Source organism: Lutjanus erythropterus, chromosome 17, assembly GCF_056507025.1.
Source record: "Lutjanus erythropterus isolate fLutEry1 chromosome 17, fLutEry1.hap2, whole genome shotgun sequence".
NCBI classification, from domain to species: domain Eukaryota; kingdom Metazoa; phylum Chordata; class Actinopteri; order Lutjaniformes; family Lutjanidae; genus Lutjanus; species Lutjanus erythropterus.
This window is the reverse complement of record NC_139333.1, coordinates 5,106,277-5,250,455: the sequence shown is the minus strand read 5'-3', so window position 1 is coordinate 5,250,455 and position 144,179 is coordinate 5,106,277. Positions and strand designations below refer to the sequence as shown.

The following is a 144,179-nucleotide window of genomic DNA, read 5'->3' as shown; positions in this document are numbered from 1 at the left end:
ATCCATCCAGTATCTTTGTGAGTCTTCCTCACATGAGGGCCCTGTGTTCTCTGCAAACTTTAATTTGAACACTAATTAATATGAAACGCCAACGAAAACACAAGTTATAGGCTGAATGGAAATTTCAAAGGAAGACACCAGGGCTGTAATCTCTGATGACATATCATTGTCATTTTATGATTTATTACAGTAAATAAGTGACGGATGACTCCTGTCAGTCATGTTGCTGTTCACTTTACTGAATGTTTCATTCAGTTGTTTTGTGGACCTTTTATTTTGAGGGTGGGTTGATTTTTACTTCTCAGTTATGTTGGAAAATATTTTGGCTAGTAAACCTTGTAACAGCCCAACTTCCCAGTGATAGTTTTTTTTTATTATTATTAAAAATTGAAGGACATTTCAGCTGACTAATCAAAATACACATTTTTAAACCATAATCTTATTTAGCTTTGATTCAGAAGGCGACAGAGTTGACATGTTATGGTTGAGACACATCTGATAACAATATTATCTAATGAATTTGTCAAAAAACAGAACATTTACAAGGGCTTGAGCAGTTTTGATGCCTTTGTTAAACCAGGAAGTGAGACAGGGGTCCTTAGGGTATAGCTAACCCTTTTCATGCCTGATTAAATCATGTTTTTTAAAATTTGAGTTGACTAAAATCTGGGACACAACTGTAAAGCAGCAACATTTTCATTAAGTATCTATTTTAAAACAAAGATGTTACAATAGCGCATTTTTTACACCCATGTTATCATTAAGGATTGTTAGTTTTGAAGGATTTTAACACATTTTTAAATTGTCTGAAGTTATAAATTCTTGTCTGGAACAAGGCTGTTTTCTGGCACAGAGAAAACAGTACATATGTTTCATATATACACATCTTTAAAGAACACGTTTTCACCATTAAATTGGAATTTGAGTGTTGATAATAATAATATTTAAAGTTTTTCTTTGGCAGGACATGATTTGTCCTAATTCTCAAGAATGGGTGATTTACATATAGGGAAAAATGCAAGTTGCTTCAGACAAAAGCATCTGTGCAATAAATACAATGACTTGTCCCAGCTTGTCATTAATGATGGCAGTCATGTTCTGACTTTTACAATCTATCTCACAGTACAGTAGGTGGCACTGCGGTCTTTGATATACCAAAGATAGACGTCATCACAGAGATTTCCAGAGCTTCTTGAAGTAAATAAGAGCAGCCCGGCTGACCTTTAACTGATGCCATGGGAGAGTCGATGTGAAGTCTTCACACTCACAGCTCCCTGTGAAGGTTTTGTTTGAATTCAGTGATTTTCCACTTGAGCAACAACGTGTGAAAAACAAGACCGTGGGGAACAAACAGTGAGACCTACCGCGCTGCTCTTAGCTAAATTGACACGGCGGTGATGCCGGCTGATGCAGTGCAGCACCAGCGGACTGTCTGGGAGGGTCGGACGCTGACATTTGACACTGTTACAGGTCTGCACATCGTCTGTGCGAACGTGTCTGTTGGCGTGGGATCTTATCTTCTTCTTTAGGAAGAAAAAACCCTGCCGTTATGTAATGGGAAAGGGCCCTTCACTGTTCTGTAATCCCTCTAGGAAACAGAAAGTGGAGTCAGCTGGAGCTCGGCCCCACCTTCCAGTCTAAATGGAGGGATTCCTGCGAGGAGACACGTCCTTAGTCATGTCTGTAGTCAGGGTCATGTTCTGGGACAATCTAAGGTTAGGAAGAGGGATGGCGAGAGAGAGGCTTCTTCCTGTTTCCAAATGGGAGACGCTTGTGGCCAAATCTGGGCAGGATGGGAGAAACGACACAAACAGAGCTCGACCACGGGGTTTGGACCTCCGCCGAACACGGAGACAAAATTGATAGTGTTTATGTTGGGGAATTCTGAAGAGATGCAGGATGTGTGTTGATCTGTATCAACATTTTTCCTGAAGCCATTTTTCTCAACCGGGTGTCGAATCCATCTCCAGTGACAGTGTTAGAGAGCTAATCAAAGAAGAAGAACATGTAAGGCTTAGAAATGTTTTGACACAGAGGCCAAAGGTTCATCACGATCGCATCTAAAGTTAGAGGATTTGGTCTTTTAGACTTCAGCGCTGTTACCGACAGATCGGTTCATCCAGAATTACAAAAAGCAGGTTTTCTCACTTGCCTGCAGTGGTATGGTGTCTATTAAAGCAGATAGTTTCAGTTTTACGTGCCAAGGTTTTGATCTCTGAGAAACAGTAACTTACCCTCCCGGAAAAATGTCCTTGCAGATGATCCACAGACCTCGCTGTTAAACATTGTTGAGTTTTACTTTCAGCAGAACTAACTGAATTCCAGTCACCTCAGTCATGTTGAGGTTCTGGCAGGGGTGGACACCTCAAAACTTTGCAACACAAAATCAAAACTATCTGCATGGCTAGACCACTTTTTTAGTAGGCATTCCAACTTAATATTTAGATATTATGTTAGAGTTACTAATCCCAGTAACAATCCATTACTTTTTGGGGGGTTGGCTTGTTTGCTATATTAGCCAGGGTTTGATGGAGGGTAATAGTTTGATTTCTCTGCCTTTAGCGGTCAAACTGGTCCAGGACGTGTTTAGCACAGTGCTGATACAGCGCAAAAGTGTATTTCTTTAATCACTGAAGCGATATTATATTGTGAATCAGTCTCATTCTGCTTTCTGTTTTAGTCAGTCCCTCCAGGAAGTTGCGATGTTTTGATCACAACAATTCACTCAACTTCAACCAATCCTGTGAATTCTGTGCAGCCTTACAATTTTGTTGAAACTCTACATCTTTTCCGCAACTTTGACATCATACATGCATGTCTCATTGAACCCAGTCAATGTTTTGTTTTATCATTCACAAGTTTTTTGGATTTATATTTTTTGATTTTGTCACAAGTACTTAAAACAACAGGTTTGTCATTGTTATTGACATTTATCAATGCTCTGTGCACTTCTTCATCTACAAATGAAGCAGATTTTTTAGTTGAGGTCACTTACAGCTTTGTTCTCCCTGGAACTAGCTGCCTTTGATTGTAATGAAAAACTTGTTCCCACAGTTTCATTGCAAAAAAGGGCTACAAAGATTGCAAACCTGATGTGGGCATTTTAGGTCACAACAATCCCAAAACAGCCTGTGAAATCCTTGAGGGATTGTTAAGTGACAGCAGTCTACTTTTGTGGATTATAACAACCTGAAATTAAACCCTGTGCCCATAACCTGCTATTCTTATTTTAGCAAAAGCGCATTAGTTAGGTTTCTCCCAGTATTGTATGTCTGACATCATGACAACCACGTCTTTTCCAGATTTTTCCCCATTTTCTCTGAAATAATATCTTAGATATATGATCCATCTGAATTGTTTTATTTTTAGTTTTCATAAACTCTTAGAACCAAACTAGGCTACATTTCGTCATACTCAAGTTAGCAATAACATTAATTATACTTAATAACACGGCAAAATTACTTTTGGGTGGTAAATCTTCAGTTAAGGATGGGACTTTTCTGGACTGCTGCATCCAGTCAGTCAATGCTAAGCTAACGTCACCTGTTGATGCTTAGTAAATCTGAAAATTGTTGAACCATCTTAAAAAATAAATACTTTGATTGGTAACACACAAAGGAATTACATTTTCTTTAGATCATTGGATCAAAAGCAATTGTTAACTTGAATTGAAAAACCTTTACTCACATGCGTGTTACCAGTCGACAGTTTCATGTTAACAATTCTCATGTGAATCATATGACAGAGGCCACTTGTAGAATTTTGATGAATCTGCAGCTCCATTCAGCTCATTGTTTTGTTATTACAAACCACAACTTTACTGTTTTGGTTGACTCTCACACACTCTCTTTAACTTTGCTTTAAAGCTCTGATAAAACACCTGTAAATTACCTGCCCAGCACCAAACACCACACTGATTTAGTCAGCAACCAGCTGGTAAACATACAGCAGTGGTTAAAGAGACAGATATTTCCCTCAGGAGATGTTGGAGACCAAAACAGAGCAAAGAGGAAAGTGAACATTGGTGCATTTGCCAGCTGGTACGACTCTAAATTAATGCTAATGTTGCTCTGTGCACCTTAAGAGGACGTAAACAGCAGTAAATTTTGCGACTGTAAAATAATTTAAGAATGAAATACCAAACTTTGTTATGTAGTACAATGGGCAAGCTCTCCATTCAGACAAGTTTGAATGTACAAACAATGTCTGAGACTCTTCAGCTCGATCAAACGCACCAGCCACTTGAGAGAGGACCATCAGTCTGCTGGTGTCCCAGAAAGTAATCACTGGGCATTGAAAACATACCAGAAGTTACTTTACACTGCCAATTTGGCGTTAGTGTAAGACATTACCTTGTGCAGATTTAATGTTTGTGCTTCTTTGAACTGCCAAGGCGATAAAATAAACCTCGGTAAACTTGTCAAACTGAAACACAGCCACCAGCTTGTGCTCACAATAGAATCCAAACGTTGGATGCTCCCCTGTTGCGGTTACTCGTCTCTGATCCCTGTGTCTAACAGAGCCTCTGGTCTCTCTCACTGTTACAAGAGACTCCGGGCGGACACTCCACCATCACTCTCTGCTCTAAATCCACCACGGTGGACACGGTCCCCAGTCTCCGGAGTTCATTGGCCGTGGAGATGGACGAGCCGGGAATGGTTTTAATCATTAGCATGGAGGCAGCTGGTGGGGCCCCGTATACATGCCACTGTGGGACTGCTACATGTGCAGGACAAGAACATTAGAATGATTATTTATGTTAGCAGAAAGGAACATTAACATTTATCTTTCGCAGACCACACCAACATGGTGTCCTCCATAGACCATGGACTAAATTTACAGCCAAGAACATACAGAAATATGCTTTGTTTGTTTTGTAACTTTGTGACTCTGCAGTTCACTGAGTTACAGTGTATTTACTGTTTTTGTGGCACATATATTCACATGTGTGAAGATGTGAATAGAAACAGTTCTGTAAGAAAGGCTGCATCCTCTAATAGAGCTCTATGGGTTGAACTTTGTAAAGCCTGACACATCAAAACACACACACCAGAAATTTCTCTTTTTTTAATATTTATTTTAAGCGTTTATTTGACCATGTGACAACATTTAAGCTAAACATTTGGCTAAGGAATTGTTTTAGTGGAAACAAATAAAAAATGCAATTATTAACAACTGCTTGTTTGCAACATCCAGGTGAGTTTAAGTTAAAGCAGGCTGCATTTGTGAATTTCACCTCTTTATTTATGTTAAGATGACATTTCAAGCTTTAATTTGTTTATTTAACACTGTATTTGTGATTGTGGCGGAATAATGCAGATTGCATCATGATATTCAACAGAATAATAAATGAGGGATTCACAGATAACTCATATTTGATACACACATTTATAACAAAATTTTATGATAAAATAAGACACAAAATGTTAAGCAATTATTGGTTGTATCAGTACAGTAAATATACATATTGAAATATTTGTAACAATATATCTATAATTCTTACTGTAACTTTTCAAAATAAGCTAAGACAAAAAAAGTGATGGCAGCCATGTTGGATTTTGTTCTCACAGGTCGGCTGCTGCCTGCAGCATCTTACACCAGATGTGAATGCAGGATGTTGCAGCTGCAGCAGCAAATACAGAATAAAGTTCTACATTTGCTGTGCGCTGCATGCTCGCTGCAGCACGCAAAATAGTATCAAACACACATATAAAATTGCTTATCTGATTTTTTTTTTTTTTAAATCACGTGTTTGCTGTGTTTTTCCTGACTGAAAATAAACATGAATATGTCTCTTTCCTGTCTTATTTTGTGGAGGTACTGCTTGAATTTGAAAATGATTAACTGTTGTACATTTGGGCGATTGAATGAGTGAAATCATTCAACTTTTTTCAGCCAACACTTTGAGATTCCCTCTTCAGGTTGTCCCCAGTTTGGCCATTTGGTGTGCTGTTGACATCGCTGCTGGAACGTTTGATAGGCCTATGTATTTCATTGAACATTTTCCAAACTAACATCCAGGGTTTCTTCTCCTTTACTTGTTGGGCACACAAAAAAATGGACTCAGTTCTGTGAGTTCTGAACCGAGTCGTGTAAAATGCAGTGCACATCTCAACAAAAATATAGATTAATGGTCTAGTCGGTTTTAATGTGGAAATGTTACGTATTATACCTTTAATACATGCACAGTGCAGAGACTTGGAGAAACTTGGTAATCAGTAAGAGCTCACAGCCTATTCTTAGCCCTGGTTAAACCAGCCCAGAAGAGATTTATACCCGCGTTCATAGAACTTGAAATATTAAGACGTAATTATTGTTATATCTCTCATTAGACCACAGTGACCTTGCACCGGCACAATCAGTTCTGATTTAATGTTTGTTTCCTCTGTGTCTCCTCCTGCATCCTCGTGCTCTCCTCTGACTGTTTTCATCTCTCGCCTAAAGAACAAACAAAACAGCGAAACTTTCTGTGATGAAACAGCGGCCAAAAAATGTCCAGCTCTGTAGAGTGTGTGTATACAGAGCTGCCACGAGGAGTAGATAAACGCTTGAAATATTAATTATTTGATCGTTATCTGCCCGCTAGAGCAAAACAATCTCGGGCTAAAAGTGCGAAAGAACGCCAACGGAGGGGGGGAAGAGACATAGTTTGAGGGAAACTGGAAACACGCAGAGCAACAGGACGTACAAGAAATTATAAATATGATTTTTAAAGAACATGCTTGATGATTTAATGATTCATCGACAGTATCAAAGTATGCTGAATATTTGAATGACCTCATGTCCTTTTTCTTATCCAAACTAACCTGCTTGAACATGTCCTAGTTATCTTTTGTCTACATAAACATGTCAGCAACATTTCATGACCCCCTCTCTCCTAAATATAAACTACCCAGATGAATAAACATGTTTGATTACAATCATTGCCAGTGCTAATAAATTATCATTAATGGTTTGTTCATCTCTGGATGCCTTTTTTCTTCATTTGCTCTTAAAAAAAAAGTTTATTCATAAGTTCAGTCACATGTGACAGCATGCTGATCAGAAGTTATAGTGGAAAAGTTCTATTGTGAATGTGACCATGTGAGGTTATTTAGGAGTCTTTGTCCTGTGTTTAGACTGAGCTGCTGAGTGTGTGTTTGGGAGAATGTAAATGGATGATAAATCTCTGGGGTGCTCGGCTGACAAATCCACCCCTCCCTTTTCTGTTTTCCTACACCAGAGCTAATCTCTCTCTTCATCTCCAGTTTGCCTCCTCAACAAAAAAAAAAGAAATATGCATGTGTGTTTATTGGATAGCTCAGATTATTTGATGTGTGGTTGTATGAGGTGTATTACCACCTACCTAGTTTAGAGAAGCACAGACAGGTAGCAGCATGGAAGCTGCAGGGTCAGCAACACTAGATATATATATGTTAGCCTCTTAAAAAAGGCCCACCTAAAAAAAATCTATATTATTTTAAGTTTGTGCTATATTTGGAATAATTTCACTGCTTTACTTTGCCATCAGACAGCCTTTTCTGACGGGAAACTGCCGTTATACAAGCAAAGTAGCTGTCACTTCACACCAACCAAACTCCATAGGCAAAATCAATAATTTTGCCGTCACAGGACATGGCAGTTGCAGGTCTGTCACTGCCCCGTTCTGTTAGTTTGTTTGTGCCATTGTGAGACTTCAGGGTTCTTAAAGCATAGCTGTGATTCACAAAAGTCACACAATAACATAGACAACCTAACTGATGAAGGCGGCAGTAGACAAGCAACTCCTACGTCCTGTGAGTTAAAATGACTGATTTCACCAATGGAATTTGGTTGGTTTTGAAAAGCAATTTTTATGCTTGTTTCCCATCGGAAATGGGCCAAAACAGATATTGATTTTTTTAGGTTTAACTGGCTTCTGTTGCTCTCTGCTTCTCCAAACTAGGGGCGTGCCGACCAGCATCTACTGCAGCTAATACACTTGCTATTGAGAAGTACCTCATTCAGCCCTACTTCGAATAAATCAGAACTATCCTTTTAATAGTATCACTCTGCATTACATATAATTGAAATATATTACAATGAAAATGAAAATAAGCTGAGAATCCACTTGAATGTCTGGCAGGGAAGGAGAGAGCAGAGGGGGGAAAGACGGATGATAAAGCATCTCTCATTTTGCTTCATCCATGCCTGAGGACATATAAAGCTGTTGAGAGGGAATTAGAGGGTTGAGTTCTGTGTCACAGGCCTGTTAACCTCCTCAATGACTGATCTTATGTCCCGCCGCAGGAGAACCGGCTGTTGAAAAGCGCCTTCAGCCAGTTGCTTTAGGAAAGGTGTCCATGAGTTAGAAAGATGGAAAAATGTTGCATTTCAAGCCATCATTACATTTTAACTACTGCCCTGTGACACTGAAATGTGACATCAGTGTAGGAAAAGTACCGACCAATCTGTGATGTATATTTAGATGGTCTTTGCTCCTCCCACAGCATTCTCAGCGTTCTTTTTATTTACTTATCCTGTGCTGCTGATGAGTCAGACCAGGAAACGTGGTGTCATGACTACTGAGGTCAATGATTTCTCTGTTTGCTTAGCCTTTCATCTCCATCAGCTCATTCCAATGAAACTCACAGGAAGTATCTGTGCACTGCATGTTTCTATATAAAGCCAAAAACACACGTAAGCACGTGAAGGCAAACGATGAGGCCAGTGCGAGCTCGTTCTTGTGGTGTTCCTGTTATGACTCACCTTGATACAGTGCTTGAAACTTGTAAAGAAAAAAAATTACATATTTTTCCCCTTACAAATAAAAAGCTGAATACAGTTTTGTTGTCACTTGCTTATGGTCACCAGAAGTCCCAGTCCAATAATTATTATAGTGTTATACTTGTATTCCACGCTTATGGTCATTTCCCATTCATTACCCAATATAAAAACAATGCACCAGTCCTTTAAATTGAACACTGATTTGTCTGTGTGTCAATCAATCAGTGAGTCTGTTCTTGTGAAGGCAGCTGTTATCCTACACTGTAAAAAAGACAAAAAAAACAGTTGAGTCGACTTAAAATTTCAAGATAACATTCTGCAACAGATCTTTTTAAAGTTTACTTCAAAACCAAAGAGTTTTGAAGTAAACTTTAAAAAGTTTGGTTGACCTATAATCTTTAGTTGAGTTACTTTTCTTCTGTGATTAAACTTGAATATTTGAACTTGAAACTAAAAAAAGAATCAAAAATTGTGTGAGCTATGAACCTCATTAGATTTTTTTCAGTGCCTTCAAAATGAAATAATTGAAAATATTCAAATTTTAACATTTACTTTCACTACAATGAATTTACTTAATATTTTTTTTTTCTAAAACTCAAAGACTAAAGTTTATCTAAAGAAGTAAAATAAATTATCTCAGTTGGGAATTTACCTCTGCCCTTACATGAATTTTTTATATTGTTTTATTGTTTTGCTTTAGGCTCAGGAATAATACATTATACACAAAAAGCCTCCATTTTAACCTGGAGCTTAGAAATTAGAAGACAGTGTTATTCACCCAGCAGGGGACTGCAGAAAACCTGATCGGTTGCATTATGGGAAATGGAGGAGCACTTTTGCTCCATACTAGAGATTAAAAGTCATGGATATCTTGACATCTGCAGCTTCAATCTTTACATCTCTCTTTTTTTTTATTCTCTCGCACATATTTGTCAAGTGCAATAATAATTCAGTGGACACTGTAAAAATATTCACACTATGATGAATAGCTTGTACAATTTCTGAACACTTATTTAAACAATGTACTTGAACTTTTTTGTACCAGTTCAGTTGATTAGGAGTAAATATCTGTGTGAAAACTTGTATTTGTTTAGTGATATTGAGGTCTTTCTCCTCCACGCTGCTGTTAGTTGGAATCAGAGAGAAAGCGATTTCCCTCTCACACAACCTTGGCCCTGGGGGCGTTCACCACTTTGACGGGGGTACTGATGCTGTTATTTGGCTACGGAGCGATGCTGTGCCTGGAGCTGTGTCTGCTGTTGACCCAGGCAGACCGGTGGACAGGATGTTCCTGAGCGTCCCTGGGCTCCGGGGCTCTCTCTGTGGCCCTCAGCCTGTTTGTTTTTCCGGCTGAGAGCTGCCATTCGCCCCCCTTTTCCCCTGCCATCACTCTGCCTCAGCAAGAATGTAAACACATGGAGGATACGTGCACATGTTCAGTATGTGCTGTATATGCATGTGTGTTCATGTACAAACACATGCACTGTACAGTTTGTGCAGCACATGTGTACAGATGTCAAAAAAGGAAATGTTTAATAAATGATTGTGAATTTCTTGGTATCCTGCTGCACCTGGACAATTTAGCCCCAAATATTTTTCCTCTTACCTGTAGTGCTATTTATCTATCTATCTCTATATCTTTTTGGTGAGAGTTGCAGAGTTTTGAAGATTTAATCCATCAATCCAATACTAGAAAGAAAGTAGTTTCTACATGAAACTGCTCACAACAAGGTCTGTGGATTATCTTGAGTGACCAGGTCATATTTTTGGAAAGAGAACACTGGATTTTTAATTTTTCAGATGTATTTTTTGGTGCTATGAGACCACAAGCCGAGTGCCATACAGTCCCATTATATTGGAGAGATGGCACATGTGGCTATTGGAAAAATATGCATTTTTGATTTTAGGCTTTAATCCAACAGTTTACTGACACTATTGCACAATAATGATGTAATTGCACTGTGAGAGAATCTGTGAATTCATTACTTAACAAGTCATGATCCAACCCTAGTTTAAACAGGCAACATGTAAAATATGGCAACCTATCAATAAAGGAGGCAGTAGCTAGGCTACTAGCTGCTGTTAGCTCAGTTGCTCATCCACGTAGCTAGAGGCTGAGGCCCTATTATGACTAAAGCTCAGAGTAGGATTTTGGCTGGACCAGCCCCAAACAGACTCTGAGACTGATGGAGTCCAGCTGACGACAGGGAATACTGTACCAAGGTGATTCACAGTGGTTCCGACCAGGACTCTGGTTCCGGGAGCAATGAGGGTGGCAGGCAGGGACAGGAGAGTAGAGGTGAGGGAAAAAAACTGACACACATACATGCACAGAAGTGATTACATGATCCCCTCCCACCTTACGCCAAGCGGGGATAAGATACTTATGGATCATTGCATTGCATCGTTGCTGTCTGAATCGAAATTGAACCAAATCGTGAGGTGCCAAGAGATTACCACCCCCACAGGAGAGCCTGGATGTGGAGAGAGGCTGGGCATCAGAAGCATGAAGCCAGAATATTTTCACATCTAACATTTGGATTAAAGTTGAAATTTACTCTCAACCAAACCATGACTCTTTTTGATGAGTTCTATTGTGAAAAGAAGCTGTTTGCAAACATCTCCCAGCTGAAACTACGGGGGAATCAGATTTTCACCTTGGGCACAAAGTGGTAGTACTAAACTTGAAGGGCTGGAGCTAGCTGGTTAGCATTCAGCAGATATTTCTGTAATACAATACTTTGACATGGCGTCATAACTGTCACTCCATCACATTGTGTTGATAATGTTGAACAGTTTAAGTTAAAATTGCAGCCATATCTTACAATTTGCACCGTTAACTGGCTTGCATTCACACACATTATCAGTGTTTTCCTGTCATTAGCCGGCTAATACCTTTACAGCATCTTCACACCCGGTTGCCTCTTTACCAGGAAATGTTTGTACTCTTCACCTGAAAAATTGCCAAAGCTCCAACTCCCAGGCCTGCAGGCATCAGAGACCCAAACAGTTTACTCACCGGCACCGCAACCTGTTTAACCTTCCACATAGCACCTGTCCTGTCCGCTAAACACTTTCTGAACCCATTAGCAGGAGATCGTAAACATCTGCAGCACTGTGTTTACCTAATATGTGTAAGAACACCACCCCCTACGTGAGGCGAGGACGGACCTGCACCGAGGCGGGGGGTTCAGAGAGGAGATACATACAGACATGTTAATGTGGCTGACCTCTTTCAACTTTCACTCGAAGTTCACTGGATTTATGGCTATTTGTGTGGGCTGAGGTGAACTTTATGTAACTTATTCATAACAGAAGGTCAGTTTGATTGGTGGGAAAACAGAAGACGTTACATAATGGTATTCCAACTTTATGAGCGATTTCACCTGCTATTTAAAGGTCAGTAAAACCTGACCTTTAAAGGTAAAATCCAAACAAAATTCTGTACCACCATTAAAAACTTATAGCAGTGTAACCTTTTTTGCACTGACAGACAAGACAGGTAGAAGATGCACTGATAGCAGTTTCTCCATCAGCAGTAACCTCGCTTTATTTATGAGCTCACATGTCCATCTATAATTAAAAACAGCACGTTTCGAACCCTCTTAAGGGATTTGTCAAAACACCTTCTTGGAAAGAGATGTTAATCAAGGTAGATGAGGTAACACTTCATCTGAGAGTGACCCCTGGAATGCAGTGAATAACATAAACCAATGATACATAACCAGGTGAAAGTGAGTCCATCATTCATTATATGGCATCTGTAGAGGGGGTTAATGCTGATATGTGACTTTTACAGTCTTCAACAAGCAGCAAGACTTAGAGCAAAAGAAATTCAAAGGTGCTCTGCTTAATTTTCTATATATTAACAATGGATCAAACAATGTGAATGGGGTTTAGTGTGTTTTACAGCCCTTAATTGTACTGATCTGGTTCACTCTCACTGCTCTTATAGACCTTATTTAAACTCACACAGGCAAAAAATCTATTGGTGCATCTGGCTTTTGAACACCAAAACAGAGCTCCAGATGTGTGTATTTTGGACGTACGTTAATCTGGTGGACCAAAACTCAACTTTAAATTAATACTAATGTTGCTCTTTTGTTTGCAAGCATGTTAGCCAGAACAACTTTATAATGTGATGATATGTCAGATGTGTTTTAGCTTGTTCAAAAAAAAAAAAATCAGCTTTAATTACTTATAAATGAATCAATCCATAATGTTATTATTATCTTTTTGGCCAATTAACTCTCTGTTAAAGGTGCTATATGTAAGAATTGGGCACCTGTTTTGGAATTCATCTTCCAAACAACTGCTACTAGCTAGTCAATTAGCCATGCAGCTAGCGGACTTGGAGCTCCAAGTACTTGGAGAGTGTCGTTGCCATAGATATATTATGAATGACGAGATAGTGAATGCAAAGATGGCGGCTATTCAGTCCAATGAGAGTTGCGTACCTTGCCCTCACCCATGAGTTCCCGCATGGCCCATTGACTTTACATTGTTATGACATCACAAATTCTTAAATAGCTTTTTTTCAGCTTGAGGAAAGTTTTACTAATATATAACCTCCATGGATCAAAAATTCCTAATAGAGCCATAACTGACCTTGTTTGCAGTTCAAGGTGTCCTGTTTACACACGTCTCTTTTATAATGGCGGCCTATTGATGAATCCAGCAACTGCTTTGTGTGTTCCGCCATCTTGCTGCGCCGCCATAGTTGTTGCAAATCTGCAACAACTATAAGGTGAAAATGTGTAATTTTGTCTGTTCTGTTGCCCTCAAGTGGCCAAAATCTATCGACACACCTTTAACAGCTCGCTAAAAAAAAAAAATGAAATAAATATGGTCAAAAAATAAAGTATGTTGACTTGTAATTTATTTATTTTATCTTTAGACTGGTTAGAACCAGAGGGCCTTCATATGCTTCTAGTTTTGTCCAAAATAAATCTAATGAGAACAAAGTTTTACACATTACACATTAGTCACCTCAACAAAAAATTAAACTGAACTGAGGGGGGAGTGTATTGATATTGATGGTTCTTAACGTATGATGTGACTCACCATAAATCTGAGGTACTTTATATGAAATTTCACTTCTCATATACCCTGAAACCAGTGAATTGTCTACTCCAAGAACGGAAGGAGTCCTTAACCCAAGTGAGGGAGTTCAAGTATCTCTTCTCTTGTTCTTGAGGGGGACAATGGAGCAGCGGGAGCAATATTGTGTTCGCTTTAGCGCACCGTTGTGACGAAAAGAGAGCTTAGCCAGAAGGCAAAGCTCTCGATCTACTGGTCAATCTTAGTTCCTGTTCTCATCTATGGTCACGAAGGGTGGCCAAAAGAATGAGATTGCAGATATAAGTGAAGCCAAAATGGGTTTGCGCAGGATGGTGGCTGGCATCTCCCTTAGGGGTAGGATGAGAAAGTCAGTCATCCATGAGGGACTCAGAGTAGAGCCGCTGCTCTTTTGCGTAGAAAGGAGCCAGTTCCAGGCACGTTCAGCTGGGAGGAGGCCATGGGGCAGACTGAGGACCAGGTAGAGGGATTATATCTTCACCCTGGCCTGGGAACGCCCCAGGATCCCCCAGTCAGAGCTGGATAATGTAGCCAATGGAGGTCTGGGTTCCACTGCTAGAACTGTTACTTACGCAACCCAATTTTGGATAAGCGGTTGAAGATGGATGGATGGATGGATGAATGGATGGATATACCCTGGGATGCAATAAAATGTGTGCATTTATTAAAGTTGTCTGTCTTTTACATCATATAAATTGGCAATCAATGAGAAGTATAATATCTTAATAGGAAACTAAAAACATCCCTGTTATGTTCCTCTCTCTACATGAAGGACAAAAAAGGAAAGTTGACTTTAGCCCTGAGCTTTCGTTTTGTTCCTTGTCTGCTTCATGTGTTTATCTCTTGTGACAATCATGTATATACATGCTAACCCAGATATCATGGCAAACATGGAGAATTAACTACTGTTTGGTGTGAAACTAATGAAGTGGGATTAGATTCCCTGCCAGTGTTTCTGGATGTAACACAGGTCGAGTGTGCAACTATGCACATTTATACCGTTCAATGTAAACCCAAACATCACTATCTGTGTGGATTTAAGTAGCAGAGATGTATGTTGGTGTTTAACCATCATGTAACTCAGATATATCCTCTGTCAGTATGTTTGGAATGTGACAGACAGAAGTTATTACAGCTCTAATAATACAGGCTCTTTCCACAGAGCGTGAGAGCTGCTGTGGTGACTTTTGTTGAAATCAACTCTGCAGCTGGTTAAAAACGACATCAGACAGTTATTACTCCTGCTCCTCATTCTTTTGCAATGACAAAACACTTTGTTCACGGCATTGTGCCAAAGCAGCAGGCCCTATTTTACTGCACTGTCACTGATTAGGTCTGCTTTTATGAGACCGTGGATCTGTTTTATTTATGGGTGCTGTAATGAGTAAAAAGAGCTGTGTCACTGGGGATCAGTGAGCCATAGTGGATCAGACACAGTTTGTCACTATACACTGTGTAGACAGGGTTGGAAGGGTTACTCTAACAATGTATTCTGATACTGATCACCTATTAAAAATGTTTGTATCACAATATTAATGTAACTTGATTACTTTCTCTTACTATGGTGACATTACTTGGCCTGAGTGTTGTTCAGGTTGCAACTAATGATTATTTTCATCATCAGTTAATCAGTTGATCGGTTTCGCAATTCATGGATTAGTTGTTTTGTCCTTGAAATGTCAGAAAATGGTGAAAAATGATCAAAGCTCAGTCCTCAAATGAAACTAGAAAATACTCACATTTAAGAAGCTGAAATCTGAGAATTTTGACTTTTTTAAAATTAAAAATAAGTCAAAACAAGTAATCCATTGATCAGTCCTGTCGGTCTTGAAAAATCGGTCCAAACGCACTTTTCAAGTCTTTCCTGTAACAATTATTTTTATTATCGATTAATCTGTCGACTATTTTTCGCCATTAATCGATTGGTTATTCATTCCATAAAATGTCAGAAAATGGTGAAAAATGTCCTGTTTTGTCCACAACTCAAAATAATTCAGTTTACTGAGAGAAGAGGAGTAAAGAAACCAGAAAATATTTACATTTAAGAAGCTGAAATCAGAGAATTTTGACTTTTTCTCTTAAAAAATGATTAAAATGATTCTCGATTATCAAAATAGATCCAGATTAATTTAATTATCGTATTTCATACGGTCTTCTCCTAAACCTTCTAAAGTAATTTTTGTGCCTAAACCTATCCGAACTACGAGTGTTTACCTTTAAAAGGTTTTCTGGCAAAATCTATTTTAGCCAATAAAGGGTACCTTGTGCTTCAGTATGAGACACCAAGGGGTGACAACAAATCAGTGTGTTATCTGCTGAAAACAACACACCTGCTGTGGCTGCAAACGTGATTAGTGAGAGCAGTGACACTGACGCAAAAAAGTTCCTAAAACGCATAAATAAAGCTGAGTGGGAATGAAGATTTGGGTGGTAAAATTTCTGCAGGTTGGTCACAAAAAACCCCATTCACATTACACAGTCATTTCTTAATATTAAAGTACTGATTAGTGCAGCTTGTGCTTTGTGCAAAGACTGAGCTGTAGGCCTCTGGGATTATATGTAATGAAGCTCGGATGAATATAACCTTTCCTAACAGGGCATAGACCTTGGAGAGGTTTCAGCCATCAAAACCATTATGTGGGTTTTAAACGGGGACACTTGAACTCTTACATTACCTCCTCAACAGCCTCCTCAGCCTCTTTCCTTCCTGCTCCGTCCAGGTTTAAATGAGAATCTCACCGTACCAGCACCCTGAGGCCATGTCTGCTTCAAACTGCTCTACCGCCATTTAAATCTTTTTAACCGGGAATCTTTTGATGTATGTATTTTCACTCTGCTCCAAACCTCATCTTTGCTGACTGTTAGTTAAGACACAGCGTGGACGCATGGCCCTGCCACAGCTGTATATTATCATGCTTACGGAGAAGGAAAAAAATTTAATTTCACCGGTTCTTTCGTACATCACCGTCACAAATAATGGCATGGCTGGTGGTGCAGTATGAGGCCCTGAAACACAATAATATTCTATATATTTTCTCTGCAATGGATTCTGTCACATCAACACCACAGGGACATTTGAAAGCCATATCACCATGTAATAAAAACACAATTACAATTCCACATGATGCATCACTGAGGTTTGCTCCTTCAGTTCAGAACAGTATGTCTGTTCATTTCACCCGCCTCTTCATATCGCAGGGTGCTTTTGTCTTCTAATTTTTACTTTTCCCTTATTTCACTGGCAATGAATGATCTGATGTGGAGCTCTAGGTATTTCATATAGTGGATATCATTTGATTTTCACTGATGGACCATAACTTTTTGAAAATGAGCTTTTCCCTATACAAAACGCCCCTGTGACTTAAAACTAGAGTTGTTCTGATACCATTTTTTTCCTTCCCGATTCCAAAAACTGGAAAATATATATCACTCATTCTTGAGAAATGGGACAAAACCGTATTTTGAGGGGGTTTAGAGTTTTATTCTTCCATTATGCTGGAAAATATATTTTTAAAAGACCGTTTTAAAAGACGTTTAAATGTGATTAGCATAGCCGATGAAGCCTTGAGCGATGGAACCAGTGATGTGATTGATCAGAGACTATTTAATGATCACCACACCCGCTGATCAATATTCACCTTCACTCAGCCCTTTTGCACGTTGCGTTGTTGCACGTACATGAACCAAAATAGAAGGTTCCCACAGAGATGTGATTTGATTGTTAAAAAGGGGGCGTGCCATAACCCAAGCTACCGTGTTGTAGCTAGTTAGCTAATGAATAAATCTTAGCTCGGTGCCAATAAAAGTTGTGGATTGATTGATGGATTTTTTTTGGCATACATTGTTAATAGGTGCACAAAATAATCAGGGATTTGTGCTTTTAATAACTAATAAAAGAAAACTACTAATAATGTTGTTACTTTCTTCATGACCCCAAAGTAAACTTTCTGACAATTTGCATTCATTTCTTTGGTTACAACAGCAACAAAAACACATTTTCCCACACGTCCATTCCTTGCTAACAAACTTTTAAGTGAAAGGTAATATGTAGTGAGCCAGGCGCTATGTAGGGCACGAGGCTTGCAGGCAGTTTTGGCTCCCGTCTCTCCCATTTGCTTGCCTGTGTTTGGTTTCAGTGCTGTTAGTTTACACTAGATCCCCATTAGTGTCAGAAATCCTGGGTGATGCCCAGTTACTGTGTGAGATAGCTAAACAGAAGGGATGGGTCAGTGCCTCCCGTCTTTGTCTGCAGTACAGGTGGGATTTACTGGTGTATGTATGCACGTATCATGATTTATAATTGTATTTTAGTGCGTTCATGTGGTCATCATGGCTGCTGCTACATTAGCCCGTGTCCCCATTTCTCCTGCGTGATCAGTTTTCCTGGACAACAAAGTTAGTCCAGTTATGTAGCCGGCTCTCCCCGGGCCTTATCTTGATTGGTTTAGGGGAGGACGGGGTGGGAGAGGCAATCTGTCGGTGAGGATCCACAGGCGCTCTCAGTTGCGCTGCGTCTATAGGGAGGACAAACAGATCCAACTCCTTCACAGTGGAACTGCTGCCAAGGACTTCTCCACCTAGGATAACCTTCTAGATTTAATCAGCAGGGAAAAGTCAAAGATCAGTTCAGTGAAAGAGCCATACAGCAGCCTGGATTCTTGGGATATTGTTGGAAAAGATCAAGAAGATTTTGAGGAAAATTAGGGGATAACAAGTACGGCGAACAGCATCCTCCAAATTCATCCGGCAAATCCTGAATAAACCTTTCTGGAGCTAACGAGGAACTTCAACTGCATCTGCGTGGACGTACAGTAAGGAGATAAAACGAGGATGAGTTACAGGCCTTTGCGAGCGTAAGGGTGAAGTATGAGGTGGAAAACCGACTGAGGAAACCAGAAACCAGCTGCTTTCAATGTAAACATACAGCAGCACCATGCCAACCCTGCTGCCAACCTGGCACAAGAGGAGCCAAACCACAGCAGGACACACACTCCTGCTCCTACTCTTCTTTGTTATCCTCACACACCAGGTAAATTATTACTTAATGTACACACTCATTAGGCCTTTCATTTACACTGTAAAAAATAAGGAATTTATTGTGATCAGTTGATCTTGTCTGATTAACTTAACGTAAATATAAAAGTTTTATTTATTCTAGTTTATTAAACTTAGTTTCTAGTACTTTTATATTACTTCCAGAATGCTTCAGAACTTATAAACATGAGTTCTGTTCACTTAAAGTATTTTGACTTGAAATGATGAGTTGAATGCATGTCCTGCACAGAGTTCAATCAACTTATTAAATTAAGTTTATAAAGAAACATGATCAGCAGACTTAAAACTAAGATAAATCATGGTTGCTTGTTTTCACAGTAATGACAAAATTGTATAAGCCCTGATGAAGGTTAGTATTAAATTCAGTCTCTATGTTCTTACACTTAAATTGAATACATTCACTGGGAGCAGTTTCACTTGTTGTCTTTGTGTCAATGCTGGAACAAAGTTCTTTGTGTGAAATGATGAACTGACTTTTTTAAACTGATTAAAACTGTTTAAAATTTGAATTAAATTTATGACAACACTAATGAAAAATATTGAGTTGGCTCACCAGTTTAAAAAGTATGCCATTTGAAATAGAATAGATTAAAAATGAACTCTTTTCATTAGTTTGTTTGTCTGCATGTTACCTTTAGGCAACACTGTACCACTGTGGAATGAATCTATAAAAGGAATACATTCATTCAGCCAATAAGAATGAATGTATTAAAGAGTGTCAGCGAATTTCAACAAACTTTGTATCAACAGTCTATTAAACCAAACCTTCACAACACTCATCAAAACAAGATAGTGGGTCACATTTTAGTGTTTGGTCATTTGTCTTATATTTAAATGCTTCTTTTCACTGTCCTGGTGTGTGTCTCTCCTGATGTTGCAACCACTTGCTGTGTTGCTGACATCTCTGACTCACTGCTTATGAGTTAAAATGTTAGGTGTGAATCAGTAATGGTATGGTCTTACTTCAACAGTTTTCCATTATTATTTCTCAGCTAAAATATGTTAAACAGATAAATAATTAAACTTTACTTGTCTTTTAATGTGAATCTAATTTTTGCATTAATTGTGAAATGACAGAAAAAGTTTTTTTTTTAAGACTGTTTTCATGGAGAGTGATGATGAGACAGAACCGTCTGAGGGAGGATCCAACATGACCCCCAGAGAGTCATGTGACAAATTAAAACACTGCTAATAGTTTTCTCAGGGTCCCAACTCTTGTTTTTTTTTAAGTATTGCACCATAATTTATAATGTCTCATGAGTGAGTGTGTTATCTAGACGCAACACCAAACCATAGAGGGTAAGTTACACTTAATAGTGTAACTTACATTCAAGATTTGGTCTTTACAGTGAGTCGCAGTCAAACCTGGTGCTGACAGACAGATGGACTGAGGTGGCAAAAGTACACACATTCTTTACTCCAGTAGAAGTACAGATACTTGTGTAAAAAAAGTAAAAGTAGAAGTATTGATTCAGCTTCTTTACTCAAGTAAAAGTGAAAAACTGCAGGCTCTGAAATGTATTCAGAGTATCAAAGTAAAAAGAAGGACATACCAGCTGTTTCTGTGCAAAGTTAACTGAACCTCACCTTTTCTCCGTGGCTGAATCTGCCTCTCTTGTCATTGTCTTCTTGTCACATCTTTTACGTTGTTTTATCGTTATGTTTTTTACACAATTTCATCTTAACTTATTTACATAGTTTTTGTCTTATTACATCTTTAATGTTGTTTTTGTCTTATTATGTATTTCACAGATTTGTTTTGTTACATTGTTGTTGATTAATGTCTTGTTACATTTTTTAAGGGTTTACATATGTTGTGTTTGTCTTGTTACGTTGTTTTTTTCATCTTGTTTCTTCTCGTTTTTGTCTTGTCATGTAGTCATCTTGTTAAAGGTTTTATGAAATATTCATCTTATTATGTATTTTACAGTTTTGTCTTGTTACAGTTTTTGTCTGATGTCTTGTTACATCTTTTACATTGATTTCGCTGTGTTATGTGGTTTTGTCTTGTTGCATCGTTTGCATCTCTTTCATCTTGTCACATCTTTTACGTCGTTTTCACTTTTACATCTTTCACATCATTTTTGTTTTGTTGTGTAGTTTTTTATCTTGTCATATCTGTTGTGTGTGATATGCGCTGATGGATACACCAAGGAATCTTCTTGATGTCTTGATGTTGGGGAGGCAACGTGAAATGATGCAAAAAAAAAAAAAAAAAAAAATCAATAATTCCCTCCAGATGCATTTGAAACTAAAGTAACAGGCTTATTTTGACATTTTAAGTAGAAAGTGCAGAAGCACAGTGCCTAGGGAATAACATTAAAAAGTACAGATGCCTGAAAACTACTTAAGTACAGCATACATACAGTATTTACTTCTGATTTCTGCTGCTGGACATATGGCACATGGTCAAAAGACCCTAAATCTTAAGCATTAAATTTCAATATAATATTTTCAAAAGAATTCTCCATCTGATTTACTGTATGAGGCAATTTATCACGCCAAATTTCTCATGAAACACAGCAAAGACCCAGCTGACAATCAACTGTGGGAAGAATAAGAAATACAGCATGTAGCTGATTGTTTTTGTCTTAATTAGTCTTTTTTCATATGGAGTTTGGGCTACAGGAGGTCCCACTGCTCATATGCATGTTCTGCAGTAAAATTAGGGCCTGGAAATCTCAGTTTAGTGACATGCTTGGAAAAACAACTTGGTATCTGTTTTGAAAATCAAATGAGAGGGATGTTTTTCTCGAGGGATGAGAGAAAAAAGCGGAGAAACACTTAAAATATAAGATAATAAGACAGAAAACATCACAGAGCACTTATGAGTTTTGTGCAAAATACGCTTTTATCTTCAGCATTCATTATACAGTGAAGGGAACCGAGTCTGGAACAGGTTGAGTCCCACGGGAGACGACAGAATAGATGGAGAGACGGCAGCTCTTGTCTCTCTTTCATTGGTGATAGCGATCTGGACAGGGTCCTGACAAGACGAGCCTCAGTGGACCGAAGCGTCCTCTGTCAGCCGGCTCACATGAGAAATCTCGGTGGCACAGGTGGCGGCGGATGAGCCACCGGGCGGCCAAACGGACACAGAGAGGTTGCAGAGTTCAGCTGCTTTTTCACTGGGGTGTGAAGATTGGGAGTGTTCGGCCGAGATAGGAGAGCCACTGTCCCCGTCCCTCGTCCCCGACACTGAATTATGAATGACAGAGACGGCAGCTGTGGTCTGCAGTTTGTTTCTTTAATAAAGTCTCACTAATAGATGACAGCAAATTAAGGAGAATCATAATTCCTGACTGAGCATTAATTAAAATGATAGCTGTCAAACATGCTAAATTTTACTCAGGGACACGCCCAGACTGCTCATATGATTGAAACATCAAGAATAAACAGAGAGGTGTGTTTGTTTTGCTGCAGGTGTGACACTAATGCAGAAGGCTGCGATGACAAATTGCCTCAATCAATTACAGATTACACACCGGTGAAAATGTCTCCTCTGTGAGTGAGGGCGGCGCTTATTAAATACTCCCACCAAGTGGGTAAATACAAATACTGCAACATCCACTGATCAGCTCATCCATACATATCTGCAGATACAGTGAGATGAGTTGGTGAGCAAATGCACCAAAAAAACTTCAAATTCTTTGAATTAAATCAAGACAGTGTTTATATTTTAATCAATTTTATATGAATAAGATGGTGACACTTTATTTAAAGGGGTGTTCATAAGACTGACACAGCACTATCATAAACATGACACCCGTAATGAACATGAAAGAGTCTTTATGAAGCTTTACGACTGTTGTCATTACATGTCATTCAGTTTACTTTACATTTAAAACGAAGAAGAAGAACTTGTGATTATAACTGACTGAATGACAACAGTCATAAACATTCATAAAGACTGTTCATGACACATGTCATGTCATGGCTATAATGGTGTCATGCCAGTATTATGCACACCCATTTAAAATAAAGTAACAGAGAAACACTATATTAAAGATTGTGTGTGTGTGTATAAGACTGACATGACAAAACCATAATCATAACCATGACATGAGTGTTAATGACTGGATTATGACTGTCATGTCATTTTTAATGTAAAGCTGACATTGTTTGGGAACCCTAACTTTGCATTAAAGACATAATTTACTAATGACAATAGTCATAAACATTCATAAAGACTCCTTCATGTTCATGACAGGTATCAAGTCATAGTTATGCATTTTTTAAAAACTGATTAAACATCATGTTACATCTTGATGTAATGGGGACCTTTCTCACTTTTTTGAAATCCATATGCAGGTAACCGGCTCAGTCCTTCAAAGTCTGATAGCAAAACGGACCGAATACTCTGATAACTGCAACAGAACTCTCAGCACTCTCCCAGAAACTGGTGAGCATCCTGTCAAGCATTGTAATATAAATTATGTTGATTGTTATTAGCTTTGTGAAATCCTGATGCTTCTTGTTTCACAGGAATCTACTGTAAAGGAACGTTTGACATGTTTGTGTGTTGGCCACATTCATCTCCTGGGAATGTGTCGGTGCCTTGTCCTTCTTACTTACCCTGGATCAGTGAAGGTGACGTCAAGTTTTACCTCTTCACTTCCAACAAATAATGTATGAGGACAAATTTAAAGTAAATGTAGCTTTGAGCATATTATACGGATGGTACTTGTACCCCTTGTAAGAGTCAGGCTTTCTTTGTCAGTTCATTCATTTCACGTGAACTGATAACTGAGTGAATCACAAGACTCATCACAGGATCAAGTGCAGTTAAATGTTTAAATATTTAATTATGGATTGCTGTGAAATTTGGCAGACATTCATTCAAATCACTTCATCCAAACAGAAAAGTGTCCATACCCATTTAGTTTGGTATTTAGCTGTATAATAATGAAACAAATACATAAACATTTCCAGTATAAATTAACATGATTAACTGTTGAGTCAGTCAGACTGTCAACAGAGAAAACCGTGCATATTGATGTGTGTGTCAATTATCTGCAGACGTCTCAAGGAGGGCACACCGAGAATGTTTATCAAATGGGAGATGGCGACTGAGGGAGAACTCCTCCGATCCTTGGAGGGACGACTCCGAATGTCAGGAGGACCATTACTGGGTAATTGAGGTGAGGAGGACAGTGTGAAATACATAGTTTCTGCTCCCTCTGAGTGCTGGAATTGCTGTGTATTTGGGGGTTTGTGGTTTCTCACGTTAGCCATTAGCCAGTCTGCTAAAAAAAAACAAAACCCACCAGGGCTTGTTTTGTTGACAACTGTCCTAAAACGTCTCTCCTTATTAGAAACATCTGAAGAGGTGTTGTGTTCTCTCCATCGATTTCCTTGTGTATGTGTGTGCATGTGTGTGTCCAGGAGGATGAAATGCATCGGCAGACAGCCCTCAGGCTCATCTCTGTCATTGGCTATTCCCTCTCCCTGTCTTCTCTCACGCTGGCCACCCTCCTGATGGGCATGTTGAGGTCAGTGGCTGACCGTCATGTAGACAAAAGTGTACTTTTTTTGTGAAGATACTGAAGACAAAGGACAATTCTGCTTTATTACAAGGTGGATTTATTTGTGTAGCTTCAGCCATCGTTTCTATCAGTGGTGACAGCCGTATATTCACCAAAGTAATTGCAGAGATCTGAGAAAGTGGTAACAAGAAAATCCAACAGGAAGACAAATACAGGTTGTAAACAGGCCAAGAGAGCCAACAGTCCCTGAGGTAAATGACTGGCTTTTCTGCACACTAACCTGAAGCAGATTATTACTTTAGATGTGAAGTTACGGATTATCTTTATCCTGCAATCATGTTTGAGTTGTTGGAACTGTTACCATCCAAACACACTGAGGCCCAATGCCAATGTCCTCACTCTCCACTCAAGGACTTTGAGGCGCCTTCTTTTTAAGTTTATGAGGGCTTAGGGCTGTCCCACAAATCAACAAGTCCATGAGTGCTCTCTCTGAAATATTTGGAGGCCTTTATGCATACTTTCCATCAGTGGCGTAACAAGACAGCACCGGGCCAGAATTCAAGATTACGAAACCGGGCCCCACCCATAACAATCAGACATGATATAACATGATGTCAGTGGTGAATGAAGGGAGTGAAAGCATGCAGCTTTGAAATGACCGACAACAGCAAAATGCACAACCGTGATATAGAGGAGTCATAATAGCAAGGACCGACCTGAAATGTGGTGTTGGAGCATCAGAACAGATTAAGACATGATGACTGTCAGTGCACCTTCTCACATATAAACTCTAACTGGTGACAGCGCACCTTTAGATGGATGCAAAATATACAAGTTAACAGGTGACAGTATACCTGCACACAGATGAAAATACAGTAAACTAACAGGTGATGGCGCGCATTAAAACAGATGAAAAGAGCTACTCCATGACGGCGCAACTTCACATTGATATCATTCTTCATGTCTACATATTGGCATGAGGAAATAAACAAGAAACATAAGTGTGCCGCCTGATTATTAATCAAACAAAATAATAAATAAGTTCTACTTATATCATAGGTGCACTCTCCTTAATACATCCGTGGGAACAACTTGTGCTGCTTGTCTTTCTGAAACTTTCTGACAGAAAACTATTTTTGTAAGCTGATTTTTCTTTCTCAGCTGCTTCTTTCGATTCTGGCCCGTGAAACTTACTTTTGTGTTTCTATGTTGCTTGTTTCTCACTTACTTGCTACCTGTCTTGAAATTTCACTTGCTAACTTTTCTGTCTATTTTCCCTCATGGTAGCAGTGCGCATGTCCATAACTGCAATAACCCAGAACTCCATGCAGGCACACTTTGTACATTTTTGAACATGAAATCACCCATTAATCCTGATTTAAACTTAATTTAGAAATGTAACATAGATGTATGAGCCAATAAACTATAAGCTAGTAATGTTTGTGTTATTGTAATGTAGTTTATTTGAATGACATCAAGTATGTGACACCATAAAATAAGGGTCTTGACTGAATAAGAACTATAGATTCAGAGCTCTTATCCGAGAACAAGTGATAGGAAGTGGCAGTGCCAGTGCAATGTTAAGGCCAACTACAGTCTTTACATAAAATGATGGAAAGTCTATTTCGTGGATGGAGTCTTGTGCGCACAGAATATAATCTTTCGTGGCACTACCTGCATATATGGTAGTTCTACTGCTGCTTTCCATAAATCTGCTACTTTGACTGAGGAAATTAAACACAGTTCAGTGATGTTAAAGACAGGGTTACCAGGGGAAGTTCAGAAGTGTTTAAGAAAACAAAAAAAAGAAAGGAGGGAGCAGCTGAAAAAATAAAAAAAGAAGTTGACATGTGTGATGTTGTTTTGACAAAAACGAGTGAATTGATTACTTGACAACTGACAAAGGGCCTAGAAGACATTCAAATCAGGCTGTCAGTCCCCTTTCACTGCCTCGGCCGTGAAGAAAGAAAATGCCGTCTAGAGGAAACAAAGTAATTCCCGTTGATTCTACTGCAGCAAGAGAGAAGTTTCTACATGAAACTGCTTACAACAAGGTCTGTGAATTATCTTGAAAGACCACGTCATTTTTGGGGTGAACTGTCCCTTTAAGTTTGCAATTATTGAAGCAGCAAAAGAAGTAAAGCCATGTCTTTTTTTTTATTATTTTAAGTAGATGTTTTAAAGCCGTTCAAATCATGTTCAAACTGGAGATTAGCAGTCTTCAGGCCACACTGAAGCAACAAATTCTGAGGTTATGATGATACTTAAACAGCTGCTTGTCCTTCATTTTGTCCTTCACTTGTCATGATGCAGCTTCCATTAGTCATTCTAATCTACAATCAATACAACATGGGACAGATTTACTACAACCACACTGATGATATGCATGGTGGCCCACCAGGAAGCGGATTAATAAACAGAGATTTACAGGACTGTGAGGATGATCAGTCATTACTAACAACATTACACTGTGAAACCCAGGAAGCATTTTTCCACATAGTTGCATGTACCTAGATGATTTTTCAGTCACTCTCATGTCATGACACATGCCCTCAGTAATGCTTTTACAGTTAATCAATGCCTTCCTCAAATTGCTCCTGTATCTTCTTACCAGGAAGCTCCACTGTACCAGGAACTACATCCACATGAATCTGTTTGTGTCGTTCATTCTGAGAGCCACGGCTGTCATTTCCAAGGAAATCATATTATACGTCAAGTACTCCAACCGGCCTAAAGACGACCCAGGATGGAACTCCTACTCAAGCCCTGCGGTATTAAAACCAATGATTTATTACTCAAATGTAACCAGATACTCCTAATAGTACTGGGACAAATACTAATTTTCACATCTGTCTCAACAGATAGTGCTGATGTGCAAATTCTCCAAAGTGTGCATGGAGTACTTTGTGGCCTGTAACTACTTCTGGCTGTTGGTGGAGGCCATCTTCCTCCACACGCTGCTCTTCACGGCTGTGCTGACCAAGAGACGTCTGCTGAAGAAATACATGCTGCTCGGATGGGGTAAAGCGTGAAGGAATTGTTAAATGGATGTGTGGGAGTAAGGTGGAGTTTTAAGGGACTCAGGCTTTCACAGTCTATTTCTGCAGTCATTAAAGTTGGTCATTGTAATCTTGAATATTGGTTTGGTGCTTAATGATGGGGCTTCATTACTGCATCCACGCACACACAGCTCAATGAAGTTTTTATGCAAGCAAAAAGTATTTAAGTCCAATTTTAAGGGATAAATGATCCAAATTTCTCTCCAGCAAAAAATCCCATGAAAAGATCCAACTGACATAGTTCAGACTCATATATTGTTTGTAGTGAAAAGGACTTAATAAAAGATATTAAAGGTTAAGTGTGTCACATTTAGGAGGATCTATTGACAGAAACATAATATTCATACATGTTTTCATTAGTGTGCATTGTATAATCAAAAACTGAACCTTTGACCTTTTAGGTATAAAATGTTATTTTTTCATCATTTTATTCTAATAGGTATTTGTGTGAAATTAGTATATGACCTTTTGACTTATGGCCAAAAACATGTTGTGTGAGGTCACAGTGATCTTTGACCATCAAGTCTAATCAGTTTTTCAAGTGGACGTTTGTACCAAATTGAAGAAATTCCTTTAAGGTGTTCCTGAGATTTTGTATTGACAACAACTGGGTGGACGAACCGACAATCTGAAAACATAATGCTTCCTGCCACAGCTGTTGCCAGCATGAAGGCATTAAAAACAGGCATATTTCTTTTTAAGGTGTTGGTGATTTTCGTATGTATTGGGAACAATGGGCTTGGGGCTAATGATTCGGCTGTGTCACCTTACAGCTGCGCCATATCAGCTGGAGCTGATGGCAGCCATTCTACACAATGCTTGTGATTCCACCAGCAGCACCTCGGTACGTCCCAGAAGCGGCGCTCCACTGCACTCCAGTTTATTTTCAAAATAAAAGACCCTGTGCGAGCTCGGTAGTAGTCCATGGTAGAAGCACAAAGAGCAAGGAAAGAGGACCTAATCAAGTAAATCTGAGCAAGTAAAATAATCAGGCGGGCAAAATGCGCCACTGCTGAAATGCTTCTGAAACACTGCTGGTGAGGTTTGCAGCTGTGTGGAGGACAGATCAGAACTGTGGTACAGACGTGTCGAGCTTGGTGGAATGAACTGGGAAGAGCCACAGACAGAGAAGAAAATCAGAGAGTATTGACAGATGGACAAACTCATTGTTGGATTCGGTCTTTTCATGGGAATAATTCAATAACCAGTGGACATGAATGAGAAAAAGAAATATATATTTTCAGCACACACACTGTTTTCTATGTGTTTACTTGTATGTATCTGGCAAATGAGGGTAAATGTATGAATTAAATGCATAGGAAAATTATGCAAGTTTCCAACTTTGGTGCCTCCTAGGGGCAGTATCAAAAAAGACAGTGTGGCAGACATTTTGATCCCTAAAAGCAACATACAGACGATGTGATGAATGATATGAATATAATGTATACATTTCCAAGTACAAATTAATTTATATGAATTTATAAGAATGATATGTTGATGGTATCATGTTGTTCCTCAGGAACGCCTGTCCTGTTTGTCACACCCTGGACAGTGGTCAAGATTTTATATGAAAACACAGGGTGAGTCTCATGATTTACTTACAATAAATAAACTGCATTAAATAAAATGTTCTTCACTGCTTGACTTTAACTTTCTTTATTCCTCAGATGCTGGACAATTATAGTGAACAGATGGTTCTGGTGGATAATAAAGGGCCCGATTACATTATCAGTGCTGGTACGTGATGTTTCTGAGCCAATCCTTAAAAAGCCTTTCCAAGATCCTCAGCACAGTCATTCAACCTGTTGATCACGTTAGTAACAGAAGCATCATGTTGCTCCTGTGAGGCTTGTTCCTCTGGTGCCAACCATCAAGTAGATTTCATACTGCGTTTAACGCCCACTGTCTTGTGAGGGCATGTGATATTGAAGCTGATGTATGGTGTAGTAGTCAGAGGCGTGACTGATTACTCATTTCTCGCTGACAGAAGCATTCTCACGCGCACGTTTTCCTGTAAATATCATCTTGTCAGCCACTGAGTCACCAGTTTTTTTGGATGCATTTCCTTTAAATCTGCTTTGTATGAAAACGTGTTTCTGCAAATGTGTGAAAAAATCTCTTGTAAGTGAGAAACTTTATCAAAATATGAAATCATTATTTTGAGATACTATATATTTTTTTAAATACTAACTCATTATTTTAGTCATTATTTTGAGATACTACTTTACTGTAAACAGCTACGCTGTGTAAACTGCTGTTTTGAATGGAACAAATTTCATTAATTCTGTCTGATTTAAGTTATAGTTGCTGTGCTACCTTGTGCATATATGCACACCCATTTCACTCACCTGCAATCATCAAACAGTCAGTTACTATCTCAATAATGGGTCCCTTAAAGCTACTAAAAGGAACTCACATATTGTGTTGATTTTGGAGGCTCCTGTGGACAAAAGCGGTAGTGTTTCCACAAAATATAACCTTAAAAAAATAAGAATAACTATACAGAAGCAGCTTCTTATGGATGGGCTCATTAACTTATGCAAGTCTTATGGAAGCATCAGTATTAAATTTAGTCTGTTTCACAACCTGTTAAAAGCTCTTTGTAGTAGCTTTAAGTAGCAGGGAAATACTCTGCCATTGACTTTGGATCAGGTGTGTTTTGGACAGTGGTGCAATCTCTCTCTGCTGTTTTAAGATAGCAATGCGCCTAACCAAACGTCATAGTAAGACCAATACACCCATGGGTGCACAGATGGACACAAGTACATTTTCTACCAACACAACGTGGGTGCTGGGCAAGAAAATGACAATTTTTGGGTCAGAAAATAGCAATGACAATTGCGCTGCACTGTGCACCATGTTGCACAGGGAGGAAGATAAGAGTCCTAAATCATTATTTTAAGATGCTGACTCACTGTTTGGAGATACTTCACTAATTATTTTAAGATGGTAACTCATTGGTTTGACATATTAACTCATTATTTTACATACTGAGTCATCATTTTGAGAAAGATTCTCATTATATAGAGAGACTAAGTCATTATTTTGACAAATGCTCACTCATTATTTCGAGAAAGTTTCTCATTGTAATGGCTTGCAGAATCTTTTTTTTGTCACCATAACTGGCAAGAATGGACTTCCTTAACTATGAATATGTGTTGCAGGTCATTTTCTGCATATTCATCAAGATTCTGATGCTACTGCTGTCCAAATTGAAAGCAGACCAGGTGAAATTTACCGACTACAGATACAGGTATTTACCCCCGCCTCGGCTAAATAATGTAACTGCTTCTGAATCCAAATGTCAGGAAACATGTTTGACCTTGGGAGCTGCTTCCTAAGCGGTGTCTTTAAACAGTACAGTAGATTCCTGGTTTAACATTTAAATGTTAATCACTCCCATGTTCAGCACAAATTCAAATGTCACCCCCATAAGCTCTGGCCTCTTTACCCTGCCATAAATGTCACCACTGGAGGAAAGCTCATGCATACATTTACAGAGCGTTCCTTTCTCCTCTATTCTGTCCTCTGCTCTTTGAATCATGTGAAAGCAGACTGTAATTATGCGCTGCTGTATTTTTTTTGGTTTGTGTCCTTCAGCTTGGCCAGAGCAACGTTGGTACTGATTCCTCTGCTGGGAATCCATGAAGTGGTCTTCACTGTTCTCGTAGATGAATGCATGGAGGGCAGCAGTCGCTACGCCAGGAACTTCATCAACCTCACCCTCAGCTCCTTTCAGGTAACACCTGTACAGTTAATTATGGTACATATCCAACAGGAGTCATTTTGTGTCAAATCCACATTAACCATGTTTTGTTATATGTAACCTTTCAGGGATTCTTGGTTGCTGTGCTGTACTGTTTTGCTAATGGAGAGGTAAGTTTCGTCTTTGTTGTTGTAGAAGCAGATTTGTTCATTCCAGGAATAGACCTTTCTCACAGCAGCCATATTGGTATGACAGCAGTGTGAACACAGGTGCTATCAGTGATACTAATTAAGGTCTTGTTCCATTTAGTGTAGCAGAGCCTTTCCAGTGACTCTGTTTGACCTGAATGATGTAGAACCTTAATTAGCATCATTGGTAACACCTGTGTTTAATCTAGTAATTCATATCTATATGGCTGCTGTCAAGAAGGTCCATTGGAAGCTTATGACCAAGGTCATTTCTTGGTTCTTGGTTTATTGTCACTTGTTGATTCAGTACTTTAAAAGGTCCAGTGTGTAAGATTTACTTGGATTTATTTGCAGAATAAGGCAGCCCTTACAGAAAAAATACATGAATTTCACATGTCATCAGCTATATACAATATACGTGTTTTTTACATGTAAAACCACATGTTTTTCCATGTGCAAAGAACATGTTTAACATATGAAAAACACATGTTCCACATACATTTTACATGTGACTTTGCACATGTGAAATTCATGTTTTTTCTGTATGGGAGAAATTGAATATAATAAGTATGTTCTCTTCAGTGTATAATACATATAATCATCTGAAAATAAGAAATCATGTTTTCATTACCTTAGAATGAGCCCTTTGAAATGGGTCAAACCAAACACTGGCTCTAGGTGGGGTCTTCAGCATTTTTCACAGGTTTTGCAGTCCCCCTGTGTGTTTGGAAGGGGAGGGTGGGGCGAGGTGCAATCTTCAGGCTCACTAAATCCTACACACTGGTCCTTTAAAACTGCACCACTAATATATTGTCTATATTTACAATGTTTCAAATGACTATGTGTAACGTGAAGCTGACAGTCATAGTGACAAATTCACAGAGAGCTCTACAGCTCCAGCTTTTTAGGCTCTTTTAAGCTCATTGTTTTGGCCCTTGACCACAAAATTCACTCTCATAAACCTAATTTCCAACAGGAGCAGGCAGTTATTTTTGGCAAATATGTTCATTTAAATCAAGTGTATACTAATGACCAGAGTTAGCAACTAGCTGGTGAACATTGTGGAGTACTTGGCAGCTAAAAAAGTAACTAATGCTAAACCAATACTGTAAAACACCAAAATCACACAATAACACAAAACGAACTAACCAAGCAACGTAGCGATGCAAAAAAAAAGAAAAGTGTAGTCAACTTTATTTAAAATATACATTTTTTCAATTACATAATTTATTTAGAAATAATTTATTTGAGGTGGACACCTTAATGTTTTTCAGAAGTTGGGGATCTTTATAAGGTGGTAATTATTATAAATTTGTGTTCAGGTCATACCGCTGGCACAAAACATATTAATGTTGCACTATCAATATATTTTAGATGAAAATTGATTGTTGATTTGGTTTTTCAACTCAAATGTACCTCTCATCTGTCAGGATGTTCATGTACAGCTCTGATAAGGCCACTGTACATTACAGGTCAAGCACCAAATGGCAAAGTTAGCAACTAGCTTGTGAACATGAATGAGCATTTAGCAGCTAAAGAGACAGATATTATTCTCAGGGGATGGTGAAGACCAAAAGCAGCCAGCAACTGTTTTCAGCAAAAACAGTTCTGATAAACCCAGGGAATTCTAGCTGCTGAGTACCAACGACAGACAGACGAAAGTAGTCTGTCTATTTTACAGCTAGCTATTGTAGCCAGGGTTTGGAGACGAAAAAAAATCTAATGATTTAACTGGTGACATTTTTCTTTATATTGAATTTTAGGTCCAAACTGAACTGAAAAAGCGCTGGCAGCTTTTCCTGTTCACCAACCACTTCCAGGTCAGGAGCTGTTTCCGGGGCGTGCCCCTCAAACACCTGTGGAAGTGCACTCGAGGGCGCCATCCGCAGGGTTCTCGGCAGAGTGACTCCTACGACGAGGGCGGCACCTCCACGACACACCCACACCTGCTCCAGGTGGCGGTACGTGGAGGAGGCGGGGGGCTCGGACTAGGAGAGATTAAAGGTCAGGGCTTGAAGGGCTGTGACACAACGGGGCTGGACTTTCTGACCAGGAAGAGCCTGTCCAGCAGTGACGGAGAGATAACGCTCGGGGAGACCATGGAGGAGATTCTGGAAGAGAGCGAGTTCTGATCCCCTTTTATCACCAAACATGGATGGGTGCATACTGACAAACACCAAGGGAAGACTAAAAGAGTAACCAAAAAGCTTCAAAAGCTGGATTACCAACTGGGTAACTGGAGCCAAGACCCCCAGGATTGTTAGGGAATGGAAAATAAAGTAAACCACTCAAGTGCAACATCAACTAAGTTGGGTCTTGTGGCCATGTCCTGTTGATAGGCCAAGTGTTAAAACGTAGACCTTCACTTCTGTTTACATTGTGCTCAAAGAGTGTGTATTCTTAAGTAACGCCGCTTAAAACTGGTTGACATACAAACAACCTAAAGGGCTGGTTACACAAGAAAGTTGTTGTAACATAGGTTATGATAAATTGGACATACATGGATGTCTGCACAGAACCTACAAATATGCTCTCTGATTACAAAATTTGCTAAATGCTAAATTTACATCACATGGACCCTTGCAAAGCCTTGTATACTTGCAGACGTGATATATTTCAGCTTTACTTCCCCTTGGAATCTTCCTGGAATTGTACAGCATTTCATACAAGAGCAATCTCCCTGCTTGCTAGTATGCTAACTGTCAGTTAGCACACTTGTTATCTTGGTTGCTTGTGGGTCGATGTCCTATTAGCAAAATAGTATTAATACAAGCAGTGTATTTGTACCAGTCCTGACTGAAAACTCCAAAAGAGGAAGGTGAGCTATGATGATAGCTTCCTCGGTTTCGGACTCTCCGACTCTAGGTTAGGTCAGCACTGTCAATGTGGTTTGCTAGTGGCCAAAAGTGCAACTGTCTATCTCAAAGTTCACAGAACTTGAATTTAACAAGAAAGATCAGATATTGTGAAGGGGGTCAACGGATCCTATTAATTTTCTATGGAGAACAGGAGATCTAGGCGTGTGGTACATGATGGAAACAGCATGGTGGGTTATCAGAGTACTTGCTGTTTCTGAATTTGCACAATCACGACTCAACCTCAATTTTGCAATATGAATCAAGATTCTGTTAATGCATTGGCTATTTCTCAAAAGTCTTCAGGAACATATTTTAGTGCACTGTTTAGCTGTAATATGAGAAGGTTTGCGACCCGGCCACAATGTTGAAAACAGATGAGCCAAAACTTGGAGTACATCACCCACCAACCACAGCTTGTAGTGGTTGTAGTGGATTCTGTGTGCCTGAACCACCACACACTAGCAAGCTGCTTACTCCCCCTCTATATCATTTTCATTCAAGAGCAATCTCTCAGTTTGCTAACTGTCAGTTAGCAAATGCGTTAGCTTGGTCACTATGGGGACAATGTCACATCAGTAATATTGTCTTTGCACAAAAAAAGTATTTGTACCATCAAATCTTAAATAAAAAGGGCCCCTCATTGCTGTGTCTCTTTCCCCGTCTCTTGATGCCATTTCCCATCAATCTAAAACTGTCCTATCAACAAAGCCTTAAAAAAACAAAAGAATAACATCAGATGTGGCTATACAGATCCCCATAACAACAAATGAAACCCTGAAGTTCAGCACCATCAGCACAGTTCACTTTTGGCCAATAGTGCAAGTTTCTGTATCACCAAAGTTGAATTTGATGTGAAAGATTAGCGTTCCTACGACAATGCAAGCAAATTCACTGATCACAGTGGATCAATCAGAAATAACTTATTTTGGAATTTATTTATTTTTGAATAATTTACCTTGGATCTTGGGACTTGCCAGCCAGATCATCTTGGCGCATGTCACATGGCTACATGGCCTTAGCAACTTTTCAATTCCAGCCAGCGACCTTTGTTGCATATCATACCCCTCTCTCTCTGCTTCGTTTCCTGTCTGCCTATGCAACAAAAAAAGGACAAGCAAAGGAAAGGAAACTCTGGATTGCTGAAAAAACCTGTGATTAATGGGACACTTTTTAGGCACAAACTCGCAGCATGGGTCACCACTGTAAATGCACTGTTTTCCAGGAAATAATATTATTCCAGGAAGCTCAAGTTCTTGTTTTAAAGTATCTTTAATGGGAACTTGGAGACAACAGGGTAGATATACACTGCACAGCAGATGAAAGGTTTGACGGTGTGGAAAGGGCATCAACGGGGGCCCCAGTGACAACTTTTTGCCCTGGGAACAGCCTAACAAGTAAATCCAGCAATGCATTTTTCCCACTGGTGATGGATGCAGTTTAGCATTAGGTGAACTCCAAAGAGGGAATGTTTGGAATTCAAGTACTTCCATGGGAATATAAGGAAGTTACAGACTTTAAAACTTTCTGTATATATGGACTACATTAGATCAGTTGTAATGGGAACAAGACTGTTTACTGGGACAAAGGAGAGAATAAAATGTGTACTGTAGATTTACCAAAGATTCAAAGGTTATGAAGAATTATGAGTACTCTACAGTTACAGCATAAACAATGAATTTCATACAATTGCAGGTATATAATGTTCACTTTGCGTATTTGTATGTGCAGTAAAGCTCACAGTTAATCTTTTACTATACAAATGCAACAACAGTGTTATGTATTTTCCACAGTTTTATTTACCATGTAAAATATAACGTCTTACTATGTCAGGCCAGTTATAAATATCCATTTGACATGATGTCTGGATTGAAATGTGCATATAAATACAATGTATTTGTTGTCTGAATGTGTCAACAGGCTTTTACTGTTTTCTATTCTTATGAAGCTTCAGATGTGTCAAAGGCGTTGTTGTACATGTAGCCTCCTAACAATATATGTGCACAAATTAAACTACAATTCAGTTGTTAGTATTGTGTTTGTATTGTCCTCCTACTTTGCATAAACCTGATAGACCAACAACAGCAGCATTTTCTATACAGGTTTACTATCACCCCTCATTAAAAAGTACTATTGACCATTATTATTATTATTATTATCATTATACAAACCTTATCGGTGTGGCCGTAGCTATGTGGTGAATTTTCTCAATTAAATTGAGAAGTCAAGCAGATAAGATTCAGCCAAGAAAACAAAGACAGCTAAAATTACAGTCAAGCCAACTGGGACAGCAATGAAACAGTAATTGTAAGTGGAAGCATTTTCCCTAAACTGCAATCAAATCTACCATGGTCAAGTGCATCACCAGCATCTTCCACAACAGATAATGACAAGTTCTCTCAATTTAATAAAAACTGATAAAATAAAGCCTGTGTAAGCTTATTCTTGATAAGAATAATTTGTATAGCATGATACTGAATAGGCAAATAGTAGTATTTGTGTAATTTTCAATAGTAATTCAAAAGGGTTTGTGTTCAAGGGGTTGTGTGATCAGTAGTGACACAACAGCACACAGACGTGATTCTGTAGGCATTGTGTAGTAATTTAATAATAAATGTGAAGAAATTAGTAGTTTTATGTATTCATTTCCCAGAAGATAATAGTGAGACTGAAGTAATTCTGTAATAATCATGCAGTGATTTGAATAGTAATTATGTAGTAATATCATCATAGGGCAAATGTCACAAAAACTCACTGCTACTGAAATTACTACACAAATCACTACTAGTTTCCTACACATCTCAACAGCAATCAAGCAGTGGAGTTTTGTGTAGATTTTGTTTAGAAGTGAGGAGTAGTGAGTCAGTAGTTTTTTTCAAGAGGGACATCAAATGGCTTTAAAACCGCAAACAAAAAACTTATTCCAGGTTGGGATCTCATGAGTCAAGCTGGATCTTGAGAAACAGGAATAGATCATTTCCATCCTCAGTAATTTTGCAAAATACAAAAACTGACACAAATAGCCTGAGAGTTCCTACCAGGGTGGAATCAAACTGGATTCTTGAGTCTGAGTTCCAATGATTTTTAAAAACCACCTTCTTCTTTCTAGATGCATTATGAAATGTTTAACTGAAGTATAACTTAAAGAGGCACTACACCCCCAAACCAAAAATACATATTCTTCCTTACTTATAGTGCCATTTATCCATCTAAATTTGTTTTGGTGTGAGTTGCTGAGTTTTGGAGATATGACAGTATGGCGTGTAAAGATTAATGTTGTCCTCCTCGGCTAAGCTGTAACCTCTCATCCATAAGTAGTGCATCCTGTGCAGTGATACAGTTGGCAGGTGTAGTTCGGCAGAAAGAAAGTAGTCCCTACTTGAAACTGTTAACAAGGTCTGTGGATTATCTTGAATAACCGGGTCATAATTTCTTTTACAAATTTCAAACAGCACAAACTGAGTGCAATTTTTTTTATATTCGAGAGAAGGCAGACATCTATGGCTGATGTTGGCAAAAACAAATTAGATGAATAAATAGCACTACAGGTAAGAGGGAAAATACGTATTTATGATTTTGGGGCGAACTGTTCCTTTGACATCATCAGCTGTTGTTACTATGTTAATATGGACAATAGAATTTGGTTAACTGACTAATTATTGTGAATTATGCATGAGGACCATGATGCAACAGGTGCAGCACTTCCTCACACATTTAGATTTACTAAATCATCAAATTATTCCTGAACTCTGTCCAACATGTCATTGAAATACAACTGGGAATAGTGTTTTAATGAATAATTCAAGATTTTAAACCTTAATTGGAAATAAAGGATGTTAATGAGGTCCCTCTGGTGACTGTAAAATTACTGAAAAGCTGCTACTATTAATATGAATTGAAATGATGATGATAATAAATACAAGTTAGGAAAACATCAGGATCTAACATCTGTACAGCTCCTCTGACAGTTGTCCCATTAGGACAAAATCATCCTGGGTAATTGAAGGTTTTGAAAAGGGCATTGGGGCAGACAGTCGTCCTCAGACGTCCCTCTTGCTCCCCCTGGTGCACACAACTGTCTGCACACGCAAACCTATAAAGGGGCATTACAGGAATTATTAGGCTGCATGTTTTATATTTGACAGTTTACAGATCTTAAACCACTGAGTGGAACAATTATGGAAAGACAGAAAAAGTCATATCTGCTCAATTTTTATTTGTACACTCTTAGAAATAATAGTAGGTGCTAACGTGGACCATTAAGGATCCACTCTTTTTGGTTCCTGTTAGAACCTTTTCACTTGGAACCCTTTAGAGAGTTCTACCTAGTACCCAACATAGGGTTATACATAGAACCATCTGTGAAAGGTTCCACCCAGATGCCCCTATGAGAGGTTCTACACACAACCCCTCTATGGCAAAATGGTTAAACCCAGAACCCTCTCTGGAAGTTCTATTGAGATCCTTTCCTCCTTCTAGCAGTGTCTTATGTAGAACACACTGAGAGGTTCAAAGAACCTTTTTATACCCCTAGTGTTTTATCTAGAACACACTTGGGGTTCTACAGAGAACCTTTTTATATTACAAGGGTTTTATCTAAAACCAATCAAGGGTTTATCAAGAACATTTTTATATTCCAAGGGTTTTATCTAGTACACATTGAGGGGCTTCTACAGAGAGTTATATTCCAATTGTTCTACAGAGAACCCTTTCATGTTATAGAACAAAAAACCCCTGACAAAAGAGTTCTGGGATTTCACTAATCCTTGAAGAACTCCTTCCTCTAAAAGGGTTCTTTGGATGAAAATGGTTTTTAATGGAACCCTTAGTCTTACAAAGAACCCTGGATGAACCATTTTTCAAAAAAGGGCTCATCAGATGTCAGTGGTTCTTGTTAGAACCTCAGCCCTTCAAGAACAACCCATATGTCTAAGAGTGTAGCTTTGTCCAGTGTAGTTTTATTGTGTTTCTCTCTTCCATCCTCTTTCTCTACCAGACCATTTTATTTACCTCTTTATTACAGACCTACACGTTTGGGCTCAATCACAGTAAAGAAGTTTATGCCTCTAGCCACCAGTAAATATTGTTCATATTCCTGTAAAGTCAAGATAATTGGTATTTCTTGAGGTAGATCCGGCTCTTAATTACATTGCTCTCAGCACAAATTCAATTTGTACCAAATTTCATACAGTGCTGCTCCAACAGTTAACCAGCAGTCGGCCCAGAACCCTCAGCATTAGCATCACTTCTCCGGTCCACATCACATTAACTCCAGATTGCCCCTTGCAGCTATATTTTCACAGTGTTTTATTTTATTTTTTTTACTGTGACGATTGATTGCACTCGATGACCACCGCTGACTAAAGTCTGAGTTTATCACACCATAAACAGGCAGCACAATTACATCTGGTAATGGCCTCCTGTTCATTCAAGCAGGCACGTACTGTGTGCGAGCGGAGGAAAACACAAACATCGGAGCAGAACCCGTTCCAACAAAGACATACAGGGGGTGCAGTACACGCCAACACCTCTGTAATTACAATAAATCACTAACAGACATTTGAAAAGAGACTCGCTTTATATATAATGAACATAAAAAAGAGAGAGAGGAAAAGGAGAATGCTCATTTAAAGGGCCAGTGTGTAGAATCTAGTGGCATCTAGTGGTGAGGCTGCAGACTGCAAACAGCTTGTTTCACTCTCCTCTTCCAGACATTTAGGAAGAGCTACAGCGACCATTGCCTCTCATTTTAAAATGTGTGGTGCACTATAAAGCACAAAATATGACAATGGAGACCCCAGACAGGTGAACACCTGAAGTGAAAGCTATCTAGATGGATAAATAACACTACAAGCCATTGGAAAAATAGGTATTTTGGATTGTGGGTTGAACTGTACCTGTAAGTACACATTGCACTATGTAATCTACTTAGTTACTCTTTTTGGAACAAGGTTAAGACTTGCCACTGGCAGAATTTAGATGAAAAGACGTAGGCTATGATGATAATTTAGTTGAAATTTAAAAAAAAAAAAAAATCCATTAATTTGCTGTAAAGACTACACACGTTTATAACAGGAGAATGCAAAAATCACTTAAGGCGTACAACAATATCAAGTGAACATAAAACTATTTTTAAAAAAAGAACTGTTATTCATGTATATTGAATTTTTTGTCAAAGGCCACATATGGCTCAGAGCAGCAGGTTGAAGACCCCTGAGCTACACCATTGAACCAGGGTGAATTAAGGCTAGCTGGGACATGAGGTCAAAAGGGACAGTAGAACTATACAGGCTTTATTTTCTCTCTTTTTTTTTTTTTTTTTTTTTTTTTTTGCTGAGCCCTCACTGCGAAACCACATCATCAAAATTGTATGCCCTTATTCATGTGACATCACATGGGTGGGCGGGTCAAACAGCAATATATTTGGATAATTGGGACAGGGCCTGAAGGCTGAAATAACTTTTTGCACTTAAAATTGCTAATAATTAATTAGGCCTTCACAATTAATTGCAAAATTTATTGAAATTGAAATATGGCCAAGTGCAAAATCCAAATCGCAGAACCAGAACTAAAATATTTTTTTGAAAAAGGAAAAATGTGTGTGAAAACAGCATTACAGTGAAGTACTGTAGTGCTGCAGTGATGCCCTGAGCTACAAACGTCGTCCTCCAGGTGAAAAAACACGTTTGTTTGATACAAACCCCAACAAATGTCACATCATCATAATTAATAGTTTTGTTTTCCCAGTAAATATAAAAATTTGAATAGCTAGAAAAATGATAATTCTTCACAAATTCAGCCAAAATAATCACAATATGATTTTTTTTCACTATATCATGCATTAATAAATAATTTGTAATAATTCATTCTAAAATAATGACCTCCCTGGCTTATACTTTACAATTTCTTTTAATTATTTGACAACCTTTCTCCTGTTGTAGAAAAATAAATTATAGTGTAGACCTACACAGAAAAGTAAGGCACTTTTTAATGCAGAATATATCAGCGCATGATGCTCTTCCTTGAACCCATTCAGCCTGAGGCGTTTGGGATACGCATCAATGTGGGACATTTGAGTTGTATTTACGCCCTGATCTGAGCCAATGGGCAGGCAGCGTGAGTCACGGGGGGGCTGGAGCTCGGAGTATTTCACGCTCCGGCCTCTCAGCACGTTATTCCTCGTCCTCTCTCATTCTCTCAGGTAGATTAGCGACCATGGCTGACGGCGGAGCGGAGCGGATCGGATACATCACCCGGATACAGAGCTTCAGCTCGTGTCACAGACTCCACAGGTAGTTCACATCCGCTTCCTTTTTTGCTAGGAGACATGACGTCTCTGTTCTCTACGTATGACTGTTTTACTGACGCTGGTTGATGCAGACAGCAGCTCAGAGCAGTGTTATAGGGTTTGTATACGATAATAAACTGTAACAGTTATCACGTGCGTTACAAAGACAGAAGATGAATACTCGATAAATCCTCTCCATGCTGAGCGACGACCGACGCTCCTCGGCTTTAAGAAGACCACGTATCCGACCTGAAGTGCACACAGAGCGGGGTAAATGTTACCGACAGCCGTCTGTGTTTAACTACTGTGCAGTTGAAATGACTAAACCCCGTGGCATTAGCGTCAGTCTCGTGGGATTTGTAGTTAACTTCATTCACAGATTTGATTCGTTGCACGAGCGCTGGTGCTGCCTTCAAGTGCTGTCGTAAAAAAAAGAGTGTGGTGGCCGGGAATGACCTGTAGGCTATAAATTAGGATTTTCTGTTTAACCGAACATACAGACTAGAGCTCGGGCGATGCAGGATTTTAGGGATAGATACCAAAAACAATGTCAGGGAATAAAAAAATTATATCTATCTACATGCACTGACATATCGATTGATATTTCAGTGGTTTCTCTTCTGCTGACAACAGAGCAGCAGCATTCTGGTTCTGATTGATTCAGTTGATTTACAGTATGCTGAAAAGTTTTAATGAGATTATTTCTCAGTGATACCAAAATAATGTTGTCTACTTTAGCTTTAATCCCACACCTGGGAAGTGCACGTTCAAATGTGGTTCAAGCATTTGTGATAAAGAAAGCAGGATATTTTGCAGTTGAAGAATAAACTTTATATCTAAAATATATAGCTGACATGGGCTAATATGCTGTGGTATATGTAAGAGAGAGATAGTGTGTGTGTAGAAAAGAAAATAAACCAATTATTAGGCTATGTGTGGCTATCAGGCTATTGCTAATTACAGATTTTCTTTATGATTCGTCTTCAGTACAAATTCACACCGCACTGTTTGCCCTTATTGTTCTGTTAATAAAGTTTTTAAAAAAATGCATTTTTTGCAAAAACCAAGTGTGGGCTGCAGAGGAAGTAAACATGACAAATGAAAGTGAAATATAAACCAATAATAGACATTTTTAACAGCAGCCACTTTGTGTTGTGTTATGAATGATACTAACTGCTATTGTGCATGTTGCCTCACTGAAAAGGCTCCGCTACACTAAATGGAACACAGCCTTAATTAGTATATTTGCTAACACCTGTGTTTATATCTAAATGGCTGCTGTGAAGGTCTGTTCAGTTATATTATAAGTCCTTACATGGTGTTCATTACATATGATATCTTATTGCAAATTGTCTTTTTATCATTCAAAGGGGTTAAAAAAAACAAACAAACAAACAAACAAAAAAAAAAAAACACGATGCTGCCTGATCTCTAAACTGGAGGATATTTTTCTATTCAATTTTGTTTGTATATACATGTTCCACAAATAAAGTTTTTCTTAAACAGCATTTTCTGGACTAATCGATCGAGGTAATAACGGCAGTGCAAATGAAACCCACATGTGACAAACTAACCAATAATTATGCTTATATGCTAAGATACTAATTATGTTAATTTCTGTATTTTGTTATTCTTCTGTTGCATCAAGTCAGTAAATGCTGCTTGATCTTGAAATGCATCAGTTATTAATAAACTATTTCATTATTGATTGATTGATTTTCCTTGTTTGACTTGTAAAATCATGGGAACATATTTAGAAAGGAAAAGATGATATTCTGTGCAGCAGGTTTTGATAAATGTTTAATCTTCTTTCTAGTATTCACCTGAGCGATGAGGAGAACAAACAAGTTTATGGAAAATGCAACAATCCCAACGGTCACGGACACAACTACAAAGGTTTGTCACTTTCTTTCATTCACCCATGTTATTATGTAACACATTAGACATAATTTGAAACAGCTGATATTTCAGTGTCTCTCATGTATTCACTGCTCTCATTTTTGTCCACAGTGGAGGTAACAGTGCGTGGAAAGGTGAGTCACAGTTTCCCTTCATTAAATCAGATTAAACCTGCTTGGATGGGTGGTGAAACATGGCCGGTCCAGTCCGCTTTGACTTAATTGTAGATAATTGTAATGTGAAGCGTGCAGGATGTCACATGATCACACACACTTGCATGTGTTTAACCTTCGTCCTGTGTACATCCACAGATTGATCGTCACACCGGGATGGTCATGAACCTGACAGACTTGAAGAGGTGCATTGAGGTGAGGTCATCTCCACAACGTCGTCTTCTCCTGCTTTGAGCACGAAAAAACACACCCATCCAAATGAAAAAAAAACTACTACCACTATTAATCAGTTTGAGTAATTCTTTTTAGGGAAAAAAGCAGAATTCTTTCATTTTAGCTTCTTAAATGTTAATTTTTTGGGATTCTTTCCTTCTCTCTGACAGTAAACTAACTTTGGATGTTGGACAAAACAAGACATTTTAGGACGTCGTCTTGAGTTTTCGGGAACAATGATCAACATTTTTCATCATTTTCATAACTAATTGAATAATTGACTGTGAAAATAATCGTTAGTTGCAGCCATAATATTTACTTTACTGGGAAAAACTGTACACGTGCAACACTTTTTTATTGACTTTATTAATTTCATTGACTAAATGATTGATTGATTGACTGATCACCTCCTGCAGGACGTCATCATGACTCCACTGGACCATAAAAACCTGGACAAAGACGTCCCGTACTTTGCCAATGTTGTCAGGTGAATATAAGTCAGCTGCTGTCACGCCACCTTCTACAGATCTTATGAACATTTATTGACACTGAGGACTGTTTTTTTTTCTGTCTGTCCATCAGCACGACAGAGAACGTGGCTGTGTATATCTGGGACAACATGGTGAAGGCGCTCCCACCCAACCTGCTCTACGAGATTAAGATTCACGAGACAGATAAAAATATTGTCGTGTATCGAGGAGAGTAGATGTCTGATATAATGTGAAGTTTGATGTGGTTGATCTGGACGTGTACAAGTGCCATTAATGCTGGTTATTTAACTTCACTGTTTGCCTGCTGAGGTCTGCAGATTCCTGTTACTTAGACTGACACAGGTTTATGAAGTCTGATAGATGATATTATGGGTTAAATATTGTTACATTTTCACTTTGTAGACCAAAGATTTTGTAGCAAGTCCAAATGTTCATTATTCTTATAGAATTTGTATTCTTGTAGCGATGGAAAACATTATTTTAGACCAGTGATTACCAACCTTTTTGGTGTATATGAAGAAATGTGTTTTTTTTTCTTCTTGTTTTCTTCTACTATATTTTCAAAGACCTGAAGAAAATCAAAGAGAAAAAAAAATATATAAAAATTAACTGTTTTTGGTAGCACAAATATGTTTTTTCTGCTTCATCTCATGACCCGTCAGATTAATCTAGTGACACCTTGTGGGTCCCAAACCTTATGTTAGGAAACCTTTATTTAGACCTTTTTTGTTTCGTAATCATATTCACAATTTACTGATTAGTTGTTTGGTCCATAAAATCTCAGAAAATGGTGAAAAATGTCTCATTGTCTCCTAAAGTCCAAGATGGTGTCCTCAAATGTCTTGTTTTGTCCAGAATCCAATGATATTTAGTTTACTGTCAGAGAGAAATAAAGAAATCAGAAAATATTCACATTGGAGAAGCTGAAATCACATTTCTGTCTTTTTTTTTTTTTTTTTTAATTGACGTGGATCCTGATGAGTCTGAAATAAAGTTAGAATTAAACTGAATTAATCGATTATCCAAATAGTTGGCAATTAATTTAATAGTTGATAGCTAATCAATTAATTGTTGCAGCTCTAATGAATGAGTTGGGGGTTGGGGGGGGTAGGGGTAAGAGAGGATGGGAAGAGGACGGAGTTAGGATGAAGCAGGGGGCGAGGGAGGAGGGGCGGAGGAGGCATCCGAGGAGAGGTGAGAAGAGAGACAAGTTGAAGGAGACAGAGTGGGGGTGGGGGAGTGTGAGGAAGGTGGACAGGTGAGGAGTGGAGGAGGAGGGAGCTGTAATTGGGCGTCAGATGAACAACCAGCAGAACTTCTCCTCCACGTTACTGTCGTCATCACACTTTTTGTCTTTTTTTCTGAACAACCGACTCAGAAAATTCCTCTTTTTCTTACGCTTCCCCACCTTCTGCTCCTGTTTTCTCGTTTTGATTTCTGTCTCATCTTTTTCACTAGTCTCCATCTGTGTTGGTTCCGCGTCCAGTGTTTCATATTTGGTCTGTTCCACCTGCTCCTCTCTAGACTCCTCTGGCATGTCTTTAGGCTCTGGATCCTGAGGTTTGTCTCCCTGTTGGTACACGGCTGGTCTGTGGTCTCTGTGAGCTTTTGAGAGGCTCTGTCCATTTTCTCCAATTTTTCAGTCAGTTCTTTGTTTTCTGCCTCCAGCTGGTTTACTTGTGTGTTCAAGCTCTGTTCTTTTTCAGCTAGCTGTTTATTTTCTTCCTCCAGCTGGTTTGTTCTTGTTTGCCAGCTCTGGTTTCTCTCCATAAGCTCCTCTTTGAATTTCTGCTCCAGAGCTTGACACCGCTCCTGACATTCTTGATTCTGCAAGACGAGGTTCAACACATGGTCTTGGGCCGCCTGTTCTTTTTCGGCCATCTCTTTGCCGAACTGCTCCTGTTGAGATTCGTACTTCTCTTCCCAGTCTTTGTTTTGTGAGGCCAGTTTTGTCAGGAGATCTTGGGTCACCTGTTCTTTTTCAGCCATCGCGTCATTAAATTTGTCCTCCAGGGTTTTGTATTTATTCTGCCAAACCTCCTTTTCTGCAAGTGCCTTCTCCAGACTGTTTTGGGACGCCTTCAGCCTCTGTTCCAGAGCCTTGATCTTCCTATTTAGCTGCTGGACATGATTGGCTCTCCTCCGTGACTGGTTGTTACCCCCCGGCTCCCTCTGCAGTTTGTAACGGTACTCTAGATCAGAGATTTGGTGATCAAGCAATCTCATCATGTTGTCTTTTGTTGCTATCTCAAGTTTAAACCTTTCCTCCAGAGCCTTATATTTATTTTCCCGATCTTCGTCATCCAAGACGACTCCTGCCTGATGGTTTTGGTCAGCCTGCTTAATCTTGTCTATCAACTGTCGAAGTCTCTCCTCCATTTCCATCCGATGACCTTCAGACAAGGTGAGTCTGCGTTTTAGATCATCGAATTCACCATATTTACTGTGTCTTCTGACCTGTGTTCCTGGTTACAAGTCACATAAACAGGGAATTTGACAAATTATTATCATTTCACCATTTCCCTGTTGATCTGCAACTTAAAACACACTTGATAGTGAAAATCTGAAGAGACATCATGCTATATTTCAAGTCAAAACAGCACATTTGATAACCCATTAGATACCATAGGTGATGTTTGCATTCAGCCACTTCCTAGCTAAAGAATTATGCACAAATAAGAATATTGTACACATTAAGACAAAAGATACAAATATGATAGGAATAGTATGGTACAGTACAAGTTAAGAATAAGTTAAAGAATTTATGTTAGTAAAAAAAATGATGCATGAATTAATAAAAAGTTATCAATGAAATACTCACTTTCTTCTATTATATTTATTTATTTATTCATATATGATGTCGACAGACAACTTGGTAAGTTGCAGCAAAATTTTGGCTGACTTTTCGGGTTGTTGTTCCATATTGACAGGGCGTTCACATGAATTTAGCCACTTTTCAGATATTCCAATTATACGACACCACATGAATGCAAGATGAGTAAGACAAAGCGCTAAGTTTAAAGCAGGACAGTTTATTTTCAGCAGATTTAGGCTGTAACTAGAGCTGTCATGCTACACAGACAAAATCAGTGCATTTAGACAGGTGATCAGAATAAAATCTCCTGCGTTCGTAGTTAAAAAACTAAAACCTGCAAACACACATACACTGTAAAAAAAAAAAAAAAAAAAGTTGAGAAAACTCAAAATTTCAGTGCAACGGACAGCGATAGATTTTTGAGTTTTAGGCCCAAGTCAAAGTCTTAAATTCTAAAATAAACTTTAAAAGGGTTTTCAGCCCTTTTATCACTGGTTGAGAAAATTTACTTTTTTTCTTCAGATAAAACGTGTTTTAGAAACGAAAAAAGAAAAAAGTTGAAAAGTTTGGTCACAGTGACCTGCGAACCTGAAAACCTCAAAACTCAAAAGTCTGTTGCAGCGTGTTGCCTTGAAATTCTTAATTTATTTTTCTACTTTGTAGTTTTGACAGTGTATGGCCTTTTCAAGTGCTTATGAAAACTTCAACTGCTGATTATGATCAAATGATACATTCAAAAGCTCCAGAACAGCTGCTAAATGTACCTTGAGGTGATATTATTTTTTTCAGAGGTATTGTGGGGGATTAGCCACTAGAGGGTGACATATCCTTTAATCTTTCATAAGCCTTTGGGATCCAGCAATCATTGACTAGAACTTGTATCTATAAATGACCTCAGATTTCCATGTTGGGTCGAGTTTCTCATGTAGCAACACTGACAGAACAGATAGTGTAACATTCTTTATCAACAGAAATGTGCTCCTCCAGAGATTTGTTTGTCATTTTCCATATTTCCCAGCTGTTCCCACACAGACATATCCCATTCTGCAGGAACAGATCCACATGATTTATGGACATAATTCTCACGGCTGTGTAAAGCTGTTGCAGAGCAGTCAGTAGCAGCAGGCAGGTACTCTGTCTTCCAGACATAGGATAACATATGCAATCTGATTCATTACCCAGGGTTCAGCACAGCAGACATGTACCGCCGTCTCTGTGGGGTTTGAAAAACTCCAGTGACAAATCACAATGTAAATACAACTTATCGTTGGGCGTGTGATGCATTGCAAGTTGTGTTATTGCTGAGACGCTGGCACAGGCCATTTCTCAGCCTTGCAATAATAAAAAACTCACTCAGGTCTTTCAGTTATGCATTTTGCAACATTACACTTTATCATGTCTCCATTTCAGTCCCAGAGATAATTCAACATTTGTGAAATGGGCTTAAATAAGGATAGAAAGCACTTTTATATCTATCCAATAAATATGAAGCTACAGCAAGCACTTGATTAGCTTAGCTTAGCATGAAGAGTGGAAACAGTGAGAATCAACTAGCCTGGATCTGTTTGAAATCTACAACCCCAACGCTCAATTAACACCTCAGATTTTTTTTGTTTAATCTATAAAAACCAGCGGAGACACATACAGGCGGTGGAAGTGCCATGGAGCGCCCCAAGGTGCTACCCGCTTCCATTTGGCACCCATGTTAATCAGTCGGGCTGGACACACAGAGCGCGGCGTGCCCCCGCGTTCATGTTCGAGCCTGCATAAGCGCTTATGCATGCACCATAGACATTTTCATCAGGATGGCAGAGAATTATTTTAGCGCTTAAGGCCTTCTGGACACAAGTGAATAACTGCTTAGTTTGTATTCAAAGTTTAAAGATATGCTTTTGCGGCATAGAGCAAATATTTAAAACCCTAAAAAGGTCACAACATTTCTTCTCTTTTAATCATGTATTTACATTTATTTATCTCAGATGCTGTCCTGGACAACCTCAGAAATTAATATGACTTAAAAAAAAATAATAATAATAATAAAGAGGTGCACTGAAACTGATTAATGTTTTCAAGTGATGCATTTCTTTATCTCTTTCTTTATTTGTAAGCTATAAATAATCACAGTGTATAAGACCATGATGCTTTGTAAAATATTACAACCTGTGGAAACTGAACTGTAGAACTGATGAAAATGCAATAACCCATTATTTTGCACAAACATGTCAGCACTAAAATGTGTTTAAGTGTGCTCTTGAGCGTTCACAGATTCCGTTTTTACCTAAGAACAACTGACAGATAAGAATACATTGGTGAATGGGTTTTAAAAATAAATTTCTTCTTAAGAATGGTTGGTGAATGAGGCCCAGTGTGATTTGAAATGTGCTTGCTGCTGGGGTCAACACAGTAAAAAGCTGTGGTGATATGGCACAACCCATGAGAAATAAGGAGTTTCAAAGTGCAGTGGTGCTGTTGTCGCATTGTGTATAAAAGCCACATTACCAAGTGCACTTTCAACACCATGGATACCATCAGAACAACATGTTCGTTGCCAGGTACTTTATGAGGGAGTAAACCTTCTCTACCTCTTATGTGAAGGCTGACTTTCTCTCCAGCTAACCATTAACTTACTGATAGAAAGTTCTGTCAGAAAGAACCACAAGCATCATCACCTATACACTCAGAAAATAATTATTAGCTTTGATAAACATGAAGCAATATTTTTAAGTAAAATGTGACTGAAATTCCAGGAGTGTTTTGTGACCTGGAGATCTTCATCAATCCTCACATCACCACAGGGGTGAGTAGATATTGAGTGAAATTTCATTTTTGGGTGAACTATCACTTTAAATTGACCAGTGCAATATCGATTCAACATATTGTATATGCAACAAATACATTCTGGTGATTTTGGTGCTGGTAAAACATTTGTTTCAACAATTGCAGCTTAACAACTCATCTGGATGACTTGGTGAGGCTGCTGCTTCTGCTGCCGAAATATACGTACAGCTTTTCGATGACGTCAGCTGCAAAAGAGTCTATAAGGAGGCTATGTGCGTCACACTCCAACACAGCTTGTGTGTAAGTTTGCATTCACTTAATCAAATCTGACTTAAGGTTTTTAATATATTCACACTGACTCAATATGATAGAAAAACATGTATTAAATGCAACTCTTTACATTAAACTCGTAATAAAATTAGTCTGAGGCTAGCAACAGCCTCAGCAGTGACACACTGATTGACAGACACACATAAAGACAGATCAGTGTTGAATTCAGACGTGGTGCATTGTTTCTATTTTCTATTGGATTGGCTAATAATGAACATTAACATGAAAACAAGTGTAGTATTATAATTATTTACTGTAGTGACATTTTACAGATATTTGTTGGTACTCTGGGACGCCCAGCTTGAATACACATAATGAAAATGCTAGTTTAGCATGGTAGCATGCTAACATTTGCTAATTAGCACTGAAAACAAAGTACATAGTCTGGTGCAAAGTGGTGGACCAACGTTGCCATGCACAGTTTTTAGCATGTTTAGCATGGCTAAAAACTACAAGTTGTGGCTTTGAAAGGGGGTGTGTGCCAGATTATTCCTTGGCCCGGAGCAGTACTTCCTGAAGTCTTCCACATCTTTTAATCTTCACACTTTGAAGCAGGTTGATGTTGTTTGATTCTGGACAGAGCCAGGATAGCTGTTTCCACTCTTCATGCCATTCTAAGGTGAACCACACCGTTAGAGACCTGCCTCCTCGCTGGATAGGATGTCTCGTGATCCCTGTAGTGCCCGTGTGAATTTAGACCACAACATGTGTGAAATGTCACTGGCTGATAACAAGCACCCCCCACACCTACTTTTTTGTGCCAAAGTTGTAATCTTTATGTCAAGATTCAGCTGCCAACTCAAACCTTTAATTAATCAAATTCCATAAACATGTGTCATGCACAGGCAGACAACCTGCCACGAACAAGCCGGAGCAAGACGGAGAGCGAGAGAGAAGCCCCCTCTTAACTCTGATCCCAGATCCAGATCAGCCTTACTCGTCTTCGTCTCTTCTTCTTACTGAGGCGAAGTTTAGCTGATCCCAGATCTGCACCCAAAGATAGCTATAGACAGTTGTTAGTGCAGTAGTGGGTAGCTGCACAACAAATCAAACTCTATAATTACACTCTGATAGAAGGCAGCTGGATTACTGGTATTAACAGGTAAAAGCTAGTGGTTATCCTGCTGTTTCATGGAAAAGTATTTTTCACTGTATGATCCTGAATTATTTGCTTTTATGTTCTGACAGGAGCAACCCTGTGCTTTAGTATTAAGTGTATTTAGCCCATAGCAAGGCAGATGGGTGAGATTAACTCCTCTAATTGTCTTGGCAAATGTAACCACTGATATAACTCTATCTCAAACACTACGAGTGAAGTCTTACTGCATGTTTTCCTCAAATAAGAGTCAGGGGTTTACAGTATTTTTTGGTTATGGTGGTGGTTTTGTCAGTGATCGTCTGTGGGGCGAGGCGACCACCCTCCCTACAACAGTAGGTGGCTTTCTCTCAGATGTGGCACCCAGCCAGAGTAAATCCCCACCAGAGATAAGCTCCACAAGAACGCTAAGGGTGCAGCACAGCAACTCCTCTTGAATCTGAAAAAGCTCTCTGAGGGACAAGTGCTCTGTGAAAAGGGCTTGGAAAGAATAGCTTGATTGATATTAGCTGTTTCGTTGAGTCATTAGTTTTTAGGCAGGGTGAAGAGTTGATTTGGAAAAGGCAGCATGGGAAACTGTCAGCACTTTTTCTATGTCGCTTTTTAAGTACACTTGTTTTTTTTTCAGTGCTGACAATCAAAATACAAGGTGGGAGTAGTTCAGTAGTCAGAGATGACAAACAGCTGTGTCTTTATACAATCAGCAGACATAAAATAAGATTAGTATTCAATTACAGCCAAGTTTCTTGTCACCATATCAAAGTAAGGGAAGCATAATATCCTCAGCGTCCCATTATCTCAGTGTCTTAAGTTCCCAAGGTCCTATGTTCACAGCATCCTATGTTTCCAGTGTCTTATGTCCCCGGTGTCCTATGTTTCCAGGACCCTGTGTTATTGGGGTCCCACATTCCCAGCTCCTATGTTTCCAGGGTCCTTTGTTTACAGGGTTCTATGTTGCCATGTCTTATATTCCCAAGGTCATATGTTCGCTATGTTCAATGTTTTCTGGGTCCTATGTTCACTGGGTGCTGTGTTCCCAGTGTTTTATGTTCCCACGGTCCTATGATGCCAGAGTCCTATGTTCCCAGTGTGCTATATTCCCAGGGTTCTATGTACATAGGGTCCTATGTTCACAGTGTTCTATGTTCCCGGGGCCCAGTGTTATTGGGGTCCTACATTCTCAGGATCCCATGTTCATCCAATGTTTCCAGGGACCTAAATTCCCAGGGTCCTATGTTCACAGCGTTGTATATTCTCAGTGTGCTATGTTCCCTGATTCCTATGTTCACAGGGTCCTATATTCATCTTATGTTCCTAGAACCCTTTGTGAACTTTTTTAAATGAAAATGCTGGTGGTAGAAGCAAACCAATCATGGCACTAAAACCTTCCATGTAGCTGAGGGGAACTGCAGAGTTGGGTGGTAATTGTTACTAACAGCTACCTTTTACTGGTATGATATAGTCATTTGATAAAATCTTTATTAACCTGCATTAATTGATTTTGTTCCACTTGGGGGCAGTGCAACAAGCTGATTTTCTTTCATTTTCACATAAGTGAGTTTTACAGTGAACATGCCAGCAAACAGACCAACACACACAGAGCAACATTAGCCTTCATTTTGAGGTGTACTTCTAGTCTGATATTCGCTCTCTTTGAAGCTCTGGTTTGGTCTCCACCAACTCCTGAGAAAAATATGTGTATTGAGTTTATCATTTTCACCAAAAACAGCTGCCTGATGCACTTTTTAGCCTGAGGTGAACTGCACTGCCTGGGTGGAAATTTTATGTGGATGTGTCACTGTGTGAACCCTTTTATATTGCAGCTAGTCATTTGATCTATTGCTCATATAAAAAAGTGATAGTGCAGCTTTAAATAGAAGATCAGAGCAGTACATTTTGAATATATATGAACTGAAGTGGTGCGCCGCTGTTTGGTGAGCCTACATACTGTATATACAGGTAAAGAATAAATTGACTTTGACATACAGTATGTTTTTTCATGAGCACAAGGTCAAATTCTTGAGCGCTGCACACATGCTGACATCCGCTCGACTTGGCGCTTTGCGAAACACAAGCCAGAAGCTGACTGTCATCTGATCCGCTGTCAGACAATAAGCCTGTAAAAATCCCAAGTTTCCACTGCCAGCCTGATTAAAAACTTAAATGAGCTGTTCCCTTCATGCCCCCGAGATGAAACGAGATAAATTAGCCTCTGCTGTCATTTTCCCTCTGTTGCAAGGTAAACATATCATTTTGTGCATGATTTCCTCCTGCCTGCAGCCGGTGGGTGCCGCTGATCTTTAGCGAGGAGATGACTGAGCAACTGACACATTGGCACATGCAAGCAGATGAGCGGGAAAATGAAAAGCGCAGAGGGAAGGGTTAAGATTTAAGAGCAGCTCATTATTAGATGAATCCTTTCTGAGAGCTGCTAATTCCACGTGAATGATTTCAGTTCACAGGCTTTAACAAAACACTGCCTCAGCACATTTTGTCTTTTTGTTCAGTCTGCCCCTTTGACTGTTACATGGTTTTTGTGATACTGTAGAGCTCTTTGACTTCTTAAGACCACCACAGTCACTGAAATGCACACAACCCATAGAACAAAATGTCTTCATGAAAAGAAATTGTATGGTATGTGCTTAGGAGCAATTTCAGGTGTTATGTGTCATGTCTTCTTCTCTTACATGTTTAATCTCCCACACAAAAAGCTGACAGCTGCTGCTTTATATATGTACTGAAGACTTTCCTTTGAAAGTTGAGGTTTGATCCACACTGTAGAAAAAATTAATATCTCCACTGAAGCCCTTTTTTCTTATTTTATTTTGCCACTAGAGAGATTATTTCAGTCTTTGTAAAATACAAAAAACTTGTTTGAGGAAGTGTCGTTTTTCTTAAAGGTCTAGTAGCATCTCGACCTGACACACAGACACACAACAAAAAAAAAACCAACCAAATTTTCACTGGCGCTTTTTTAATACACACACACACATATATGACAAAATGTTAAAGCTTTTTTAAAAATCTGATGAATCACTTTACACTGTAAAAATAAAAAGGTGAGATGACTCAAAATTTAAAGGCAACACACTGCAACAGATTTCTGTTTTTCTTCTGATTTCTGTGAGTTTTGACCTCAACTCAAACTCTTATGCTTTGAAATAAACTTTAAAAAGTTTTGCCCACCTATAATCTTTAGTTGAGATAATTTATGACAAATCAGGTTCACAGCTCACTGTGACCAAATTTAGAAATAAAATCTTTTTTGAGTTTCTAAAGCTCTAAGATTCAGGTTTATTTAAAGAAGAAAAGTAAATTATCTCAACTAAGGATCAGTAGTTGGTAAAACTTTTTCAAACCTCATGAGTTCGACTTGAGCTCAAAACTCAAACATCTACTGCAGTACGCTGCCTTGAAATGTTGAGCTGTCTCAACTTTTCATAGACTGACAACAATGATAAATGAAAATTAAAATGTTAAAAAATAACCGTTATTCATTTCCATATAATTTTTTTTTGTCACAGGGAGCCACTGGTGAAGGGTTTAAGAGCTCCTGAGCCACAGGTTGCAAACCTCTGCCCTGTGCTATAAGAGTTAAACATCGTCATTGTGTAGGCGCAGTGAAATAGCAGATAATACATATGTTCTTTTGTTTAATTAAAAATTTGAATGCAGGCTTTGACTTAAACTTGTAACTCTATTGTTATACTGTAAACACTACAGTCTGAGCTGGACAAGCATGAATTCTTCCTTATGTTTTCCCTGATGTAACATTTTGTATGTTTGAAAAAACAGAAGGTAGTTGTCGATTTTCATACACAAACAGACTTGAGTGATTTACATGTGTTTGACATATTTTGGCTGCAAATTAGCCCGCGTTGGAGTGTTATTCCTCTGCACAGGAATGCACTTTTTTTCAAGATGAGGTGTATGTATGTGTTTGTGTGTGTGTGTGTGTGTGTGTGTGTGTGTGTGTTTGTGTGTGTGTGTGTGTGTAGGTGGGGGTTGCATATTGTTCTGCTGGAGGCTGGCAGTCTGTCTCCCAGTGTTGTACTGCTGTCAGAAGGTGGTGTGGCTTTAGGCAGGAGAGCGAAGTGTGTGTGTGTGTGTGTGTGTGTGTGTGTATGTATGTATGTGTGTGGGATGGGGGGGCTGTTCAAGCTCGTTCGTGTTTTCTTTTTTGCTCGTCACCTCCCTCCCTCCCGCTCCTCTCAGGGTCAGGTAGCTGGCGTAACACACTTTCACACACGCTTACACTCCCTCTCTCTCTCTCACACACATACACACACACATACACACTCCCACAGGCTGAAGAAGACAGCACACACACACGCACATGCTTCACTTCCTCCCTAGAGCCCGCTTGGGTGAAGACAGCATGGGCGGCTGTGAGCTGTGAGGATGGAGAAGAGAGTGTGTGTGATCCAGACTGACTTCCACCAGTACAGACCCCTCGGCCTGCACCGCAGACCCCTGGCACACGTAAGGAACCCGCCTCTTCTTTCCCTTCTTTCTTTCTGTTTTTGTCCATTGTTTATTCTTTTTTCTCTGCTTCCATCTTTATTCTTCATGTTCAGTCTTCTTCAGTCTCTTTTTTTTCTGTCTGTCACTGTGCTCCTCAGCATGTGGCAGGGCTCCTCCTCATCGGAGGCCCTCATTGGCTGCTTTTCAACAGGGGGCGTCAGAGCGTGTACCATGATGCATTTGCACAGAGTGGTTGCTGCAGTGACAAGAAGTATGTGTCTGTTAAAGTGGCTATATTTTATGATTTTCTGCTTTCTGCAGTGTAGGTTGCAGCTGTTAGTAAATCAGTTTTACTGTAAAGCGTCACTCGTGTCACACACTAGCTTCTGTTTTGTCTCTCTCGCACCCCCACACACACTACAGAGGAATGCAAACACAGACAAGCATCAGACAGGCTGAAAACACTACAACAGTACTGTAAATTTCATCTGCTTGCAAACAGATCTGAAGTGCAGCTGAGAGGAAAATCCATGAAGGCTGCTTTGTGCCCGGCACCCGGATTTAACAAACGAGATAGAACTCGCTAATTAATGAGATTTAGACGTACTGGCAGTCTGAGTCTTTTGTTTGTTTACACTGTGAAGTTAGCAGTACTCAAAAATAAATAAATTAAAATTAAAAAGCAATCAGTTGCCAGAATTTTATTGACTTTGGGACTTAGTGTTAGATGTACTCTTTGATTGCCGTTAAATTAAAATTATTGATCAAGCCAACTCAAATATTTTCAGATATTGCTTCTCAGAATTTTTGTTTATGCTTCTCATTGCAAGAAGTTAATAGAGCTGAATAAATTTGAACTTTTTTTCATTTTTGTTGAAGTATAAAAACGCATTATTTCATTTTTAGTAAACTCAGTATAGTAATAAATAAAATTTTGTTTAATCTCTTAAAATATTTGTGTTTTAGTTCATGATACTGGTGGACAGGTGACGTATAGCGCATGAGAGTGTCATCAACTTTCAACAAGAAAACAAATAAATGTATTCCCAAAATGTGAAACTATAACTTTAAAATAGTCCTAAAGAGTAGAAGTCAGCAGATCACCACTATACAATATTGACCTTATTATAAATATCCCTGTCATCCACTGCCTGTACAGGGATGGCAATGAAAAGATTTTTATATTTTCTTTGGACATTTTAGTATTTTTCCTCTTTTCCTTTTCAGTAATGTTATAGTGGATTAATTTTACATTTCCATCAGCTTCATCAGCTCTGGAGATTCGGGTGTCCGGTGAAATACTGTGTCAAAGTTCATCCTTGAGCTTGGGAATAGTAGTTTTTGACCTTTTAGCTACATCTTCATCTGTCTGATCTTCGCTCATGGAGACGTCTCGCGTCTCATAAGTCACATGATAAGAAGTGGTTGTATATCTGTACATGGTATATGAGGATTGGTGTTTGGCCAAGTTCTATGTTTTTGTACAACTGAAATCTCAGAAAAAATGATGTATGGGGGAAACCTTGCATTAATACCAGTTTTGGCAGGAAAAGGGAAAAATTTAAAAACACTGAAAATGAGTAAAGTATCAAATACCATCTATATTTTCTATTAATATTTATTATATTTAAATGTTACAATTTCCATGCCAAACATTACAGGAATTCAGTGTTTTCTCACAATTTAAATGTCAGATTCAGACCATCATGGGAACTAAAGCAACTATCAGATCTCCTTAAGAAATCATTGTGGGTTTTATAGCTTGTTAATACAGCTGTGGTTAAAGTAGTGGTTCACAACCTGGGGTCCTCTCAAGGGGCCATAAGATGAGTCTAAGATTGACATATTTGCATATGTGAAGAATTTTCTGTACTTTTTTTGGAACATACTGGTTAGTTTCACCTCTTCAGACCTTTAATCTGAGTTTAACTTCTCACAGCTCACTGACATCCAAGACAAAAACCACTGTGTTCTAGAATAAACTCACTGACTGTCCAGTACTTCTTTTTTGAGTCTAAAAGTAATACATCTTGGACATTCCTTGACAACAAGCTCATCCAACATTTTCAAATATCAATCATAGTTCAGAAAGGAAAAAAAAAACATTATTTCATGAAGACAGTTATTCAGTCAGAAACAGAATTACAGGTGTCCATATATCCTTTTTCATTTACAACTGTGCAGTCATTTCTTCCATTATGTACACCTGACACAGTCACTTAGCAGTTGATTTCTTTTCTGTCTGTCTTTATGATCGTGAGTCTGCATGGGGTCTTTTATTTTGAAAATTAACCGGATTCTCCCTGCCTTTTCTGCGTCTGACTTCCTGTCCGTTCAATCTGCTCTGTGTTAATTGACGTGACATCCGTCAAAAACAGACTTGGTGTGTATTCTCTGCGGAGTGGAGCGCCGAGCTGCTTCTGGGATGCGATGAGGTGCTGCTGTTGGAATCACAAGCATTGTGTAGAATGGCTGCGATCAGCTCCAGCTGACAAGGCGCAGCTGTAACGTGATGCAGCCGCGCCTGGTGGAATTTACCTGTTATTGTTCCACTGTAGGCAGTTCATTTTGCCACCAAGAAATAATCAGTTTCTTTGAAAGTAACAGTACTATTCATAAGATATACAAACTTTTCCTATAATGTTAACACACCTCTCAGCACACTGTAAACACCAATTCACTCACTCCACTTAAATTTTATTGGAAGTGGCTTGCACACCAAACTTTTAATGAACACCGCAAAATTCTGAGCTGGTTCAACTTAAAAATGTAAGTTACTGAATGAGTTTTATTAGTTTCATTTAAGTTTTGTAAAACCATTTGAGTTAATTGAACTTGACCTTGATAAACATGTTCAGTAAGCATAACATATTAAGTTGAACTAACAACTGTTCAGTCACACTGACCAACATTATGAACAAATTTGATTTCCTCATATATTGTGCAGTTGACCACATGTCACATGTCATTTTCACAACCTTTTTTTTTTTAGTTCATGCAGCTATCAAAATATATATTAAGTGCATAATGTATGTGTTGTTAATACCTCTTGAACTAATTTGGCTAAATTGGCTTTATATATTGTTCTACAATTAACTTGAAACTCAAAACTTGACATAAAAAAAATAAAAATAAGGGATGCACAATATGGACTTTTTTCAGCCAATACGGACACCAATAATTGCTTGCTTCTCATGGCCAATTTAAATTTTTGTATTTTAAAAAGATGTTCATGTAATCTGTAATTTATGCACACCTGAGGATAAGAAAGGTATAGATGTAGTGAGCTGTTGTAGTGAAGTTTTCATGTCACTTTGATAAACGTGTGGATTCTACACTCTCAATTCTGTGTCATGGATGAATTGGGGTTTAGTGTCCTAACATATACTGCAGTGAATTCAAAAGTAAATCAGTATCTAAAATGACTCACTTTTAATATTCTCCCAAAATTTCTGCAGTTTTGCACAATATGTGCATATTCTGGATCCTTCTACAGCCTCTAGCATAATGGTGAGAAGCCTGCAACAAACCCGGATGCCACTTGAAGGGTCCTAAAACACCTTAAAAACCTTAACTTTCCACTCAAACTCCCTTCACATACAATTATTTTATGTATTCCTTTCCATAAAACTATTTTCTATCATGAGGAAGAAGAACAAAGAACGTCCTTTATTTGTCCCCTCAGAGGAAAATTCCATTTTTTCGCTCCATTGTTAATCACTTTACACACATATAGGTTTGGATACACAAATGCACATGCATTTTGTGTGAGAGGTGGTAGAGCGATGGATGCTGCCCAGAAACAGACATCCCGAGCAGTTGGAGGTTTGGGCACCTTGCTCAAGGCTCAAGGCCACCTCAAAAGTGCCCAGGAGGTGAAACCAGAACCTACCAGTCCACTCCGAGCTGGACTGGAAGCAGCTATCCTTACGGACTGAGCTAATGCCACCCATGCAGCACCAGTACCTTTCCATGCATGGAGGTCCCCTAATCACTTCCCTCTTACTGTAAGTCATTACTGTGCTGCACTTTTCATGCTGTCTCTTTATGATATATGACTGTGTTGACGTTGACCACCTTCACTCCGCTGCAGACAATCATAGCTCTTTCAGTAGATGGATGCTGGTCTGATCTCTTGTTCTCGTCTCCCTCTGTATTTTCACACCTGCACGCACATGCAGCACACACACACATGCATACACACAGTGGGATCAGACAAAGACATGGAAAGCTGTGTACTTTTCTCCTTTGATGATGCTGCATGTGGGTCATTATTGAGCGTTTTCAGGGGTCAGAGAGAAGACTTTGAACCTGCGTGTGTGTTTTATCTTATAGTACATTTGAAAGGTGCTAAATTCAAAGGAATTACAGATAATACTATGTTTGGGTCTGCTCAGTTCAACATACCCACAGTCAGTGTTGTCTGTAATCTAGGCCCGTTTGTGCTGTAGTCCAAATATGTCAGGTATTTCAATCAGGACAATAACCGGCCCTGAAGAGATCTTATAATGTCAGCAGTTATCTCTGTGGTGCAATTAGCCAGCAACAATCATGTCATTGATATGATTTATAAGCTGCTGTTATTGTAGCTGACCTGCAGCCAGTCGACCACATGAGTATAAGTGAACTGTGAGGTGCTCCAGTGATCAAAGGCTGCCTGTGCCTTCCTCCATGACCTGCATCCAGAGTTCAGCCAGAGGCCAGGCTTCACCCCGTGGTCCGTTCACCTGGGAGCAGTTTGCACGTAGAGTTTGAAGTCAGACTCTACAGTACGTTGAACACTCCTCGGCCTGCACAAACGCAGGACAGTAACTGAACAGATACAGTGATTGATGCCATGCACCCAAAAAGGTTCAGCCAGTGTCAGGCCTCAGTTCTTAACCTCGAGCCTGTGACACCTACGGGCAGCAAAAGTTTGATGCAGAAATGCTAAAATGCTCCATCCACTGACAAAGAAAATGACAGCTGCTGCAAAGAATTCCCAGTGGAAAAAGGAAAATAGATCAGTTTATTTCTGTTACTTGATTTTATTATGTTGTATATGTGTTCAAAAAAACACCAAAATACTAAAATTACAGTAATCTAAAAATCTTTATACAAAATTTTACCACAGGCAAGTGTTATTACTCGATCACACCAGCATTTAAAACAGCAAAAGTTAACTCAGTTACGTTCATGGAAACTGATCAGTTCACTGTGACTAAATAAATCTGTGCGAATCTGTCATGTTGAATTCAAGGGGGGCATTTTCCCTGTATGTTACTAGGTGTTGAGGGGGGAAATTGCCAGTGCTGATTTCCTGGAAAATCGATTCTGGCTCTCATGATCCCTCGCGGGAAAAATGCTGGAACATTTCTGGGAAAGGCTGCGTGTGTGAATAAGGCTTTAGCTGTAGCATTCATGTGTATATGACTGCGCTCTGCTAAACTGCTCTGCAAAAGAGGCATAGCTTGCAATAAAGTACAAGAAGAGACAGGAGTAAAGTGGTACAAATGTTCCTTGAAGTTTTTGGCCATTTAGCCACCTACTAGCTAGCCTGCTAAGTGACAGTTTGCAAGCCTGCTTGCTTGGAAAGCTACTGTGACTGACCAGCATTACCATGCACCTGGTTGGCTTCATGTCAGCAGCTAGCTCCTACAGCTACAGGATTTTACCAACTAGTCTTGTAAAAAGTGATTGTATCACCAAGCTTCTAGCACCATATATGCCACTTTATTGTGTGACCAGGCATTTAAAAGTAAAACTTGAAGCACAAACATGGAAAGTAGCAGCAATACATACATATAACAGTCTTTGCAATCTGATGCATCAGCTGTTTTGTTCTGGAAAGTTGTCCTTAGAAAAAGGGCAGGCACTTCCAGAAAATAGTTGGCAAGAGACGTCGATAGACAGATAAACCATCTGTCTGTCAACGGATGAGCCACCTGTCCATCCAATTAACCAGTCAGATCAACAAACCATATGAGTAGCCAGTGGAGCCAGTTGGTAAATAAAATGCTTGCCAAGAGAAGAGTGAAAACATCTTTTCCATTGAGGAAAGCCTTCAGTGCTGTTCTTTGCTCTTCTTTCAATAATGAAATACTCTCTAGTTCTGATATCACTGTTGCTAAAGCAGCATCTGTGATTACCACTTCAGGAGCCACCACTGTAGCATCTGAACAAACAGTAGCTTCTTGCTGAATCACACATAGCGTATCTGCCAGTAGTTTCTCACAGGATGCCGTTTGGTTTGACCCACTGTGGTTCAGACACAGATGAAGAGATGGAATCTTGCATGATCTTGAGGTCTTGCAAATTCAGGTGCCTTGCGAGGAAAGTCCTTGCCTGCTTATGTCACATATTGAACTAGTAGCTATTACTTTCTTTGCCTGTAGACGGCAATATCACAATCTGTACATTTGCATTTCTAATCTAGTTCTGGGTAGCCACTTTCCTATGGGTGACACAGGTTGGCAAGTTGCAGCTGAACAACTCCTCCCTGTGGTGCAGCTTGCTAAAAAAAAAAAAGATCCAGTCTTTGCAATCTGTCACATCAGCATCACGTTAATTTCTTTGTTCAAAAGTAGTTAATCTTGTTACATTTGTGTACTGTAGACTTTGAGTGGGATAAAGTATACTGGTACATCACTTAAGGACTCAAATCTGTAGCCAGTAGCAGGTGTGTGAATGTGTGAGTTGAAATAGTGAACAGCTGTTCAAATAAAAGAAAAGAATGGAGATCATGGGATTAATATCCCAGTTACCTCCAGTAAGACTAGGAATGCCAAGAATCAGGTTTCTTGGGGGATTGCTTCATTGCCGCATTTAGGAAAAATGTGGAAAAAAAACACATTTTAAACTCAGCAGAAACAGGTTTTACAGAGCTGTGAATCAGGCGGACAGTTGGAAAGTTTGTTTTACTGGGAGGAGAAGTGCAGTGTGTGTCTGTTTTGCAGGTTTGATCAGACAAACATCTCTGAGCTTCAAGTCAAAACAGGAAAACTTTGCTCGTAACTCACATCCATCATGCAAAGAGGGATTGTGCTGCAACAAAGAGAGCATTTAATTTGTCCATTCTCAACAATGGCGCTGGCTTAAGAGGTTGAGCCCTGTGATCATGCTAAAGGTGAACCATTGATGTGTCACATTTATCTTCCTCTGCTTTCTTGGCACTGGAGCGCAGATTGATGTTGAGTGCGACAGTAAATCCTGCACTGACAGGTCAATATATTGTTTGCTTAAACTGACTATGGGCAAAGGAAGTTCAGGTGTGTCAGCAGGTAGATCCTCATGGCGGTTAAAACACACGTCCTAAATCTATTTGGACAACACAGCAATTACCGTCGCACACTTGAGAAAGATGACACCACATTTCCCTGTCTAATTTCCCCCCGTTGACAATCTGTACAGTTTGTCAGGTTCGAGAGGTAAACTCCCTGTCAGGGTTCAGAGAGCTGAGCTAATGACGGCTCTTTTCCAATGGCACAGACACCGGCGCTCAAGCAGCAACAGGTTTTTCTGTGTGTGTGTGTGAGTGTTCTGAATGTCTTTCTGTAACGCAGCTTTCTCTTTTAAACCTCTTCTTCTTCTGATCTCACTGCGGAAAATCAGCTTACGTGTTTTTTTCCAGAGAAGGAAACTACATTTTGTTGTTTTGCTTTTTGAATTTGACTTGTAGAATCTTGTTAGGTGTGGAGAGAAATAAAAGGAGGCTGCTTGAACGTGGCACACGAGTGAAAATGTGTGCAACAGGCAATTGCTCTCTGCAAGACACATCAGCTGCTTTGGACAGTGCATTTAGGTCAAGGTTAGTTGTGTAAAATGCATTAAATTCACGTTTATGGTCATTATGAGACCTTGTAATGTAAGGAATTCAGTGCAGACAACTTACATGAACCCTGCTGACTTTACTATTCACATCATACATGAATAAACTCAATCTTCCTAATCAGTATTTTAATGTCCATTTATATGCTGATGATGCTGTATTATATGGTTTAACCCATGCTGTTACTCACTTTTAGTCAGCTTTTGATGCTTTCTAGGTATCTCTTCTTAATAATATACTTGTTTTAAGAGACTAAATGCGTCTTCCTGTATCTCTGTCTATCTCAAAATCAAACTAGGTTCTCTGTATAGAATTAAACCTGCATTAACTGATTGTTTTGGCCACTGCAAGACGGGGGATGGCTGAAAGACGTTCCAAACAAAATACTGACATGTTATCATATTGTTGATTGTGCTTGCAAACAGTGGCTTATTTATGCATTCAGAGGATATGGATAACATGAGCAATCATTTGGAAATGTGTTTCTAGCCACTCGATAAGTATAAGTCAAGTATGAGTTCTCATTTAGCTCTGGATTTGGTCTCTACCAGCAGAAATATTTGGTTTAGCTGCTAATAAGCTCTATAAACTGCGATAAATTTGCAGAATGTTTAGGCAAGGGCCAAGATTTTGATTTCCGTTTGTAGTCCACTGAATAGTATTAACCAGTCACATTTAAGCGGGCTCTTTTGATTGGTTGCATGTAGTTACACAGTCCGTACGGAGGGCAAAAAAGGTGGAATGCATTGTCTGAAATGCAGTCTTGAAACCCATTGGCTTTTGTCTGACAAAATTTGCTGATAGCCTCCAACTCCATTCTTGCGCCTCAAGTTGCTAATTGGATTGTAAATGATTATCAGCGCACAGGACACAAAGTCTTGACCCCGGTATCCGTCATCCATTATCTGGTTATCCTGAAACACTGGCCTTTGCCTAAGAGGATGAATCAGTGTCAGATGATAGCCAGTGGGTTTTGAGATTAAGCTGCTTAATGCTGCTTCTTAATGCTTAATGTTTACTAGGTAGTCGCTAACTTTGTCAGCTGTGCAATGGGTTTGTCAGTGTATCAACTGAAAATAACACTTTTGAAGCCATAAGAGACATAGACTGGCTCCTTTTGACGCAATGCATTGGCTTTACTCCGAGCTCCCTCTGGATGTCCGACCGGCTAACCCTGTCTCCAAGGCCAAGCCTGAACCACCCTTATTTAGGACACTCCTTTTGGCCACTTGTATCTCCTATCTCATTCTTTTCGTCAATATCCAAAGCTCATGACCACAGGTGAGGGATGGAACTTTGATCAACTTCTGTCTCAGCTCTTTACCGCAACAGTCCGGTACAATGCCCACGTTATTGCTGAAGCAGAACCGATGCACCTGTCCATCTGTCATCAGCAACATCCCAAGACGCACAAACTCCTTCACTCGCGGCAGCAGCTGACTCCAAACCCACAGGGAGCAATCCGACGTTTTCCGGCAAAAAGCCACAGCCTCAGACTTTGAGCTGCTGACTTGGAGGTGTGCCGCTTCACACCTCTTCTCTCAATTAAATCCTGTAATTATAGTACACAATCTAATAACTACTTAACCATATTTATGCACTAACCTTGACGTATCTTTTAAATGGAATGAACCCTAAACTACCCTCAAGCTAAATTCTTTCATTTCCTTCTTTTAAAAACTTAATAACCCACTGTGTTTATGACTCTTGTAATTGATATTATTAATTTTATTTACGTGATTGTCGGTTGTCTGGCATTTGTTGTTTTGTGTATTTCTTGTATGCTGGCTTTGTGGTTGACTACTATGAATATTTCTTGTTCTTGGATATCTCTTGAATCTCAGTGAGACTAAATAAAGTTACATAACAACACTGTAAACAGCAAAACCTAAAATTAGTTAGACTTATGAATGCATCACGTAATTTTCTATAATTCCTTCCTTAATTTTATAAAATAACTATCCATTGTTTTGGATATTAAGATGGGTAACCAGGGCAGAATTTTTCTCATTCTAAGCTTAATTCCACCATAAAACTCTAAAAAGATTGGTTTATGTCTGGTGTTTACAGAACGTCATTGTGTTTACTTCAGTGTGTCAGGGGTTGACAGACGTGTGAGTCTGTTTCTATGCGGTCTGGTCGACTGGTGCGGTGCTGCTGATAGGACGGCTGGCTCTCCCCAGCAATAAAGTGCAGCTCACATACCAGCAGAATCTCTACATTACCATCTGCCTGTGATCAACTAAACACTGCTGGATGAACTCTCCGTTTGATCTTTGGCCTCTGTACCACGTAGTGATCAGGTCTGGGTGACGGAGTACTTACAGTTCATAGTGTTTGTTTTAACTGGCCAGAGTGGAGGAGTTAACTCCAGAAAGATTGTTTTAAAAAAAAAAGAAAAAGTTCTCTGGGCTAAGTGGTTTCGATTGTGGAAAACTGTATCAAGTTGACTTTCAAACTCATTTGTCTTGTTCTGTTTGGCAAACCACAGTTCTCTGGTGTACGGTTTAGTTAACATGAACCATAAACAAGGGTATTTGACCAAGGTCTGATATTACAGTAACTCTACCTGCAGTACTTCAGCAGAGCACTGAAAAAGATTAGGGGTTCTATTAAGGGTCTGCTGAGGAGCTATTTGCAGCAAAATGCATAAAAAAAAACAAGTATTGGTCCTGTTTAGATTTTCAAATAGCACAAAAAGAGACTTCATCAAATCATAATTTTAAACCTGCACTAATTAACATCCCCAGACTCTGCCACCTGCACTTCAGCTCAGCTCTACAGAGCATTTTAGCATCTTTAAACTCATTGTCTTCCACCTTGCAACACTATTTGTTTTCTGTCATCACCCTCATTAACCTGGTTTCCAGCCTCAGCAGGCAGCTGTTTCCAGCTATTTTTTTTTCTAAATCTGCTGTACACTACCCTCCCCCCAGCACCAAACATCAGACCGACCAAGTTAGCAATTAGCTGGTGATATTTCTAGATGGTAACCTAGTCCTACAGAAGAACTCCGACCAAGTGTCCCTAAACCTGAGCTCTTAGCTCCAGTGTTATCACATTATAAAACATAATTAGTTTGTGCAATGTGCACAATGAAGAACCAACCCATGCAAATCTTGCGGGAGTTTTACAAATCTAGGGTTACCATCTAGACATGACCTTTCATCAGGATTTGGTGGAGACCAAAAAAGAGCTAAAAGGAGAGTCGATATTGGGAATTGCGCTCCAGCTCTGTGCATGCTGGATAAATAAGTAGACAAATGTTTGCTAACATGTTTGCTAAAACAAATATCGTCACTGTTGGGCAGAAACCCTGTATGTCCAGAACTGTTACTTTTAAGGAAGTGATTGAGTGTTTGGAGTGTTTTTAAACTAAGTAAATGCTGCATAGTAAAAGTTAACAGTAATTTTACTAAGGTAAATATTTGTAAAACCCATGGACATGAATGATGACCAGTAACACTGATTTATGATTACTTATTGGATTAGTTGACACTTTTATCAAAAACATGATTAATGATGATTAATTAATTTTGTAAAGCAGTACGACTACTACTACTGATACAATATAACAGCAGTTAATGAAATAGTTACAACATTTTGTCTATTAGATTCATGTGCAGTCAGGAATTTTCCATTTTGATGATAAAATTATGTATTATCCACTGTTGGTCATTCGGTGGTGAAGTTAATATGCAACATCTGGTTTGACTTTCAAAATAAAGGTCTTTGGTAGGGTTAGGCACCAAAGCTACCTGGTTAGGTTTAGAAAAAGATCATTTGGGTTTGTGTTAAAATAACTGACAATGGTCTCACACAGGAACCAAACTCTGCACTGCTGGACATTTCAAGTTGGTTTAACTTGGAAAAGCAAGTTCAGCTGCTGCCTTGAAAATGCACTTTAGCTAAACTTGAAGATAACCTTTGGTTCAACTCAGAAATTAAAGTTCATAAAGTTGATTCAACTAAAACATTCTACTTGTCTCAACTTTGGTTCTTAAGTTGTCAAGTTGTTAATTGAAGTTTTAATCACTTGTTTCAACTTTCAGTACTGTGAGTAAAAATAGTATTATTAACGCAAGAAAACCCATCTTACTTAAATGAACAAACACACATTCCAGTATTATTGTAACTCATATTTTCAAGTTACATCAACCTAACTATATTTATACATAGACTGCTTCCACCTGTGGCACAAATCGTTTTTTGTTTACCACAAAAAGTGTTGAATATATGATCTATCTGCAGTGTATAACTACTCACCTTCAATGTCCACTCTTCAACCTTGTTATTGTTTAAAGCCTCTCTAGCTCCCATCTCCTTGCATCTCCTTGAATATTTTTTCTCTCTTTTTTTCAACTCATTACTTGCAAACCCAAGTTCAATCAACACGTACAGATCCGACAAAAGTCTGAGATAGTCTACTTTATTACTACTATTTATTACTACCTTTATTACATTTAACTTTTGAAAACTCATACTGAGTAAAAAATCCAAAACTTATCAGAGCTCTTTGAGTCAAAAAGAAGTAACGTTTTACAGTGTGCCCTCTCTCCTTGTGTGGACTTTTTATGCTATGTACAATATTACTTTGAAATGTCATGAAAAATATTGACAATTGCACAAATCTATAGATTACCTTTCATGACTGTTTCATGAGCTGCAGTCACTGGCCTGGATTTTGGGTCACCAGTAATCTCAACCGTGGTGTCATAATGAACTTGTCATTGATATATATTAATGTTGCATTTTTAAAAAATGGTGCTTATCATCCTTAATTACCTGGCCTGTAACTCCAGACTACTGAGCAGCAATGCAGCTACACTGGAAGAAAGTTTGATGTAGTTTTTGCAAAAGAAGGCCAGCAGCAGGAGGCCAGTCTGCAGAGAGGGGAGGAAAAGTGGGTACATGTGCGTGTGTTCATACATGCATGTGAATGTCTTTTAAAGAGGGCAAAGCTCTTTGACAGAGTGGTGGTGTGTGTGCCTGTGCATGAGTGTGTGTCAGAAGTGGATGGAGGAGAGAGGGGAGAGCTCAGACAGTGCAGACTCCAGACAAAAGTGCAGTCGGAGAGCCAGCCAGCCAGCCAGCCAGCCAGCAGAGCTGAAATATCAGCCTTTCTCTACGTGCATGTGTGAATATCTGCATGTGTGTGAGCGTTCTTCCAGCTCGGGTCTCTTGTCGTCTCAGCAGCACATTCACACACAGCAGGCAGGGATGAGGGAGAGAGAGGAGCTGAGGAGAGCCATAGAGCAGAGTGACCGACTCCTCTCCAAGGTCCGCGAGCTGGAGGAGCAGAACAGCCAGCTTAACAAGGAAAAGAATGAGGTGGCCACTAAGTACCGAGCTGTAAGTCTGCTGCTCCGCTCTGCTGCATCTTCTCTCATTTTTTCCCTTTAAAAAACTCACTCCTCTTTTGTTTCACTAACTTGATACTCACATTATTTGCGATGCAGTCTGAATTTCTGCTCGATAAGGGATTTTGAACGTGGTCATTATACCAACCCCGGGTGGATGAAATTAAGTGGATAATAATACCTTAGCAGAGCGGGAGAGGGATGCAGCCACCATGGCAGTCACTGTGTTGGAGCTTGTTTTAATGCTGCCTTTTTCTCTCTGTGGCTTTTTAACTGCTGTGTTGACCATTTTCCAGCTGATCGTTTTATTGAGAGAGAGCAAGTACAAAGTGTGTTTTTAACTGAGGCTGCTGTCACAGCGCTGTGAGGCACCATGCTGTTTTCCTGGCCCGAGGCGCGCCTTATGACTGATTGGTTTACTGCGAGGAGGGCTGTTTGAGTGGCACATCCCCTCTGGTTGGGGAGGAGGTGTTACCGCAAGTTTTATTGTGAGAACTACAGTACAAAGCCGCATTATTGTTTAGGAGTGTTCAGTCCATAAATACAGCACATTTCATTAGATTGCTAAAAAGATCAAAGTTTTGGTCTGTCGCTGATTTTTGAAAACAATTGCAAAACAATGACATTTTTCCATTTTAATGAGAACTTAAAGCTGCACTAATATTTTTATATGAACAACAGACCAAAGAATTATGTGTAATGTGAAAAAGGGACACTCAGTGACAAACCCAGAGACCCAGCGCTGCAGTCCCTCTTCACTAGGGCTGGGCGATGTGGCCTAACAAAAATTATATTCAATATTTTTAGGCAATTCCACAATATATAATATATATCTTGCTCTATGATAACATACTGTAAATTCTCAAAAAGTGCAAACGTATGATGGTCTCTTATAGAAGATGATACATTGCTGTAAATTAAACAACCCAGTTATTAAGTACTTAAAATTAGCATAACCTTAAACATCTACAGCAACAAAAGTGCCTTTCAGAATTTCGTGGGCTGTTTTTGGGATTGTCGCGGCCTAAAATGAATGATTTTACAGCAGCTTTCTAAAAAGTTGCAAGGGATGTTGCTATGTTTTGGGGCTTTTTATTTGCAATAAAATTGCAGGAGGTAGTGAAAATTGGAAAAGAAAGCTGAGATTTCTTTTGTGTAATTCAGTCAAATTACAGGCAACTTGTTCCAGGGAGAACAAAACCACATTCTGTTCTGAGCGTTCCTTACCGAAAGGCTCGGGATTACAAAAATTCTCACTTAAAGGAGTTCAAACTCACTCAAAACACCACAAACCTATAAAATATTTAAGTGTGTAAAGCATTCAGAAATGTCAGTAAAACTAGCAAATGCCATGTTCTTTTCAGTACCAGTGGTAAAATTAAAAAAAGAAAGAAAAAAACAAAAAAAGAAAGTGAATAATGAAGTAAGCATTAAATTGGTTCATTAAGACATACATGATGTTTGTGCAGGGGGACTGCAATGATTGGTAGAACTCGCAGGAAGCAGTTCTTGCATTACTCACAATGGGGTTTTTAACTGATTATTAAAGTCTCATTTTAATTCACTCCATATGACCTATATAAGATTGGTTATTTTTATGTAGCTGTTCTTAATGGTCGCCACCAGGTTGGATTCTTGAAATGAGACGAAACAAGCCTGTGTTTATATTTTCCCAGACAAACTGAGTAGTATGCTAAGAAGTTAGCAAGTGTTAGCAAATTAAAAAGAGCAGGACAAATAGACATTTCAATAACTATTATACTGCAACCTGAGCTTCCCCACACACTTTATGACTTAACTACCTCTCGGTGGCGAACAGCAAAAAATCCTGAAAACTCACTGAGTATGAAATATGGTCATCTGCTGTGTAGTTGGGCAGAAATACATAGTAATATAGGTCCAATTTACCCACTGTATATGAATGAGTCCGACTTCCAAGAAGTAGGCTGTTGGAATAAGCCAACCAATGGCTGCGTATTTCAGGTAACATTCACCATAACTCCCACTATCTACGTGTTACCAATAACAACAACCTCTGAGCTAGCACTCTACATGCTGCAAATGACAATGCCCTAACCCTAACCTGGCAGCTGTTACCTTTTCTTTTAGAGGGAAATAGCCATTTTAATCTAAGGGATTGCATCTTTGTACTATTTTTGGCTCATAAAAATTTACTGTATCAAGCTAACAGCAGTAATGTTAGACCTGAGGGCAGCCAAGTCGGTATTGTCCAAATCTCTGAACTAATTGGTTATCTTCTGGCAATGATTTAGCATTCCTACAGGAATTCCCATATGCCTACAGATTCTGCATTCATATGTACAGGTCTATTTAGTAGTAGAGTAGTATTTTCCCAACATGTTGTAACCTTGGAAATCAGAGCAAAGTATGTAATAGTTGGGTTGCTTTGCCATGGTATTTATTCCAGAAAGGTTACACATGCTAATTGAGCTGCAGCATTTTGATCACGATCAATAATCAATAATTATGCTGTTAAAATGTATGTAATTGTGTACAACATCACTGTTATCTTAAGGTTAAATGAAGAACATTTGTCCGGGACAATGATTGTAAAGTCTGGGACACCTGAAAGTAGAGTACTGGACTGCTGCAGGACATTGAGGAAAAAAAGTCAATTCCTGGCTGACAACGCTAAAACAAAGTGTGGAGGTAGGTCTGTCTGTGTGAGATCATAAACTAGTTGACCTCAACCACAATTGGTTGGCAGGCCTTGGGAGTTGGTAGAGACCAAAACAGAGCTAAAAGGAGAATAAATATTGGACATTGTGACCAGCTGTGACCGGTTTTTTAAGATTTACATCTTCACTGGAACAAATGAGCTTCAGGATAAGTGCCACAGACAGGATAGGGAAATTGTATTGAGAGCCTCAGAATAAGTATTGTTGGTTTTGGCTGTTTAATGGCAGTTTTTGTCAAAAAGAAAAATGTAATATAAGTGAAGGTCAAAGGTTCAATTTGCATTAACTTTCGACCCTTTAAACCATCATATTGTGAACAGAAATGACTCAGGTCTCATATTGACAACTTCATGACCAAAGATAGCTCATAAATGGACCTTTTGATCTTTATTATTTTCTTATGTGTTCCCAAAGCTCAAGTGATTTATTCAGATCCTAATGTAACTTCAAGATAACTTCTACGCTGATGACAGCCCTCAGTTTGTCAGAGTGGCCGTCTCATTTTCCAAGAGCGAGTGGATGTCCCATTTCTAGTGAGTCTCCCCTGGAGGCAGAGGATTTAGTGTGAGAGTGTGGAGCGGCACTTCTGCTGCCAGTGTTTGTGGAAAGCGCTCCGGGGTTGCCCACGGGATTTGGTCATTACTGGTCCTGAGTGCCTTAGCAGACTCTTCAGAAGGCTTCGATGGAACACATCGTAAACCGTCACTCTGGATTTTACTGCCGTCTGCGTATGACAAATTCATGTGTCACTGCTGATCTTTGTCTGCATGTGCCTTTGAATACGGTGACCTTGAATATGTCTGTCCTGTCAGTTCAAATCAGAGTGGTAGTAAATTACGGGATTTCTGTACAATGACTTATAGTCGATTATCGTAAAACAAACAGCTCCCGTCAGAAACCGCTGAATGTGTGCTTTTTCCTCCCTGATATCTGTCTAAAAGAGGGTTAAAGTGGGTTTAAAATTATTGCAACTCTTTTCCCTCTAGAACCTACATTCTCCCAGATACTTCTTTTATAAAGTCTTTTATTTCAGTAGAGGTAATTGTTAATGCTATAACTCCTCACTCCTTTTTATTACCCTTTTACAGACTAAAAAAAAAGACTTTTTATAGAAATCACCAGGTGTGCTCTGGCTCCAACTGTTTCTTTTCTTCACTGCTTAGATTAGCCAACCATAAATAATGAAGTTAATCTGTGGAGGAGACAGATCAGCCAGCATAATTCATACCTTGGAGCCCTACTGATTTGACTGCAGTGAGAAATGTGACCCCTTGTCAGAGCTATTTAGTGCTGCTGCTGCCTGTAGGAAGCCTTCCAGTTTTCCAAGGGAAGTTTGTCCCATTCCTCATTATCCCATCATTTGCTGAGGCTGGAGGGATACTTCACACATCTATCAAGAGGGGGTACGATGAATTCCTGCTTCTTAATCAACCTTAATGCACCTCTGCCCTGTTAGGTCAACACTGCTCTGGCAGACCAACGTTCTTTTGATTTACTGTTTTTAAATGCGTGAAAAGTAATTGATTCTTCTTAACCAAAAAGAAAAAAAGGCCCATTAAGCTATAGTGATACAATCCAGGCTGTGAAAACAGTTAATAACATGTTTTAACAGCCACGTTTTATTTTGGTTCACTGGAAGCATCTGCCTCTCAGCATCTTAAGATTCCAATTTTATATTCCAGAAGAATAAGCTGGTAGTTAGCACAACAAGACTAAAGCCACGTTTCCACTGCAGGAACTTTCCCCAGAGACTAAGAATCTCTGGAGGAACTCAGTTTTTCTTTTGTTACTTTTGGACAGTAATATTCCCCAAGCAGGGACTTTCTGGGGGGTAAAATCCCCAGATTCCCCAGAACTTAATTTCGACCATAGTCTCTGCAGTGGAAATGCATTGAGTTCATTCAAAGGTTCCTAATTCCTGGGAAAGGTTCCTGCAGTGGAAACGCAGTGATAGAGTTACAGGAGAAATCACGCAACAGATGAGATGATTGATCTTGTAGTCATGTGCAAAAATGGCAGGTATTGTTAAAACAGCTGCAGTTTTTTAATACATTTGTGGACTAATTTGCCTATGCTTTGCAGGTTTTTAAATCGCAGTGGAAACCTTTGGGTTCCTTGAAAAGTTATTGCTGGGAATAAAAGTACTTTAGGTGGAAAATGGCTTTAGAGTATATAGCAATGCTGTTAAGCTGTACTAAGGCACCTCAATGTTTTGTTTGATCTAAATCATAATGCTAGCTAACATTTTTGCAGTGACAATGCTAATACGCTGATGGTTAGCAGCTATAGTGCAGAGGTGGGGTCAAGTCATTATTTTTCAAGTCACAAGTAAGTCTTAAGTCTTTGTAATCACATCACAAGTCAAGACAGGCAAGCCCCAAGTCCTAAACAAGTCATAATGGGCTCTTCACTCAATATAATGCCATTTTAACAACAGAGACTCGACTTACTGTTCTTTGTGCAGCATCAAATGTTGCATGAAGTTGGAGGTTGTTGCATCTCTGACTGTTGGCTTGATGACTGCATAGTTTTTGCACAAATGAACAAAATTATCTTTGGTTTCATTTTTTCCAACTGGAAATCAAGTAGCATAACTGAATTGATTCATGGATTCACTTTTTAAATAACTTACTTCAGGCGTTGGGCCAGGTATCATGTATTTACAAGTCAAAGAACCCAAGTCCAAGTAAAATCATGAGCGAGTCGCAAATCATCTCAAGTCACATGACTTGGACCTTTGATGTACTGTTTATCACGTTGACTATCTTAGTGTGGTTAGCTAACAAATGCTAACATTTGCAAGTACAGCTGAGGCTGATGGGAATGCCATTAGTTTTGTAGGTATTTTGCCAAATACCAGTTGTTGTACAAATAAAAAACTTTGACCTAATAATGCTGTTAGATGAAAAGAGATTCACCAGTGTTATATGCTATCATATCCTGAGGAGGACATAAAGTGCAGAATTTCATCCTGGACAAAAAGTGGTTGCCATGCCTAGCCATGCTGCTAGCATGCCTAAAAAGTGCCACCAAAGGAAAACTCATAAAACCACAGGAAAGAGACGTGACAGTACCACCCACTCTGATGAACTACTTCAATTCAGAAGTGCTGCACGAAACACCAATAAAAGCAGCAAAATTAAATGAGGAATTTGAGGATTACCACTGCATGAAAAAGAAGAAAATAATAGATTTTTCTTTGCTTTTACTGATGTTCCGACCATCTTTGGTACAAATGGATATAAACAGAGAAAAGTCCACTGTTTACCCCTCAATTACTGCTAATGGGAAATAAATGTGGAGCGTTCCTGCAGAGCTATCCAGATGCCCCAGTTCTGCATGTGGAAAAACTTTCAGTCTGGACTGGCTCTGAAGATTCTGGGGCCCAAGGCAAACTGTGGGACAAAAGACTGGCAGGGGGAGATGAATGAGGGTGGAGAGGGGAGGAGAGAGCAGGGTGAAGACAGGCTGGGGAATGGAAGACTGACTTAATGTTCAAGGGCAAGGGAAGGAAGCAATTGAATGTATGAACAAATTGGTCAGGAGAGATAAACTTTGAGGTGAGTTTCGGGTGAACGTCTAGGCCAAGAAATTATGTAGACACTGTGAGATTGACTGCATGGGAAACACTGACAGCTATATCTGAGGTTTAAATTCTTGAACTCTGACTTTTTATACTCTCTCTGCTCTGCTTTGAGCTTTGAGTAATTTTTCTCAATAAAAAGATGCTTTCTTGCAGATGGTTCGCTGTTGTACATCTTCTTTTTATGTTTTAGCCATGCTGATAGCATGGCTGTAGGGATAGATGGTCCAATGCTTTATCCTAGATGAAAATACCTTAACACTTTTGGATTTTTTGCAACGAAATTTTGTACAGATATTTATGGTCACCTGGCAGTGAATCCTAATAAGTTTGGTGACCCCCAACCTTTCTACTAGAGCCTCCGTGAGATTAAAAGTTTTGATTTTGGCAACTATGAGATCTCTGTGAAAATGTATAGCTCACAGGCAATGAATGCATGTGACTTTGGTGGTCTTATAACTTTTCTAGCACCATCATCAAGTCAAAAGTTCACTTTTTCACTTTCAATAGTTTATGACCACATACTCGCAAAAAAAAATTGGTGAGTTTGGCATGTACCAGGTTTGCAAACTGCTTCCAGGAAAAAGCTTTAGCTATGCACTTTGAAAAACAATTCAAATGGCATCATTACTCCCTTAAAGAGTGCTACAAAGTCACTCAAGCATTCTCACTTGTGGATGGTGACTGATCGACAAGTATTTTCCCCTTGGGGCTTACCATACTCTAGATGTATGTACTCGCTGCAGAGACTGTTCTGTGCAGCCCGTTCTCATTCCCAAGTCATCAAATACTGATGTTCTGTCATGCCCCTCGACAGCTCATATAGATGCACAAGGTATCCTTGCGGCTGTATGAGTCACACCGGGGATTTTAACATAGTATAAGGAGTAAGAAAGTCCACGTGTGGAGAATTTGGGGCGGGTGGATGGGTCACACAAACACAGGACATTTAACTAAGGGACCATTGTGTTCATGTTTTGAGTATGTGCTGTTCTGTGCTAAAAAATCTGTATACTTGGCCCATCCTGAGTAGATTTGTCCTTGGCAATTCCTGAACATCAAACTGCTGCCTGTAGGCCAAAGAATACAGTACAGTACAGTAAGTTAGCACTCTTAAACAAGGAGCTGGTTTTAATCTGGAGTTGGTCCTCAGGTGCTGCATAGTGGCTGCTCACTGCTAAACTTAATGTATCCCATAAACTTTATATTTCAGAAGGACTATGACCCATAAATATCTTAACAACTGTTGCATATCCTGTGTTCTCCACTCTTACTCTCAGATAGCTTACTTCCAAACCAAACCAGACCTCCAAAACTTTTGATGTGTGTTTATTCTGTGTGTACCTGTGTGAGCCACATCAAAGACAAACTTCCATTGCTTTTAGATGGACAGTCATTTCTTTTTCTGATTCTGATATACTGAGCCAACATAACACTTGGACTTTGCTGCACTACAACTTGTGACATTCCTGTCATCTATTGTGTTTAGTGTTAGTAAATGTTAGAAAGCTAATGCTCCACACAAATGTGGTGACCATGTTAAACATCAGCATGGTAACACCTACAGTGTACGTTTACTGCCAGCTTGACAACATACTGCCAAACTTTTCCTCTGCTCCGTTTGCATTCACCATCACTTTCCTGCCTCTCTCTTTCTCTTACTCATTTAAATACACACACACACTACATACAGACATTACGCAATGGGGGACACTGGATGTTTTGTGTTCTTTTCTCTTTGTATGTGGTTGATTATTACAGGAATGAGACAAGCTTTGTTTAAGAAAAGGCTGCAAGCCGCAAGACAAAAGACTTTTGGGAAATCTTACATCAGAGTGTAGATGACAAGATGACTGGTTGTTGTTTTTCTTTCTGACCAGTCAGTGGTCTGTAGCAGTGGTGGACTTCTGAGGGACAGGGCCGAAAAAAAAAAAAAAAAAAAAAAAAGGGCACCAGCTTTATGCAATGGGGCACCTGCAAAAAAAAAAAAAAAAAGTCATGATGATTGATTTACTCTAGGGGGCATTTATCATGTTTTATCTACCATAGGGGCATCCAAGAAGGTACTTGTGTGTTTTAACTTCACCTCTTAAGAGCGGCTCAGCTCATTTAGAGTCTCAACAGGAGGAGATGGAAGGGTTATATTGGTACCACGCACAACTTTTTCCAATAGAAACACTAAACTAACTGAACCGAACTCAGCTGAACTGGACTACTTGGACTGGCTGTAGTCTTGTTTTTTACAAGACTCCGTAGTAAATATCTTAGATTAAAAGCATCCGGCAGCTGAACCCGCAACCTCCTCTTCCCTCCGGTGTTATCACTCATCTTGCCTTTACAATGTTAAACGGCAGCTGGCAATTAAATGCCAGGCTTCCTCATGGAGGTACTATCATGAATTCTGCCTCTCAGAATATGGGTTGCATTTAGCATGGAGCAGGCAAACATAGCCAAAGATCATCTGTGCGACCGGAGGGCTTTCCTGTAATGCTTTTCATCAACAGTAACCGTGTCCTTACATTACCTTCTAACTCTGTAATCAGTATCAACGGCAATTCAGATCTCATGATGAATGAATGAATGTGACTTTGACATCAGCAATGTAAACAGGAACTTTGCTTTCCTTTATAGTGTTTCTTGGTTCCAGGCCTCAGGATTGGTACAAAGAAAATCTGATGCGTGTTTGAATTAGTCACATATCTGATTCCCTGGCTGCCTGCTTGTCAGATTTGAGCGTGTTGGTGTTGGACATGAGTGGTGTCTGGAGAGGCAGCTCAGTGTCTCTGGCTCTCTCCAGCTCAAGTGGGAGTTACATGAACAGATCTCTCTGTGCTGCCTCTCCACGCAAGAACCCAGACCACATTGTCAAAATAAAACAATCTAAATTCTCAGAAATCCTGTTCATGTGTTTTTTTGTTTTTTTGGTGACTGGATGTCTTCCACGGCTCAGTGGCATTTGGCAGGGTTCTTATCCTCGCTCATATAACTGTGTCCACTTTGGGGCAGTTTAAGATCCAGCGTTATTCTAGCTTTATGTAATTTTGAAAGGTCGTGCATGGCTGCTTTGCCACATTTGGTTTAGAATGAGAATCACTATTACTATCAAACGCTGCACAATGAATGAACTGGAATTGCTTTTGGTGGTGTAATTAAATTGTGCACAGCACTTTTACATCATTGCATTTGCATTTTGGTTGCCATTTTAGCCACACAAGGCCTCTCTGTCTGCAGCTTCTGATAAAATGGATGGCCAACACATGTTCTCAATTCTGCACATTCCATACATGTTAACACGATAAAGATAAAGTGCATATATCACAAAGGTTGATAGTTTTTAAAGTACACATTTTTATGTCTAGATATCCTGTAAAGTACAAATGTATGGCTCTCTGCAGACCCATTCATCTGAACAGAAGTCCATTTTTGCACGTCCAGTAGCTATAGGTTTTCTACAGTTACTCTATATGGTTATATATGGCACATATTTTCATCTATTTCCTATGTTACATACTTTGCATTCTTTTTTGACTTAATAATGCTACTCTCCAAACAATAATACAGTTGGACAGTTTTTAATCTTATCTTTGTTACCAGATTTTTCTGGAATTTTCAATCACATCTCAGTTGTTTAACTTCGTTGTCACTCCGTTGTGGTGCGTCAAATATGGCAGCTTTGTCATACCACTGCACTTGAAAAAACCTATTATTATTTTACTGACTGCTCTGTTCTATAGTGTATGCTGACTCCTCACTCCTCTTAACAGCTGGTAGGGACCACAAGTCATCAATAACTGCTAGGCAAAAAACTGACATCCACAGAAAAGTTTGGTTGCATTTTTATTCGGAGCATCTGCAGATTAATTCCCTACCCCGTATGTTATTGTCCACTAAAGTTACAGGATACAAGATGAATAAATTTTAGTGTTTTTTGTTTTGTTTTGTTTTTTTTGTAAATTATTTCAGCTTCTAAAATGTAGTTTTCCTTATCTGTTATGTTGTTGTAAAGCCATCTGTTTGCTTGCAAGATTTCAAATAAGTGACAAAAAGTTCTGAATAAATAACAATGTGTAAATTAAGAAGTTTGGACTCATCATCCCATTTATTGTTTCCTCATTAAGTTCATACAGTTTGTGAACCCAGGACACTAAGTTACGATACCATTACAATATTGTATGCTTATAAAAAAAAACTGTGTCTATACTATATATAAACACTTTATTTTAGTTTTTTCAAAACTTTGTGAATCTGTGCTGGTTGCATCTGTTAGTTGTGGTGGCATTGCAGTAGGTGCTTCACCATCTGTCACCTGACTGAGATTCTATGTTTTTTCTTTTTAACATGTTCTGGTGAAAGTGCAAGTTAATTATCAATGTTTAAATATTTATTCACTCCATTAGCATGCATTTGCAGACTTTTTTCTACTGTTTTCTGCTGCATTGGCCACATTTCCCATGGGATTATTAAATTCCATATCATCTCATCTTTTGACCCTGCTTGATGTTAACTCTAGATATGGAAATGCTTAGTCTAGTCTTTGTGGGTCTCGGTGGCTTCATTCAAGAAAAACATCCACACTTCATTCTAAAGCACAATATGCCTCGTTGTTCTTACAAAGATGAATGCCGTGGCATTGTGGGGGGACCATGTGGGCGTGGGCGCACAAGACATTTATGTCAATTATAACGTAGACTGAGAGGAGAAAAGGCACTTTTGACTCTGGAGTACTGCCCTTGTTTTCTTGTCTTTCTGTGGTGTGGCTTTGATGGTGCAGCTGAGAGCTGCTGGGTTTCTGTGGCAGGACGGCACAACTGACCCGACATTCTACACCAACCGCCATCCCTGTGGGACACCTTCGGATCCCCTGAAAGTAGAGGGAGACACCTGTTTTGGGGGGAGGAGACAAAAGTGAGGAAAGAAGGTCGTTGTGGTAAAACACAGGCAAAAGTGTGGACCGGGCAGTGGCCACCTGTGTAGGGTTACTGGAAGCAGAAGCAGACTGTGGGCAGACTGGGAGCGTGTACGGAGGAATGTTTGGATTTCACTAGCATATACCAGCGTCTCTAAAAAAAAAAAAAGAGGAAACGTAGATGAATGGTTGATTGAGAGGACAGAAAGAGCAAAAGAGGAAAGAAAAAAAGCGAAGCCTCACAGAGAGGATTCAGAAAAAGTAGACTGACAGATTAAGTAGTGCGCGGAAGGCAAAGAAAGGTGAGCAGAGCTGCTAATGTGCTCTGAGAGAGAGGATCTGCAGGAAGAGTGCACAGTGGAGCATCACTGAGTGAATTCCTCCTGCTGGAACCCACCTGGAACAAGCAGAACAGCTGTACTCCGAGCGAGGAAAGAGACAGAGGAGTGAATAATTAACTTTGCAGTAGCGCGGAAACTCTGTCAGAACAGACGGGCAAGTTTCTACACTGCCAAACAGGTGAGGTCTGCAAAGCAAGGGAGCGTATAGACTGGTGGAAGTTAAAGATGATGTCTGTGAGGCGCCGGCGGCGTTGCCACTCCCTCTCTGATGAATCTGAGGAAGCCAATGGAAACCACGTAGATCCTGGACCGGAACCAGAACCTGAAGAGCTGGACTGGGATGGCTACAGCACCACACTGGAGCACAGATTAGCAGCTGTGGGTAACTCTGGTTGATTTGTAAAAATACAGTATGACTGGGTTGCACCAAAAAATAAAAATAAAAAATTGGAGTTTAGCCAAACTGGGTGTAAAATGAGTAAATCCAGATTTAAAATTAAGCAGAGTTCTGTTTCACGGTTAAAAGCTAATCACAGTTTAGTAAATCCAAGTGTATTGAAACATCAGTTAATTTATGCTTGTTCACCCAAATTAAAATTTAGAGACAATTAAAAAAATGCATTTCAGTGTTTTTGGGACCCAATCAAAATAAAAGACAGATGAAACTTTCATCTTCTCTGCATTCCTTAATAAAATGTTACATTGTTTTCTGGCTAACAATAGTTGGCAGCAGCATTAGCTAAAAAATGTTACATTATTTTCTAACTAATGTTAGTTAAAGAATTTAACAAAATATTAGATTGTTTTCTAGCTAAGTTATCTAAAAAGTCACAAATTACATTGTTTTTTTCTAACATTAGCTAAAACGTTGACAAAACATTGGATTGTTTTCTAGCTAAAATTAGCTAAAAAGTTAACAAAACATTACATTCTTTGCTAACTAGCAAAAGAGTTAGTAAATATTAGTCCAGAAGCCTATTCATAATGACTGAGAACCTCTACTATCACCTCTAGGTTTCATTTCTTATAGAAATAACTTCTCATTTCTTGGAACTAAATGAACCGTCTCACCAATGTAACCAGTTTTTGGCTCCTCTTATTCATGCTGTCTGTAATCATTCTAGTTTTGATACCTACTGTAGTAGATGTATTGAAGCTAGCCTGCTAACCAGCTAGCTCCAGCCTGTTGCGTCTCGTACTACCGCTTTGTACCTCATATCATAGTGATAATTCGATTAAATAACGAAGTCCTATTCCATCACTGCTGAGGCTACTGAGCCCAGTTCCATTGCCTGCTTGCCTGGCTCTGGTTCTGGCATCAGTTCCTACCGGCATTTCCTGCTGGATCCTGCTTGACCTGAGCCTGAAAACCACCACCCACTGCAACACTCCCCTGGTGTTCTGAGCTACCAGTCCAGATTGGAGTGGACTGCTAACTGGTCAGCTAACTGGACAGCTAACTAGCAAAGGCAGCAATTAGTGGTATGCCGCCCCCTATTTGTTTGGAGGATAAATTTGACAGGTGGCCAAAATCTTGCAGTTCCTACACGCTGCACCTGTGTCTGACCTCTATGTGCACTCAGAAATCCTCCAGAAAGTGTTTGCATCCCATGTCTAGCACCATTCATTAAAAATGTTTTTGCCTGTGATAGACACTTAGCCAAGATTTCTTGCTTCCACAGTGGCACTAACCTCAGCAAGTGTTTGCACAACAACCTGTGTGTAACCTCAGTGTGTGTGTGTGTACTGCATGTGCCTAAACATATGCACAGACACGTGCACACGTGTGTGTACATGTCCCTTGTGTGTTGAAGCAGTGATTGATCTTGTCCTCTTGTCATACCTGCTAACACCTGTTCACTTACCACTCTGAAAGTGTTAAAGGTGCAAATAACTTTGCGCAGGGGCAAAACTGATGAGAGGAGGCTTCAGAAAAGGCAGGGAAAGAACTCAAACCAAGTACTTTTATGGAAATAAATGCAGATGGAAATGTGGTCGCCTGATCATTTCACAAATGCCCAGATATTTGGGTATGCTATTAGCTCGTTCCAAATGCCTTGCCCATGATGACTGGTCCATAAGAAAGTAACAGTAACCAGAGCAGCCTCTCACAATCAGGTCTTTCACTCCTGTTATGGATGTCTGTTGACTAAGTGAGCTGGTGTTTGGTAGAACTTGCTTATCAAGTTGGCGCCGTACGTCACCCTGTTGCCTTTTTCAGCTGCACTATATTAAGGCAACTGTAAATGAACAAAGGGAAGGTTTCTTCAGACTTGAGGGAGGATAAGTTTCATCTTGTGGCGCAACCTGTGGTAAGATCCTCTTTGTACCAACTAATTGTGTCTCTTTGCTTCAGCCACTTTTATTCAACTAATCCCTTCATTTTAATGTTTTACCTCTTGGCATTTTACTAAATCCCTCCAGTTTTTCTGCCTCATTTGACCTCAATCTTTATTTTTTCTTTAACTCTATTTCCAAGTTCATCTCCCCACCTATTGCAATTTAAACTACAGTGTATTTACAGTATGGTTGTAGTCATTTTAAGAATAAAACTGTAATATATAATATTTCCCTTGCAGTAGAGATGCTATTATGTTAATGTTAAATAAAATTTGTTTCAAGTAAATGCAACATGAGTTGTCTTAGATTGAGAGCTTTCAAACTTTATCATGAATTTATGAATAGAATAAAAAGGGTTTAAAGGTGCAATGTGCATGATATGCCCAGAATTTGAGTTTAAAACTTTCAGCAATGAATGCAAATTATCAAAGTGAAGAAGTTATAGTTCTGATGTTATGTCAAGGACATGGTCTATTGATTTGCACATATTTCTACTAAAGTCAGCATGCTAACCAGCTAATCGTGGTAATCAAGCAGTCATTTAAGAGTGACTCACCAGATGCATGCTGTCGGTTTAAGTCCTACCATCGGTCACTTGCTTCAAGCAGCATTGCGATGTCCACTATCTACGTTTTCAAAGTCCCAAGCAAACAAGAACAACCTCTGAGCTGCAACTGAAAATGGTGAAAATTAGCACCTGGGACACAAATGGTGCAAATGTAAATAAGCAAACAGCTGTTAGCTTTTCTTTTGCAGGGATGTAGTCATTTTAATGCTAATTATCCATCAAAACAACTTCCCCCTCTACACTATTTTCCAGAAACACTGTCGCTGCATTCTGGGCTTTGCAGCCCCAAGGCATCTGTGATTGGTTTAAATAAATGCAAGAAAGGCAGTCAGAGATTTGCAAGGTTGCTACTTTCACAAGCTCTCTTGGTTTTTATAGTCTAATAAGGAAAGAAACTAAATATACAAAATGTCAAGACAGGAAATATTCCTACATACACCAAGTAAAAGACGTTCTGCTGAGTGGCAACATCAGACAGACCATAAAAACTAGACAATATCTGTTGTACAGTACTTCTTTCCAAATGCCATACATGTATGGAGACTAATCCTTATTTCAGCAGCCCAATATCCCAAAACCCCAATAGTCCCATTGGACTGAAAGTCCATTTGTCTGATAGTATAGCTCGTATTTTTATGTTATGTTGTCCACAATAAACTGATCACCTTCTGAATTCAAGTCTCTCTGTTTTACTGAGTTAAGATGAGCTTCGTTGCCTTGCTAAACTGACAGAAACAAAATCATCCTTGTTCCAACAACGACCAACTCTGGTTTAGTTTTAAGAAACTCTCAATTCACCAAGTTTCACGTGAATGAGAGTATATTCTGACGCTACACACAGGTTTTTCTTGGTGCTGATGCTCAACTGAACCCGCCATGTCTTTGTCGTTCCCAGAGTCGGAGTCCTGGTTGGAGCTGCTGTAAATCACCTCAGTACTGTGTTCCTCAAACACTGTCATCAAACTGACTTCCGACAGTCTCAGAGGCTGTGGTCTGTCCAGACTTGAGTCAGCTAATTGAGCACAGCTAACTGAGCTTCCTAGCTAATGGAAGCTAATAGCTACAGCTATATATAGAGCAAAGAGTATTCTGGTGATATGCTGGACTCTGTTTGTTTGGAGTGGCCTTCGATACGTGGCCAATTCTTACACCTTTAAAGATAAAATTTATTTATCTAATCTTATGGGTGAAAGAACTGTAACAAAAACTGGACCTTTAAGCAGGTGCACTGGGCTCCACAGATTCAACAGAACACAAATTTGTGTAAAATACAGCAGTAGAACTGGATGAAGAATACTTGATGATAACATGTTCAGCACAAAATGAATTTGAGCCAATCAAAAAACTGAAATCCATGAAGATGAAAGATGATTGAGAAAAAATCTATATATATGAAATATTATGTGTAAAAACTGTATGTAAGACATAATAACAGGGACATTAACAGACGTAGATCCACACCTAACTCTCTCTGTGTTCTTTGACCTCCAGGAGCAGGAGAGTGCCCAGGCGTCCGAGCAGCACTGTGTCCAGCTGGAGAAGGCCCGGCGTGAGCTGGAGCGGCAGCTGTCCGGGCTCTCAGACCGTCTGGAGGAGGAGGAGGCCTGCTCAGCCCAGCTGGCCCTCCAGAGGGACCGGCTGCAGGCCGAGTGCAGCAGCCTCAGGAGGGACGTAGATGAACTGGAGAGCGCCCTGACTGCAGCTGAGCAGGACAAACAGGTAGAACATGACGTGAGCTTCACTAACAGATAACCTGTGATGCCCAAACTTTACCTGCAATTTGCACACAGGAGCACAGAAGTTGCTCTTTTGTATATGTTATAATACATAATGTAGCATTTTAATGACATGATCAAAGTAATATAACTCATAATATTTGATTACTGTTTGATTACTTTTCTAACTAATGTCTTAAACTGGAAAACAAAACTGAAAAATCCCAAAAAACATACATTTTAAACACAGACATTTCCTCAGATTTGACATCAAGCATTTCAAACGCACAAACAAACAAATGTTCACACTGTATTGTAATGTCAGAGGTGTTTTCTGATTTCTTAAAAAGAAAAAAAAAACGGTGGAAATTTCCAGCACTGAGAGGTGTTCTTGTCCGACAACATGGACAGTTGCCTTGATGTGGTCAGCTGGTCGCAGACCTGGCAGACTCAGATTGCCTAGAGCAATGTGCATTGATTTGATTGGCTGACGAGAGGTGGTGCAAGTTCAAACGAGAACCAATCAAAAATAATGCTCAAAATTAGAGTGCATACTGACCAATGGATGGAGCCTGTCGAGACGTAAGCCATCCTAAGCTTGATGGCGTTGCTGATCCTGAAATATGCCAGAAGATCCTACTTAGCAAAAAGATGCAAACCAACAGTTATATTCTACACTTTCACCAACATTTTGATCTGTAACTGTAATTTAATCACATATTTTTTGCTATTTTGCAATCTTTTTTTTTTTTCAGTTCAGCACCACACTAAACTTCTCTATCAGCCTGCATGAGTATAGTTTAATAGGAAGGCATTTGAACTCATTTCTTTTTCATTTGTGGTGTGAAAACATCAGATTTCACACAGTCAGAGAAATTGAAAGTGTCCGTTCTCTTGCTTATAGATCAGTGTAAAGTCCCAGCGAACTGCAGAGCGTCTCTCCTGTCAGCCACTGCAGGGTGTTACCTGCCCCGCACCCTCTGTTGTGCGCTGAAGCGGCTGACAGCGCATCACCCGTACTCTGTTTCCATCACTTTTCTGTGCTTCCATCATAGTTAGCTTTGGGGTGATTTTTAGACATTTTAGACAGCCTGTCATGTTCTTGTGTTGTTTGCAAAATAATGTCAGTGCATGTTGTCACACACGGATTCTTTAATAAGTGCGCCAGCTAATATAAAAATATATCCATGACTCCCCTTGTGCATTTTTGTAAGCCTCTATCTGTTTTATCCTGTTACTGTAATGCGCATCGGCTTACTTTTTCTCATTAACTGTAACAGATTACGGTTCCGTTTATTTTTTATTTTAATTTAATTACCTGACACTGTTACATGATACTTGTTACTCCCAAACACTGCTGATAGATCACAGTGTGACAGTAAATGCTGTGGTGTCCTCCTCCATCATTACCAGCATTGGGCCCCTCAAGTTTGTAGTTCAGATACAAATACAAGAGTGTCTAGTATCAGAAAGTATCAGGTAGACCTATGTTTAAAGGAAACTAAAAAAGGTTTACATATTACAGAGCAGGTAACCATAGTCTGTCTCAGATTGACCTACTTTTGCGTCATAAATTTACCTGACTGCCACGATGAAGCACTGTCTCCTCTGTGTAGACACTAACATGTAGAGGCTGCTCTGACATCTCCATTACAGCCCCTCACCAAACACCTTTATCTGTTCCACTGAGGTGTATTAAAGGATTATGATGTTATCTTTGTTCAGGAATGCCACAGGAATCTACTGTACTCAAAACATTGCATGTGAGGATGGAAATGGAGTTAGCAGTGGTGCAGGGCGATGTTGATTTAGCCTCTGCAAATTTACGCAGATTAATTTGATCTGGGTCACAATGTTAAGAACCCGATCCTCTGGGTATATGAGGGTTTTCTTGGGTAATTGGTCCCCCACGTGGAAAAGATACTGTAAGAGAGAACTGTGAGATGCAACAAGACCAGACCTGCTTGATAGCAGAGTTGACATAGGGCTTTGAAAAAAATGACGTGACCACGTCTAATATTTGTGGTATGCTGTCATAACAGTCATTATGACCGCGTTTGATCCAAAGAAGCTGAAGTTTAGAGCGGAAATCACCCGACTTTAGTGTAAAGCAGATATTTGCTTTTGAAGAAAAGGCGTACGAACTGAGACCACCATATATCTCTCCTGCTGTCTGCTGGTTCGCATTTGCAGTCAGAGTTTAAACTATCACACTTGTCTCATTAGGTCCTCATGTCTTCAATAGGAGCCAGGAGTCCACATGCAAATAAAGCTTTGATGTAAGAGAGAGGCAAAATAATGACATCTGTTTCTGTCATGAAAGGAGATAATTGTTTTACGGTGCGTCTGCAAAGTCAAAGCCTGCAGATTGAAACCACTGTATTCACAAGCCACCATGGCTGCCTGCCCAAGAGGAAAACATTAATAACCACAGAACGAAGTGTTTTAGCAGAGCTAGATTAGAACAAATCTTGTGTAAGCAGAAAGAGATGTTACTTCTTTTAGGCTGGGTTTAGGGCTTAATTTTGAAACCCGATCAAATCATGGTTTAACTTTAGATTATGATGCGCCAACTTCACCCTAAAACTTGATTCAGTTTAATTCTGTTGCACCAAAACTGCAGTTTAAAATGTGATCCAGCATTAACTTACACTTGGGGATGCTAAACTGTTAAAATATCTGCCTTTTTTTTAGCCAGATTATGCAAAAAATAATCAAAGTCTGCAAAGAAAGTTAAGGGACCAACTCAACCCAGCTGAGTTTGTTTTGATGCGTCTCTTCTTTCTTTCAGTCCAGTTTCAGCCAAGATGTTTTTCTCAAGAAAGGAGAACATAGAGCTTCTCTGCCAAGCAATAGTAGGCTAACTTACTTTTTAGCCGTGTTTAGTCCGTCACATTAGCCCAATTTTGGACATCTGCTTCGGACCACATTTAGCTATAATGCTGTCATGAAAATGAGATCACAATACAGAAATTGAGTAACAAATTTGCATGATAATGTGTGTTGTGTGCACTACAATAATTGTTTGGGAGCTAGCCCAGTTTTCAACGTCTGTTGTTGGGCTAACAGCCATAACAGCCCAGCCACATTTAGCCCAAAAATAGATGTCCAGAAGATGTCAGGTGCTGGGTAGATGTAACATTTAATAAGCTTTTTAGCAAACATTATAATATATTGGATTTTTGCAGTTTTTAGCTAGATAGCAAACACTATAACATTTATTAAATTTTTGCTAGCTAGCAAACAATGTAACTTTTTTGTACTTTTTACCTCGATAGAAAAATGTAACATTTTCTTAAGTTTTAGCTAGCTAGCAAATAACATTTTTTGCACTTTTTAGCTAGATAGCAACCACTATAACATTTTATTAACTTTTAAATAGGTAACAAACAATGTAACCTTTTTTTTTTTTTTTTTACTTTTTAGCTAGATACCAAACAATGTAATGTTTTCTCAATAGTTAGCTTGCAAACAATGTAACTTTTTTTTTTTTTTTTACGTTTTAGGTAGCTATCTAACAGTGCCACATTTTGTTAACTCTTTAGCTAGCCAGAAAACAATGTAACATTTTGTATGAATACAGATCAGACTGAAAATTAACAGCAGTCCAAACATGTCCATTTTTGTTAAACCATTTTATTTTGGTTTTCATCACCATTACAAACTTGGATTAACTAAACTGAGATGAGTTTTTCATGGTGTGACAGAGCTTTACTCATTTAAAACCTAGTTTTGCTAAACTCTGATTAGAACCAGTCTTAGATTAATGTTTTTTGGTGCAACTCAGTCTCAGTGATTGGTCTGGTGATCCAGAACGCGTCGACATGACGTTGTTTATGACCTCTGTGTCTGTTTTTCCAGTCATCAGACGGCGAGGTACGGAGGCTGTCGGAGCAGCTTCTACAGAAGGACGAGACGGTGCAGAAGCTCCAGAGGGAGAAGGAACATCTGGTGGAGCTCAGCCAGGTGAGAGCACAGTGAGGGATGTGAAAGTTCAGGATATTCAGGGTAGGATATTTCTGCACAGTGGACAGTGATCCAGTATTAAAGGCCCATTGCAGCAATTTAGTATTGTACTTCTATAAAGTTATAGTCATTAGAGGGATGAAAAGTCTGTAATTGTCCATGGCTTAAAAAAATTCAAACAATCAAATTGATCGCTTTTGGTCATATTGTCCAGGCCTAGGCTGAGTAGTGTCCTCCATTCATGGAAGAATGGCCAGTAAATTTAAAATTGGCAGCGTTTCAAGCAAACTGTAAAATGATGCTGGGCAAACAGCAGTGGTGGACTCAGGCCATCTGAGGGGCAGGGTGCAAAAAAAAGGGCACCACCAGCGAGGAAAAAGTCATGATATATTTGTGGTGAAACAGTTGTAATATCTTTCTTAGATTAAATTTTTGCAACTTCCTTCAATCAAAATTTACTAACTATGGAGGTGTAATCAAAGGACACACAAGTGTCAACTGGTATATCCACTAAGTTTTCACAAAATCATTGTATTTTATACATCATCTCAATGTAGATCTTTGACTCAAATATTGTTGATTTGCAATGAAAACTTTGTTTAATGATGTTTTTAGTCCACTAAAGCACAATTACAATTGAGACTTACATGCAGTTCAGTTGTAACATTTGGTTTTATTCGTCATGACTTGTTTTCTCTATTGGAAAGCTTTAAGTGGTTTATGATAGCAGAAACGTGTAGGTCTTTTTCTTGAAAGTATTACTAATGTAGGTTAAAACAAAGTTTGATAGTTTGATCTGAAGCATTAGCTGAATGGACCAGCTGACTGGATGCAAGTGGACAGACTTACAACCAATCAGAGCAGTGAAACCTGTGACGTCAACTTTTCAAATCTGTCACTGATCGTACAGAACCTACCCCATATTAAATAAATGGTTACGATCAGCCTGACCGAATCTAAGGCTGGTGGAATTCTTTCTGAAAATAAAAGCATGACCTCAGCAGATTTGTCTGGTTCTCAGGCTGAGATATCCATGACAACTGAGCAAACTGTATCCACCGATGAAGACGGTCAGATGTTGAAAGTTCTGGAGGCTGCTACTGAGTAATCTCCTTTTTCACTGTTTCAGTAATGAACTTTGACAATCTTCTACTGTCATGTGAACCACAAAGGAATGTACAACTGTAATATATACCACAAAGTCAGCTGTAATTCAGATTTATGTCACGCTCAGAGCAAACTATGTAAACTACACCAATACTTAGACAGCATGTCATGCTGTTTGGCTATATTTGTGATTGTTTATTAGTGTAATCGATAGCCTTGTCCCATTTATCAGCGTGCAGAGGGATACCTCACTCGCCGCTTGACTGAGAATGAAACATACGTTCAGGAAAATAGAACCATATGGCCTGGGGACTTGCCAAAAGTGGCACTCGTGATAAATGTGCTCCCCATCCGACACACAGCGCTCTCCACTTTGAAAAGCAGAGCAGATGCTTTGAAATCTAAAGAAATGTTAACCCCTTACAGCCTCATCATGCTCTGTGTCGGCCATAAGAGGCCCTGCGCGCTAATTCCTCCCAGATGCTTTGACCAACAGTAGCAGCCTGCATCATTGTGTAATCTGTGGGAACAATTCAGCATCAGGCTTCATTATCTTCCCCCTGTTTGTTGAACGTGTCTTCGGCTATTGATTTACTCTGGAGTACAAAGAGAAGCTTCTGGAAAAAAAAACACACAAGCTCAGAGCTGTTTCAGTGAGTTTAGGCACAGAGTCACTGAGTTGGGTGTTCCAAAATCTCTGATCCGTCAGATCAAACATGCAGATGACTTTTGACTTTTACTTTGCAACCAAACAACTCCTATCTTTCCAAGCGCCAATGTGGCAGGCAGATGGATGTGAGGCAATGCTGTGGTGGATCAGTGATTGAGGGACACATGTGCAGCCCAGGTTTGAAAAAAACCTCTTGTTTCACCCCAACAGCAGGCCATAGAGGACCTGCAGAGCGAAGAGGAGAAGGTGAACCTGCTGACCAAAGAGAAAACCAAACTACAGATGCAAGCTGAGGATGTAAGTTCATATTTGGTGCATTGTTCAAACTATAATACGTCTTTTTATATTTTTACGCTTAATATAATATGTAAGTCAGTTTAGGTAAAGTATTGGATAGCTTAAAATTTGACATTTGCACAATAATGATTCTATTCTCAGCTCAATTTAAAGGACTAATGTGTAGGATTTAACAGTATCTAATGGTGAGCTTGGAGATTGCATACACTTCGCCTCACCCTCCTCTTCCTAGCATGTAAAAGAACACATGTTGGCTGTGAAACCTGCAAAAATTGTGAAAGGCCCTATCTAAAGCCATTGTTTTGTTTGTCCATTCTGGGCTAAACATGGCGGTGCAACATGGCAGCCTTCCTGGAAGAGGAGCTGTGCCTTCTGTAGATTAAAGGGCTCACCGTTATTTATTTGCTTAGCTTAGTGTAATATAGTGAGCATAATGTGCACAAGGAGTACTGTCTCACACTTTAACTAAAACCTGAAATAACTGATTTTTTTGTCCAGTTTGAGGCAGCGGAAACAGGACGTTAGCACAACACTGTCATGATCAAGCTAACGTGTTAGCAAGCTGTTGCTTGTTACAACCCGCCACAGTCTAAATGTACGTTCATATTCACTCTGCTTTTAGCTCTGTTTTACTCTCTTCCATCTCCCAAGAAAAATATGTGTTCACCAGCTAGCTGCTAACTTTCTCTGTCTGCTGTTTGGTTGCTGAGCAGGTAATGCACTGTTGGTTTAGCTTTGTTGGTTAGCTGTTTGCTAACTTTGTCTGTCTGGGATTTAGTGCAGGGTTTATATATAATTTAACTTTATGTATACTCCATTGTGCAGCATTTAAATTGCAATACAGCTTATCTTAAGACAAGGAAAAAATGTGAAAAACAGTAACAAGTAAGATAATGTAGTGTTTATGGTATACATTTTATAATAAATGGCAACTGACTGATTGATCAATTGATTTAAACTATACTGCCTGGACCATATCTGATGTTTGATTAAAGTAAAAGTCCAGAACATTGATCTAACAGAAGCACACATGCTGCACACATTCAATACTGTTGTAATATTAAGGTCATGAACCGACCATTTGACAGTAATATGAGAAATGGAAACTTAAGGTTAGTTCACTTAATTGTAACTCTGTTAGCCAATAGGCCTTGGCAAATCTGGGGAAACACTGAATACATGTAATTTTATGTATAAAAATTGTCAAAAGTAATAAATGGTCAATATAAAACATATTGATTACAGGCTCAGAATATTAAGCCATTGGCAATTATAGCTATAAATTATTGGTACCAGCTTCAGCCTTCAAAAACATATTTGAACCCTCTTTTCAATTGTACATTTTACAGCTGTATTACACTGTGATCATTGTGTTTTACATCTTGTCTTCTCCGTCCAGTTGGAGTACCGTCTGGAGCAGGAGCACCGTCAGCGCAGCGAGCTGGAGAAGAGCAGGAGGAAGCTGGAGGGTGACAGCAGGTCCACACAGGAGAGTCTGGGAGAGATGGAGAAGAACAGGAGTGGACTGGAAGACCTCCTCAAGAGGTCAAAGACACACACACAGACACACACACACACACACACACACACACACACACACACACACACACACACACAGTGAAAGAGAGAGAGAGAGAGAGAGAGTATGTGTCATCATAACACGTTGCAGCACAAAAGAAGAACAACACGTCATTATGGCCAACACAGCAAAAAACTCTCCCTGAAGCCAAAATTAAATTCTGGTGTTGGTCAATGTTAAATCTGTTTTTGGTTCTAGGGATGGTAATATTGTCTTGTCAGCTGTTTGGTCCACCACTTTGGTTCCCAGAGAATGAATCTTAATGACTTTGCTGATCTCCTGACTTGTCATCTAAGTTTTATGCTTATTCAGTGAAATATCTCAACATCTACTTCAAGGATTGGCACATACTTTTGTACAGACATCGATGGTTCCCAGATGGCCTAATGATTTCGGTGATCCTTTGATCCTTTTTTCATATCGTGCCACCATTAGGTTAACATGGTCTTTGTTTATTTGTGACATATCACAAAAACTATTTGATAGATCATCGTGAAATTTCTCTCAAGATGATCTGGAATAAAGTTAACTTTTCTCACCTCGTGAGATCACGCCAGAATCCACTGAAGTTAGCCCCGATGCACAGACCAGTCAGACCTGATAGACAGGTGGTTTATCCAATCACCTGCTAAGTGTTTTATGAAAGTGCCTGCCCTTTTTCAGACAGGTTCTAAGGTGGTTTTGGACACACTTTGAATAAATTCAAACCCTAACGCTTTGATCTGTGCACTTTAGACAGGGCCCCAAATCTTTAACTGATAGTTGGTCGGACGACTTTACAGAGTCAGTTGACAAAAAACTTAAAAATTCAGACACTTTTCTTGTTTTTGAAGAGGATGAGAGAGAGGAACTGACTTGCCCTGACTGACAGCATACCAACGTCAGACCCTCATTCTTCTACAAACCAATCAGTTGCAAGCATAGGGAGATGCAGCTGATGTAGGTGATGATGACAGAGCAAAGGCATGTCATGTGAAGTTCTTCAGTGAGCTTGCATAACTACAATGTAAAATCAAACTGGATCGAGTGTACATGTAACAAAAACATGAACATTTGTTTGAACTTACGGGTATAAAAGCAGCTAGCTAACCAGCAGTATATAAAATAGCTGTGTCAGGGACCAAGCAGTGAGGCAAAGAGGAGAACAGGAATTTGTTGAAAAGAGGGTTTTTATTTACCCAAAGAATAATGCCAAACAATATAAATCAAGAACTTAATAACTAGGCCTATAAAAGAGGTCAACAAAATATAACTATACTCAAAAAATGACAGCAACAAAACTGTGTTAACTGAACAAACTGACCTAACAAATGAGGGAACACATATACCGGCTTGGCCAAACCAACTAACACAAAAGGGGAAAACAAAATGGTATCTATGAAAACTAATACACAGAAAAAACAAACTAAACCCAAAAACCCCCTCTGACACGGCTGCAGATGGTACGGCCTGATGAGCTGGCCACAGGATTTAACAAGTTCCACCCCTGTGCCACACCTTTTGCCTGTCCAGGAGGAAACCACCCCCACCAGCATGGTAACTCAAAAAAAGACAAAGAAAAATGATTAATACAACAGAAAATTACTAAATCTAACCTTACAGTGTGAAAATGTGTGCACTCCATTTAAACAGTGTAAAGCTAAAGGAAAATGAAGAAATTATAACTCAAATAAACTGTAGTGTGGACCTGAATTGTTTGGGGTGTGGTTGACTGCAAATTAAACTAACCTGTGCATTGAACAAAGAAGTGAGGTGAGTGTGCATGGTTTTACCCTCAACTGTCCATTTGTGTGGCCTTGGCCATCACAAGCTGAAATTAGTTCCATTTTTACCAAAATAAGTGATGCTTACACATAAATGCATCATTGATTAACTGTAATCCAGTGATATATCATTCTAACATGAGCCATTGTGTATAATGAGTACTTTTGCCTCTGTTGCTTTTCATACATTTTGATGCTAATCCTTTTTTAAGTAACATTTGGGGCTTTTACTTGTAACATCTGCTAAACATCAGCATGTTAGCATTGTTATTGTACCGTGAATATGTTAGCCTTTAGCTCAAAGCGTGGCTGTGCCCTCGCACAGCCTCACAGAGCTGCTGGCATGGCTGTGGACCTTGTTTTCCTCCCGATTCTCTTTGATATTCGTTCCTATTAACTGATAACAGAGTGCTTTTGTAAACATGAGCTGAGTACAGTTTACTGAGCCACATCTTTTTTTGTAGTTCATATCATCATGGTGAATATTCTGTAATTCTGAAAATGAGTAAACCATACCCTTGAGACAGTGATCATAAGAGAAAAACACCAAAATATACATGGACATTTTCAAATTACTTTATAAACATTTATATCAGAAATAATCCAACTCAGTATGTGTGACAACAGGTCATATCCCCAGCTGTCTATCAATGAAATGAGAGCTGCTGTGATCAAATCTATTAACCCCGGAAAAGACACAAACTTTCAGGATTTCAGAAAGTTCCTGACAGTCTGATCTGATGCTCCTGTCCTGGGGCTGAAGAGCCCGGAGGCTGTGAGGATGTAATTTGTAACATACCTGTTCCACAGTCCAGTCATCTCCACGTCCCCCTCCAGGGACTCACTAACACCCCAACATGTAGCTATCTGCCCTCAGTAATATGAGAGCAAATGAAATCATTCACTGCACTTTACCTCGCAGCAACAGTTACCTGAAGACAAGAACAGACTGTCAGCGTGCGCACACACACACACACACACACACTTAAATTAAATGCATACATACATAGTGAACACACAGATCACTGAGCAATATGAAGTTAAAACTTGTTCTGTTTGGCATTTATAACTGTGTGATCCTTCTTCGCTGTGACTCACCTTGTTGCTAAGGTGCTGTGTTTTCCAAACAGAGAGGACATAAAATCTGTCACTCAGTCTGACTCAGCTCTATACTCTATGAAACTTTATTGGCATGATGTTTTGATCAAAGAACATGTTGCAAAAACAGATAAACACTGTTCTTAAAATGAATAAACCAGCATCAGTTTGATTAGCATTGCCCTGAGTGCACAACAAGGACCATGATTTATGAAAGTCCCTCCAGGATTTCACGACTGTTTTTGGGATTGATACGGCCCAAAATGCCTGATTTTGCAGCAGCTTTTCTGAGAAATTGTGATGAATACTTTTAGGCATTTTTTTTTTTTTTTTTTGCAATGAAATTGCAGAAGTAAGTGGAAATTGCAAAAGGAAGTTGCCATTTTATGTATACTTCATTATTGCAGGATAGTTCACCCAAACATGAGAATTCAGTTATTATCTAGTAACCCTCATGCTGATTGAGGGTTGGGTTTCATTTTGTAGTCCAGAAAACACTGCTGGAGTTTCACAGGAAAACTTCCATGCAATGGAAATGTTAAAAAACAACCAAATTAAAACATAAAATGCCTCCATACTGCTCAGCTGGTGTAATACAAGTCTCCTAAGGCCCCAACATGTCAAGTTGACTCAAAAAAAAAAGTTATTTACACCATTTTTTTAGCCTGAATCTTCACTGTTGATCCTTAGCTTAGAGCCACCTTCATGGGCACATGCACACTATCTGAACTGACTTTAGGAGATGTGGATTATGCCAGATGAGCAGTATGGAGGCATTTTATGGCTTCTTTCCAGTTGCTTTTTCTGTTTGAAAACTGGTCACCATTCACTTCCATTGTTTGGAAGATTCTGCAACACTGCTTTCCTGTGAAGCTCCAGCAGTGTTTTGTGGACTAACAAAATAAACCCGACTCTCAATCGGCATGAGGTTGAATAGATAATGACCAAATTTTTAGGTGAACTATCCCTTTAAAATCAAAGGCAACTTGTTCCAGGGAGAACAAAACCTCTCAGAACACTGTTCTGTTCTAAGGAACCTCACCAAAAAGGCTCACGATTATAAAAACTCAGAAACAAAATATGTCTTATTTGTAGATGAAGAAGTGCACCTGGGTAGTTTTACACAAAGAAGCAAAATCTTTTGAACTCTACAAACAAAATTCTAAAGTTAAAAAAAATATATTGATTATTTGCTGCAGGTTTAAATTAGGTAATGCAAAATATGAGTTATGTGGATGTAACTCCATTTCTATAAGTATGTCACAGCCCACTGTCGCTCTTTATTGCAAAGTTTCAGTTTGACTGAATAATGGTTAAATTAACGCAGTATCTGTTTCTGTCTGCAGGAAGGACCAGGAGATCAGCAGCACCTGCGCCAAACTGGAAGCAGAGGAGGCCGTCAGCATTGGACTGCAGAGGAAGAGCAAGGAGCTGCAGGTCAGAACCTTTCATCTGTGTACAGCAGATATAATACAGTCAACTATTGCAATTGAATATTACGATTTATTGCGATATTCTGTTTGCTTTTTTAACACTCGACCGTGGGAAAAAAGTTGAATCATACATGGGTCACATTTCTGTAGACAATGCACATCATGTCAGTCAGTCTTTCTGAGACTGACTGTCTTTCATCATCATTGCTTAAGGATTGGTTGTTACATGTTAAGCATGTGAACAAAAATGGACCTGATGTTCTGTTTTGCTACATGTTGAAAACTGATTGATGGGTTTGTTGGTTTGGTTTGGTTTTAGCTGGTTCAAGTATTTTGTTGTATAGAAAGAAAACATGGGTGGAATTATAATGAAGAAATTGAATTTTTTTTCTTTCAGAGGTATAAAAAGGCATTATTTAATTTCATCTAAGTTTTTAAAAAGGCTCGGTTAGGCAGTGTAGTTTTAACAGTTGTCACTCAAACTGGAGGAATAAGTGCATTTGTTGGGGACTCTTTTCAGCAGCAGATTAATATACATTTGGATCATGTGTGTGAGATTAAGGTCGGGGATATACTTGCAGTTTGACCATATGTTCACGTAGGCAACTGGCCGTGTCGTAAATTGAACTCTTCACGACACCACAAGAGGGCACAACAGAAAACTCAGACCATAAACCACCCATTAAAAACAAAAGAAAGAAGAAAAGGACTTCCGTTTTTCCATCATCTTCTGCCGTGCACGTACATAGTGGTCTCAAGACTGTTTCCATTTATTTTGACGTGTTTCCATGTCGACTTATCTGTTACCAGCTATTGTATCAGACATGTTTGTCGCTGTGTAGCAGCAACGATATGTCGTAAAGATGTGGGTAGTTGCGGACTTGTTCAGTGAGCCTGTCCTCAAAACTTTCCACTGGTGACGCATCTCCTGACCCCTGACCCCGTCACTGCATTCTGCCCCTACACTGCCCCTATCAGTCATGTGTGTATTTTCATCTTGCAGAACCGTAGTGTTAGTTAATGAGGACGTGCACCACTGACTTTCCAAATGGACGCATGCGTATGTGAACACATAGTTAAAAGCAAGTAAATCTCTGCCCTAAGTCAAATTAAACTACAGTGTGTAGTAGGTGTGTAAGAAAATACACACAGATTTTATGCATATGATGGTGTGTTATTTATACTATGGCAGGTCTCTAAAAAAATTATTTATTTAATATATCACCTTGCTTACAGTATCACAATATATCGCAATATATTGAAAAGCCCCTGTATCGTGATACATATCGTATCGCAACAGTGTGTCTCAGTGATGTGTTGTTAATAGTTTGGAGCTCCATGGTAAAGAGTAGGAAGATATATCAGGCTTTGACACACACACACACACACACACACACACACACACACACACACACTACTTAGTTGAAACTGTAGAATGCACAAAGTCCTTCCCTTTTTGGTTGATACTCATCTCCCAGGCATCAGGACTGGTATGTGCCTTCCATCTGCAGCCTCTAATTTGAACGATGTGGTGAACGTTTTCAAAGAGTTTTGCAATTACACACGTCACATCCAATACGGATACCTTGATGAAATCTTGCTCAGCCTGCAGCTGGCTTTCAAGATTAATCAATGCAAATCACCAGGAGCTCAGGAGCACTTATGGTTACTTTTTGAGGATATATTGGACACAACAGCTGCATGGAAGATGACCAGGAAAAGACACACTTAATATTAGCAGTCTTCTTGCATGATATTTGATTGGAGTGACAACCCGAGGTGTTGATTGGTAGGGGATTGGTTTCCTAAAAAGACATGCAGGGAGCTCCGCTGTAGCTTACAGAAGAGATGCATTCCTGCCTTTCAGCAGAGCTGCTGGGCTCTACTCCATGATTGGAGCAGTCACTTCACAGCTCCACGCCTGTCAGGAGGTGGTTAAAACACGCCGCCTACATCCAAACTGATAACCATCTCCTGCCTCTCCTCTGATAGGGTGACCAGGAACTCTCAGCAGCTTTTCTCTCTGCTTTCACAGTTGTTCTGACTGAACATCTTTGAATGTCTGTTTCCTTTAGTGTGTTAGAGTTGGTGTCAGCACTAAGTGAAGAGACTTAAGTTTTTTTAAAAGAGGAAGATCAAAACTGAAGCAACAGATGCCGAGATTATTTCCAAAAACATCCAACAACATTTCCAGTTCAGTAGTGTCATTCATTATGTACTCAGGGCCGCAGAAGACAGAGAGGAGAGTCCCCTTTAAATATTTATTTGTTACACTTGTACAATACAAAAAGCTCAGCTTTTCCCCCTACTGGACAAATGTGATAAAGGTTCTTATGGCAGGTTAATCAGAACAAAAGGTCCCTACAGTGACTACCACCAATTTGTGTATTGTATAATTTGTGGGTGAATTAAACTTCCAAATGTGATTTGAGGTTAATTTGAGACATTAACAATATGATCCTTGCAGCTGTTCGCCTGGATTTCAAGTAGAGAGACGACTAACAATTATTTTCATTCAATTGATTATGTGCAGCTGTCCACAGCTGCTTTATATTCACCTTCATTTAGCTGTTTTTGCATGTTGAACCAAACAACTGGCAAAAAGGAGATGTTGGGAGTGTCCTACAACAAAAAGGTGCACACTAAATAACACACATTAACTGTACTTTACTTGAGTATTTGTTACAACTTTTACTTTTTACATTTACTCCCCACATAAATATATGTACTTTCTACTCCTTATTTTTTAAAAACAGGCTTGTTTCTTTAGTATTAATGGATTTGAAGGGAATTATTGATTATTTTTGTTCTGCATCATTGCATGCCACCTTCCATCAGTGTATATTACATATGAGCATGACAGACATAACAAGACAAAAAGAGCGTAAAAGGTGTAATAATATATAACATGATGACAATGGCATGAAAAATGTAACAAGTCGTAACAACGTAAAAGTCATAAGATGAAGGTATCTGTACTTGTACTTGATGAATGGATACATGTGCTTACATGGTCGCAGCTACTGCAAATCCACAGTTATTATAGCGGATTAAACACAAACTACAAACCTGAAATTAAATTTCTCTGGAGACTGCCCTGAAAAATGTCACAGTTCTGATGTTGGTGTATTTTGACCAGAGTGATCACAAACTGTAAACCATGTATGAGAGCAAAGTGAATGTGAGACCAGGGGAATATTCACAGGACTGAAGTGTAATATGTGATCATACTGACAGTTGTGCTGTCTGTTACCTCGTTATTAATTTATGTCTGATTACATCAGTCGTTGACATAAAGTCCAAGGTTAAAACTTTTATATGGCAGTAGGCGTCATGATTTATTTAATCCTGGAACCCTAAACTTCATTCATACCATGTTGCTCAACTCTCAGTAATATTTGTCCACAACAGATTGTATTGCATCTCCTTTATATGTTGATAACAGGTGTAGAAAGACAGTAAATTGAGCAGGGTATAACCTATTCTGGCTGTTAGAGATCGCTTTCACATTTTGACTTGCCACAGCAGGAAAAACACAGCTGCATTATGAGATGTTCCACTGAATCATGCCAGAGGTTCGGGATACCAGGGAGCTGTCAGTGAGACATCTGATTGGACTGTTGCCATCATTAACAATGTTAGTTCCACCTGTGTTTCAACGTAAAAATCTGCCACACGAAAGGTGTCCAGCCCAGACATCAATTTAGTTTCCCTGCCAAAGTTAATGGAATAAAATCATGGGAACAAACCATTCAATCAGTTCAACAGTTCAGTTCTTGACATTGTGTGCATTTACACCGTTTTTTCCCACAAAGATTGGCCACAGATACGTTTGCCTTTCTGTTTTTTCCTGATGTGAGCTGGAAAGCTGAGACTCAACTTACATCAGTGCAGGAGAGCAGGGAGAAAGCCAATTTTAAAAGTTTCTCTGTGTTCACTTTTTCAGTACTTTTGTAACTACTAACTGAATCTCTGTGGTCTTAGCATCAGTTTCTCCGTTGTGTCGCTGTTTGTACTTTCAGGTGTCTGCTTTATTTTACAGTTTTTTTCATGTTCGCTTTCAGTTACTGCTGATGAAAACATTTACTGATTTTGCTGCTTCATAATAAAAACTTTTAGATATACTTTTCAGACGCTTGACTTAAGATGAGTAGTCTTCACTTAAATACACACCTTTGTGCAGGTGCAAACTCCACTCTGATGGAGTGACGAAGTCAAACCAAGTCAAGAAGCACATGTGCATAAAAAGCAAAACATTTGCAGAAGTTACCGATAGAAATGGGGCAAAAATTATCGTGTCCACTGGGGTGTTGTGTTTCCATCATTGCCAATCGGAGCCAACATCTGTGACTTAATGCTGATTGTACCCTTTCCCATTGACTACAAAAGCCAGATGTTAGTGGGTGTTAGTGGTTTTCTTTTGTACTGGAAAAAGGGCCTTGCTTGGAAGAAATGCTAGGTCACTGGAGGTGATAAGCTAATTTAGTTAGCAATGCATGTTAGAGTAAGCTGCTTACATTAGAGTAGGAGCACTATTCTTTAGACACTTTTACTCATGTGTTTTGGGGTTTTGGAATGGTAAAAACAAAAAAAAAAACTTTTCTACTGAGTATCACTGTCAGTTGAGCCCCAATTACAAATGCCTCAGCATGTGGAGAAAACCGAAAGCTTGACAGATTCAGTGACTGACTGGTATACTGACTGAAACCACAGTGGAACAAAAGAGTGCCACCTCACCGAACCTCAAATCACAACAAAACGAAGGAAAAAGTCATCGCAGTAGTGACCACACGGATTATAAACAAGTCAGTTTTGGTGTGTTCAGTGGAAATCACCACGGCAATGACCACCAAAGATGATCCCACTTAAAACACCATCTTCAGGATTACACTTCTGACAGGAATTACTGCACATAATTATTGTATAATTAAGATTGGGCAGGATTATTTGTTTGGATTATATTGGTTTTAGTGCGCTATTTACGCTAATGTTTAGTCTGTACGGAGCCCTGAAAAGACAGTGGAGTTTACACTGAGGCTTTTCTTGTGAATCTCACTGTGTCATCCAGATAGAATCAAGCAAGTCTGAGAGCTTTTATCTGTGTCACCGGTGCATGTTGCAGATAGTGTGTTTTGTCTGTGTCTGTGTCCCCTCGGTGGAGCGAATGGGATGCTGCTGAGAGACATTCGAGGACAGCGATTTCAAAGCTCAGGTGGCGCTTTGCCTCTGGGAGCCTGATGTTTCATCCAGAGGTTTGTAAGAGGTGGAAAATAAAGAGCCTCTTTGTCTCTGATTGGAGGAGTGAAAGACGATCCGTGTGTCTTTGAGGGTGGGCATGTTTTCACATTTTACTGTAGCTTTGGCATTCTCCCTATCTCACAATGAGGCCATTATATGTGTGTCTCTGTGTGCCGGCGTGTTCTGCTCCTCCCACTGATGAAGACGCAGGTGGACGGGCTGCCCAGCTGACCGCGCGGCTCATCCCCTCTGTCGCCCACTCACGTCTGGTTTTGACGTAAAGGTCTCATGAATATGTCCACAGACTTTGAGTGGAATCAAAGAGATAGCTTTGTCTGAAGAAGCCGCCTCTCCCTCTCCAGTGCAGTGCTTCTCAACCTAGGGGTCGGGACCCCCAAGGAGGTCGCAAAATAATGTCTTGGGGGTCGCCAGATGGTTGTGGAGAAAAAAATCAAATAAAAAAATTTTGGCAAGCAGACATGGATTGAGAGCCAGGGGGTGATGTCAGCTACTCGAAGACATTCAACATAAGGGACAAGCAGTGGCCTGGTACCTTAGTTGGAAGAGCTTTAGCCCCATGTACCAAGGCTGTGAGTCCTCTGGAGTAGCCATGAGTTCAATTCTCAGCTATGGCCCTTTGCCACATATCATTCTCCTGCTCTCTCTCCCCATTTCCTGTCATATCTTCAGCTGTTGTATCAAATAAAGGCACAAAAAGGCCAAAAATATAACATTAGGGACAAGCACTCAAAAATATGTCAAATACAGCTGGTCTCAAGATTAACTACTACATTCTGAACAGAGATAAACACTAACAAAAAGTTTGCATTTTTTTTTTCTAAACTAGCAAACTTAAAGTACTCAGTGCAACTCTAGGCATGATGGGAAATGAGGCCGTGTTTTAGACTGGACTTTGTTTTTTACATTACACTGTCTGTACCAGTGATATAATTTGCTTTAGAGGATTTATTTTAACTTTATTTAGATTTTAATGTTAACATCAGTGACATAAGACACAGAACCCTTTTGAACAGTCTTTGACAGAGGCTCAGACATTCAAGTACAGCATCACTGGAGTCCATCCCTGCAGAGAAATGTCCATCTTCATCTGAAGGTTTGCTGACATGTGTTCCATTACATAGACTTCTTTCAGTCTCTGAGTCCAGTGAGTTCGTGTTGGCAAAAGCGCCTTTCCACTTTATGGTTATCATGTCAAAGGCAATAAGTTGAAGTACATACGTGGTATATATATCCTTGGCCTTTATCTGTTATAGATTGGGATGATTTTTATATATTTTTTCTGTCTCCTCTTTAATATCTTGCCAGAACTCCTGCAGTGCTAGACAGTCCCAGAAGATATGGGAATAATTCCCGGTCATCCCACAATTCCTCAATAATAGAGCTGATATTGAACCTTTATAAAAATTTGAAATTATCAATGGAGTCCTGAAAAATCTCATTTTTATCTTCCAGTCTATGTCTTACTCTACTACTCTTCTTTCAGATGGACAGTGTTTGCTGCTGCATCAGCTGATTGATTGTGTGGTTGTCAGAGTCATTGTTTGTTGAGAGTTGGGGAATGTGATCACCGACCTAATTTGGGGGGTCGCAACTCAGAAAGGTTTAGAACCACTGCTCTAAAGCAAGCTTTAAAGCAGTTGGCTTGATAAGGATGTGATGGGGGTCACAGGCCTGCGGTCCTGATTTTGTGGTTTTATTACATGGTCATAAAGCAGTTATACTCAGACACAGTGCTGTTAAGGGTCACCACAATCTGAGGAGATAAAGCTCAGCGTTGCCCCGTGGCCTGTTTGGTTTATTCCAGATGTTTCAGTGGAGGCGTCAGATCAGATTGTGCCTCAACAGTGATCATCATTCAAGCGATGCATTTCATATGATCTCAAGTACCTTGGTAAAGTGAAGAGAGTTTTGGTCGTGAGATATCCATCGCTGAGACATCTGCTTTAACCCCAAACTGGTGCAGGTGAATGGAATTTTGTTTGTAGTAATCATGGCAATAAATTTACCCACAACATTTCTTTCCAGAAACAGTGCCCCCTCTTCCTTGTCACAATGCACAGCGTTAACAGTTTTTATTGGGGCTATTTATTTGATAGAAAGTTGGTTCCATATGTCTTTGTGTGTTTTTTTTTTTTGTAATTTGGATCAATTTGGTATTTAAAGCTGCATTAATTATATATTTGGGACAGGCACAAAAAGTTGTAAAAGTACTTTAACCTAACCCTGATGTTGACATATATTGCAGCAAAGGTGGTCTCTACAAAAGTGGTCGTTATTTAGTGAACAGTTTATCCTGCGCTTAGCATCACCCTACAGTGAGAACGTCAGAGGTGTACATGACTTGTACTCCAGTCAGACTTCAGTCACAAATTTGATGACTTTAGCAACCCACTTGCCAAATCAAAAAAAGACTTGCAGGTCAACTTTAACATCAATGTCTCATAACTTCTCCTCATGACTTCATTTTCCTAAATCAACTAACATTAACACTCTTCATTCTCTGATCCGTGTTTTGCAAAGCCCAAGATGACATCCTGAAAAGTCTTGTCTTTCCCACAACCCGAATGTATTTGACAGTGGAAGAAAAAAACAGGAACATAGTCACAGAAAGGACCTGGAATCAGACAATTTTGACATTCAGTTCTTAGATAATTAATAAAACAATTAATCAAATATCAAAATTGCAGGTGAGTAATTTAAAAATTGATTAATAATCGATTAATCAGAAAACGATGGTGACGCCCATAATGCCAAACTTAAGGCTTCAAAACAGTAGTCCTCAAACCAGTGAGCGATGCGTCAGTGGCTTTAACAGTGTATGATATTGTACCTGAATGCATCCTGTGTAGATACAGATGGAGCTCTGAAGCTGCTGCTGCTCTGCTAACGTGCTGCACACTCTAAACCTCCTGTTAAATGGTTTAACTGTAGGAAAGAAAGCAAATAAGCAAATTTACCAAACTACTGAATTATTCACAAGGCAACCCTTAATCCATTTGGAAGGCGTCCACACAGTACTGGACCCTGACCATGAGACAAAGACAAACTAAAGCTGTTTTAAAACTCAACTGTGTACAATGCACTACTGTGAGCGGGGAGGAAACTTTGGGGATTTAGGGACAGAGTAGGGGTCTGTAACAAATCAGGGAGTGTATTGTAAACATGTACTTCCTGCAGTTGTCCAGGAACTGCCAAATTTCTGAAAACTCAATTTATAACTGAAAAAGAATCAAATGTAAAAGGGATAGATCAAATTATTTTGTGTGAGATACTTATCGATAGTCAGTGCGTTTGGTATTTTAAAAGGTTAATTCGGTTTCACTAAAGTACGACAATAACGTAAACAAACAGATTTCAGCAGTGGTAGATCAGCAACATCGGTGTTCTGCAAGGTAATATTACTAATTTCACCCATTTAGTTTGGTTGGTTTGGAGAGAGCAATATTTGTCTCATGTAACGGTGGTTATACAAATGTCTGACGATGAGCTTAAACTTATACTTAAGTTGACATTTAAGTGAACTTTTTGTTTCTGACTCCATCCAGAGCAGTGCATTGCTTTGCTTCTGTGCTGCACTATCATGTACATCTCATCCAAACGTCTTTTATCTGATCAGGTATCACGTTGTTACATTTTGTCATTGTAATCAGAAGTTTTAGGTATTGTAACTAGCATGGGTGTGTTTTTGTTACCTATGGACGAAAAAACAAAATCAAACTCTGAAAAGGATAAAGCAGTTTCTAAGGGTTTATTAATGGTTTATAGCATGCTAAGAGGGTGTAAGCAGATAAATTGGGTTTCATTAAGTGTTTATTAATGTATTTGTGAACAACTGTTGCTCTTTGAAGCATGTATAATTGTGTAATAACAGTTAATAGCACATTAATAAAACTTTATTAACACATCAGAACACAGTTATACATTACCTATGGCTAAAATGACTGAATTAAGCCTGAAAAGGATAAATTTGTCATGTGGTTTTGGGTTTACAAAAATATTGGCAACACTGTATTATAATCCCTTGATTTAGCATTTAAAAGCAGTGTATAAACAATTTATGAATGCGTTATAGCATGCTATAAAGTGAGTATGAGCAACTAAAATAAACTTGACTTAGTGTTTATAAACACAGTCATCAACAATTGTTACTGTAACTCTGAAGCATCGTGTAAGGTAATATCATATTAATAACGCCTTAATAAGTCATTATAACAGTTGTATGTGGTATTTTGGTTGGTCTCATTCATAATATGTTGTCAGTAGTTTTAAACACATTTATAAACAGTTTTAAACATGTGTGAATGATTTTCATGCATGTATAAAACATTTTACGATATAAAATGTGTTGCCAAAATATCGTTATTTAACCTTTCTGATGTTACATTAAATATATAGACAAGATATGACTACATCCACATCAGTACATTCGTTTCCTTCACTGCTTCATTATCATGTATATCTCATCCAAATGTATTTATCTGTCTTGTGCAATGTGCACCTGCGCTGAGTAGGTGCACGTCATTTCTAATCCCCCTGATTTGACCTGCGTCATCACCTACGGCGCGAGGCTTTGACCAGGTCACCGGCACCTGTCATCACCCGGCCAGGCAAACGAGCATGACTTTCACTGTTGGAAGCTGCGCACCGCCATCTGAAGGCGTTTAAAAGAACAAAGCAGGGACCTGAATTATGTGAGCATGTGTGGACAGCATGGTGGACCGACATCAGCGGGGGGGCTCTGAAATGCTCTGCGTGTCTGGTGCAGAGGCAGAACTTGCAATTGTTTGTCTTTGAGGGGGGGATCTCACAGGATATAACTGCCCACGCTGCTGAGTATCCTCTCAGACACCAGTGGGGAGACATCAGCTCTGAGGCCACATCTGATTGCAATTCATGGACAATTATTATGGTTTCGGAGTGCAGCGGGAAAAAATGAAAGCTAAACCTTTAAGCACGTACAATTATGGAGATCAAACCCTGCAACCATTCTCAGCAATGATGGGCTAATTGTGTTATTTCCCCAAACGTGCTCCTAAGTAGAAGAAGGAGTCGGTGAGGGATAATTTAGAATAGAATAAATTTCATTTAGAAAAGTGCTCAAAATCAATGCATAAACTCTTTCTGCCATAGATAAGTAGTCCAAATTGCATTTATCCATGCAGTCTGGCTCAGACATCTTTACACTGTTAGTACACTATGTTTTCTACAATTGTATTAGAGCCACAATATTTATTTTGAGGCTGGTTTGAGGCTCTGGAAAGTAGGAATTTAACAAGAAACAGATATGTGAGTGGGGATCTGTGAGAGACAGAAAAAAGGCTGTGCATGCATAAGGGGGTGTGGACAGTAAAATGCCGGAGGGGATCAACAGTGAAGCTGTGTGTGTGTGTGTTTGAGAGTGTGTGTGTGGGACAGTCAGTCAGTCAGTCAGTCAGTTGGGCTGCTGCTGCCTCACCATGGCTGTTCTCTCTGCAGATGTCCTGCGCTGGCATGTGAGTTTTTATTTCACTTTTTCTGTCTTTCTGTTCATGCTTTACTTTTAAGATGCTGTTAAAAAGTAAGAAAAGCTTAGGACTTCATGTGCTATTTTTCCACATTAGGCTGTGACTCATTTAACCCTCCTTTTTGGGACATTTCTAAGAAATTTAAACAAACTTTCCTTGCATTAATAATGGGACAACTGCAAGATAATTCCCTACCCATGTGGGTCAATCTTGCCTTAAAGTATGGTGTGATTCTGTCATGTTTGGGGAGCTTTGGGTGCCGTGTAACCGGCGAGTGGCTCTCACCACATCAGTGAGCGTGCTGTAGGTGTTGTTGCTGTGAATGGCCCTGGGCTGCATGCCATGTCAGACACACTTCCTGACACTGAGACATAGATAGAGGCTACAGATAGCGCACAACATGACACAACTTGGAAAGATGCAGCCTCATTGGGAAACTCGCAATAAATTTTTACTAGCAGTGCAAAACTGCTCTGGCACAAGATGAGTGGAAGGGAAATGTACCACGGGTGATTTATTTATGTCAGATCACTCTGATTGCTCTGACTGTTGGAGCAGAAGCCGATCAAGTAATATTAGGTGCATTAAATTACACTTAAAGTGCGTACAAAAGGTTATGTGTATATAGTAACAGTCGGAGGAGGGAGTAATCACATCCTTTATTTAAAGGCAGCAGTACCACAATGTAGAAATGCTCCAATACAAGGAAAATCCCTGCACTGACTCACTCTTGTAAGTGGGTCAGTTCAGTGCTGAGTGGTTTAATATTATATATTATATTACTTTATTATTAGTATTAAAAATTAAGGAGCATTTTGCATTTGTGGTTTGTCTAAAAGCTGTGGAAGCCCATTTCTGCCAAAGTGATGGGAAAAAATATTCAGTGAGTCATTCTAATTAAAAAAACTTCCTGAAAATAATGATTTATTAATAATGACTTATTATTTTGAGATACGCAATGAATATTTTTAAGATACAAGGTCTTTTTTATATGAATGATTATTCATTATTTTGAGATATGTAATGATTATTTTACAATACTGACTCATTATATTGAGATACTGAGTCATTACTCTGAGATGCATAAGCATTATTAGTTTAGTTTATTTGATGTATGGAAGGACAGCACGCAAAGACATTGATCCTTTTACAAGAAATGAAAACTTGGTTGCACCAGATTTAGCGAAACGCTAATTTCCATCTGTAGTCTGACAAATGACATTATTTTAAGATATTAAGTCATTACTCTGAGATATATGATTATTTTGAGATATTATTATTATTTTGGGTTAAAATACTTTTCTTTTTTCCCCCAACACATTGGCAGAAACAGGCTTCCATACATTCTAGGCTAACTACAACTGCAAAATGCTACTTAAATATTAATGCATTAATAATAACAAAATAATATGATTTATAATAGTAAACCACTCACAAGATGGAAGTGGTGCAACTACTTTATATCCTTCTGCGCAGTTCAATTTTTTTTTAGTAACACATGAGTAAATATACTTAATTACATTAACCCACTGAATGTAACCAGTAGTTTTAAGTACTGAAACTAGCAACGGTGTGTTTTTGTTACCTATCGACAAAAATACGAAATCAACCCTGAAATTCCTCATTTGGTTATAGGGTTTACAAAAACTATTGGTAAGACTCATCATCATCATAACCTCCCTCTTAAGCATTTATAAGCTGTATATAAAGAGTTTGTTTAAGGTTTATAGCATGCTTTAAAAAGAATGCAAGCAGATAAATTAAGTTTCATTAAGCGTTTATATACATATTTGGCCACTTTAATAACTCATTGGAAAACAGCTGTATGTTATCTATGGCCAAAATTAAAAAATCAAGCTGCAAAAGGATGAATTTGTCTTTTGGTATTCCGTTTACAAGAACGCAACACTTGGCAACACTTTTTTTTAATCCATTGATTTAGCATATATAAATTGTATAAACTATTTGTTATTAGTCTATAACATCACACAAGTGAATGTAAACCGATGAATTAAACTTAAGTTTTTATGAACACATTTGTCAACAGCTATTGAAGGACCTGTAACTGTGTGTAGACAATTAGTTAATAACACATTAATAACACCTTAATAACGATTATAACACTGTTGTACACGGTATTTTGGTTGGATGTATGAATGTTTTGGCATGTGTATTATTTATTTATTTATTTATTTGAATTATAAAATGTTGTGTTACCAAAATATGATTATTTAACCTTTCTGATGTGGCATAAAATACATAGACAAGGTATAAAACTTAGTATAGAATGAATCAGATGAAATGACAGCACTTTCATATCTACACTGTATCTTCAGTCCTTGATGCTTCTTGGGAAAAAGCATCACTGACTTCCAGCCAGAACTGTGAAACCAAGAAAAAAACAAAAACATATCACAAATTCCTCGAATGTCATGAAAATGGCACCGATGCGTTTTTGTCTCAGTGACCGGACATAGCAGACCCAGCCCTGGGTCAGAATACAGATAATGATGGTGACTACAGACATTCTTGGCCTAAATTGCTACCTGAGGAAAAAGCCAGAGGCGTGCCAAATCCCCAGAGAAAGCAGAGTGTATGAAACGGCCTCACCACACACAAGTGCTGCCCTGAAATAGCAAACAATCTGCGGAGGTGACGCCCCATTTGTTCTCTGTCAGGATGATATAGGCACTGTGAAACCAGAGGGCAACAGCTCTACTTCAGACATCCTAGTCATATTTTACAGTTTAGTGAAAGCAGACTGTTATTCTAACTGAAATCCATTTCAACATCAGCTTTTTTCCTCTCTGTAGGCTCGCATCGAGGAGCTGGAGGAGGAGCTGGAAGCGGAGCGGGCCATGAGAGCCAAGGTACGGTACTACACAGCACTGTCTAACATCTCCCCTCTCTGAAAATGAAACAAAGAGCAGCTGAGCCCTAAATCTGTCTGTCAGGCCGCAGGGCAGATAAGAAGATGCCAAGCAGCTCTGCACTCTTAGAAATGAGGGTTCCAGAACGGTTCTGGGATTCTAACCAGAATCATCTGCTTCTGAGGATCCATTTTTTGAGCAAACAATTCATCAAGGGTTCTATGTAAGACTAGGGTTTCCATTAAGAACTATTTTCACCTAAAGAACAATCCTCGAAGAACTCTTATGTCAAGGGTTCTTTGTACCATAATGAGTCTCGGTAGAGCCCCTGGGTGGTTTCTAGGTAAAATCCTGGGGATGGGAAGTTTTTCTTGGTAGAACTCCCTGGGTGGGCTCTAGAGAAAACCCTTGGAATATAAAAAGGGTCTTAGTAGAACCTGTTGAGCGAGTTATAAATAAAACCCTTAGAATATAAAAGGGCTTGCGGTAGAACCCCCCAGGGTGAGTTCTAGATAAAATCATTGGAATCTAAAAGGGTTTGTGTTCTTGTCTTGTCAGAAAGGTTCTGGATAGGGGCCCTTTTCCACCAAATCAGCTCTGGTTCATGAACTGGTTCCGTTCAATATCTGTGGAACCTTGGTGTTATCTAGTGAACCAGCCCATGTTTCTAGCAGTTATGAGTGGAACCTTCGTGATGTCATCAACAGAGGGTGTTGCACAATGCACAAAGACCTGTAGAACATGACACACCCACTTTGTTTCCCAAGGAAAACCTGCTATTTTTTGGTTCTAGCTAGGAACCAACTTTTCGGGTTCCAAACCAATTTATTTTTGGTGGAAATGCTGCGAATGGTTCAAAATTAGGTGTTTGAACCACAATGCAGGTTCCATGTTGGTGGAAAAGGCTTATCAGAGAGGGTTCTGGGCTGAACCATTGCACCATAAAAGGGTTCTTTTTTAGAACCTCTAATTGGGGGCTTTGGGTGAAAGCTTTCACAGATGTTCCTGGGCAGAACTCTCAGAGAGGGTTTCACGTGGAACCTTTATAGAGAGGTTCTACCAAAAAACAAAAAGTGTTTTCCTGTGAGAACAAGCTGAAGAACACTTTATGGTTCTAGTTAGAACCTATATTTCTAAGAGTGTGGGATGAGCTGTAAGATTCAGGCTTGTGGTGTTGAGAGCTGTTTGTGAACTGAGGGGAACATTAAAAGAGAGGGAAAAAGAAAAAGAGAAAAGATTGCTGATCTGTTGGCAGCCGGTGGGGTACGTGTGTTGGTGCTGCGCCTCTGGTCACCCCAAACTATCTGCACCTGTGATAATAAACTCAGGGGGAAGGACCTTGTGTTTCTGATTAACATACAGGGCAACCCCAGAGGCGTAGAGGGACCCCAACATCCTTTTTCCTCTTTCTTATTTCTTACTTTTCCCAGTCTTTCACCATCCCATACATACACCCACACATGAAATCGCTACAGAGGACATTACATTGATTTACATGCATATCCTGGCAGAAGTGGGAAGTAGCTAAGTACAAATACTTTGTTCATGTAATAAAGTAAATTTTTCAGGTATCTGTACTTTACTTAAGTATTTATTTTTCTGACAACTCAGCGCTTTTTAATGCAAATATCTGTACTTAATTCTTCTTACATTATCACAACAGGCTCATTACTTTATTTTTAATGTCAGACAACAGCTAATGTTAAAAGATGTAACAAGACGAAAACAACTAAAAGATGTAACAATACGAAAAAACGGGACCAAAATGACATAAAAATACACAAAAAGAGGAAAAATGATGTATTAGACTTCACAAGACAACAATGACTTAAAAGGCCTAACATTAGAAAAACAATATAACAAGACAAAAGTGGCATAACAATACATAACACGACAACAATGATGTCACAAGAGGAAAAGATGTAACATGATGAAAATGATGTAAAAGACTTGACAGGATGACAATTACATAAGACGTGACAAGGCAAAAACAATGTAACAAGACAAAAATGGAAGAACAACACATAACAAGAGTCCGATGACGTGATTAGAGGAAAATGATGTAAAAGACGTAACAAGACAAAAATAACATAAAATACATAACAAGACAACAATGACATAACAAGAGGAAAATTATGTCAAAGATGTAACAAGATGCAAATGCAATAAGAGATGTAACAAGACAAAACAGGCATTTGAAAACTTGACTGTAGAGAAAATGTGAGCTTCAGTTAGCTCTGCACAGAAACAGCTGATGGGAAAGTCTTTCAGAGGGCGACATTTTCATTTACACTACTTTTTCACTTTTACTTGAGAATGTGTGTACTTTGTTAACCTCTGCTTCCTAGAGACTTACCCTAACCCTACCCATACCCACTACTTCCTTAACCTTAACCTAAACCGAACCTTACCTTTACAATAAATCAAGTCCTATAGGGAGTTCCATTTTGTCCTCATAAGCAGGGCAAGTCCCCACAAGTACTGTACAGACTTAGGTCCCCACAACATGAGTAATACACGTACACTCACACACGCACACTCACATCGGTGCACCTTCTGTTTCTTGTAATCCCCTTGCCTTCTCCTAGAAGCAAATCGGAAGAACAAGACATTTTTTCCACCTTCAAACTTTCCAAGACATCTTCTTTGTAATGTAAAAGTGTTTCAAAACAGCCCGCCTGGTTCAAATAAAGATAATCTTCCGAGGTGGGCGCTTCAAGTGCTTGTTGTTTCAAACAAGACGCTCTTAAAGCGAGTGTGTATTTAAGCCACAGACCCCGGTTGCCCCTCTTAGGACCTGACTGCACTTTTCTGTGTGTTACAGTAGGTAACGGCAGAAATGCAAAGGTACATATTTCACCCTGAGTGTTGAATAGAGTGACAGCGGGCCTGAGGGCGTGTTTTGCACACTTCTCCCCACTCTGGGTGGTATTCCTAATGGTGCTAGCTGGGTCTTCCCCCCCAACCCCCAACCCCCACCACCAGTCTCCAAAGCCACAGAGCGGTGAAAGAGGCAAGCAGAGGCACGCAGGTCTTTATCTGTTCCACAAGCCTGCGTCTTCAGGGGAGCTCAAATACAGCATACCTCTGCTGCAGACAGGCCCGCTATTGTTAGGCTCCGCTCCTCAGGTCGCACAGCGGAGATATCATCAGGAGATAGAGGCTGACAGACAGTGCTATTTTCCATGGGATCTTCTCCCAACTGGAATGCCAGCCGCTCTCTCACACATACATACATACATGTGTACAGTGGAGTGTCGCTCAGAAACACACACGCAAACATAAAGAGCACATGTAGCGTTCAACCAGTATGTAATATTTAAGACAAGTACAGGTGTGACATTAGTATCTGTTGTCTTTGTCAGGTGAAAAAACCTCTGAGACAACATCAAATGAGGTGGCACTAAAAGTCTCCACTAAAAGCTGTTTGAAAGACAGATGAACTTTCAAGGTGCACTAATTGTTGCAATGTACCAATATTGACAAGAACATATTAAAAAATGAAATCCAGTGCCTCTTAATCATATTGTATGCTCCTTTTCTTTATGTTCTTACCACTGGTGCTGGAACTGGGGAGGACAACAAGACTTTTTGAGTTTTTTATTCAGTTTGCTCTTCAGTTTCACATCTGGCTTGTAACAAAATGAAATGTTCATCAAAAAAATATGTCACCAATAATGTGATGAGTACTATTTACAAAATGATTTAAAAATCAAATTATCAGGGCACCCCTGTAGCTCAGTTGGTAAAGCATGAACCCCATGTATTGAGCCTATTAGTCTGCTGGTTCATCTTCCACATGCAGCCTATTTGCTGCATGTCATGCCCTCTCTTTATGTTCTTTCCTGTCATATCCTCTGCTGCCTTCATCTCATGAAGACAAAATGCACAAAAAAGAAAAGAAAAAAAAAAATCAAATTATCAAATCGTCATCCTGTATTGATATTTATTCCAGCTCGTATTTATCAGACAGTACTGTTGATTAATAGCTTAACTTAGCTGACAAGGTGTCAGAAGACATGCTAGGTTGTCTGGTGACAGAACTAACATTAGCCACCTTGATGCTAGCATTATCATCAGAGGAAACTGAGACTAGCAGGCACATGAGAACAGTAAGTGTAGTGTGCATCTTTTATTTGTTGTTTGTTAGCTTGCTAGCTTGTAACTGGCAGTGGCTGACACAGCTAATGCTAACTGTCTCTGTCTGCTCTGCACTGGAGGTTTCAGGTTTCTTTGCCTGCATTACAGCAATTGGCTTTCGACTTAAATTAAATACCAAATCAAGTTTGTCCAATCTCAGATTTTAGGAAACTGCAGAGACATGTCCCTTAGGAATGTGAAAACACCTCTCTAGTGACAAACTTTGCACAGGTCCAAGCCAATATAGTCAACGTAAGACATTTTTGGGGACGTTAACACAAAGAAACACAAGAAAACACTTTTTTGGGTGGAGGGGATCTATAAAAAAGATTTAACCCTGTCTCATCTGCAGCATCTTAACAGCAGGCAGCAGTTTTAAGCAAGCTCTTATAAACCGTCCCAGCACCAGACAGCACAGACAAAGTTGGCAACTAGCTAGAGAACATTAGTTAAAAGGGGAACATGTAGTTTGTAAAGAGCCAGACACTTTCCTCTGGAGCTGGTGAAGATACAAACAGCTATAATGAGTAAAAACTGGGCTCACATTCCTCAGGTGGCCAGACTATGACTGTTAGATGTGTAAATAGGCAACTATTCGCCAACACATGCACTACATTAGTTGTATAAGTTGACCAGTGATAGACGGTGTTGTTTTAAAAGTGCTTGTCCTTTTCCAAATAGTTAACAAAAATAACTTTAGATCTATGTGACAGACCATCTGACGCAGGATAACTAAGAGTGGTTTCTCACCTAACCTGTTTGGTTTTGGCCAGTTTATTTAGGCTGGTAAGAACACATGATCTCGGTTTGCTTCCTAGCAGAAACCGATTCGGGTTGTTTGTGCTACTAAGTTGCATAAATTTGTACATGGTTTATATAGATATACAATCACTTCCTGAACAGATTTCACAATCAGCAGCTGGATTAATTAGTAATTTAGCTTTTGAAATCATGATAAAATCATAAAATCCTGTGGTTAGTTCGGAGTACACTTGGAACCAGGCCTTTCTAAGCAGTCTCAGTCACCAGGGTTTGTTAAACCGAACCAAGCGGGTTGGATGTGAGAAAAACACTCCACGGAGCTGTGAGCAACTGCAGCAGTTGGTGATTTGATCCAGCGTTCATATGAAGATGATCATTACTGCAGCTTTAACAGTTCAGGAATGAATCACACAAAATCCAATATCAATGTGTTGGCAAAACAATGTCCCTCTTTGTCTGGATGATCAACGGAGCACACTGTGAGCAGTTCGGTTAAACTACTATAGTCCCCACCAAAACTATTTAAACAGCGAGGACAATTCTTTTATTCATTTGCTGTAGACTGAAACCATTTGGGTTTGACATCAAAAGATGAATATTTCAGCTATCGATTCCAGGAACAGGCATCTAGATCAGTTAAACAACATAGAAAATAGCACTTTTTGTAATTGAACATTACTGTGGACACTTTGATCTACTGTACTATACTTACAGTAGAGAAGTTGTGCACTGTAAAAAACGAAAAGGTTGAGAACGGACGAGACAACTTACTGCAATAGAGTTTTGAACTCAAATTCTTAAGTTTTGAAAGTTTTACCAACTACTGATCTGCTGCCAAGATAATTAACTTCTCTTTTTTACATAAACTTTAAAGCTTTGAATTTTAGAAACTCAAGACACTGTAAAAAGATGGATTGATTAAATTAATTGAAGTGAAAGTAAATGTTAAAATGTTTTCAATCAAAACTATTTAATTTTTCAGGCACTAAAAAACAGACAAAAAGACAAATCAGGTTCCCAGATCACTGTGACCGTTAAAAAAAAAAAAAAAATTAATCGAAACAAACAGCAAATCATCTCAACTAAAGGTTGTAAATCAGCAAGACTTTTAACAAATGTATTACAAACTTGGGCTCAAGACTCAGAAATCCATTGCATTATGTTGCCTTGAAATTTTAAGTTGTCTTAACAATTGGTTTTTTTTTTATAGTGTGTAAATGCATCTGAATGGACATTACTGGTACAGTATGAACACCTTCACATTCATTTCAGAGTAGGATACCTCACCCCACATTGTTAATGGTAAATAGACGTGGTGATAGTATAAACTCTGTTGTTCTGTAGCTGTTCTCAGGGAAGAACCTCCATCACACTGGAGTCTGAGGACATGGTTGGATACTAGAGAGCGCATAAGCAAACATCCACTGACATGCATGCACAGAGACACACTCCTACTCCTTCACACCCTTGTGCAAACGAAGATGAATCTCCAGCAGGAGACTGTGAGGCCACTGACCCTCCATTAGCATGTGAATGGGAGCGAGTGGTGCTGGGTGGTGCTGATCCGGAGGGGCTGTTGACTCAGTCAGTAGTGTGGAGGAGAGCGATGAGTGAGTCGGCGTTAACCCTCTGCACTGAGCCGGGCTGTGGACACAGAGGGTGGGGCAGGGAGCTTGGGGATGTGTTGTGTGTGTGTGTGGGGGGGGGGGGGTTGAAAGAGGAGGCCCCCAGCGAGTATCATCTGTTTTCCCTCGTTCTGCCTGAGGTGTGTTGACGGCTGTGGCTCATTGGTGCTATCAGGGAGGCCTGAGCCTCCAGCTTTTACAGACCAGTCTCAACATCTACAACCGTTTTTAAAGCAGCTGTAAAAGATCGGCGTAAAAACAACAAGTGCTTTTAACTGCAGAGCGCTGGCTGTTTGTGCGTGTAATGGCCCCACGTTATAAACTCTCTCCATGTGTGCTGCGCCGTGTTTGAGCGTGAGAAGGCTCTCTGTGATGACTCTGCTCAGGAGTTTATCATCATCATTCATACTTTAGCTTTTCTGAAGCTTTTTATATTTTATTTGTTTTGCATTTCTATGCAACAAATGAATTTGATACTTCTTTTGATGTAAGCTATCAAGTTTTATTATCCCGAACGTTACACTGGTGTTAAATTTTATTATATCAGTGTGTATTTTGAGCGCGATCCAGATTAAGGCATCTTCCACGTTGCTCTTCATCTTGTTTTGTCTTTTATGCCTTTTTTGTCTTATTATGTCTTTTATGTTGCTGGTTTTTGCTCTTATTACGTCTTATTTTGTCTTGTTAATTTGGTTTTAGTCATGTTACATCTTTTTTGTCTTGTTACGTATTTTTTCATCTTGTTACATAATTTTTTGTTCTTACATATTTTATGCTAATTTTTGTTTTGTTTCCTTGTTTTAAGTCTTGTTTTGTCTTTTTCGTCTTGTTACATCTTTTACCTATTTTTTTTCTGTCTTGTAGCGTCTTTCTCGTGTGGTTATGTTTTCATCTCAGTATGTCTATCATGTGGGATATGCACTGATAGATATAATCTTCTTTGCTATGTGTTAATTAATTAGGTTAAAATCATTCTTGATGTTGGGAAGGCAGTGTACAATGACACAAACTAAAAATAATCAATAATTCCACTCAAATTCATGAGAACTAAAGTAACAAACGTGTTATGAAAATGTAAAGGAGTAAAAAGTACAGTTATTTGTGTTAAACTGTAGGGTGTAAATGTAAAAAGTTGTCAGAAAAATAAATACACAAGTAAAGTACAGATACCTGAAAAATCTACTAAAGTACAGTAACAAAGTATTTGTACTTAGTTACTTCCCACCTCTGCCCCCAAGTAACCAAATAAATCAGTTAATACATCTTGAAGGGCCATGAACTTCTCGGTAAATAGAACAAAATTCAGCATCTCATCATCATCAAAGCAGCCTGTTTGAACTCTGCCGGGTGTTTAGCGGCGAGCAGAGCGTTGGATGACTTACACAGGAAACAGGAGTTCACAGATAATATTTGGACTGTGTGACAGCAGCTAACCCCTGTGTTGCTCTGATTGGATACCAGCTACCCTCCTGACTTCTGACCTCAGGAAAGATCACTTCCCCTCGTGGGCTGTCAATCATACGGATCCCCCGGTGGTTAAATATCCTGTCCTGTAGGAGGTGGGACTGCTTTAGGGTCAGACTGGATGAAGTCTTCTGTCTGAAGATACAGTGTTACATTTATTTGTGTGTTAATGAAGGACTTACTTACTACTATAGTTTCTCTAGTGGAGATGGAATATGCATTCATGTAAATCATAATAAAATCAGTTCACATCAAGTTGAGTATACTACAGTGTTTACTACAGTGTCTGAACTGCGATGTTTCTTGCAGGTTGAGAAGCAAAGAGCAGATCTGACCAGAGAACTGGATGATCTCACTGACCGACTGGAGGAGGCAGGAGGGGTCACCGCCTCTCAGGTAAACTATATAAATTTGAACAGACATTCACACACTTGTGTGCTTTTTCCCAAAAGTTAGTTGAGTAGATTTATGTCACTTTCAGCTGAGCATAAATACATGAAATATGGGAAACAGTCAGAGAGCCTGACTGTCCAAATGTAGAAGAACAGCTCTGAAGCTCATTAAATGAAATATTGTATCATGTTTGTTTTAATGTGTAGAAAACTGAAGTGTAAAAACTGAAACCTTGGTTTGTGCAGAGGGTTACCTGGTATGAAAGGGACCATTCACTTCATTGTTTGGAGATTCTGCAGCACTGTTTTCCTGTGAAACTCCAGCAGTGTTTTGTGGACTAACAAAATAAACCCAACCCTCAACTGGCATGAGGGTGCTTAGATAATGACCATGTCCCAATGGCCCGTGGCCACAAGAAATTACTCTGTGGCCACCAAATTTTCCATCTAGGTGGCCCCATGTGGTCACCAAGTTTTATCGCCGTACTCTAAGTGAATGTCACAGTACCACAAACATCCCATCCAATTCTTTTGCAGCTGTTGGTTTAACATTCTACGAAAACAGCAAACAGTCCTTGTTGCCAGCTACCTACTGATACATCAGGACTACTGAAGTATGGGTTTAGTAAAGCTACTCAAACTGATAACATGAGGACTATGAAAAACAAAACAGGCAACAAAAATTTAGTAGTGACTAGAAGTAGGAGTTGAAATGGCTAAAATATGACACACCTAAGGATGTAATGCACTGCACTGTGGGCCACCAGTTTCAGCTGAAACATCTTGCTTGTTTTCCATCTGAAATAATGCCTTCAGGAAACACCACATCAAAATTCATTGGAAAAGTGGACAAGTGTCACAATTTAGGATGGCTGTATTCGGTTGTGTTGAATTGACTTTTGTGTATTGTTTTTACATAGGTTTACAATTGGACCACCAAAAATGTAATTTGGCCACCAAATTAAGGGGTTTGGTGGTATGCCAGTAGACAAGGCAGATTTTGTGACAGAGTCAGGCTAGCTGTGTCCCCTCTTCCTTTCTTTATGCTAAACTAAGTTAACACTCTCCTTACTTCAGCTTCATACATAAGAGTTATCAGCAAAAACGTATATTTTATATGTTTGCATTATATCAATTCCTTGATGGATCATTCCAGGGTTAGGTAGTCTTTAAAATATGGCAATTATAAGATGATTAAACTTTTTTTTGGCAGAACCGAAGCTCTATTAATTCATGGAAAGCTGATCAGTCATACAGGGTTTCAACTTGAGGGGAGACAAAGGAACTCTGTATTTTATTCCCATTGACAATATTTTGAGGTCTTTAAAGGGCAAAAAATGATATTTACAGAACTCAAATCTTTGTGGCTATGGCTTTTTTGAATAGGGTGCCATATTTTTAATATTTGATTTTGAAGAATTCCAAAAGTATTCAGATTAGATTATTTTTTGTAATTCAATGCATTGTTACTAATTACAAAAAATGTTGAGTAATTTATATTCAGTAACTGACTGTATTTCAAAGTAACATGATAAATAACAACAACATAAATACCTTTTTACCTTTTAAATACACCAACTAGAAATATTATTTCCCATTGAATTTAGACACTGAAGGAAGAACTGTCAGTCAGAATCAGTCAAACTTGAGGACTGTCTCCAAAAACTCCTTATATTAGTACATTATACAAAAATTATCCTATGTGTGCCTTTTTAATTTGAAGAGGCTACAAATTTGCCACCAGCACACTGTGCAGGGTTAAATACACAACTTTACATGCAACATGTGTGTGATCAATAGATGGAGGTGAACAAGAAGCGAGAGGCTGAGCTGCAGCGTCTGAGGCGAGACCTTGAAGAGGCCTCCGTCCAATCAGAGATGATGGCTGTGACTCTGCGGAAACGGCACAGCGATGCCATGGCAGAGCTGAGCGAGCAGTGTGAGGCCCTGCAGCGGGTCAGGGCCAAGCTGGAGAAGGAGAAGCAGAACCTGAGGATGGAGGTGGACGAGCTGGCCGCCTCTCTGGACAGCCTGCAGAAAGCCAAGGTCGGGAAGTCAGGTCACATAGACTGAGGTTGAACAAGCCGGTAATGTCAGGCTTATTGCGATGCTCATGATTTTGTGTGCCGGTGCGTTTGTGTCGTGCTGCAGACGTCCTCAGACAGTCAGATGAAGAAGATGGAGGAGCAGCTGTCAGAGGCCAACAGGAGAGGAGACGAGCTGCAGAGAACCCTGACTGAGCTCAGCGTGGCCAAGAACAGACTCACAGGTACTGAGAACCTCAAACATGATCAATTCTCCTCATGTTCTCCTCCTCGGGCAATTGACCCTTCCTAAGTCCCGCCCCTTTTCGCTCTGTGCTCTATTGGTTAAAAGATGTTGCTGGTTGATCTGTAAAAGCAAAACGAGACATATATTCACATCTTAAAGGACCAGTGTGTAATAATTACAGGAATTGATGTACATAAATGAGATATATTATATATAAGTATGTTATTTATTATTATCAATCAACGTAAACTCATAATATATATGTTCCCGTTACTTTAGAAATAGCCATTTATAGTTACATACTGTCGGGTCGACTTACGCAGATCATCATCCTGCGCCGTCTACGGCAGCGCAGAGCGGACATACTGCACTAACAGTGAGTCTTGGGAAGCCCACGGCGACCTTACGTAGACGGCGCAGCGTAAACACGGAAGTAGGCGGGGAGGATAGACGCGGGTGATTGCTGGCAGACCATTTAGCGTTGTGAACCTTGACTGGCACAGTTTTGACAAATGGAGGATCATACATACACTGTACCAGAACAAAAAGCAGCGGACAGTGAATCCCCGTCATCCAAGAAGCGGAGACGCGAAGAAAGTAAACGCAAACATGACCGGAAACGGCAAAAACACGAATCAACATCGGCATAGCGTTTACACGATGGAAATCGCTGATGGAGGACAAACGTTTTCACAGTGACGCCGAGGTTGCCTGTTTTGTGCTGGACAGGTAATTCATCCTACACACATAATTGTAGTTTGTTGTAAGATAGCTTTCGCTCGCCATTTTGTCCGCTGACGGCCACCGTACTCTTGGTGAGAGACGGGCGGTGTCGGGGTAAATCCTCTTTGAACGCTAGATGCCACTGGAAATCACACACCTCCTTTAAATAAGCTAATGTTAGCCAAACGCCAGCTAGCTAGATTGCTAATCTACATCAATTATTAGCTAGCTCATTAGGTAGCATTTGCTTACATTAGCTAGCTAGCACGTTTAGCTTACATTAGCTAACTTAAGATGTGACCCTATATTTCATATTAACAGTTAATGTTATTGGAGCACAGAGCAGAAAGGGGTGGGACTTAGGAGGGGTCAAGAGCCTAATCATCTATACATTTTTGAACAGTTTCTTTAGTGTCTGAGCCAGGACCTGACTGAAACATTAGCTTTCAAAGCCTTTAAAGTCAAATGAAACCTGAGTGATACTTAAGATCTACATCAATCACAGTAAAATTAATAAGCCATAACAGACGGAGACAGAGAAAGAATTTTGATTGAGCTGCAGTCTAATATGTCCAATCTTTAATTGTGATTTAGCTGCACTGTTTTAGGAGGTGTTTCCAATTTTTTGTCCACCCTATTCACATACATGAGGGGAGGCAGCCCAACATTGGATTAACACCTCTATGATGGTGTCAACAAAAACTAAACATTATAGGTACCAGGGAAGTAAAAGCTCTGAATAAAATATAAAATGTCATGGAGATTACAGAGATATGTATAAATTACATAATGAAAAGATAAATAAGCAAATGAAATGACAGCTCTAAACCAAATATTAATAACTTTGCTGTGCAGGTGTCTTATGGGGAGGGAAATGCACTCAGCATTTTTGTTAGATCCCAAAATTATGCAAAATGTAGCCTGGAACCAGCGAGTGCTGCAAGCTTATGTTTCATTTGCTCTGGCAGATACATTTGGACGCTCTCCTGTTCAGACAGATTTCCACCCATCTTGGATCTCATCATGCCAATCACAACAATTTATTGAATATACTGTATGTTTGACACAATGACTGACAGGGGAGCGTCACACGTTTCAAGCTCAACACACCACAGACTCACGAAACTCAGACCCAACAGTCAAATTAGGCAGCGCTGATAAAACATGAATTAAAATGCTGGTACTAGTCGCCAGTCTGGCTGTAATCTTTTTCCTGCTCAAGAATCAAGTCAAATGTTTCATTTCTCCGATTGGTTGTAGGTCTATCCAATTATGTCCAGGCACAAGGCATTTTGGTCTGCAGCCATTAATAATATTCCTAATAAATTGAAAATGATACAGGTGCCTCGTTCAACAATGCTTTTTGCACCTAGAGAATGAGCCAACATGGCTATTTACACCTCGTTGTATGTAGCCTAGCATGGCAGAGTGAAGCATCCAGGTGTCAGTAGCAAAAAATGCTATTTGCACATGGGGAATAACAAATACAACTATTTACACCCAAGTATATGTAACCTAGCATGATAGAATCAAGCACTCAGGTGTCTGTAGCCAACAATGCTATTTGAACCTGAGGAATAGCAAATGTGGCTATTTACACCCACACGTATGTAGCCCTAGCATGGGAGAATCAAAGCACCCATTGTTATCAGTAGATAACAATGCTATTTGCACCTGGGGAATTGTTGATGTGGCTGTATACACCCCAGTGTCTGTAGCCAGCCTATCCTATTTACACCCAAATGGCAGAGACAAACAATGATCTTTTCCTAAACCGACCAAGTAGTTTTGTTGCTGACTGACTGAAAATGGACAAACAACCTGAAAATAATAAGTAAATTAAGTCTAAAATTAAAAGTCAGCATGAGTTCTAGTTTCACATTGAGGCTCAAGTCCCAGTCTCCATTTTTTGTCGCTATTTATAACTAAACTAACTAAATTAGGGGGCTGGGTGCAAATAGCCGAATAGCTGCCATGTCACTATTCTCAACCTGCCGCAAAAAGAAATACAGAAGTGAAAAGAGGAAAAAAGTTTTTATTCTCTTACAGTAACTGAAAATTATTCAAGTGACACGGCTTGGGAAATCTTGGCTTCAGAGACCTGAACAAGCTCTTCCATGGAAGACATTACACAACTGTTTGCACTGGCTGAGTGGCTCTCGTTATGAGTGGTAAACTGACATTCACATGTGAAATCAGTGGTGTTCCACTGAACAGAATAACATCACTTCCATCAATTTCCAATGGCAAGAAAATCACAATGGTAGATGAGTCACTGACTTTCCATTTAGTCTTTGCTGTTTTATACAGTGTATCTCAGTTAGATACATGATGTAATCCACATCTGCTGTTGTAACCAAACAGAGATAATTACAAGACAAACAAAAATCACATTGTATGCTTGTTTTTGTGTGTATCAATACAGAACCTAGCATATGCACGGTGCCTAATGCCTACTGTGTGCTACGGTGTGTCAATAATCAGTGTTGTGTGTGTCCTCTCAGCTGATAATGCAGACGTGGGTCGACAGATGGAGGAGGCAGAGAGCAGAGCCAGCCAGCTGAGTCGCTCCAAGACTCTGCTTCAATCCCAACTGGAAGAACTGAAGAAACAACTGGACGACGAGGTCAAGGTCAGTGCCTGTAGGTGTGTGTGTGTGTGTGTGTGTGTGTGTGTGGATGTGTGTGTGGATGTGTGTGTGTTTGCACTCAGAATGGAAGTCTGGAAAATCAAATTTCCAGTATGCAAATATATGAAAAAAAAGCAGTCTTAGAAATAAGGGTTCCCAGAGGGTTCTTCCTGTAGGGCAGAGATTCTAGCCAGAGCTATTTGCATCTGAAGAACCATTTTTGAACCATTGTTCTTTTTTAAGACTCACAGCTCCATTAAGGAACCTTTTCATCCAAAGAACCTTTTTTGGAAGAAAGAGTTCTTCGAGGATTGTTGAAATCCTTGAAGAACTCTTTCATTAAGGGTTTATGTTTTTTTGTACAATAATGCAGAAGCATTTCTGGTAGAACCCTCTAGGTGGTTTGTTGATGAAACTTATTGAATACAAAAAGGTTATTGGTAGAACCCCCGAGTATGTTCTAGGTAAAACCCTTGGAATATAAAAAGGTTCTCGGTAGAACTCTGAGTGTATTGATAAAACCCACTGAATATAAAAAAGTTTCCTTGCAGAACCCTCTTATTGTGTTCTAGGCAAATCCCAATGAATATAAAAAGCTTAGTGTGTAGAACACACATAGTGGGTTCTAGATAAAACCCTAAGAATATAAAAGATTTTTCAGTAGAACCCCCTTAGTGGGTTCTAGAAAAAAACCTTGGAACATGCAAAGGTTCTTGGTAGAACCACCTGAGTGTGTTCTCGATAAAACTCATGGAACTCTTGGTAGAAGCCTCTGGGTGGGTTCTAGATAAAACCCTTGGAATATAAAAAGGTTCAGGTACACCACAGATGGGTTCTCTGCAGAACATCTCATAGAGTGTCGACTCTTGTTGGTACCCTTAGAAGGTGGAAAGGTTCTGGATTCAACCTCCAGAGAGGGTTGTGGATAGAACCACTACACTATAGATTGCAGAATCTCCTATAAGGGGTTCTGGGTGGAACCTGTTTCAGATGTCTCCAGGTAGAACTCTCTGAAACACTTCCAATTAGAACCATTGTAAAAGGCTCTACCAGGAACCAAAAAGTGTTCTCGTACGGGGACAAGCCAAAGAATCCTTTCTGGTTCTGGTAAGGATCTTTATTTCTCAGAGTGTACTTGTTGTCCTGCTCTCAGTCCTACACTGACATGTGTCTCTGGTGTGTCCTCCAGTCCAAGCAGGCGGTCGGCAGCACCCTGAGCTCAGTGCGGCAGGAGTGCGAGGTGCTGAAGGAGCAGCTGGAGGAGGAGCAGGAGAGCAAGCAGGAGCTGCAGCGTCTCGTCTCCAAGCTCAACAGCGAGGTGACGCACTGGAGGGGCAAGCACGAGTCCGACAGCATCCAGCACGCCGACGAGCTCGAGGACACCAAGTACGTTGTGCTGATCCCGACAGTCAGTGGGCACATCTGACACCTTGAATGTACCTCAGTGGTTCAACATCCGTGTGTGTCGCAGACAGAGGTGGAGTATACAGCAGGTAAAATAAGTAGTGAGCACCTCACCATTTTTCTCACTAAATATATTTCTAAACAACCCATGCAATTCACACATGCAAAGAAATCAAACCATAGATGTCCATAAATGAAGTTATGTGTAATAATGTGAAATGATACAGGGAAAAAGTATTGACCACATGAAGAAAGGGAGGTGCAAAAAATCAGAAGAGTTGTCCAAGAGCCACGGACCACTTGTGGAGAACTTCAGAAAGACCTGGAGTTAGCAGGTACAAAGAAAACAATACGTAATGCACTCAAACGCCATGGCCTGTGTGCATGATCACCACGCAAGACTCTGTTGCTGAAGAAAAAGCATGTTGAAGCTCATTTAAAGTTTGCTGCACAACATTTGGACAAGCCTGTGAAATACTGGGAGACTGTAGTCTGGTCAGATGAGACCAACATTGAACTCTTTGGATGCCATAAAACACACCATGTTTGGAGGACAAATTGCACTGCACATCACCCCAAAAACACCATACCAACAGTGAAGTTTGGAGGTGGGAACATCATAGTTTGGGGCTGTTTTTCAGCATGCTGGTACTGGCAAACTTCATAAAATTGAAGGAATGGTGAATGGAAAAATGTACCGAGACATTCTTGATAAAAATCTGCTGCCATCCACCAGGATGATGACGATGAAACGAGAGTGAACATTTCAGCAAGACAATGATCCCAAACACACAGCCAAGGAAACTCTCAGTTGGTTTCAGAGAAAGAAAATAAAGCTGCTAGAAAGGCCCAGCCAATTACCTGACTAGAATCCATTTGAAAATCTATGGAAAGAACTAAAGATCAGAGTTCATAGAGGACGCCCACGGGACCCCTCAAGATTTGAAGACTGTTTGTGTGGAAGAACGGGTCAAAATCACACCTGAGCAATGCATGAGACTAGTTTCTCCATACAGGAGGCGTCTTGAAGCTGTATACTTTTTCCCTGTGTCATTTCACATTATTACACATAAATTAATTTATGGACGTCTATGGTTTGATTTCTTTGTGTGTGTGGATTGCATGGGTTGTTACCAACATCTGGTGAAAATTTCATGTGAATAGGCCCTTTAGAAGTAGATTTAGTGAGAAAAATGGTGACGTGTTCAATACTTATTTTACCCGCTGTAAGTACAAATACTTGTGTAAAAAAGAATGTGGTAAAAGTAGAAATACTGATTCAACTTCTCTCGTCAAACAAAAGTGGAAAAGTACAGGCTCTGAAATGTTGTGTTTCTCTGCAAAGCTAACTGAACCTTGACACGTTGACTTATGACGTTTTTATTCTTGCTACATCTTTTTTGTTTGTTGCGTCTTTTAGGTGTGTGTTTTTTTTTTTTTTTTTGTCTTATTGTCTTTTCTGTCTTCTTGCATTTTTTGTGTAATTTTTCATCTTGTTGTCTTTTCTGTCTTATGTCTTTTGCACTGTTTTTTCATCTTATGCCTTTTGTCTCGTTATGTCCTTTTTGTCCTTTTGTATCTTTCACATCATTTTTCATCTTGTTACATCGTATTTTGTCTTGCTACGTCTTTTTAGTTTTTCCTCATTTTTATCTTGTTACATTGTTATGAGACTTGTTACATCTCTTTTGTCCTTTAGGTAATTTTGTGTCTTGTTACATCTTCTTTGTCTTTCTGCTTCTTTTACATAATTTTTGGTCTTGTTATGTCTTGTCTTGTTGCGTCTTTTTTTTTTTTTTATCCTTTAGTGTCTTTTACGTCATTTTTTGTCTTGTTACATCTGTTTCGTCTTGTTACATCGTACTTTGTCTTCCTACACCTTTTTGGTCTTGTTCTGTCTTTTTCATTGTTCCTCATTTTTGTCTTGTTATGTTCTATTGAGACTTGTTACATCTCTTTTGTCCTGTCACAGCTTTTAGATAATTTTTCTTATTGTTTCGTCTTTATTGTCTTCTCAGTTTTTCATCTTGTTACGTCTTTTTTGTCTTCTTGCTTCTTTTACATAATTTTTGGTCTTATGTCTTTTTTTGGCCTTTCGTCTTGTTACATCTTTTTCGTCTTGTTACATCGCATTTTGTCCTGCTACATCTTTTTGGTCTTCTTCTGTCTTTTCATTATTCCTCATGTCTGTCTTGTCTCTTTTGTCCTGTCACGTCACTTAGGTAATTTTTTGTCTTGTTACATCTTTATTGTCTTGTCAGTTTTTCATCTTGTTATGTCTTTTTTGACCTTTTTTGTCTTTTAAATCGATTTTCGTCTTGTTACTTCTTTTTCATCTTTCACATCATATTTAGTCTTGCCCCGTCTGTTGTTTTGTACGTCTTTTTCTGTTATTCATTTTTCTTGTTGTTATCCGACTGGTTGCATCTTTTTGTCTTGTCATGTCTTGTTATGTCTTTTTTTGTGTTAGGTCATTTTTGTCTTGTTATGTCTGTCGTGCTTGATGTGCACCAATGGATACACCAAGAAATCATTTTTTCTTTGTGTTATTGTCGCATCCATTTAGGTTGAAATTAGTCTTGATGTTGGGACAGCAGCATGCAATGATGCAAAATAAAAATAACCAAAAAGAGTGAAAAGTTGTCAGAAAAATAAATACTCAAGTAAAGAGCAGATAACTGAAAATCTACTTAAAATACAGTAATACACAATTTTTGCTTAGTTACTTTCTACCTCTCATTGCAGAAAGAAGCTGGCAACAAGGCTCCAGGAGGCCGAGGAGGCTGTGGAGGCCACCCAAGCCAAATGTTCCTCACTGGAGAAAACCAAACAGAGGCTGCAAGGAGAGGTGGAGGAGCTCTGCATGGACCTGGAGAAGGTAGAAGAGGAAACATGTTGAAAGAGTGTTACGCTGCTGTGACATGAACTTCCTTGTTGTTATCTTTGAGCATATGTTCTCTGTCCCAGGCCAACAGCTGCGGTCAGGCTCTGGATAAGAAGCAGCGGATCCTGGAGAAGCAGCTCGGAGACTGGAAGCAGAAGTGTGAGGAGCTGGTGGCCGAGGTGGAGGCCTGCCAGAAGGAGAGCCGGCAGCACGCCAGTGAGCTCTTCAAACTCAAAACAGCCCATGAAGAGTCTCTGGAGCAGCTGGAGGCCCTACGCAGGGAGAACAAGACCTATCAGGGTATGAGAAGACACTTTTGAGGGGGAGGGCTGATGCTTCTAGCAGGTTTTATGGAATAGTTTGACATTTTGGGAAATACGCTTATTCGTTCTTTTGCCCAGAGTCAAAAAAGAAGTTTTCCATATTCATATCTGGGCTTTAAGTTCAGAAGTGGAGGCAGTATTATGGATCCCACTGCTTTTCCTGGAAAGACTTGCCCTATTCTGCCTCTGATTGGCTTGCCTTAGTTGGTTGGGTTGAGAGGTTTTAGGCATATTCAGATTGGGTAGGGTTGGGATTAGAATATCAGGGTCAGCCAATCAGAGGCAGAGCAGGGTGGGTCATGCCAAGGAAACTGGACTGGAAATGGGGTACGGCTAGCCTGACTCTTTCGAAAGTTTAAAACAACACAGTTGTAGAGGACATAGAGGATAGGTGCTGGGAGAATGGAGAACTTGATAATTGTATAGAAACAGTTGCAGCATGTAACTAAACTTAAAATGGTTACTTTTACATTTAAATTTGTGAGCAAATGAAAGTGCTAATTAATGGGATTTAGAGGTTGGCAGGTGTGCTTCTGAACTTCAAACAGTCAGGCAAGCTATTTTCCTGTGCTTTCAGCCTTTATGCTGGGCTGATGGCCTCCTAGCTCTAGATTCATATTAGAACAAATGCAAATACAAATGCTACAAAAATGCTAATGCGAACGTGCTAATTACTTAGCTTTAGAGGTGTTACCAGGTGCATTTCTGAACTGTGAACGGAGCCATACTAGCTGTGTCCACCTGCTTCCAGTCGTTATGTTAGGCTAAGGCTAATAGCCTCCTGGTTCTGGACTCTTATTACAACAAATGCAAATATAAATGCTAATATGAATGTGCTAACTTGTGAGCTTCAGAGAAGTTATGTTTCTGAACTTTGAACAGAGTCAGGCTACCTATTTAACCTGGCTTCCAGCCTCTATGCTAAGCTCAGCTAATGATCTCCTGGCTTTTGACTTATACTCTAACAAATACTACTAATGCTAATGTGAAAGTGCTAATTATTGAGGTTTAGAGATGTTGGACGGTTTGTTTCTGAACTTCTAACAGAGCCAGGATAGCTGTTTCTTCTGCCTCCAGCCTTTACGCTAAGCTACGCTAATTGCTATCTGGCTCTAGTTTCCCATTACACCATATGCTAACACAGGTGCTACAAATGCTAATATGAAAAGTGTTAATTAGTGAGCTTTAGAGGTGTTGACTTCAATCCGAGCTAGGCTAGCTATCCCCCCCTGCATCCAGCTTTTATACTAAGCTAGGCTAATAACCTTTTCTTTTTCTAACAGAGGAGATAACAGACCTTACAGACCAGCTCTCAGATGGAGGTAAAAGTGTCCATGAGCTCCAGAAAGCAAAGAAGAAGATTGAGATGGAGAAGGAAGAGTTACAGGCCTCACTGGAAGAGTCTGAGGCAGCTTTGGAGGTACGAAGCGTCATCAAATCTGCCGTTAGCTGTGATGTTCAGGCTGTAATATGTTGTCAGTTTGTGCTACATGCTTGCTCTTAATTCATCTTTAATCAAATTAACTCACACAAATCCCCCTTGTCTTCCTTCCTTCCTTCCTTCCAGGCCGAGGAGACCAAGGTGCTGAGGCTGCAGCTGGAGTTGTCTCAGGCTAAAGGAGACCTGGAGCGCAGACTTCAGGAGAAGGAGGAAGAGACAGAAGCTGCTAGGTACCTCAGCATCCTCAAGAATCTTGATTTTCATCATCCCTAAGACTTATTATCTTCCAACACATCTCTTTCCAGTGCTGCAATACCACATAGTTATTCCTGATCATCTGGCCTGGGCCAAGATCAATGATATGATTTAGTAACTCAGGGAAAATTATCTATGCACTCATACTTGTGTCATTGTAAAGCCTTATATTGTTGTTCAGACCAGAGAAAAGTTAAAGCCACCCAATTCTCCACTGCACTGGCTACCATTGTTTTTGAGAATTCATTTTAAACGATGGCAACACATCACATCTGAGGTCTTTCATGGTTTGGCATCACAGTATTTAACTAAACTACTAAGCACTTATTGACATAAGAACCTGAAGTCTATTTAAGTTGAGAGCCCAAAGTAAAAAATGAAGGGTGATCCAGCTTTTGCTGTGTTGGCTCTTTAGCTCAGAAAAACTGCTTTCCACTTAGTGTGTCTTGCTTTGAAATCTTATTTTAAAGGAATGGGTCAACATTTTGGGAACCATGTTTATTTGCTGTCAGCAAATATTAGCATATTAGCATTTGTGGCACCACTCTCGCATTTTTACATTTGATATGAATCTAGCTCCAACAGCCAATGATCTTAGCTTAGCATAAAGACAGAAAAGAGCAAAACAGCTAGCCTGGTTAAAAAAAAAAATTCATCTTCAAACATCTCTAAAGCTCACTAATTAACACACAAGATATAACATATTAATAAGAGAGCTTCAGAGACGCTTGCAGATTTTGTTGCTAAGCTAATCTACCTGGCTGTTGGCTGTCCAACTTATACCTAATGGACAGATGTATCGATTTTCTCACATAACACTAAAGCTTGGCATATGTTGTACGATTTGAGCCCATTCCTGGCAGATTTTTGAGCTGCACGACTCATTTTAGAGAATTTCAGCTTCATCGAGTGTTGTCTGCCGTGCAGTGTACGTGGGGCATGAGGACCAATAAACTTCTGTTGGACGAGCTTTGGCTTTACATCACAGACGGTACAGTAGGAGTTGGAATTAAAAAACAAGATTTCCTAAAAAATATAGTGTGTGGCCAGCTTAGGCAAGGAAAGCAACTAAATTATACTCCTTTAAAGAATGGTATTTCATAGAATGAATACACCTTTTCTTTTACTGTAAGCGTTTTATATTATTTCTTGCTTATTTATGTATTTGTTCAGTTTGTAATGTGAATTGGCTATTTTTTCTGCTCTGTCACACTTCTTCGCTGGTTCTACTGCTGCTCATGCCCTCATTGTCATATTTACTTAACTCTATGAAGCATTTTGTGCGTCCTGCTTCGAAAGTGCTCTGTAAATAAACTATTATCATTATTATCAGCCAGACTAATCCTCTGTAATTCTTCCTCCTGTCCTTTATCTTCCTTTATTCCTTCAATAAAGTCATAGTGCATTCTCTTAACAGGTAAGTCCTGTCTCCTTAAACCCTGCTTTACTGTCTCTGCAGCAACACGTGCACATTTCTTCTTACCTAAATCCATCCTTCTCCTCCTCTGTCAGAAAAAGCCACCAGAGGGCGCTGGAGTCCCTGCAGGCCAGCCTGGACGTGGAGGTGAAGGGCAGAGCGGAGGGACTCAGGCTGAAGAAGAAACTGGAGGCCGACGTGAACGAGCTGGAGCTGCAGGTGGACCTGCTCACCAAGAACAACGCCGAGCTCAGCAAGAACAGCAAGAAGATGCAGCAGCAGATTAAGGTCTGATGACGAGGCGCGGTATGTCTTATTTTAAACGGTCTGCTTTCCTTGGGGACGTCCTCACAGAGTTGCTGTCCCCTGTCCCAGGAGCTGCAGGCTCAGTTGGAGGAGGAGGTGCGGGGCCACGAGGAGCGCAGGGAGGAGCAGGCGGCCGTTGAGCGACGCTGCGCCTTATTGGTGAGCGAGGGGGAGGAGACTCGTGCAGCCCTGGAGACAGCAGAGAGGGCCCGCAAGACCCTGGAGACTGAGCTGCAGGAGGCCAACGACAAGTACAGCGACCTCAACAACCAGGTGATACGTCGTGACACATCATTATCTGTATCTGTACTTTTATCTGTTCAACCAACAAAGTTATCTGCCCTTATATCTGTATTCGAATAGGAGACTAGAAGTGGGTGTGGCTTATACCAAAAGTCATGTTAAGTTGGGCAAATGTTTTATTTTCTATGCTAATATTCATTGGCAATGCAACTGGTGTCCCTTCAAAGCATCATGATGATTTGAAATTGATTTGATTGAATATCATATAAATATATAACTAATTATGAAATATATTTCCATGTTCTGTACCGTACTTTTCATCTCTATCTATATGTTTTTCTATTTTTAGTTGTAACTAAAATAAGTTTTATGAACTGAACAAACAACGCCTCTTTAACGGGAAGGCACTGAGCAATAAGAAACTTTTTTTTTTTTTTTTTTTTTTTTTTAGAAATCTAAAGATTCTGTTTTGCATCAAATCGGAACCCTTTGCAGCAAAGATACAAACAGTTGACGGGAATAATCTTAGATTGTACTGATGCTGTGTTTCTGTTTCTTAATATGTTAATCTACTGCAGTTCACAGTACTAGAATATTTTACATATATGTTAATATTACAATATTTTAGAATAATATTAAAATAAAATGCTTTTTTCCAGAGTAATAACAAGCAAGAAATATCTGTATTATTTGTCACTTCCTGAGTAACAGATTCAGGTTTGAGAAATAGTTCCTCTGTGTTTTTGGGGTCCATCAGGGGCATCAGCTAAAGATCCAACGTTGGCCGATGACTTTCTCGATGTTTTCTCTGGTGTGTTCAGCTCCAGTCGGCTCTGAGTGGGAGGAGGAAGCTGGAGGTGGATCTCCAGACTCTGCAGCAGGAGCACGAGGAGCTGCAAGGAGAGCTGAGAGGAACCGCGGACAAGACCAAGAAGGCCAGCTGTGAGGTAAAAGACATCTGTTATTAACTGAGATATCATCCCCTTGAGGTCTACCGCTGTATCACTGGCACTGAACCTCTCCTGGTTCAAATCACACTGCTGTGACCAACACCGGTTCAGTAGTATTAATAAATTTGCAGTCTCTCAAGGCGTCCCCCAAGGTTGGGTTCTTGGTCCTCTTCCATTCTTCCCCTCGGTCACGTCATAATGCCATGTAAATTGTCTTTGACTACCCTTTAAAGCACTATACAGATTATTATTCTTATGTGACACATGTTCCGTTAGTTAAAGGGATTGTGTTTTAAATGTTTGGTGTATCCTTTCAGTTGGCGCGAGTTGGGGAGGAGCTGCGTCTGGAGCAGGAGCACACCCTCCACCTGGAGAGAGTGAAGAAAGGTCTGGAGGCTCAGATCAGAGACATGAGCAGCAGGCTGGACGAGGCCGAGCAGATGGCTCTGAAGGGAGGCAAGAAGATCATCCAGAAGCTGGAGGGAAAGGTACGGAGTCACAAAGATGTCAGTCTGTCAGTCCATCTGGTTTATTAATACAGACAGTTTGATATCTGTGGGCCTGATCGCCGTGAAACCTGGTGTGAATATTCATGTTGTTGTTGAACCCTCTGACATTACTTTAAGTGCCACTATTAGGGCATTTAAGTTAAGGTCAGTTGAACTAAAGGAAACATCAGGGACTTTGAAAAGTTATCACAACTCATCCATGGAGCACATAAATATCTGAACCAAATGTCACTGTAATCCATCCAATGGTTATTGAAGCATTTCACTCTGAACCAAAAACATCATCCGTCTTTGGAACTGAAAGAGCAGTCAGGCGATCATTAAAGGATTCACGGACTGTAAACCATGAATGTTTGTACAAGAACTGATGCCAGTCCGTGACATAGATGTGGAGATATTTCATTGGATAACAATCAGTCTGTTGGCGCTGTATAAACAGCCAGGGCATCACGAAAGTCATTATGATTCATCCTTTGGGAACAGTGACCACTGGCTTTTTTTTGTAGTAAAATGTCATTTAAATGGAACAGTGTGAAGTCTCAGCAAGTTTGTCTCAAAGACAAGAGTGTGTTGAGTTATTTTGATATGTTGTTAAAGTGCTCATAGTACGTGTGCTTGTGTTATATAGATGCTTTTGCTTTAACTAAAACTATTCATACCTGTATGGGCTGGTCTATAATCTTAAAAGAAGAAAATACATAATAGATCCATGTAAAAAAGTCTCTATGGTGAGATTTATTTATGTATTTATTTGAATTTTATTTGACATGGACAATTCAATTGATCATATCTATACTTTTAATACAGTGCATGAGTGATGCAGCTCATATGAGGAAACAAAAATGAACGAAACTCTCAAAGCTAAGCAGACTGTGTCTTTTTAGTATGTGACATACAATATACAAAATTAGACAAAGTCAGGAAGTGCATTAAATAACTTGCAGGTTGCCTGTGTGGGTATGTAGTGCCTTATTAATTTGATACTGATAAAGTTGCTGCTGTCAGTTTTTCAAATGTATTTTTTGGCGTTTTGAGCACCACCGGACTACAGCTGATATCTCCAAAACTCACACCAAAACAATACAGAAGGATAAATAGCACTACAGGCCAAAGAAAAAATATGCATTCTTGATTTTGGGGTGAACTGTCCCTTTAAGAAATGTATGTCAAGTGGAACAACTAAAGAGAGTTTCTCAGCATGTTTTTAAAGTACAGTTTTAAGAACTCGCAATAAAGATCAACATCACGTGTCCTCATGAATGTAATTGTGGAACACTGAGAGTTAAAGTCAGTGTTGTGTGTCTGTGTGCGCAGGTGAAGGAGCTGGAGCTGGAGTTGGACTCTGAGCAGAAGCGACACGCCGAGACGGTGAAGACGCTGCGGAAGAACGAGCGCCGGCTGAAGGAGCTGCTGTTCCAGTCGGAGGAGGACCAGAAGAACCAGCAGAGGATGCAGGAGCTGGTGGAGAGGCTGCAGAACAAGATGAAGGCCTACAAGAGACAAGTGGAGGAGGCTGTACGTCACCACGACCTCTGACTCACTCTGAACACGTCACCTGATGGTAGTCTGCTCTGTTTTGATCTCACACGCTTTCTGTCGTCACCGCAGGAGGAACAAGCCAACATGAACCTGGCGAAGTACAGGAAGACGGTGCATGAGCTGGATGACGCTGAGGAGCGAGCTGACATCGCTGAGTCAGCACTCACCAAGATCAGGACCAAGAACAGAGGCAGCTTTGGCAAAGGATACTCCTCTGTAAGTAACTGATTACTGCCTGAACCACACCATCAGCTCTGCCTCAGCATTCTGTTGTTTCAGATCTATATTCTATATTCTATATTAGTTTTTTATTATTATTCAGTGTTTGAATTGAATGTAATCCTCCAGGAGTTTTGCATAAAATATTCAGCTTTATAAGCTTTATCAAATAAGTGGTTTTCATCCTACGGGACTGTAGGGAATGATGCCACATCCCAGCCGTTATTCCTTACAAAATTACCAAACTACTTTCATAGTTTATTTAATTCTGACGGTGGGAAAAGTTCAGCACTGCTGCGTCCTGTATGGTGCAATATATCAGTTTATATTTTAGTTTATAGGAAAGTCTAGCAGACTTAAAAAAGCAGATTGGTACATTTTGAATTAAATTACATTATAGTTTTAGAATAACAAAACGTGGTGCTAAACTAAAGAAAGAAAGAAAGAAAGAAAGAGATAAAACAGAAGAAAGAAAGGAAGCAAGGAAGGAAGAAAGAAAGGATGGAAGCAAAGAGACAAAGAAAGAAAGACAGGAGTGATGGAAAGAACAACAGAAAGAAATAAAGACAAACAGAAAGAAAAGCAAAGAAATAAAGATAGAAAAAAAAGGGAGCGAAAGAAAGACAGCCTTGAACACTGCCTGTCTGTGTCTGTCTGTGCTCCACCAGGGTTACAGCACCCCGTACCCCGGCCGGGTCAGGTCACCCAGCTCCGTGGGCTCTGAGGGCCGAGGGGAGAAGATCCTCAACGACGACAACGAGTCCGTGAGCTCCCTCATCCCGGCGTATCTGGACTCCCTCAAGAAGCTCATGATCGACTAGAAACAGCTGGCGGCCGCGACTCTCTCCGGGCGCCGCGTCACTCCAACCCTGATGTCCTCTGAAGAAGTGAAACGTGGTGCAGTCTGAAGTCTGAAACATCACAGAGGCTCACACACATTCAGGTCTGAAACTAATTCAACATGTGTCACCTGTGTGTGTTTACTGTACCTTCACAGTTCACAGCTTTTATTACACGCTCAGCTTTAACACAACACACTTTTGTATCCGCTTCTTAATGTAATATTTGTATGTAAAAACAGATTGAATATGGAAACTGTACTGTAAGTCAAATCTCTAAAATCCCACTGAAGATGACACTTTATTACATCAACCAGTCACAAGTCATTTATAAGCCATCAGTTAATTATGAACATCATTTGTAACTTTATACATCATTCATCTGTTGTTAGTCATTACAGAAATATTTGATGGAGAGAATAACTACTAATCACTTATAAATACATAGTGTGTTGACGTACACTGTCCTCAGGGTTGCAGCATAACACAGATTGACAGAATACATGGGAAGAACATTAGGACCTGACCAGTACTGGATTTTTGGGACTGATATTGAAAAATCCAGTATCTATATATCAGCTGATATATTTTTGTAATGATCAGTCAAAAGCAGTTAACATGATATGATACTGTAGGTACTAATATAATGGAGGAAAGGTGACATCAGGGCACAGACGCAGTAAACTTTAACCACTGTTTTTAATAATTATAGATAACTATAAATTTAACTGTGCAGAATATATGTATATATTAAACTTGAATTGAGAATTTAATTAAGAATTCTGCCTATAAAGCTGAAAAATAAAAACAATTTGCATTATGTTCTCTTTAAAAAAAAAGGTTTTCCTATAGGAGGATATCAGACAGTACATATGTTGATACCAGTAGAGCTGTGATAGGACAATATCAGGCTGATAATATTGGTGTATCAGTATATCCTTAGTATACCATGTACATTTGTTTATGTACTAGGGCTGAACGATTTTTGAGAAATATGCAGTTGCAATTATTTTGACTGATCAAGAAAAGGAAGTGAATGGTGACCAGTTTTCAAATATAAAAAAACAACTGGAAAAAAAAAACATAAAATGCCTCCATACTGCTCGTCTGGTCTAATCCAAGTCTGCTACTGTCTGCACACTGTCTGAACTGGGTGTGTGTGGCGTGACCGTGTCGCCTAAAAGTGACAGCAAGTTGGGGCTTTAGGAGACTTTACATTACACCAGACGAGCAGTATGGAGGGGGTTGTTTTCTTTTCTGTTGTAAAACCATTCACTTCCATTGTGTGGAGGACTCTGCAACGCTGTTTTCCTGTGAAACTCCAGCAGGGTTTTGTGGACTAAAAAACCAAACCCGACCTTCAGTCAGCATGAGGGTGAGTAGATAATGACTCAACTTTCATTTCTGGGTGGACTATCCCTTTAATGGGTGTAGGGCTAAAACTGACATCCCTAATATTTTCTACCTGTGAGCTGAATAAGTGAAAACTTTTAGTTGTGTACAGTCAGAGACAACAGCAGCTAACATGTACAGTCAAACTGCCTCATGTGTACATCAGTCACATTCTACTGTGTACTGTACTGCATCAACAATTTACATATAAATCACATAAAATAATTTATATGCATGATTTGTAAGTAATCAGTTCTACATTAATTCATGGCTTATAAATGTCTTATAACCAATCATTACTGTAAAGTGTTACCAAGTAAGATATGCAACAAAGTGCCATCGATACATGGGTTATTTTAGGTCAATAATAAGAAATGCAGTGTCATGTATTTTACCTAAACTATGTGATAAAGTCCAAGTGTATCTGTCTGAACGTTTAACCACATCTTTATTATCACTGCCTAAACCTGTAACAAGGCCTGGCCAAATCATTTTATTGTTGAATGTGAAAATGTGTTGTTTTTTTGTTTAGGAAATAAAAGACTTTTTTCATTTATGGCACGTTTTCTTCTGCCTTTTTTTCCATTTTGTGTTCGTACAAAAACAGAAAACACACAAAGAAACAAACCATTCAGGAACACGTTGTGACATAAGATACATATTTTCATTTTATTAATGAAAAATGCCAACCTTTAGCTGTTAATGTACAAAAGCATCTCAATCCTCTTTGCTCAACGGTCAGGTAATACTAAGCAGTAATACTGATCAAGACGTGGTGGTAAAGGAGCATTTTGTACAACATTTAACGTCTGCAGGCCGCAGCACCGAATCCAACTGAAGCAGCTCACTTTGATTTCCAACGAGAACTGTCACTTCTATTGCATTTAAAACACTTTCATATATTATCAGTACCAATTTTCTGTATTCCTTATGTCTTTGTGTAAGATTCTACTATTTACTGTATTTTACATCCTCCACTCTGCTGCCTCCTTTCATTGCAAATCACACACGTCATATATTTACACCAGGCTCCCCGCGAACGTAACCACAACACTCCCAACCTCAGTAATAAAATGTGAAACAAGTTAAGTTCTCTTTAGAATCATTTTCATATGAACAGCAACTTACAGTATATTTATTCAAAATCATCTGGGTATAAAGTGCAATTGGATGATTTTAATTCTTATCAGGAATGAAGTAAAAGTGTGTTCTTAGATTTCAGATTTTTTTCAGATGTGAAGATTTGTGATTTTCATCCTCAGTAACAGACCGTTTGCTAAACCCCGATCCTGTTCAACGGCTGTCCATCACGTAGCTTAGCAAGTGAAGCTGTGTTTAAACTGTGTTTATCTGCTTTAGTGTGAGCTGCAAAAGTTAGCATGTTACTAGCTAATGGCTAAAACATGGCTGCAAATGATTAATTTCATTGATGATTATTCAATCAATTGATTAGTTTGATCCATTAAATGTCAGAAAATTGAGTAAAATGTCAATTAAAACAGTTAATTTGACAGTTGTTTCAGAACAAAAGGTTGTTTCCTTTTATCACTTCTGTTTATCAGAGATCAGGAGTGAATACCAGTAGACACAGACGGCCTCTTGACAACTGTAGCCACAGATTAGAAAATGACAAATCAAATTATTGATCATTAATGATTTGGAAGAAATATTTTGGTGTTATAATGTTGTTCATCAATCTTTAGAAGCTTCCTGCTGCTAGGAAATGTTTCATCACCTCAGTGGATGTGGGTGTGATCCATTTTCATTTGAGCACACATGACATTTTGCTAAATTAGCTACGCTATGAATTGGTTGATAAAAATCCAGGTTCACAGTGCCTTTGTCTAATAATGTCTAATGTCTAATAAATGATCTTGTCATCTCGAGAAATCAGCCTTTTGTTTTGTTGAGGTAACAACATAAATAAAGCCACTATCATGAGAAAACCAGCTTCATTATCTCAAAATAATGAAATAAGTGACATTAAAAAAGAAGCATGGCCTGCCTTAGCTTCTGTAATCATCAGCTGGTAAGGATGCTGACTTTATGTTTGGTAGCTGTTAGCTTTAGCTTCAGGCTGTAGCCAATATTGAATATTTAAGACTGTTTTATGTTTTTTTCTCATTAAAAAAATTGGGAAGTTTTAAAAGTCAAGTGTTAGCTTATCTTCTCTAACAGCAGCCAGTAAAGTCTGGTAACAACAGTTGTCATTTCAGACGACAAAATCCATTTTTATAAAAATCCATTTGTAACATGCCAGAGTGGTGTTCCTGACAGCCTTAGCAGAAATGAGTGTTGTCAGAAATATCTGAATATTTGAAACAATCTCAATACATGTGCTGCACTTCCTCGTTTTCTGCTCTCATGTTGTGGGCTGAAACTAATAAAGGCATTTAAGCAGAACGAGAAGAAAGCAGAAACAAATCAGGACTTTCAAAATAAAATGTCAAAATATGGGTCATGCTACATAAAAGTCTGAATGTGAAGAGTTGACTATATAAACATACATGTAATGTTTTTATTAATGCGAGGGGAAACAATGAATTCATCTTTGAATGAAAATCAAACATTTTAGGCAGTTTTTTTTTTTTTTGGTCAATTTCTCCCCTTGGTATTGAAACGGTATTGACTATTGATATTTTGCAAGGTATTGTCTCAAAGTTATAAATTCCAGTCCTGAGACAGCACTAGTAGCGACAATAACAAAAGGGGCGGGGCTTAGCAAACAGTCAATACCTACACATACATGGTGGATATTAGTATTAAAATACTTTAGTCTTATTCTGGTACACAGTAATATAACACTCTCGGGTCAGAATGCATGTATCTTGCTTAGCAGCGTCTGTTAAATCATTTTTGCCAACAACTTGCAGTTCTGAAGTCAGTGTGTATCAACACACACGTAAATCAGAGAATTACCTCACAGAGCAAAAGCACACACACTGCAGCATGGCACAGCTGCAAGAACATAAAGCTATTCAACATGTACACGTGTTAAATGTTCATCCTTGTTCATTGGTCACTCGCTTCACCTTTCGCCTCACAGTTCACACTCAGAGTTCCCATCATCCTGCGCCGTCTCAGCCGGGAGAACACAAAACTACGACCTGTCACCGTCTGACGTCTTCATCCATCGCTCAGGGTCTCGCCAAGCTCCCCAAACACTGACGTCATCCTCAGCCAGGTGCTGTCGGGAGTCACGGGTGGATCAGTGGGTGGGGGTGAAGACCCCAGCAGAGATTTCAGTCAGTCCTCAGTCGTGCAGCCTCTGGGTCAGTGTGTGGGTGTGAGCTTGGGGGGGGAGGGGGGGGGTCAAAGCGTGCATATGCCAAGCCGTCACACAGCACTGAGGTCAGATCTCTATGTCCACCGGCCTGATCTCGCCAGTCTTATTCTCTCGCACCCACAGCTCTCTGTCTCTGGTCGGGTCCACACACTGCAGCAGCTGGTCCACCGGCTCCATCGTCTGGACAGAGACACAACAGCAGGCGGTTGAATCATCACACACAGACACTAATAACATTTGCTTGCCTCCACTCCAGTGATGTTTCCATCACTCAGAGGGCCTGTAAAGTGGCTCCCTCTGCTGGTGTAGGTGGAATAATGATGAGACTGACTCAACTCAAATTTTATTCTCCCCTAAAGGGAAATTTGGTTGCTTTTAACGTACAGCATGTTTACTATATTAAAAGTAACAACCACTATGATGTGTGCAATAGTGTACAATGAAAAACTGAAAATACAAAGGTAATAATCAAGCAGGACTGTGTACCTGAGGAGGACCAAAACTAACAAAATTAAAAATAAAGAAATGAATAAATGAATTACTATACCCTTTTCATGTAGTTCACCCAATCATTTTGCAAAGTTGTTTATTATTTTTTATATAAGTATGTATGTATGTATGTATGTAAGTAAGTATGTATGTATGCATGTATGTATGTATGTATGTATGTGTGTATGTATGTATGTATGCATGCATGTATGTAAGTATGTATGTATGCATGCATGTAAGTATGTATGCATGTATGTATGTATGCATGCATGTATGTATGCATGTATGTGTTTATGTATTTATGTATGTATGTAAGTATGTATGTATATATGTATGCATGTATGTATGTATGCATGCATGTAAGTATGTATGCATGCATGTATGTATGCATGCATGCATGCATGTAAGTATTTATGCATGTATGTGTGTATGTATTTATGTATGTATGTAAGTATGTATGTATATATGTATGCATGTATGTGTGTATGTATGTATATATGTATGCATGTATGTGTGTATGTATGTATGTATGTATGTATGTATGAATGTAAGTATGCATGCATGCATGTATGTATATAAGTATGTATTTAGGTATGTATGTAAATATGTATGTATGTATGTATGTATGTATATAAGTATGTATGTAGGTATGTATGTATATAAGTATGTATGTATGTATGTATGTATGTATGTATGCATGTATGTATGTATGCATGTATGTATGTATGTATGTAAATATGTGTGTATATAAGTATGTATGCATGTATGTAGGTATGTATGTAAGTATGTATGTATGTATGTATGTATGTATGTATGTAAGTATGTATGTATATAAGTATGTATGTAGGTATGTAGGTATGTATGTATGTATGTATGTATGTATGCATGCATGCATGTAAGTATGTATTCATGTATGCATGTATGTATGTAAGTAAGTATGTATGTATGTAAGTATGTATGCATGCATGTATGTATGCATGTATGTAGGTATGTATGTAAGTATGTATGTATGTAAGTATGTATGTATATAAGTATGTATGTAGGTATGTATGTAAGTATGTATGTATGTATGTATGTATGTAAGTATGTATGCATGTATGTATGTATGCATGTATGTATGTATGTAAGTATGTATGTATATAAGTATGTATGCATGTATGTAAGTAAGTATGTATGTATGTATGTAGGTATGTATGTGTGGGTGTATGTATGTATGTATGCATGTATGTATGTATATAAGTATGTATGTAGGTATGTATGTAAGTATGTATGTATGTATATAAGTATGTATGTATGTATGTATGTATATAAGTATGTATGTATGTATGTATATAAGTATGTATGTAGGTATGTATGTAAGTATGTATGTAAGTATGTAAGTATGTATGTATGTATGTAAGAATGTATGCATGTATGTATGTATGCATGTATGTATGTAAGTATGTATGTATGTATGTATGTATATAAGTATGTATGTATGTATGTATGTATATAAGTATGTATGTAGGTATGTATGTAAGTATGTATGTATGTATGTATGTAAGAATGTATGCATGTATGTATGTATGCATGCATGTATGTATGTATGTATGTATGTATGTATGTATGTATGTATGTATATAAGTATGTATACATGTATGTAGGTATGTATGTATGTATGTATGTATGTAAGTAAGTATGTATGTAGGTATGTATGTATGTATGTATGTATGTATGTATGTATGTATGTATGTAGGTATGTATGTATGTAGGTATGTAGGTATGTATGTATGTATGTAAGTATGTATGTATGTATGCATGTAAGTATGTATGTATATAAGTATATATGTAGGTATGTATGTAAATATGTATGTATGTGTGTATGTATGTATGCATGTAAGTATGTATGTATATAAGTATATATGTAGGTATGTATGTAAATATGTATGTATGTGTGTATGTATGTTTATAAGTATGTATGTAGGTATGTATGTAAGTATGTATGTATGTATGTAAGTATGTATGTATATAAGTATGTATGTAGGTATGTATGTAAGTATGTATGTATGTATGCATGTATGTATGTATGCATGTATGTATATATGCATGTATG

General features: G+C 39.3%; 4 protein-coding genes across 8 annotated transcripts in view; 3 read left to right on the top strand and 1 right to left on the bottom strand.

Moving 5' to 3' along the window:
* The window catches only part of pts (6-pyruvoyltetrahydropterin synthase), a 60,794-nt gene extending 16,022 nt beyond the window's left edge, over positions 1–44,772 (top strand). The window contains exons 1-6 of one of the 2 annotated variants that reach the window (XM_084740667.1): positions 41,308–41,465; positions 43,278–43,357; positions 43,472–43,494; positions 43,672–43,728; positions 44,163–44,233; positions 44,329–44,772. In XM_084740667.1, coding sequence (XP_084596793.1) covers positions 41,389–41,465; positions 43,278–43,357; positions 43,472–43,494; positions 43,672–43,728; positions 44,163–44,233; positions 44,329–44,452 — 432 coding nt within the window. In that variant the 5' untranslated portion in view covers positions 41,308–41,388 and the 3' untranslated portion in view covers positions 44,453–44,772. Of the gene's footprint in view, positions 1–41,307; positions 41,466–43,277; positions 43,358–43,471; positions 43,495–43,671; positions 43,729–44,162; positions 44,234–44,328 lie in introns of those variants that run through there. The other variant, XM_084740668.1, reaches the window with a different exon arrangement.
* glp2r (glucagon-like peptide 2 receptor) lies at positions 18,157–34,113 on the top strand. The gene is made up of 13 exons (XM_084741495.1): positions 18,157–18,853; positions 23,191–23,281; positions 23,365–23,469; positions 23,899–24,032; positions 24,265–24,371; positions 26,980–27,136; positions 27,227–27,386; positions 28,944–29,004; positions 29,092–29,161; positions 30,589–30,677; positions 31,025–31,163; positions 31,259–31,300; positions 33,082–34,113. The coding sequence occupies exons 1-13, from the start codon at positions 18,758–18,760 to the stop codon at positions 33,448–33,450; spliced, it is 1,620 nt and encodes a 539-aa protein (XP_084597621.1). The 5' UTR covers positions 18,157–18,757; the 3' UTR covers positions 33,451–34,113.
* Positions 44,773–55,604: 10,832 nt separating the features above from the next.
* LOC146311573 (myosin heavy chain, skeletal muscle) lies at positions 55,605–137,331 on the top strand. 4 transcript variants are annotated; one of them, XM_084740665.1, is made up of 23 exons: positions 55,605–55,738; positions 84,816–85,043; positions 88,901–89,005; positions 90,993–91,079; positions 92,479–92,624; positions 96,866–96,956; positions 110,529–110,585; positions 118,886–118,972; positions 120,769–121,014; positions 121,120–121,237; positions 124,467–124,594; positions 125,781–125,977; positions 128,741–128,873; positions 128,963–129,179; positions 130,486–130,622; positions 130,770–130,873; positions 132,411–132,603; positions 132,691–132,894; positions 133,686–133,811; positions 134,132–134,302; positions 135,638–135,838; positions 135,932–136,078; positions 136,750–137,331. In XM_084740665.1, exons 1-23 carry the CDS (start codon positions 55,658–55,660, stop codon positions 136,900–136,902), a joined length of 3,357 nt encoding a protein of 1,118 aa, XP_084596791.1. In that variant the 5' UTR covers positions 55,605–55,657; the 3' UTR covers positions 136,903–137,331. The 4 variants fall into 4 exon arrangements, with proteins under 4 accessions (XP_084596791.1, XP_084596789.1, XP_084596790.1 ...); XM_084740663.1 differs by lacking the exon at positions 55,605–55,738 and adding an exon at positions 68,539–68,879; XM_084740664.1 differs by lacking the exon at positions 55,605–55,738 and adding an exon at positions 80,068–80,794.
* A 4,218-nt stretch (positions 137,332–141,549) lies between these two features.
* Positions 141,550–144,179, bottom strand: part of gas7b (growth arrest-specific 7b) — a 95,821-nt gene continuing 93,191 nt past the window's right edge. Inside the window, exon 14 of the mRNA XM_084741438.1 lies at positions 141,550–141,778. Within this exon, the coding sequence (XP_084597564.1) occupies positions 141,665–141,778 (114 nt within the window). The 3' untranslated portion in view covers positions 141,550–141,664. The remainder of the gene's footprint in view (positions 141,779–144,179) is intronic.

Bases quoted from the DNA above. Each gene is read 5' to 3' on its own strand.
- glp2r (XM_084741495.1), top strand. From the start codon at position 18,758: ATGCCAACCCTGCTGCCAACCTGGCACAAGAGGAGCCAAACCACAGCA. The intron at 23,282-23,364 runs GTGAGCATCCTG...CTTGTTTCACAG, and splicing joins CAGCACTCTCCCAGAAACTG to GAATCTACTGTAAAGGAACG. The intron at 30,678-31,024 runs GTATTTACCCCC...TGTGTCCTTCAG, and splicing joins TTTACCGACTACAGATACAG to CTTGGCCAGAGCAACGTTGG.
- LOC146311573 (XM_084740663.1), top strand. From the start codon at position 68,544: ATGGAGGAGAGAGGGGAGAGCTCAGACAGTGCAGACTCCAGACAAAAG. The intron at 128,874-128,962 runs GTAGAAGAGGAA...TCTCTGTCCCAG, and splicing joins TCTGCATGGACCTGGAGAAG to GCCAACAGCTGCGGTCAGGC. The intron at 133,812-134,131 runs GTAAAAGACATC...GTATCCTTTCAG, and splicing joins CCAAGAAGGCCAGCTGTGAG to TTGGCGCGAGTTGGGGAGGA.